Source organism: Callospermophilus lateralis, chromosome 10 (assembly GCF_048772815.1).
Source record: "Callospermophilus lateralis isolate mCalLat2 chromosome 10, mCalLat2.hap1, whole genome shotgun sequence".
Taxonomy (NCBI): Eukaryota; Metazoa; Chordata; class Mammalia; order Rodentia; family Sciuridae; genus Callospermophilus; species Callospermophilus lateralis.
Window position 1 is genome coordinate 99,567,097 of NC_135314.1, and position 144,179 is coordinate 99,711,275.

At 32.1% G+C, this 144,179-nt stretch overlaps 1 protein-coding gene across 2 annotated transcripts; it reads left to right on the forward strand.

Moving 5' to 3' along the window:
• The first annotated feature begins 5,350 nt into the window (after positions 1-5,350).
• On the forward strand, positions 5,351-82,928 carry Si (sucrase-isomaltase). Of its 2 annotated transcripts, none has more exons than XM_076867721.1 (47): positions 5,351-5,468; positions 6,861-6,970; positions 11,995-12,112; positions 12,432-12,541; positions 13,345-13,496; positions 15,212-15,383; positions 16,708-16,807; positions 17,759-17,871; positions 20,836-20,961; positions 21,566-21,697; positions 21,779-21,898; positions 24,357-24,470; positions 26,457-26,541; positions 27,054-27,171; positions 28,803-28,974; positions 32,656-32,772; positions 34,755-34,909; positions 35,716-35,804; positions 36,565-36,617; positions 38,279-38,403; positions 40,562-40,650; positions 41,983-42,032; positions 42,757-42,927; positions 43,697-43,852; positions 47,186-47,386; positions 50,091-50,245; positions 52,586-52,754; positions 53,987-54,083; positions 54,177-54,289; positions 54,375-54,500; positions 55,917-56,045; positions 56,860-56,970; positions 58,590-58,652; positions 58,955-59,071; positions 60,336-60,423; positions 61,489-61,627; positions 66,089-66,222; positions 67,144-67,178; positions 67,273-67,389; positions 67,771-67,919; positions 69,109-69,193; positions 69,277-69,330; positions 69,932-70,056; positions 76,336-76,424; positions 79,453-79,502; positions 79,680-79,847; positions 82,860-82,928. In XM_076867721.1, exons 1-47 carry the CDS (start codon positions 5,351-5,353, stop codon positions 82,926-82,928), a joined length of 5,448 nt encoding a protein of 1,815 aa, XP_076723836.1. The 2 variants fall into 2 exon arrangements, with proteins under 2 accessions (XP_076723836.1, XP_076723835.1); XM_076867720.1 differs by having other exon boundaries at positions 35,716-35,800; positions 36,561-36,617.
• Positions 82,929-144,179: the final 61,251 nt, after the last annotated feature.

Here is a 144,179-nt window from a genome sequence, read left to right on the forward strand (position 1 = left end):
TGATTACATTTGGTGTCAGTCACCAGTTACCATTCAATTTTGTTCTTGGTGTTTAGAACTTTTTCTTTCTGTCGCTTAACCAACTCAATTTGGGGATTATTGTGCTTGATGCAGTCTTAAATTTTTGTACAATTTGGATATTAGTAATTGAATTTTTTAATATTCACATTTGCTTTTACATAAAAGCAATAAGTTTTTAGGGTAAAATGCCTTCTTTTGATATTGTATATGATTTCCTTTTGTTTATAGCTGAATACTTTTACATTGTGGTTTTGTCTGAATTTAACTTCTAAGTATTTCTTTTTTTTGAGAGAGAGAGAGACAGAGAGAGAGAGAGAGAGAGAGAGAGAGAGAATTTTAATATTTATTTTTTAGTTTTCGGCGGACACAACATCTTTGTTTTTGTATGTGGTGCTGAGGATCGAACCCAGGCCGCACCCATCCCAGGAGAGCGCGCTACCCCCCAGCCCAGCTTCTAAGTATTTCATGCATGCATTATTCCTCTATAGGCTGAAATTCGCTGATAGAAATAAACTGGGGAGAAGTATGGATCAAAGAGAACAAAAGACATTGCTCAAGCACAAGGCCAGCCTATATCATCACACAGGAAGATTAAGATCTGAAATGGGGGCTGGGGATGTGGCTCAAGTGGTAGCGCGCTTGCCTGGCATGCTTGCGGCCTAGGTTAGATCCTCAGCACCACATATAAACAAAGATGTTGTGTCCGCTGAAAACTAAAAAATAAATATTAAAAATTCTCTCTCTCTCTCTCTCTCTCTCTCTCTCTCACTCTGTATAAAAAAAAAAGATCTGAAATGGGATACATGAAAAATTAAAATCACATAAAATCCTTAATTGAAAAGGCAGGAGGATCATAAATTCAAAGCCAGCCTCAGCATCTTAGCCAGGCCCTAAGCAACTTATTGAGACCCTGTCTCTAAATAAAAATATAGGCAGAAAAAAAAAAGGGTTAGGGATATATCTCAGTGGTTAAGTGCCCCTGAGTTCAATCCCCAGTACAATTAATTAATTAATTAATTACAAGGGAAGACTAATTCAAAATTGAAAGTTTCAATTGAATGACATGGAAAGCTGGAAAGAATGCTTACTCCTATTCTTAAGAGAAGAATAAATCCAGATGAACTGCTAATCAACTATTTAAAAAAAAATCTCATCAGAGAACTGAAATTTCAGGGAAAAAAATAACCTGACATTTAAAATTTATCCATATTGTTAAATGAGGCAGGAATTCATAAATTTTTATTACTGAGTTATTTACTGTTGTAAAGAAATGCCAGGGGCTGATGGACACCTCAATTGTTTCCATTCTGGGGAAATTATGAAATAAAATCTTATAAAAATAATATGCAAAAATTATAATCAGCTCATCTATCTCTATTTGCTGAGCATCTGATTTTTATTATATTGAATATATAGATCTGATTGTGAAGAAGTAATAGATTAATAATATTGAATTTTCCAATTTATGAAATGGATCATCTCTTCATTTATTTTTATCTTCCTTGACTTTTTTTCATCAAAATTTGAAGTTTTCATAACAGATATTCTGCATATATCCTGTAAGATTTATATCCAAGTATTTATTTTTGGGCTGCTATGACTATTATCTATGTGTGTGTATGTGTGTGTAAATATATATATTGTTATCATGTAGGAACTTGGTCGGCTTTTGCATATTGGCATTATGGCTTATGACTGTCTTACATTCACATATTGTTTCCAGGAGATTATGGTGGATGTAAAAAAATTTTGCACATACATAATGTTGTGGTCTATAAGTATGGAATGAATTACATTGAACTCAGTGCTGTGCCCATTGAGGCCATTCTAGGTAATTCTATTATTTTTCATGCACCTGGAAGTTTATACCTCCCCTGAGTCTTATAGTAATTCATCCAGTAGTTCTTTTATTCTTTTTGTACTTGAATTAAGGGTGCCCTAAAAGTGAGTTGTGCTACTCTATTAAATAATGTGACCACATTATTTTAATGCATGTTCTTGTGAAAAGTTATTGACAGATGTTGTATAGAAATCAAATGCTATTTCATAATCAAATTGTACTTTCTTTGTGATAGTAACACTGCAATAATAATTCATATAAATTCATATAAGTTCAATAACCATTCATATAAGTTCATATAATTCTCTCAGTGACCCTGTCGGGAAGTATTGTACTTAACAATTTATAAATAAAGAGATGTAGGCTTAAATAAGTAAACAAATTTGCCCATGGTTTCTCAGGTATTCATACTACAGCTGTTCTCAAAGAGCATTGTAGTGTAAATTAGCAGTATAATTGGCTCTATAAATTTTGCTGTATGAATTATGAAGTGTTTACAATGTGATTTTGCATAAATTAGTGATATTTATGTAAAATAAGCAGATTAATAAAATGTTGATTTTGTATCAGAACTGTTTATTCATGTTTTTATTCTTATGTATTTTTCTTATGGATTTGGTCAGTTCTTCAAATTTAAGGTTAACTACAAGACATGGTTAATGTTAATCAACATTTTTTAATGGAATATCATCTTTTAATTTGCAATTGTTCCAATGTTTTAAAAATCCAATCCAATATTTAAAAGATATTTATGCTTTTCAGTGATAATTTAAATTTAACACAATGAGATATTATTTAAATAACTAAATGTTGAAAAATATAATTTTGAAAACAAAAATAATTGAAATAACTACTCTTATGTTCTTAGATAGTTCCTAACTTCTACAAGTCAAAGACTGGCAGAGAACATAGTTATTAATTAACTCAGATTCACAGGAATATTTATACAAACTTCTTTCAGGGTTAAGGCTTTTTACAATTACATGTTTAACAGAAGTATATTAAATATTGATAGGCTAGTGAGTGTGTAATAAAAATTTATGAGTAGGTCAATATATACCTGAGTAATTTCCCATGGTCATTACTTTAACAGCCTTACCCAGTTCTGGAACAACATAGCAAATAGAAAAGACTATGAAAGGTAAGTCTATGGATCATGTTACTTTGTTACTTGCATGTTTTTAAGTAAATATATCTCTTCTTAATTCACATTAGTAATACCCCTATCTATTTGCACTTATTCAAAATAGAAAAATAATATATTTTAAGTTGTCATTTTAAATATATTGTCCCTAATCTTAAAAGTAGAGGAAAAATTTTATATATAAATATATATATATTTATATATAAAATTTATATAATATTATATATAAATTGTATATATATATATATATATATATATTTTAAAATATATGAGACTGTTTTCTAGGTCTACCACTTCAGTATAATTTGTGTCAGAGATATTTGGAATTATGACATTTTAATTGTACTATATAGAAAAACAGCAAGAATGGTAAATATTTTGGAAAAATAGAAGGATCAAAGTATGATGAAATATACTTTATTTATGCTAGATTTCTAAAAACACTTAATATTTTCTAGAGGACCTTTTAAAAAACAGTCATCAAGTTACCATCAAACAAAAATATTATTAATTTTTAATAAAAGTATAAATATGTAATTCCCCCAAAGTTTTATGTTTAAAATTACTATGATAGATAATATAATCACTGCAATTATCACTTATAGTACATGAATAATTTTAGCAGGTATTCTTATTATTATTTATATGTGTAATTTTATTTTGGTATTTTTTTTGTTGTAATTTTTTTTAGGTAAAGGAAGGTTTCTGTCATGATAATGTATGTTTTTTAAATTTCCCTTTGCAAAATGAAAAGCACAATCCTTGTTATTGTCTTCTTAAGTGAAATTTACCCTTACTTAAAGTTAAACATTAAATGTGACCATGTTATTTCTCATGTAACATTGAGCAACTGGGTTTCATTTTATAAACATCACCTATTGCTTTGACTAAATTTAGCATAGATACTAAACTTACACATTTTAATTTCTTTGACTACTATCATTGTAATGAACATTTTACATATCCAAAACTGAAAAATATATATTCAAATTTAATGTAATCTTCAAACATCCATTCATATTGCATAGTAAAAAACTAAGCTTGAGTTTATTCAGTATCAGCCTCTGGACTACGTTTTATCATTCTTGCTATTAAGAATGTTACTGTGAAAGAGAGGAAACTTACATGGACATAAAAAATTAAAATAGATACTGTGTGGAACAGTAAAATAAAGAAAAGTTAGATTAATTCTGCCTCTAAGAATGTGAATCCACTCACAGATACCCTGATATATGAAGTGGGCATTAGTTTCAACTTCCCTATCAGGGTATATGGGAAGGGACTGAATATAAGAAGACCTGTTATCCAAAAGTTATGCTGAGGGTTAGGGGCAGGTGGAGGCTATAATATTGAAAATATTTTGTAGGTAAAGTCAACAGAACTTGTTAAATTATTGAATGTTATGGAAAAATATCAGGGAGGAAAAAGATGTTTTTATGTTTTGGCAACTGGGTAATCACAAAAGGAACCATTTTTAGGCAAAAATAATAAAAGATTTTAAAAGTATTTTACCAACTAAAGAAAACCATAGAAATTATAAATTCTACCTGGGTATTTGCTGGAATACAGAAAATCCTGGGTAGTTGAAAACTAGGAAAAATGAGAGATATATTTTCATGACTAATTTAAATATGATTTAAAATAATTATTGGAGAAAATTTCTTTGCAATCAACTTTTAGGTATCCTCCATATGTTGTCTCAAATACATAAAGCTATCTAAAATAAATATATGATAGCTTGGTGTATTTCATAGAAAAACTACAATTGTATAGTTCAGAATGTTTTAAAATATAGTAACATTTCCAAATATATAGCATCCTTCCCAATATACATACTTAGATGTTTCCACAAAATATGATGTTTCCACAAAATATGATAGCACTGTTGGATTGGAAAGACATGAATTAAAGTAGGTAGAATTGTTTCATTTTACTTTGGAATATAACATCTCTCAGTTTTAATTTTATGATCAGGAAAGTGTGAATAAGAACATCTCCTTCACAGAATTAAAAACAGTAAAAATTAGGAGTCATGGTGAAAGTTAAAGCTTTCTTTGACTTGAATAATGCCTTAAAACAAGAGGACAAAGAACAGCAGTTTGGAATTCTTTATTTCCTTTTTTACATCTTAGTGTACTATGTAGTGTGTACAATTAGTTCATTCTATTGCTAAAAATTGTATTTGTTGCTTACATTTTTGTCAACTGATAAATTGATAAAGCTATTTTCAGGTCTGCTTGTTTTTGCTTAGTAAAATTTAGTATATGTAATTTCATAATAATTGATAAGGTTCATTGTGGTTATATATTTTGTATTTTAATTTTAAATTCTTTTCCTTCTTTCAGATGGCAAGGAAGAAATTTAGTGGATTAGAAATCTCTCTCATTGTCCTCTTTGCAATAGTTACTATAATAGCTATTGCCCTAGTTGTTGTTTTAGCAACTAAAACACCTGCAGTTGATGGTAAGTAATAAAAATTCTTATACATAATAGTGAAGTAAAGAGAAAGTTATTTTACCATAGCTGCTGATTCAAAAAGGATAATCTATGAGAGATAAAACATGAGAAGGATGTTCTGTGGCAAGTTACACAATCCCTTCAACTTTCTATCATTTTGTTCTGGTTATTTCAATAAAAACCCTCTGTAATTAAGAATGCATCTGTTTTGACATTAATGGATTTCCCCATTACTTGAGAAAGAGAAAAGAGACAGAGGGATGAAGGTGGCAATGTAAAATAGAACAATTGTTACTATTGTTACTACTGAGATTATGCTCCCTAATGGCAAAATTTAGATTTTTGTTGTGGCCTTCAGAAATTTGCAAAGCAGGTGAAGAACATGGAGAATGTATTCTCTGATTGACTCAAGTTTTAAAGGAGAAAGAAGTTTTATGACAAAATAAAGTAGAGGGAAGGTGAATCAAGTTTTTAGGTATTTAATAAAATTTTCTGAAGAGTTTTGTTCTAGTTTACAGTTGCTGCATACTACTGTGGCCTACCAAATACACTTTCTTTTTCTTTATCATTCTCTACACCAAATCAAAATTGGAAAGAATGTTACACATTATATTCTAGTCTAACAGTAGTTAGGAATTTCTACTGCTCTTAATACTTTACCCTTTTTCAGCAGTAGATCATTGTAATGCGAATCATTTTTTTTACCTTACACAAATATGATTCCTATAATATTCTTTCTTATCTATTTGTTTTTGCTATTCCCAACTTTCTGTTCTCTACCTATACATTTTTTCCCTTCAAAGTATCTTCTTTCTCCTGTTTTTCTGTTTTCCAATCTCTTGTGAACTTCTCTGCACTCTTCTCAGATTTGATGTTTCTCTATCTTCTTTCTTCATCTGTAAAACACAAATTGTAAGTTCATTGTGAATGCACTGTTTTTAATCTCTGAATATATTTTATTTTCCTGAAGAATGAGACAACAAGATGTTATCCTCTTATTGTTAGTTCTTGCAAAAGTTTAAAAAATTCTCTTTTCTCTTTTTAGTTTTCAGTGAAAATTTAAGTTTCGCTGATTCAGATGAAACAGTTACTAAACAATATCCAAATAAATAATGAAATAGTTTGGAAAAGAGAAGATACAATTGAAATAACTACTTTGTTAAGATAGTTCCTGGCATCTAGAAATTACAGACTGTAGTATTAAAATATGACTTGGTTCTTGTCTTTACTATTACTGGGGCTTGAGTTTTGGGGTCTTTTTAAATGCAAAATTTATTTTAAAGTTTTTGTTTTGTATAGATTCCTGTGTTCTTTTAACATAAAGTATGTATTACTTGAAAAAGTCTGTGGAAATAATTTGATGTCATGTCTTATTTTACTGAATATTCTCTTTCCCAGAATTGAGTCATCCTACTTCAACTCCAGCTGGTGTAGGAAAATGTCCTGCTGCATTAAATGATCCCATCAATGAGAGAATAAACTGCATTCCAGACCAATTTCCAACACAGGTCTATAAAAACAATTCTTAATGTTTCTATGGATCATTATAGTAAGATAATTGCTCAATACTAGATAATTACATATACTTAAGAACCTAAACATAAATTAGGCCAATTTTTTTGTTGCTCCATATAAATAAATGAAAGATAATTGAAATAACTGAGCTTGCTTTTCCAGACCTCTGTTCAATTTAAATTAACAAACTAAATTTCCTTCACGTTTAACTAGTTATTATTAATTTTACAAACCTTTATAATATTTTAATCTCTTATATTGATTTCTTTAAAAAGTATATAACTTGAAAATATGGAATGTTTGCATGAGAATGTCTATATTCTGTTAGAGTATTTGTAAAGATGGCATTAGAAAGAATCTACAGAAAATAAAAGAACTCTTATTTTTTCAAAAAGTAACATTTTTTGATTATTTGGCAATTAGGAGAGAAAAAACACAACAAAGAAAATTGAAGATAGCTGATTGGATATGTGTAACCCTAAACTGACACTTTTTTTTCTTTTTTCTTTTCTTTTCTTTCTTTCTTCTTCTTTTTTTTTGTACTCTGGAATGAACCAGAGTTACTTAATCACTGAGCTGTTTCCCCAGCCTTCTTTGTTTTATTTTGAGACAGTACCTCGCTAAGTTGCTTAGGTTTTAGTAAAGTTGCTTAGGGTCTCATTAATTTGCTGAGGCTGGCTTTGAGCTTGCAATCTTCCTGCATCAGCCTCTCAAGCTGCTGGGATCATAGACATGTACCACCGTGCACAGCGACTCTTCCTTTTTATTAAAAATACTGTGTAGGAAATAGATTAATGAATATGCACATGTATATCTGTCTCCACGGTTAGCAACTTATCTAATATGCATGTCTAAACCTTACCTCTCTCACTCTCCCACCACAAAAAAGATAATTAAACTAACTATAAAATTTCTATTTCTGTTAGCCTCATCCTACCTTTTTTGCTGTCATAATTTATAAATAATTTTCTGATTAATTTGCAACAAAAATTGCAAATGCATGATAATTTCTTCAGTGACACAGAAATAGAAATAGCAGAAATAGGAGAAATAGGAGAAAGAGTAGTTCCTATATCTTACTCTCTGATCAAAAAGCTAATTAATAGTTTTTACTGTGACCTATGGAGGAAAGTATCTAGGTATTCTATCTTGTTAACATGTTACTTGAGAAACAACTGAAGCTTAATGAAGAATACTATTAGAAACAATAGTGTGCCTCAAATAGAGAAAAAATATTTAAGCCAATGACTTAGGATGTCAATGCTTACCACTGGTCTTTAATGTCAATCTAACCTGTTAGGTTTCAATGTGAGACAAATTAAACTTGTTAATTACATTCATTAAATTTCCACAAATATACTTGCATTTGCTGTTTAAGAAAATGAAGTAAGTTTATTTATTTGTTTGTTTGTTTTTATTTAGAGCATTAAAATTATGCATAGCAGTTGCGTGTATTTTGACAAAATCATACTTGTAAGGAATTTGGTTTCACTCCCCATTTCCCCCACTGTCCCTCCTCATCTTCTTCCCTTTAATCTTCCTCCTCTACCATCTTCCTTTCACTCATTTATCTATTACTTGTTGATTTGTACTTTCTTCTTATACATAAAGATGAATTTTCCTGTGGTATGTTCATGTAGGCATATAATGGGATTTTGTTAAATTCATTCCATATTTCCTTCCCTTTCCCATCTATCTTCCCTCCTTCTAGATCTCCTTTTTCTTCTCCACTGATCTTCCATAAATCTTTATGTATCTGATCTCTCCAGTATTTTCCTTATTTCACTCCAGCTTTTGCCTATGCTGTAAAATACTCAATCCTTGATTTCTGCATCTGATTTATTTCCGTTAGCATAGTTTTCTTCATTTCCATCCATTTCCAACAGGTCCCATCATTTTATTCATCTTTATGGCTGAGTAAAACTCCATTGTGCACATATACCACATTTTCTTGATCTATTCTTCTATTGACAGGCCTTCGGGCTGATTTCATAATCTGGCTATTGTGAATTGTGCTGTAATAAATGTGATTTACAATAGCCAAAGTGAACTTATTTTGAAAGCTTAACTTAGTTTATCTCAACTGATTCTACTGAATTATGCTCCAAGCCCTCAAATGAATTTCAATGTTTTCTTGACATCTTTAAGAAAAGTTAAATGTAGCAAAATAATTTTGATGAGATTCTGATGTGAAACAAAATCTCATTCATTGAATTTTAGATTTATATGAGAACTTAAGAATGTTTTACAATTTTAAATTAATATGACCAGGTCATTCTGTTAGTGATGGCAAAGCTGGAATTAGAACTGTAATGTTCAATGTTACCTTATGTTCTGTGAACTCAGTAGTCATTCTTCATTAACCAGGATGTTATAATTTTCTCTAATTGAATGATTTTACAAGGTAATACTTTTCTACTGTAGAAAATTATGATCCAAAGTACCTGTATGAAGACAAGAATTGGTGTCAATATAATTTATATACAACCGTAGATATGAAAAATTGTGCTGTATTTGTGTCATAAGAATTCTAATGCATTCCACTGTCATTTATTTTTTAAAAAATTAATAAGAAAGAATGAAAGAAAATTGATTAAAAATAAATGATGAGTGAATAAAAAAGTAAAAAGGGCCTAAATATTGTTTCCTCTTTTTCTTTTTTAGGAGAATTAAATTTCAAATGGGATTTTAATTCAAACTCCATCACTTAATTTTTTTAAAAAATTGTTATTAATCATTTTATGATTTTGATAATATTTTCTCATTAGCACATTGTAAGATTCTTAAAATACATTCAAATGTTACCTTTCCTCATCTCAAGTAATCACTTAAAGCAATAATTTATACTTGAAATTTTAAATATGAGAGGCATATTATTTGATTAAATATATTTGGTCCAATCAAGGTGGATAAGATTTAATTTAATCAAAATGATAAACATCTATAAATTTCCTTAAGTTTTCTTAATTGAAAAATTCTCTTTGGGATTCTATATCTATGAAAATGGATCATGTTTAGAGAATAATTAAAAATAAAGAATTAGTTATAGTAAACATTTGTATATGATTTTATTATAAAAGACATGCATATTTATTTTATCATAATGAAAAATTATGAAAGAGTCAACATGATAATTTTAAAAACAGCCATAATTTCACCCAGAGTGTATTAGTCAGCTCAGACTGCCATAACAAAATACAAGAGACTGGATAGCTTTAATTCTGAAATATATGCTTTTAAGTTAATACAAAATACACATCCACATACATATACATATATATAATACTTTGGTATGTATATGTAGTGAGTTAAATGATATTCTCCAAAAACTTAAGTCCATGTAAAGCCCCAGATGTGACCTTATTTGGAAATAAGGGTTTTGCAGATGTAATTAGTTAAGTTGAAGTCACACTGGATTAAGATGCACCCTAAATCTAGGGACTGGGGTCCTTAAAAGAGAAAGAGACTATACACAGAGACAAAGAAGAAAGATCTTCTGTGAAGATGGAAGCAGAGATTGGAGCTATGAAAATACAAGCCAAGGAATGCCAAGGTTTGACAGTTACTGGAAGTTTAGGAATAGACATGGGAAAATTTTCCCCTAGAATCTTCAAAAGTAGCATGGCTTTCCTGACACCTTGAGTTAGCGCTTCTAAACTCCAAAATTGTGAGAGAATAAATTTCTGTTGCTTTAAACCATCTTTTACCATGTTGTTATGGCAACCCTAAGACACTAATACAGTATATCTGGAAAAAGATTAATGTAAGTCTATGTACTAAAATCTTAAATTTTTGTTAGAATGTGATTATAATATTCCATTTTTTTTTTTGGTCTTTAAACAATACATTTGCACTTTTTTTCAAATCATTTACTTATGTCTAGAACTACCTTTTGGTTTTGTAGTAATGGTGTTAAAATATATCTTAGACTTCTGTAAAGAATAGTTCTTGTAAAGTTAGCACCTTTCTATTTTTGGAAGTATTTCTATAGTTTAGGTAACTAGAGGCAAAATTACCAGATTAAAGTAACATATACCTTAGTTTCTGATAGGTATTGATTCTTGGATTCATCAGATTCAATTGTATTCTCATTTGCATATGTTTGTGTGTGTGTGTGTGTGTGTGTGTGTGTGTGTGTATGTGTATATGCACATTTGCAAGCAGTGTTGTGTGTGTGTGTTTCTGAAGCCACTTTAATTTGCTAGGAAAGTAGGTGAGAGGTCTATGTATATCTTCAGCTGACTAAACATGGAGAATTTGATAAAAAAATCCAAGAAAAAAAGTATTCAAATTATAAAGACCTGTCACACTATTAAATTTTGATATTAAGTAGATTGGTGATTACATCATTTTTGATACATAAGAGCATTAGTTTGCTTGATTATTTATATTAGCATTTATATTTTTCCACTTCATATAAGCTTTCCATATAAATAATAAATTTTTCTAAGAATTCAGTATTTTGTTGCACTCATTGAATGCAGCTGTAATAACTAGATGTGACACCTAGCATATAAACTAGTTAAAATAGTTTAAATAGCTATATTTTAACTATTAAATAGTTAAAAATAGCTATCTTAAGTCTTGAATTTAGAATTTGATCTTCATCTTAATTATGTATCACCCACAAATTGATACATAATTAGTACAAAATAAGCATTTCAATTCTTGTTCATCAACATCAAGACAACAGAGTTCTTTATAATTACCCAGAGAGTATGAACCTTAAAAATAGATGAGCTAACAATAACATGCACTAACACATGAATTTAATAAATCAAATTCAGAGCATCAATATTTAATATGGTATAATTAATTCAAGTCATCAAATATTTACATCTCTTCCATGTAAAAATAATAAAAAAAACAAATGATACATGGGTATGTTTTATATTTGAAGAAATAATCTTGTTTTTTAAATGTTCATTTAGTGGCAAAAGACTAGGTTATCTGACAGTACCTCTAATCATAGTATTTATTTTTATAAAATATTTTATTTTACAAAATATTTTATCAGGCAATCTGTGCACAACGAGGCTGCTGCTGGAGGCCATGGAATGACTCTATTGTTCCTTGGTGCTTCTTTGCGGATAACCATGGCTATAATGCAGAGGAATCAACCACAAGTAGTACTGGTAAGAAGTGCTATGTCATGATGACTGAATATAGTGCATTCCTAGTGAAAAAAAAACGTACTTTCAAGTTTTTCTTTGGAAAATATTGTAAATAACATGAAATAAGTACATACTGAAATGTTCAAGTTGATTATACTATTTATTTCTTCCATGATTTTATCTTCCAAATTAAAAAAAACCCCTCACATTTGTGATGAATATAATTATAAATATGTCAATATTTAATAGTTGTTAATACAATTAGAAATATTCAAATATTTAATAGCTGTTTATCTCTATAACTAAATTCATTCATCCTTGTTTGTTTTCTTTGTTTAAGGACTTGAAACCAAATTAAACAGGATAGCTTCTCCTACACTATTTGGAAAGGACATTAATAACGTGCTCCTTACAACTCAAAGTCAGACACCCAATCGTTTCCGGTTCAAGGTTCGTTTTTTTTTCTATTTCTAAAGAAAATTTGATAATTAAAAATGTTCTATGAACACACTCTTTACCTTATCCATACATTTTCCTTCATAAGAAATATTTATTGCAAGGCAAATAATTAATTAAACTAGTTACTCCAAATCTCTGAGCCCGTTTGTTCAAATATAACTTAAGAATAATAGCTTCTCCTGCCATTACTTTGAAGAATTTAAATAACATAATCCAGGTAAAATATTTAACATGTTGTCTTGAGGAGAATATGTACTCCATAAATAATATTATTTTTTAATTTCAAATTTTGTGACAAAATATTAGTTTAAAACATAATTTGAAGAAAAATGTTAATAGTGCTGTGAATGCAACTTTTATTTATTTTATGCTTGGTTTTACTACTTCCTATAGCATTTTGCTTAATTGATCTTTTTTTTTTTTAAGTTTGGAAATTGAAACAGCACCATGTACTTTGAATACTTGTTTACTTGTGTTTTGAGAAAAATTTCACAAGTATGGAGTTATTTTGAAATTTTATTTATTCATCTATTTTGGTGAATATAGGTATTGAACCCATAGCATCATGCATAGTAGGTAATTGTTCTACCATACATATAACTTCAGCCCTAAGATTTGTTTAAGTACATTTAAAAATTCTAAGGCACTATCTAAGGAGGTAAACATTAAAGAACACTAAGAATAATTTAATTCACAGGGCTAAAGTTATTTTCTATTTGGTGCCTGCATTTGTAATGCAAAAATTGAATACTGTCTTAAAACTAAGTAATGCTTATTTCTTTAAATCTTTGCAGATTACTGATCCAAATAGTAGAAGATATGAAGTTCCTCATCAGTTTGTAAAAGAATTTACTGGATCCACATCTTCTGAAACACTGTATGATGTACAAGTTCAAAAAAATCCTTTTAGCATCAAAGTTATTAGGAAAAGCAATAGCAGAATTTTGTAAGTACTGATTTTAATTTACATTTATTATGAATTTAAAAACTGGAATGTCAATGTCAAGGTAATATCACAAAGAATAATTTTTCTCCCCAAAGAAAGTGAGATAGAACTTTTTAAAGATTATGATTTCAAGGGAGTTTCCCTTTCTGTGCATGCAACATACTAAATATAAATGAGAAAATGCCAGTTCCAGCCAACCAAAGATAAAGGTGGAGAGCATCACCCACCTAATTACTGCCTTGCCTATATTTTTGCATATGTAAAATTTTTCCGTGTTCTGTCCTAATTAATCTGTTAATAACCTGCAGGATCACATGGTTTCTATTTACCAACTAGTAATTAATATTAAATTTTCTTGTACATGTTAAATATCACTTGAACACCTTCATTTTGAATGTATTGACTGGGGATGGGGTTAATTGGTGGAAGGAACTTAGTAAGTTCCTGTAAATTTTTTCAAGATAAATATTCTTCCATTCCTAAGAAATGTTAATTGTAAAATGCAATCTCAGAAATGGCTTTCAAGGAATATATTTCAATATTTTTGCAATTAACATTGTTCTATATTATAAAAATATTAAATCCTAAGAGAAATAAGCCAGGCATGGAGGTAAAAATGCTGTACAATTTCACTTTAAAGAAGCAAAGAGTGAAATGGTGGTTACAAAGGTCTGGGAAGAGGTGCAGAATAAAAAGATTGTGGAAAAGTGTTGGATAGTAAAAACAATTTTCAAAGTCTATTGCACAGCCTTGTGAATTTAGTAGATAATAATTTAATGTATCCTTCAGAACTAATAGAGTCCAGATGCTCACACAACACAAAATAGTAAAATGTATGATGATGGCTATGTTAAATAGCTTGATTTACATTCAATATTGTACTTAAAATTTTCACATTGTATTAAATAAATACATAAAATTATAATTTACCAACGAAAATGAAAAGTCTTAAATGCAACTTAGTATTCCCTTCTTCTCTTCCTCCTCCTTCTCCTCCTCCTCCTCCTTCTTCTTTGTACTAGGGATTGAACTCAGGGGCACTTAACCATTGAGCCACATCCTCAGCCCTATTTTGTGTTTTATTTAGAGACAGGGTCTGACTGATTCGCTTAGTGCTTCACTGTTGCTCAGTCTGGCTTTGAACTCATGATCCTCCAGCCTCAGCTTCCCAAGCCACTGGGCATGCACCACCATGCCTGGCCAATTAGCATTTGTTGTAGTATATATCTGGCCCGCATAAAATATGAAATGATATTTATATTTGTAAAAAAAATCAATTTGAAACTAATTATAACATAATGTTAGATGTTTAAAAGCCAGTATAATGTTGCATTATAAAAATCTCAGTCATGGGAACAAGGAAGAACTCAGTTTGAAATATTGTCTGTCTACTGTTTACCTCCATGAAAATAAATATGAATTTATTTTCCCAGTATGTATTATCTGTGAAATGGGGTTAATAATGTTAATTATGCTTTAGGGTTGTGATGAAGATTAAAGGAAATAATGCATGTGAAAAAATTGCTTTAATTAAACTGTGTTGATGCAGCAAACAACCCCTGGTTGCAGGGTTATTTGTATGTCCTTAAAAGGTGACCAAGCAAAAGACAGACATCTTTAAACTGAAATATTCTGTATAGTATTAATAAAAACCCATATTTGGTATAACATTTTTTATGTTTCTATATAATTTATTTTTTTCGTTCATGATTTAGATTTGATACCAGCATTGGTCCCCTGGTGTACTCTGACCAATATTTACAGATTTCAACCAGACTTCCCAATGAATATATTTATGGAATTGGAGAGCATATTCATAAGAGATTCCGTCATGATTTATATTGGAAAAGATGGCCAATATTTACTCGGGATCAACTTCCGGGTGATGTAAGAAATTATCTTTCTTGTTATAAATAAAATCATTACATTGAAGCAGTTGATATTTTTAAATAGCTAAGCTATTATAAGCTATCATTTATTTGACATTACCAAATAAATTATTCAGGTATTAGTAACATATAATCCAGAATCGTGTTTGTTGTAGGGATGAGGAGAGGTAGCTAAATCCTAAATTGGCTCAGTGATGGATAGATTTTTGTGAATGTTTCAACAGGCATTTCCTATTTATGAATGTTTTATTTTGACTTTCATATTTATATTTTATCATTTTTTTTCAATTACCCTTGTATTCAAACCCATTAAGCTAGAATAGTTTCAGACATCATGTTGTGCAATATTTTATGTGATTTGGTGTTTTTCTATCTTTTGAACACCAAAGTGCACTCTTGTCCTCTTCTTCTGAACATAACATGTGATTATATTCTATAACTTGAAATTACTGCAAGCCAGTTGTGTTTCTTTTTACTTACTGAAACTTAGGGTGGTTTATCCTTTATACAATGTATCATTGAGGGCTCAGCTGAAGTCTCCCTCATATAAAAACCTTAGTGCATCAATAATCACCATGCTTTATTTCTTATGTATTTGTCTCCTCTTCTAGAATTTGAGATGCTTGAGGACAAAGACTATAGTCATTAAATAACATTTTTTAATGATGTTTTTGATTTTTTAAATGACAGTGCTCTTTCATTCTCCAAAATGAACAAGTAAATGATTGTTTAAAGGAGCTTCATTTGGTACTGCGCTATTAATAAATTCTACCAATCTTTATTTATAACATGACTATCTGTAATAACCCCCAGGCTAAAATCCACATCCCTACTTTACATCCATTCTTTTCTTTAAACTTCCACATCCAATCAGTTAAGAAGTGTCTCTCCTTACACCTTTCAGTGTCTATACAGTTTGTATCCACTACTTCTATTGTTCATCAGCAATCAACAAATATATGCAAAAGTTCTATGAGGATAGTCATCCATTAGTTTGTTGTGCATAAATGAGGTGTAATGGATATACATGTTATTATGTTCTCATAAATAATATATTAAAACCTATTTAGTTATAAAATACATAAAAATGCAAATGACCTATTAAAATAATATGTACGCTGTATATTTCACATGTTAATATAAAATTACTAATTAAGACAATTAAAAAAACTTGTGCCTAAGTTTGATACGATACAAATAATGAAGAATATTGGTATAGAGATATAGGGGGTAAGTTACAGAAACAAATGAACTTATAAAGGTCATTTTAATATACTTAATCATTACTTTAAAATTTTAATTTTCAAATGTTTGCTTTCTAGAATAATAATAATTTATATGGCCATCAGACATTCTTCATGTGCATTGAAGACACTTCTGGAAAGTCATTTGGTGTTTTCTTAATGAACAGCAATGCAATGGGTAAGATTGATCTTTCTGATAACATGCTTACATGAAATTACCTTGTCATGTTTAACTGTTCTTTTTATTGCAATCATTGAGATTGCAATAAAAATTGAGTAAACTCTATTATAAATGATCTTAGGATGCAAAATTATTGTAAGTAGGTTTTGAAATTAGTGAGACAATAGATTTTTGCATATCAGTGTTTCTATTTTTGGGAGAGTATGCTATGCTTTGACATACAGGTGCTTTCTTTTCCCTTCAGAGCAACACGGAAACATACCCACACAAATTAGTTTTCTCATCCCCACAGCCTCATTTGTCATGATAAGATAATATGCTTCTCCAAATATAAAAAAGAAAGATCTCTAAGGGGACAGAAAAAAAGAAAGAGTAATATTTTAGCTTATTATACTTCAAATGATGTAGAATCTTTTGCTTTTTTAATGTTGTAAAGTGGAATGTCTATTTAATAGGTGAGTCAGTGTTAATAAAATGTTACAAAAACTAATGTTCCTGCTGGAGCAGTATATTACATGGATACCAAGTCAATTATATGTAAGGAAGTTAAATTAAAAAACCTTCATATTTTTCTTCTTAGAAATTAATATGTGGTGCTATGATCTCTCAAGGAGTCTTGAATTGAAATGACTAATTGAGATGCAGTTTTAGAAAAACAGTGTTTTTGCTGTTAAGAGGTCTAATTCTCTTATTCATGGTGGCATTCTACTTTTCTACTACAGTATTCCTGAATTCAATGTTAGATTTCTTTTTAACTATTTAAAATAGTGTGAAATAATATGACTTATGTAAAATATTTTAAATAATGTTAGATTTCTTTTTAACTATTTAAAATAGTGTGAAATAATATGACTTATGTAAAATATTTTAAATGCACATTGCAATTGCTTTATTATTAAGTACCTTCTTTTTCACCATTTAAATATATTTTACCAAACTTGTTTACAGAGATTTTCATCCAGCCTACTCCAATAGTAACTTATAGAGTTACTGGTGGCATTCTGGACTTTTATATCTTCCTAGGAGATACTCCAGAACAAGTAGTTCAACAGTATCAAGAGGTACGTTTCAAGCCTATTTTTAAAAATTATTTTGTTATATTTTTTTCTTTGTCTAGCAAGTCCATATATTTGAATAACTTTTCTTTACATATCAGGGACCTCTTAGCTAAACACATCTGGGAAAAGGAAATTATTTTTAATAAGATTCATGGACCATAACTGTTTTAAAAACCTTTTTTCATGATATACTTCTTAATTTATAATTCTATTTCCAAAACTTAACTCTAAGAAGTAATACCTGTCAAAAAAAATTCTGAGAAAAGGATCTAAAAATCTGAGTTGAGACTAGTTAGAATTTTACCCAGTTTACTAATTATGTCTGAAAATTTCCAAATCTATTCATAAGTGTGAATTTTGGAAAAGAATCACAAAAATATTTACAGTCTCTTTAATTTAAAATTATAATTATAATTCTGGACTTTCATATAAAGAGAAATTCTGTGTGTGATACTTGTATGTCCAAACAGTATATTTTTCTTTAAAAAAAAAAAAAAAAACTGACATTTTAACTGCACGCAGTGGTGTATGCTGGTAATTCCAATGGTTTGGGAAGCTGAGACAGGAGTTCAAAGCCAGCCTCAGCAATGGTGAGGAGCTAAACAACTCAGTGAGACCCTGTCTCTAAACAAAAAATATTAAATAGGGCTGGGGAATGTGGTTGAGTGTCCTTGAGTTTAATTTCTGGTACCTGCCTCCCCACCCACCAAAAAAAAAAAAAAAAAAAAAAAAAAAAAAACAACAACAACAAAAAAAAACCTGACATTTTGATTGTCAAACAGTAGTTCCTGTAGCTCATTGTTACATGCTGAGCCAAATTTGTGGTAAACAATAGCTGAGTTTTAGTACTATGGAATATCTGAATATACCATATATATATGGCATAATGATATATTTTCTTACAATATTTTATGGGTAGACTTGCTGAGGCTTGAATATAGCACTATAAATCACTGCTGAATTTAAATGACTCAAATTGTATAGAAAGGCAGAAAAAAAATAAATTTTATTTGAAGAAAAAGAAATTATCTTCTCTATATATTGCCAATATAGTTTTTAATATGTTAAAATTTTAAATAGATTTCATTTGAGTGGCTAGATGGTTTTATCAGTTTTAAAAACCATGCATGCTTACAAAGTATAAGATAAATCGGAGATAGTTAATGGGAAAATAAATATTTTAAATACTTATGCAAAACATTACATTTATAATGTATATGTATGTGCTATATGTGTGTGTACTATATGTGTATATATATATATACATATATATCATATCTATAAGAAGAAATTTCAATCACATGTCCAAGTATTTAAATAATTCTATGAAACATGAAATATTTAGGAATATAGTTGGAAAATGAATACTTTTGTTTGGAGATTTATTAGACTTGAAATTATTTTAAAGATAAATTTAATATTTCTTTGTATGGATAAAAATAAGCATGAGCAATTTTTTAAAAATTTTGCATTATAGTTTTTAAGCTATAGATTATAAGGAAATCATGGATATCTATATATATATATATGTATCTATATATATACATATATATATATATTTTATACATGTATATGTACATATATATGTATTTTTTTAGCCTAAAGAGAACTATTATGCCTAGTTAGATTATTTGTCATAAAGTAACCTAAATCCAAAGTTTCATTAAACAATTTTATAGCAATTATATCTTTATTTCCACGTACAAATTTGTGTCTTATTCTGTGATGAGAAAATGATGCTATCTTGCAATTCTGTACTGGGCTTGCTTTGACCACTATGGAAATGAGGGGAGAAGGGGATCCATTTGGCCTAGGAAGAAAAGCGGCCAAGACACTGCATGTGACAAATTCTAGGCAGTAACTGGTTGCAAACCTTGTAGAACATGTATTTTGAGTAACTTTTTTGAAAACTTGAAAAGAAATAACTGCCAAAAGGCCAGGTCTGTTGGTACACACCTGTAATTCTGGAGACTCAGGAAAGTGAGGCCAGAGAATTGCAAGTTCAAAGCCAGACTCAGCAATTTAGCACGGCCCTAATGTGTAGTACTTTGTGTAGAAAGTAAGCCTACTTTCTACACAAAACAAATTAGTGAGACCCTGTTTCAAAATAAATAATAAAAGGGCTGGGCAATGCAAAAAATTATGATTGTAATGCACTCCTCTATTGTGATGTATGTAAGAAATAATAAAAAATAAATTTAAAAAAAAGGGCTGGAGATGTTGCTCAGTGGTTAAGCACCCCTGAGTTCAATCCCTGGCACAAAACAAAAATCAAAAAACAAACAAACTAACTAAAAAAGGAAATAAATTACAAAATGTAAGGGAATACAAACTGCTAACTGCAATTTTAAACATGTTTTTGTCTGCAGTGATGAATGATGATGTTTTTGTTCTAATGGGAGGTGGAGGTAACCTGGGAAAATTTTCCTTTCATTCTATTATATTTTATTTGATATCTTTTTATTCTTTTCTTTCCCCTTCTATGATTAGACAAAATATATTTTGTCAAATATTACTTTCTTGAGTGCTTCATTTTCTAATTTTTTGTATGTGGGGGGGGACAAGGTTTGAATTCAGGGACACTGGACCACTGAGCCACATCCCCAGCCTTGTTTTGTATTTTATTTGGAGACATGGTGTCACTGAGTTGCTTAGCACCTCACTTTTGCTGAGTCTGGCTTTGAACTTGCAATCCTCCTGCCTCAGCTTCTCCACTGTGCCGGGCCATCATTTTCTAATTTTTAATGAAAAATAACAAATGAGGCACAGAACATAAATTTCTTAAACGTTTCACAAGCAAAATTCTAACAATATTTAGGAAACATTTTTAAATGCAGGTAATAATAAATATTTACAATATATAATTAAGTAAATTCTAGATATATAGCAGAACAAAAAACTCTTTAGTTACTAATGCTGAATGAATTTCTTTTTATTGAAACTAATTTAATGTCAACTTACCTCAAGCTCATTGGACTACCAGCAATGCCTGCCTATTGGAGTCTTGGATTCCAACTGAGTCGCTGGAATTACAAATCATTAGATGTAGTGAAAGAAGTAGTGCAAAGAAACAGGGAAGCTGGCATACCTTTTGTAAGTAGAACGAAGGGTTTATGGGGATTTATATATATCTTAAGCATTGCCATAAAATAACAAATGTAGTGAATTTTAGGATATCATATATATCTGTATATGATATACCCATAGATGTATATGGTTTTAAAGCTAGTTTTTAATGGTGAAGTCTATTTAATCTCCTAACATAATTCCCACTTTTTTTAAAGTTAAAAGTATATATTTTTGAAAAGTGATCAGAAGTTACAGAACTGAATATGTTTAACAGTTAACAAAATCACATGATTTTTAAAAATAGACCTGATTTTAGAATTCATGTCTTTAAAAAATGATTTCCTGAACTCTGCAGGTTTTGTTTTCTGGGCAATGAATATCACATATATAACCTAATAAAAATCTAGTCATCACAGAGAAAAATGTGAATATTCATTTAAAGCTTACTTTTAAGAACTAGAAAAACTAGTTTTATAAGCAATATCTCTTCTTAGATCATTATATAAGAGATGTTGATTTATTTTTAATAATTTATATATACATATATAATACAAGTTTATTGGCTTTAAAGATTGTAATTAGTTGTTCTTTCAGTCGATTGATTGAAACACACTGTGTTAATTTTCAGGATACACAAGTCACTGACATTGACTATATGGAAGACAAGAAAGACTTTACTTATGATCAAGTGGCCTTTAAAGGGCTCCCTGAATTTGTTGAAGATTTGCATAACCATGGGCAGAAATACGTTATTATCTTGGTAATGATAAATTATACATTAGAATATTTTTGACATTTGTAGGTTAGTAGGTTTTCTATAGTCTCTTCTTTCTGTTTTTAGGACCCTGCAATTTCTATTGAGAAACGTGCTGATGGAACACCATATGAAGCTTATGAGAGAGGAAATGCACAGAAAGTGTGGGTGAACAAGTCAGATGGAATTACACCAATTATTGGAGAGGTATATTATGGTATCCATTACACTTGTGTGACTCCTGTTTTCTGTTAATCAACAGGATCTTTCTGTATGCTTGTGTGTGTGTGTTTGCTTTTATTTTTGGATTTTATATTTTAATTGTGGTAAGGAATTATAGACAGAGAATATATTTTAATAATCTTTAAATAATTTCATCATACAGAAAGTAAATAGACATCACATTTAAAGACTATAAACAAAAATAGTAACTAATAAATTATGATTTATTTATTAGTATTTTAGATTCTCACAAAAATACCGAGAGGTCTATTCAGCTATTTGACATAAAATACTTGCAAATAAAATTTGAATACTAAGCACCTATAAAATGAGCATTAAATTGTAAAAATTTACGTATAACACAATAAAAATATATATTATTAAAATTCTTTGCATGTGGCAACCAAATTTTAGAAAAGTGAATCGACTTATCCAAAGTCACACAACTAATGAGGAACAAAGGCAGAAATATACCTAGCTCTCAAATGTATGTATTTAACCCAAATAAATATCCTTTTGGTGGTAATTTTGTAAGACATGTTGAAAAGCAAAACAATATCTAGACACAATAAGTAAGCAATTCCACTTCTGTAACTTAACAACAAAAACATAAAATAAAATGGGAAACAAAAATATCAATTTAAAAACATGTGTCTAGAATAGCATTATTTACTATAATGAAGAATATTCTAGTTTTTTATTTTCTTTTTAGTACAGAGAATTGGACCCAGTGGTTCTTTAGCACTGAGGACCACCTCAATCCTTTCGAAAAATTTATTTTAGAAGAGGTCTTCCTAAATTGCCCCCGCTGGCCTAGAACTTGCCAACCATCCATAGGCTTCCTAATAGCTGGGATTACAGTGTATGTCCCTGAGCCTGGCTCCTATCACTTCTTAGTGCATTTGTTAAATTTTCTTTAGAAAGATCTCCTTGAATAATATGAGCCCATTAGAACCAAGTTTTCCTACACATGATGCCTATTAATATTTCATGGAATATAATTTTTGGAGATCTATTCTGTTGAGCAACTCAGGAGGCTGAGACAGGTGGGTCAAAGTTAAGGGCCAACCACAGCAACTTAGTGAGGCCCTAAGCAATTTGGTAAGACCCTGTCTCAATATAAAAAATAAAAAGGCTGGGAATGCGGTTCAGTGATAAAGCACCATCAATTTCAATCCCTTGTGCAAAAAAAAAAAAAAAAAAAAAAAAGATTTATCTGTTGGTTATGGCCACATCAGCCAGCCAGTCAGTAGTGATTATTTGGATATAAACACTATATTTATCCCAATTAATTTAAAATTGAATTCTTCTTGCTTAATGTAGTTATTGGATGCAATAAGTAAATTAATGTAAAATAATTTGGAGGAGCATAAATCACAAAGAGGTAGCATAGTATGTTTTGTGTTAACCAGCATGGACTAAGGAATAAAATTACCTTGGTTGGAGTTCTTGCTACATCAGTGCTTAGTAGTGTAACTTTGAACAACATGCTTAACTTTGCTGTGTATAACTTTTCTCATCCACAAGGTAAATTTACATATGGCAGTTACCTTACTTATAAAGTGATGATAAAAGTAGTACCTACCCCACCTCCTAAATTCGAAATGAAGATTATATGTTAAAAATTGTAAAAATGCTTTAATGCTTGGAATAGTGGCCTAGCATACATTTAATATCATAGTGACATTGTGGATAAGACATAAATATAAAAGAGATTATTTACCTGGATTTCTTGGAAGCAAATTTCTGTAGAAATGAACTATGTGCTTTGTTTTATTCAGATGGGAATGTATTTATATATGTATATATACATATAGTATATATACATATAGTTTGTGTGTGTGTGTACTTTTTAATCTAATATACAAGGAGGCTGAGAAATAAATTTAACTACAGTAAAAGTAGCAGCCTTAGGGTTGGGAGGTGGAGCATAGGAGGATTAGATGAACTCTAGATATGGCAAAGGGGTGGGAGGGCCAGGGAGGGGGCATGGGGGTAAAAAAGATGGTGAAATGAGAAGGAGATCATTACCCTAAGTACATGTATGAAGACACAAATGGTGTGAATATAGTTTATATACAACCAGAGATATGAAAAATTGTGCTGCATATCTAATATTAATTTTAATGCATTCTGTCATATATTAAAAATAGAATAAAATAAATAAAAATAAATAAAAAAGTAACAGCCTCATCCAAAGTTCTTTTATATTTTCCTTCTTAAATGCCTTATGATATTCCTCTCTTTTTCTTTTTAACTGTTTTTACTTAAACACATCTAGAAATAGGCCTGAGAATATAATGAAAGCATATTGTGTATGCCTAAAAAATATACAATATTAAAATTTTAATAATTTTTAGAATACACAACTCAATTAATTTAAAAATCCACTATGTATTTGTACTTTTATTTATGTATTTATGTGAATAATGTGTTCATGTAGGTATGGCCAGGATTATCTGTATATCCTGATTTCACTAATCCAAACTGCATAAATTGGTGGGCAAATGAATGCAGTGATTTTCATCAAACAGTGAACTATGATGGACTTTGGATTGTAAGTAGTCTAAAAGTGTCATTTTGGTCAATGAACATAGAATAATTTAGCTATAAAAAAAGCAACAAGCTCTATTTTTCTAATATATTCAACATAAAAGTAAAAGCTTTTAATGTTTTCTAGAACCTGTAAATATTATATTTGGTATCTTCATAGGTTAGAGAGGAACTAAAAGAAATACAAATTGAGATGTTTCTTCTGTAGCAATGTACTTTATAGAATAAATTTAACTTTTTAAATTGAAGTGTTGAATTTTATAGCTAATAATTTATCTTTAAAAAGTTAATCAGATTGAGGATAATCCTGTAGAAATTCATAAACCTATTTGCAATTTCAAAAACATTAATGTAAGTCTGCAATAGTCAAGCAATATCAATTTGAATGTCTTCACTCTTTAGAAACTTTTAGTAAGCCATGGAATAAAACCAATCAGAATTGGCAGTAAGTTGTGATTCATATCAAGAAACAACAAGAAACAAAATACTAGATGACTGTGCAGTTATTAAAGGAAAACACAAGTGTTTGGATGTTTCTTGGAATGAAGTTTTATTTCTATAACTATAAATAGCTAGTTACTAAACTTATTTATGGTATAAAGAAATATTGGATGATAGCTAATCCTTATGTTATGGCAAATGTAACTCCATTATGTGAAAGAAACCACCATGATCCTGAAATTCTATATTTTCGGAAAAACATTTAATGAGCTTGAACATAGAACAACATTGACTTTGTTCAAAAGTATTACAACTGAATGAAACCCTGGAGAGACATTCTGGACCATATGCTTTTTGGGTTTTAGGTCCATAGTATTTCTATGTCCTTGAAGTGCTAATTATTTATTTAGTCATATTTTAATTATAAATTGATTTATTTAAAAATTATTTATTTTGCAAGTATTTATTTGGGACCATCTATATATCAAATATGTTGGGAAAAATACAAATAAGGAAAAATTAGGTGTTTTTTCTGACAAAATGGAATTGAGTAAAGAATGAGCATTATCTTTGAATTTCTATGATGTTATTGATAGAATGAAAATAGAGGTTTTTGGTTTTTTCTTTTTTTTTTTTTACGTAAAATCAGCAAAATCACACTGCCAATACTTAGCTACAGAAAGTAATAATTTAAAAAAATCCTATGACATTGAGCTTTATTTTTCATTTCAGCTATTAAATTATGAATTTAAAAAATTCTATAGATTTTTTCCTACATATGAAACACTTTGGTTTATTAGAACCATAATAATTATAATTGATAATTTAGAAACAGTGAAAGAGACTTTGTGCTGTAGAAAGAAAGAAAGAATACTCCATTTTCTATATAATCAAAGAATGGGATTCATCTTCAAAGGCAGGAGAGGATGAAATGGAGAAGCTATCAGAAAAAAAAAAAAGTTTTTCCAGCACTACTGTTAATATAGGAACATTTAAATTAATCTTTATAAAGATGCTTAGGTTATGAGTTGTCAGAATATGATCAAGCTCACTTGAGGTTGTACTATTTGAATTAGAATAATGAAGACTTTTTGCATTTTTTTTTTCCATTTCCAGTCTCTCAGGAGCAAAGACAGGAACTTGGGCTACACAAATAGTGTTGATAGTCATGTGCTTAGCATATCATAGAAACTAAATAAAAGTGATCCAAAACATAATTATGCTGAATAAATTAATGTGCTAGGAATGTGTGTGTAACCATTGAAACTCAAAGAAGACACTCATATAACCATTTAGAAAAAAGGTGAAAAACTTAACATTTAAGTGAAATTCATTTGGGTGTCTAAAATATCTCAAGCTGGCTAAGATACTTCTGTGAGATGGTATTTAAATTCTGCTTATTTTTAGGTTGGTAGCTTGGATGTACCTCAGGGATAAAAGAACTTTGTGGTTCCCATTGATAAAGTATTTTTTAAAAATTGGAGAATTTTTGCTTGTGTGACATAGAATTATTTAAAATCTGCTGATTTTCATTTTTATATCCTTTTAGGACATGAATGAAGTTTCCAGCTTTGTTCAAGGTTCAACAGAAGGGTGCAGTGAGAATAGTTTGAATTATCCACCTTTTACTCCTGGTAAATTTCATTTGGTTAACTAGAAGTCTTAATTGAGAATAGTTTTTCTGTTAACTGGTTAATTCTAGCATATGTTTATAAATCAAATCTTTGATCTATTTTTTAAAACATGAAATCAAAATGAAATATAATGTAAGATTATATTTATTTTTTTATTTTTTTATTGATTGTTCAAAACATTACAAAGCTCTTGACATATCATATTTCATACATTAGATTCAAGTGGGTTATGAAATAAACTTTCTACTGTAGAGATTTAAAATGAGTCTATGAGTATATGATGCATAATATAGATGTATATGCTTTCATACTCCCATTAATGGCTATTTTTCCATGTATTTATTTGTTATTTAAGTTAGGAAATATTATTTCACTGGCATTTATCAATATAAATGTAAAGCTAATAGTTTCTCCAAGCTCAGTAAGAGTACAGGATAAGGATATAATTATAATTTACTTTAATTCATTGTAGTTTTTTATTTAAGACATGTTTCTTATGTGCTTTCTCTAAGATATTCTTGACAAACTCATGTATTCTAAAACACTTTGCATGGATGCTCTGCAAAACTGGGGGAAACAATATGATGTTCACAGCCTGTATGGATACAGCATGGCTATAGCCACAGAGAAGTAAGTATGATTTCATTCAGAAACTCTTTTTGTATTTGTCTAGAAATATTTTTTGTAATTTATCAGTATAGTTAGAAAATAACAAGGGTAAGAAAGAAAGGAAATAATAATTTCATGCTAAAAATTTGTCAGTAGAAGTATCAGTTCTATTACTAATAGTCATGAATTTGGTCCTTAGTTATTCATCACTATGTGGTCTATGTATTTAATTGACCCTTGTTATTACATCATCATTTGTTGATCAGATTTAAATTATTCTTCAATATTTTGATTCAGCTTGTCATCTCTAAGTATAATTTTGTTATTTTGGGGGGGGGAAGGGGTACCAGGGGCACTCGACCACTGAGCCACATCCCCAGCCCTATTTTGTATTTTATTTAGATACAGGGTCTCACTGAGTTGCTTAGGGCCTCAAAGTTGCTGAGGTTGGCTTTAAATTTGCAGTCCTCCTGCCTCATCCTCTAGAGCCACTGGGATTACAGGCGTGTGACTCTCAGCAGTACAATTGTTTTCTAAGCAATTGACTTGAGCCAAAGGTGCTCCTAAAACAGGTCCTTGATTATTTTCTGAAATCAAGTGTTTCAATCAAAATTAAAGTATAATTTTTAAGTGGTATTTTTCCAAGTCCTTTTTAAATGCAATAAAGTAAAAAATTTACTTGATATAAAACTATAAGGAAGCAGATCATCATATGTTTAAATATTATATAAGGTTCTATAACGCAGTAGTCATTAAAACATAGGTTCAATTCTTAATATATTCATAATTTTCTTACAATTAAATAACTGTGATTGAGTGTTAATTCCAATCCATGCTTTTCTCATCCCAAATCACACCATAATGTTAAAGTTTTGTACACTATTTTCATAGTGTTGCATTGCTTTTGTATTTATACTTACCACAGTATTATATATTACATTATTTAAGTCAATAAAATCTATATTTAATCCAAAATAATTAAAACAGTAATGTGGAAAAAGCATCTGGAAATATCATATTTTTTCTAAGGTATCCTGAATAAGTTTATATGTTAAATTAAAGTTTTCTATCTTTTCCCAATAATTTGGCACTGATAAAAAACTATCAATAACAGGCACCATTAGAGATGAAAATGAATAATGCTAATAGTTGTTGCTGGTAGTTAACTTCTAGAAAATAAAAAAAATTAAATGCTACATACACATAAGCTTTTTTTGTGCTATAACTACCTGCTAACACTTGAAAATGTAAACACTAAGATACGATTAGTCATTACTCTATAGAAAGAATATTACATTTAAGTTCAGATTATAAACTTTGTATTTATAAAAGGAATTCAATGAGTTTAAACAACATATTACCAATGCAAATATTGAGTAGATACCATGGGCTTTTGATTTGGTAAACAATGAGTGAAGTCTTTCATAATCTCATTGTTTCTAAAAAGTATTCTTCTGTATTTGATCACGATATATTTAAATTAGTAAGTATTGATAGGTTAATAAAATTGATATAACCTTTTGAGAAAAAGCTCTTAAATATTATGAATTGGCTCAGAGAATATTCAAATTACACTTGAAACTAAAGTTTTAAAATTAGCAAATATCAGTTTTACTTTAAGGTAAATCTTATTAATTTTGTTTCATTTTAAGAGCTGTAGAAAAAGTTTTTCCTAATAAGCGAAGCTTCATTCTCACCCGGTCAACTTTTGCTGGATCTGGACATCATGCTGCACATTGGTTAGGAGATAATACTGCTTCTTGGGAACAAATGGAATGGTCTATCACAGGAATGCTAGAGTTCAGTTTGTTTGGAACACCTTTGGTAAGGCAGCTCAATACAGTGCTATATATATTTATAAAAACCAAAAGAATATTAGATTTCTTATCATTTTTCGTCATGATGATGGAATCCAGGAACTTATTTTTGACAGGGGGTACTGGGGACTGAACTCAGGGTATTCCACCGCTGAGCCACATCCCCAGCCCTACTTTGTATTTTATTTAGAGACAGGGTCTCATTGAGTTGTTTAGTGCCTCCTTTTTTTTGCTGAGACTGGCTTTGAATTGCGGATTCTCCTGTCTCCTAAACTGCTGGGATTACAGGCATGCACCACCATGCCTGGCTTGAATCCAAGAATTTGAATGTGCTAGGCAAATACTCAGTCACAGAACTGCATCCTTAGCACCAGCACATAAACTTGTAATGGCATCTTTAATGCTTTTTGGTAAAATTATTAAAAAGGATATTATAGGAATAATCTCAGTCTTCATTCTCTAGGAATTTATGAAAAAATTGAAATTTTGACATCTCTACTATTCAAACCATTACAGTATGGAAAATGGAATTAACAAAACTTTATTATGGAAACTAATTTAGAAGATAAATATAAATTATGGAAAAGAATTATATTTAAAAGTTTTTATAATCAGTTTAGATTCACACAGAAAATAAAGCTACTTCTTTTACCTAAAAAGATAAAAGAAATTCAGCACAATCTCTAATTATATCAAGCAAAAATATGATATAATATTAATATTCAAGATCACAGAGAATCCTTTGATTTAAACATGTAAAGTATATTTGGAGATTTTGGTGAAGTCTTTTTTCTTTCTTTCATGTGTAGAAATTACACAAGCACCAAAAAATTAAGTGAACAATCAATAAAGATCCCCCTACCACCATTTTGCACTTGGAAATTAAAAAGCACATTATCATATTATTCAAGCGCTGAAAACCAAACTGAATGGAAATGCAAAAAAACAGCAATAAAAAAGAACTTTATAGCTGAATGTTAACAATTATGTTTCTTATCAAATCTTGTGTTACTTCAGATATATTAGTGTAAAAGAAGAATGATAGCCTCAAATACTTAATTAAAAACAAAAAGACTTTGTTAATATTAAGTAGTGATCCAAAGAAAGGTGTATGTAACAAAAATAAGACATATTAATGCAATTAAAGCAAATTGTTTTGAGAAATAATTTCAAAAATTATAATACAAAGGCGGTTCATTGAAAACTTAAATAAAATGCATGCATTTGTAGCATGTTTTGTCAAAAAGAAAAAATATTAGAATGTATTTTAATACAAAATGTTATTGATTGTACAAATTAAGAAACAATAACCAGAACAGCTTAGTAAATGAATTTAAGCTCTACCATATTAATGAACAATAAATTCACAATAGAAAGGATACGCATTTCCCCAAATTATAATCAAAATTCAGTGCATGAGAATTTTTCCTACTTGATAATGCAATGGTGTTTACCACAATGATGTGGATGTTCAAATTCATTAATATGTTAAAATAAGACAGAAGCACATGCATATATGTAAATTTGTTAAATGACAAGTACTATCCATTGATCTGTGAGGAAAGTGTCAAGTAGTTATATGAACAATTTAACATACTTTTAGAAAACAAAATAAAATGAACCCATTTCTGATACTGTATATAAAAATCAATACCATTTCTATCCCCATTCTCTCCCACTCCTTTTACTCCCCTATACCTAATCTAAAGTAACTCTTATTCTTTCTTAGCCCCCCTCCATTGTGAATTAGCATCCACATTTCAGAAAAAAGTTTTGGTTTTTGGTTTTTATGGATTGGCTGATTTCACTTAGTATGATATTATCCAGATCCAAATGCCATAATTTCATTCTTCTTTAAGTCTGAGTAATATTCCATGATATATATATATATATATATATATATATATATATATATATAAAAATATTTTTTACTAATTCATCTGTTGAAGGACACCTAGGTTGGTTCCATAATTTAGCTATTGCGAATTGAGCTTATATAAACATTGATATGGCTGTATCACTGTAGTAGAATGAAACAGACATCATTACCCTATATACAAATATAACTATATGACTGGTGTGATTTTACATCATGTACAACCAGAAGAATGAAAAATTATACTCCATTATATTTAATGTTCCAAAGTGCATTCTACTGTCATGTATAACTAATTAAAACAAATTAAAAAAATTAAAAATTAATACCAAATAGATTAAATACTTTTGTCTTTTAATATTATCTATTTTAGGAAAAAATATAAAGAGATAAATTTATAACACTATATTATAGGAATTACATCTTAAATAGGACACAAAGGGCAAAAATCATATAGAAAATGTTTATAAATTTGATTACTATAAAACTAAAACTTCTTATCAACAGATATTTTACAAAGGAAACTTTATACTAGGAAATAATATATTCAATTCATATAACTAATAAATGATTAAAATGCAATTATAGTATACTGTAAATCTATACAAAATAAGATCAATAGAAAACATAGTAAAAAGTGTGTAGCAGGCAATTCCATAGAAAGAATATAACTCAATAAAATTAGAAAAAGATCTCAATTTCCATTGAAGTCAGAAAAATTTAAGTAGAACTTGGGTGATATATTTTTCATATAGATAGCTGAGAAATGAAAAAGTCTGAAAATATCAAGAACTATCAAGAAAATGAACAGTAGGAACATGTATTTACTGCTAATGCTTATACATTTTTATAGCCAGTTCTGATTAAACAATGTATATTTCCAATAAACCAGAAAAATAAATCTATGTATACATAATACTTAATAAGAGTACTTTATATGTTCATAAGGAAATATATACATCAATTTCATAGGACTATCTCTCATAGTTATGAGATACCATTCAAAATAGAACCAGGGTAGCTCTGCTCTCTGCCATCTTCCTCTCATCCTCTCTGTCCTCTTCCTCTTCTTTCTCTCCTCTCTCTATCCTTTCTCTTTCTCTCTTCTCTTCCTCTGCTCTCTTTCTCTCTGCCCCTCCTTTTCTTCCCGTTTTGGCAGCTCCCCAATAAATCTCTTGGTTGAAACAAAAAAATAGAACCAGGGTAACATTAATATAGTTGAATCTTATCAAAAATGGAAAATACAACATGCCATTTATATGGTTAATAAACATGCAAATGACACGTCATATCATTTATTGGTACATATAGTACAATGTAATTACATAGAAAAATGAATAAATGATTATAAATAGAATATAACTACATTCAATTAGCATTTTCTGTAGACATCTTGAAGCAAGTCTATTGGAGTGGAACTCAATTTTCTTTAGAATAATTTATTTCATAATATCAATATGAATACATAGTCACAGGCTTTATTCTATCAATTACTCTTATAATAATAATAAAAATTAAAGAGTTTCATTTTTTATTAAGATGCAAAATATTTTAACACAATAATTTTATCTTTACACATTGAATTAATGATTTTATCAAAAGAAAATTGATAAAAGTAAACACATAGGCTAAAAATGTGTAGAGACAGTGGAGACAAAAGTATGTAAAATAATGTGGTATTAGAGGTAAAGATGGAGCAAAAACAAAAAATAGGTTCAAAAAGAAATATGTAAAGTTTAGGCATAAAATGTGATTCTCTTGGCAAATTTGAGAATTTTAATGCTATAAATAATACATATATTTGTTATTTAGGTTGGAGCAGATATTTGTGGATTTGTGGCTGATACTACAGAAGAGCTTTGCAGAAGATGGATGCAACTTGGAGCATTTTATCCATTTTCTAGAAATCATAATGCTGATGGATATCAGGCAAGTGACTTTTCTTCTCCACAACTATAGGTCTAATTATGTTCTAAATTTGTCTACAGAAGATATGATCTGAAAGATTACAGAATAATTTGCAAAGAATAGTTAGATGTTCTTGTCTCAATGCCCATATTTACATTTATATGTACATATGTACACACATACAAATACAACTATTATATAAAAATCAAGTAAGGAAATCGTGAGGTAAAATATAATTATAATGTAAATATTTTATTAAAGCCTCAGTCATAAAAAATGTGTGTTAAATTACTTGTATTTTAAGTTAGAGTCAAAGATTTTCGAGTATGGATTCTTTGATTCTGGCAATGTAAATTTCAGGTAACTTAGTTTTCATAAAAATTATACTATTAAGAATCTCCAATTTTTCTTTCATTAAAGATAAAAATTAAAGACATTTTGCAAAAAAATTTGAGTCCCAAATTATTCCATAATAAATAAAACCGGAATAAATAGGTTGGGAAAAACAAAACTAAGACTTTGATAGCATGGTTCTGAACTAGTAGTAGCTCCAATACAAGGAAATGTGGAGCTGTTCAGCCAGCCCAGATTTCAGCATGTCATGGTTCCTTATATATATATTTTTCAGAGAAGAGTAAAGTTCAGTTAAACAATTAAGTTAATGAAATGTGTGCTGTTTAAGAATTATTCAGTATTAACACATTTATTACCTGCACTTAATTCTTTAAAAAGAAGATGACAACTCCTCATTTTGGCTTCTAAGGTGGCATGAGGGAAAAGAATTAAAAGGGCAAATTGGAGGTTACCCACTTCCTAATCCATCCAATGATGGTGAGTAGTTCACCCAAATGATACTCAGGAGCAATTCATGTCCATAGGAGATCCTGATATGAATTATATTGTACTTTGTATTAATTGGTGTTTTCCAAGAAGTAGATGGTATGACAGAATTAATGTGTTAGAGATTCATTGGTGAAATACTTGTGAAGGACAATGGAGAGGAAGCATAAAAACGGGCAGGAGACTTCAAACCACAATTCAGGTCTCAGGCAGGGAAGCAGGCCAGGAGAGAAGGTGATTTGGTAAGGAGAATTATCACGGATTGCAACATAGTTTCACAGTTTCATTGAGGTCAGATGGGGATGTTTAAAGCCAAGTTGACCACTGAAAGAGTCCTACATCTCCTAGAATAGGGTGTGCAAAGTATTCCTGTCATGAGCATTCAATGGTTAGGAGCAGCCAAAGTGAAACAGGATTTCGGTGTAAACATAAATGTAAATCCAGAGAAACAGTGGCTGCTATCTTGAGTAAATTTCCTAAAAGAAGATCTAAACTGGCTTTCCCACAGGTTACCTGAGGAGGTTAGCTAATGTAGACTGTTAGTTGGGGCTCAGTAGAAATGCTGCACTTCAAGGTTCAAGACTGCAGACTGGCCAGGTAGCTCTGCTCCCTATATTCCTGGGCCAGTGGACTACCTGGGTGTATTCTAATGGTAGTGATAATCACAAGACAGTAGATCCTCAAGCAAGCAAATTTCAATACTGTACTTGATTATAACACACATACTGTCATCCCACTGACCTAAACTACTTCAGAGATCTGAGCACAACATCAAGCATGGTAAGAACTTGTGATGGTAGGAACACCCTGCTCAATGATAGGGACTACAAATTACATGGCCAAGGATGTTAGTACAGTGAAATATTGAAGCCAATAATTAATTCTACCACAACTAATAGGTGAAACTCCTGTTTTTGTTTTAAAAAAGTCATCTTCCCTGGGTATATTTGTATCAGAAATGTCTAATGTAAATCTTATTAAATACATAATCAACTAAATATAAATATTTATCACACTGTGATGATGAAATAAGGACAATTTTAGCTTTTTATAAGCAAGCTCATATATATAATTTGTGTTTCAGAAATACATGAAAATATTTCTATATCAATATACATTTACATTTTAGCTTTCTTATTTTAATTTCCCTTTTTATCCTATAGCATCAGGATCCTGCATTTTTTGGACAGAATTCACTTCTGGTCAAATCATCAAGACACTATTTAAATATTCGCTATACCTTATTACCTTTCCTGTATACTCTGTTTTATAAAGCCCATGTGTTTGGAGAAACAGTAGCAAGACCAGTTCTTCATGAGTGAGTACTATGTATAAGAATTAAAATATCTTTTAAAATATATTAAGACACACATTGAAAAGATAAGAAGAGATAAATTACAATATCAAGTGAATCTATGTTTGCTTATATTTACAGTTATATATATAATTTGACAAATAACATAATGATTTTACTAAACATAATTTGTTGGATGGACAACATTAATTATAGAAATGTTACAACTGAATAAAACTTACAAGAAAAACATACATATAATATGTTAGGGAAATTATATCAGTAAGATTAAACACAGAATCATTGAAAGTATATCAAGTGTGCATTGTAAAATCATGTAAATATAGATTACAATGTAAAATGCTTAAAAAACGTGAATTGTGCTTATACTTGTATAACATGATTACAATAAACCTTTCCTCAAGAAATGACTTAAAGACCTTTTCAAATACATTTCACAACTGGAGTTTTAAGATGAAAACGTTTAAAAGGAAGAGAGTAGAATATGAAAGATTTGTGGTATTTGATAAAGCTAATTACAGGAGAAATTAAAAAATAATTTATTACAGACTTAAAGTAGCCATATCGCCTATGGAAGATTTTTTCTTGAATATCAGAACTAATTTCCTTAATTTCTCCCTATTCTCTCCCTTCCTTTTAACTGTGAGATGAATCATAAAGAGTGTAGGAACTATTGGTTTAAAATCACACCTACTAAGCAAGTAAAATGAATAATGATACTCAGGGAAAACTGAAAATATCAAACAAACAAGGAATTTGGATATATTTATTTTGTGTTATTTTATCTTAAACATTGTCATTGTTCTTAGGTTTTATGAGGATACAAGCAGCTGGATTGAGGATACTGAGTTTTTATGGGGGCCTGCATTACTTATCACTCCTGTTTTGAAACAGGTAAGTTTTACAAATTTAATAAATTTATTGCTTAAAGGGAACTTTGTATTATTAAATCCATATTTAATTGTGAAGCATCTGGGTTATAGATGTTACTCAATGGACTATTTCAAGATTATAAGTGTTTAATTGAATACTAAAGTGCAGAAGACATTTAAAAATTATGAGAATATTAAGTAAATCTATGCTTATCAAATATATAATATGTATTAAAGGCACAGACATTGCATAAAACTAATATTTTCTTGTAAAAGCTTTTTTATTTAATCAAAATCAAGTTTAACATTAATATCAGTGAGCTTTTCATTAAATAAACATAAATGTTGAAATTTTGTTAAAGTGTAAGTAAAAGGTAATCTGAGAACTATCTGATCTTGAGAAAGTGTTCAAAAAAATAGCGGAGCGAATTGGTGGTTCCTATTTTTTGTGTTTATATTTTGTGTCTGTGGAGAAATATACAGAAATGAACATATTTTACATTCACAATGATCATACTTTATAGTAGTATAAGTGCATTCGTGCATTATTTTAATTGATACCTAAAATAATTTCATCTTTGCCTCTTTGATTTTGCTTATTTTTTACATTTTGATGAGTAATGCTAGGAAAATGGCACTTTGATTATTATTCATAGGAGATAATAGTGTGTGACAACAAAGAGGAAATTTAATTTTTTCCTCTTGAAAAATGGAAAGCCCAATATATTATTTGATAAGAATTTTAAAAAATTAAAAGTACATATTGTCTTGCTTCAATTTAGGGAGCAGAATCAGTGAATGCATTCATACCTGATGCTACTTGGTACGACTACGAAACTGTAAGTAAATTTAATACACATTTGAGCTAATAACTATTATATTTTCAAACATCTAGACATAGAAACTTAACTCCAAACATGTAGCATACCTATTTTTAAGAGTTCTGTAATTATTATAAAAAGAATATTTTGAGAACTGTGTAAAAAAATAGTGAAAATATACTCTGTTGCACATGAGCTATGCTTTAATGTAAAGTTCTATTTAGTCTAAGGAGGTATTGTTATTCATTTAAAATGGAATAAAAGAAGTTTTTTAGGATATAGTAGTAGCTTACTTTAATGCTTTTCTATTTTATATATTTAATTGTATTTGATTACTGAAATAATGTTATATATTTGCTTTTATATGGTATATTTTTAAACATTTGTAGAAATATTTTCATTTTATTCTTGTAAAGGCAACATAACATCATTCATGTGCAATTATTTTCATTTGGCAATACCTCTTAGAAATACTTATTTTCAAAGTCATTTTGTTGTATATTGTTTAATTTGCTAAGCAGAGCCTTTAATTTTATAAAACAATGATTTTTTTTTATGAAGAAACTATACATGCTAACTTTATTTTCTGTGTGTGAAAGTCAGTCAGTTTCCCTATCTTTTAAATTTGTTATTGTTATTTTAATTGTACATAGTTGGGATAGGGTGCAACAATTTGACATAAGTACACAATGTGTGAAGATCAAATCAGTGTAGCAAGCATTTCAATTTCCTTAAACATTTAACTTTTTAAATTCACACATAAGAAGTGTACATACTTATGAAGTATGGTGGAATATGTCAATCCATGCAAATATTGTGAGCTGATTAAATCAGAGTAATTAGCTTTTTCATTTTCTTATCACTAAATTGTTTTTGGAGACTTTGAATTCTTCCTAGTTATTCATAAAATATACAATGGGTTATTGTGAACTAAAATTAACACCTCAGTGTACTGTGGAACACTAAAACTTTTATTTCTAATCGCACTTTGGTACCTATTACTTAATCTCTCTCTGTCTTGCTTCCTCCAGAAAACAATATAGAGGGTTTCTTAAAAAATTAACAATAGATCCACCAAATGATCTATCTATCCCAAAGGAAATTATATGAACACACTTGCACTTCTATGTTTACTGATATACTATTCAAAATAAATATGATATGGAGTCAACTTAAATGTCTACTTGCAGATAAATGGATAAAGGTTGTATGTATGTGCACAATAGTATATTATTCAGTCCTAAAATAATGATATCTTTAGCATTTGCCGCAAAATGGAACTGGAGGATATTGTGTTGAATGAAATAAGCCAGACAAACACCACATGTTTTCTCTATCTCATGTGGATGCTAAAATTGTTGATCAGAATTTAGAATTGTGATTACTAGAATCACATTAAATTTAAAGTAAATGGTAGAGTGGGGTTATCTAAAATTATTATTAATTAACATTCAAAGAAAGTTAATTTCTCCATATCAATCTTTTGAATTTTAGAGAAAGGAAATTTATTTTTTCTTTGATTTATATGACAAACTAAAGGAATAGAATTTTCTTAAAAAGTTAGAAATTAACATAATCATATTCATTTGGTTGATATGAATGCTCAGAATAAAAATGTGGAATGGAATTTAAACCTTTCACTGATAATAAAAAGACCTTCCATTTTTAAAAAATATTAGGGTGCAAAAAGGCCATGGAGAAAACAGCGGGTTGATATTCCTCTTCCAGCAGATAAGATAGGGTTACATCTCAGAGGAGGTTATATCATCCCTACCCAAGAACCAGCAGTAACAACAACAGCAAGGTAAAATGAGTCACTAGCTGAAATCTGCAATTTAATTTGTTTTAAGAGTTCATATTTTTCTTAAGAATCAGAGATTATGGGGCTGGGGATGTGGCTCAAGCGGTAGCGCACTCGCCTGGCATGCGTGCAGCCCGGGTTCGATCCTCAGCACCACATACAAAGAAAGATGTTGTGTCCACTGAAAACTAAAAAATAAATATTAAAATTCTCTCTCTCTCTCTCCCCATCTCTCACTCTCTCTTTAAAAAAAAAAAGAATCAGAGATTACTGTTTAGTTTTTTTCACCAAAACATATTTGACACACAGAGATAATGCTTAACTATAATCCTCATGGTTACAGAAAGACTTAGTTTTTATATATAATAGCAAATGTCTTGATTCAAAAAATTAACACTATTGGATTAAATATTTTTTCATTACCAAATATTTAGTCATGTTCTCTCTAGAACATAGAGAATTAAAGATAATCTCTGGTTCTTGATAAAAATATAAAATACTAATTCTTGTTATACAATTTGAAGATGTGTCAGTATTTACATGCTTGGATTTTTAACACACACTGTCAACAATTTTTTCTTTCTCCTAAAATGTTTTACTTTTAATTTGTTAAGTGAGCAGACTCAGTAGCATGTGCCTATAGAAGGCTGAGGTGATGGAACTCTGAATTTGAGTCCAGTCAAAGCTATTTAGGGAGAGCCTGTCTCAATAAAACTAAACAAATAAAAGAAAATCTCCAAATACTCCATACTTCAGTATTACATAGGATGGCTCTTTAGTTTGTTGACAAAATAATTAATTTTTTTAAAACATTGGTAAATGAAGTAGATATTTCAGTTTAGGTAAAGTACAATAGAGAAACAGTTTTCTAGTAGGACTGTAAATATTTCTATATTCAGAATAAAATAAGAAAACTTAGCGATTCTGGTGTTCTATTTTGCAGTATTGAGTCTAAGAGCATAGAAGTCTCTTTTTTTAAAATTTTTATTTATTTATTTATTTTTTATTGGTTGTTCAAAACATTACAAAGCTCATGATAAATCATCTTTCATACATTTGACTCAATTGGATTATGAACTCCCATTTTTACCCCAAATACATATTGCAGAATCACATCGGGTACACACTCTCCTTTTTACATAATGGCATATTAGTGACTGTTGTATTCTGCTATCTTTCCTATCCCCTACTTTTAATTCACCTAATTTCCCATTTTCTGCAAGGCTTCCATGACTTACCTTGCTACATTTTTTATAACTGAAAGTTTTATATATATGAAAGTATATTATTTACTTTTCTGTGTACCATGTATGTGCATAGACTTATAAACTCCATGAAAACAATTGTGTGAATTTTTTCAATTTTATCTTTCCAATTTTGTATAGTGCCTGGCCCATCAAAAGCTATTTTCTGTATATACTTACTTGAAGGAACAAATTAATGAGAGGATGACTATATGTTAGTAATTAAATTACCTTGGTGTTCTATAATTGTTTATTCTTATATTGTAACTTTAATGACCACACTCTCAAAATTGGTCATTGAGCTGTATTGAACAAGAGAAACCACCTTTGTAAATGTGTATTGGAAAGAATATATTCTGTATAAAACAGTTACTTGGACATTGTATCCTCAGCGGTGCTATATGTGGTGATATATAACTAAGATAAATATTTTTGTTGATCACATGTCTCATTACTCCTGTTACAATTATCTTTATTTTAATATTAGATATTGCATTAAAGATATTTAGAATTTTTGATCATGTCTTCATTATTTTGTGTATAGGTTGTGGACTTTATACACTGCAATTTAGGGTGATGCAAGTTGAATTGAGCATTGATAAGACATCATTTTATTTTCATTTCACTTGAAACCTTATACTGTTTAAATTTTGCAGATGTCATAACATAAAAAATTCATTACCACACTATTATACTTATTTATTTTATATATTTTCTAAGAAAATAATTTATCTCTGCATTCACATAATAATATTGGTACTGAAAAATTTCTAGCATAGGCACTAATTTGTGAATATCAGTGATCTTCTGTTTCTGAAGAACTACAAAACTATTAGGTTGAAATGGACTTACTTATAGGATATTTCACTTACGTAAATTTTTTAAAATTTATATGCACACCTACTTTTACTCAACAGCCGTAAGAATCCTCTAGGACTCATTATTGCATTAAATGAAAGTAACATGGCACAAGGAGACTTTTTCTGGGATGATGGAGAAAGTAAAGGTAAGTTTCCAGGTAACGTGTTTTTTAATGTTTAGTGGGATAATGTTGCATTTTGAATGTACTGATAAAAATAGGATTCATTCTGTTATTTTTATGGTTTTTAGTTATTCCATGAAATTAACATTATTTGACATATATATACATATATTCAATTGAAATATCTAGTTTTGTCTATTGGCTTTTTGCTTAGTTCTTGACAATTGTGTATATCTTTCTATGCCATGTTAATATTTTAAAATTAAAATTTTAATAAATTTCCATATGTACAACTAAATTATGACTGTAGTTCTGAAAATTGTGTAATTGTAAACAAAAAGGAAAACTGATATTTAAGGGGAAACCAATATTTAAATATTTTTTAATTAATGTCAAATTGCTTGAAGTAAGAATGTTTTACAATTTATTCCCATTATTCAATATCTTAAAATTTGTTTTCAGCAACAAACTGGAGAATTAGTACACCAAAAAGAAAAGTAGAAATAAAAATAGGGATTTTTGTGCTAATTTTCTAATTAAACCATAATATATTTATGTGTGTTAGTCAACTAAATTATAGATTAAAGTCTATCTCAATCTTAAGATATCTCCAGATTCGGTCTTTATCTCTAAAAACTGGAAAGAAATTTAAAAAGAAATTAAAAGAGAGGTAATAAATTTATTGTATGCCATGTCTTCTACAAAAAACTTGACATGTGATTTCCTAGGTAGGGAATAAGATAAATATCATTAAAATGATAAACATGTAATTATACATCTTTTATGATTTTCTAGAAACATATTAGCACTGCCGAGTCCGGCTGCAGCAAAATAACCTGGGAGTGACGAACAACTTGTGTAGATTGATACAGCAGGAGAGGGAGCCGTTTATTGTAGGACAGGAGCGGTATTTATACATTCCACACAGCTTATCTAATTAACATAAACTAGATGCAGCAGTCAACCAATAAGGAATCTCCACACTTAATGGCTCACTGGCCTTACTTCATAAACCACTCCCTCTGGCAAAATGCCACATGCCATCCAGACTTGTTTACAGACTCTAACATTTGTCTGGCAAAATGCCAGGCGCCATCCTGACTTGTTTACAGACTCTAACAAGCACTTTGAAAAATTAGGCAAATAGGTTTTCTTCACCTTAACTTACAGGGAAATTAAAATGCTAAGATTATTTTGTGTACAGATAATTATGAAACTCAATATAAAAGCAAAATTGTTTAGAAATCCTCATTAATAAATTGTATCTAATTTTTAAAATCTTGTTTTATATAACTGTAAAAAAGCAAATAATTTAATTGTATTTTAATCTGAAGATTTGATTATTTTCCATTTCAGACTCCATAGAGAAGGGCAACTATATATTATATACATTTTCAGTTTCTAATGTAAGTATTCTCCTTTAATACATAGTTAAATGTATATTTTGTTAATGTATGGGTTATTCTTTCATTATGAATTATTTTAAAAATAACAATAAATAATTCTACCTGAAGATCTTACCTAAATGCAATGAAATAGTAATTAAATTAAATTGTTAAATTCAAGTTTTTAAATCATGAACAAATTATTACTATAAAATTTTATATTTAATTGTACTAGATGGTTTTTCATACTAAAATTTGCACACTGAAGTCTTTGGGTTTCTTAGGTATAATGTTGGGTTTTAAGCAACAGGTCCTAGGAAAATAATTTTGATATATTTGAAGATGTTTTAATATATCAGTCACTGTGGTAATAAAGCAGATTTTGGTGGAGAATGAAAAAAATCTATATCCAGGTTAAATTTTTATTTAACTAATAGTGATTATTTTTATAGAAGCTGAATTTCTTTTTCTTTATATATTCTTGTTGCCCAAACTAAGTTATTCTTTATCAATGTGGGGGCCAAAATAAGGAGGGGCACATATGAATTGCATCAGGAGACATTTAGGTTGTTTCTGAAAATAAAGTTGTATGTCATGTATATGAAAAACGAAGAGATACTTGCTTGGGGAGAGGTGAGAATGGAGAGGTAGATGATTGAATCTTTTTCTTTTTAATATCTTACATTATTTCAGGTTAGTATGTGATGACTCTCTGTATGACATTATACGCTTTTATTTTCCCCAGAACAATTTGAATATTGATTGCTCACATGCATCATATCAAGAAGGAACTACCTTAGCATTTGAGACTATTAAAGTCCTTGGGTTGACAGATACTGTTACAGAAGTTACAGTGGAAGAAAATGGACAGCCAGTGATTCCTCACAGCAATTTTACTTATGATGCTTCCAACCAGGTAAACCATCTTACAAAATATTTTAGTTGTGGTATATTCTCATATTTATTGTTAAAGAAGAATAGACACTTGGTTTTTAAAATTATTTTTCTTCACAAATTCTCCCTCCCTCCCTCCCTTCTTGCCTTCCTTCTTTCCTGTCTCTTTCTCTATCCTTCTCATTTTTTTTTTCTATTTGGTATAGTGCTCTATTGCTTCCTTTTCAACTTGTGCCTGATGCATTTTAAGTACTGGATACAATTAGGTTAAGAAGAAATATGTATTTGTCCTCTGAATCTGGAAGCTTCCTTCTAAAAAAGAGGTCAACTTTTTCCCCCATTACATTCTTTGAGGGAAAGTACATTTACTTTATACCTAGTATGTCTGAGATATTGTACCAGTTGCTTTAAATTTCATTTGGAATTCGTTTTGTATTGCACTCTCTTTTAGGAAGAGCAGAATCTGGGGATATTATAGTTATACAGTATTCCCAAAGATTCATTAGCATTAAATGATAGAACTGAAAAGTGAACTCATGTCTGGAATTAAAGATAATAGATTTCTTCCATTTTCTACAATCTCTCATAGTTACTCCATCTTGGAAGTTTTACTTACTGGAATTGCATTATGTTTTTCTTCTTTCTCTTCTATTCTTTAAGTATTGTAGCAAAACTATTAACAATTTAGTTTGAAGAATTTCCGTGGCTGTCACATATTGTAAAATGTTAAATATTTTTAATTGTCTGTGGTCAAATAATTATTTAAAATTTTTCTTATTTTGTCTTCAAAGATTCTCTTAATTATAAGTCTCAACTTAAAACTTGGAAAAAGCTTTACCGTTAGATGGAATCAAGTTTTCACTGAAAATGAGAGATTTACTTGTTATCCAGATGCAGATGAAGTAACTGAACCAAAGTGCATACAGCGTGGTTGTTTATGGCAAACGGTAATTTTAACTAGGACTCCATATGATTTTCAAATAAGTATTTCAATGTGAACTTTACATATTACAGTTTTAATTCCATGGCATATAAATAAGATTCATACATAGAATCATGCAAAATTTGAAATCAGAAACTCTGTTAATTCTACTTTATATTAATCAATTATTCAAAGACTTACTTTAATAATTTCAAGTCTCAATGGATGTTTAAATTGCTTTCCAGACAGTTTGAATAGTGTGACTTTATTTAATAAAATTGTGCTTTATTTGTGGCACTTTGTTAGATATTGGCTGTAGGAGACCAGCTTAACTGGGTAAGCTAGTTTGCCATTGATGAACAGTTTTTCAAAAGAGTTGTCTCTAGATATTAAAACTTAGGAAGGTGTGTGATGGGCTAAAGTTCTGTTCTTTTAAGAGAAGATAATATCTAGTCATTTATTTTGGCCATTCTTTCATCTGAATAGTGTTGGTTGTGTTTAGAAGTGTTTTTACCAATACTACAGAAAAGGGATATGAGAAACATGTCCTTTTGCTGTGTTTTTAAAATGCTGGCCTTTTGGTTACATCACCAGGTTTTGGCAGTAGAAATAGTTATTTCCTATAACCAAGGCACTGAATTTATATATTATACCACGGAAATCAAAACACATCTGTCAGCAACTTCCCAAGAGTGTCTGCATTTGTATGAGACAATAAGTAGAATTTCTGCTTCCAGAAAAATTGCCTTCATTCTTCTCGGTTGCTTGATAAAGGAGCATAATATTCAACTTAGGAAAAATTAGCGAACAATTGAACAAAGAAGTGAGGAGAAGAGATTCTGAGATTCATGAGAGCCAAAGAATGAAATATTTTTATTTCTTCTGTATTCCCTTTAAATTCCAGCTATCCTTTCAAATACTCTCATCCCCATTCCATTCAAAGCATGCTCACTTTCTTCCATTATCAAAATTTGAAGAAAGGTGAGAAAAAAATTTCTAAAGCAAATTTTACTACTTCTCAACAAAATTGTGAAAATTTTTCTGTTTCAAGAACAATTAATATTTTACCATCTGAAGATTCTTGTATGAAGTAAGTGAAGCTTTAATGGGATGCCAGATGATTGATGCATACATCCTTCCTTTGGAGCATTATGTTTCTTCATTTAGCAAATATGTTTTGGGGACCTACTATGTTCTAATTACTGCTCTAGGTCAACAATTTAAACAAAATCCACTGGCCCTGTTACAGTTTGTATTCTAATATGGGAAAACAAACAATAAGGAAATTATGTGTTGGGTAAGTGCTATGGAGGAAAATAAACAAGAGAAGAAAAAATACCAGTGGTGTAATATGGACACAGCTGTAATTAGGGTAGCATATATTCAGTATTTAAAACCAGGTAATAGGATAACATTATTAAGGTATGAACTTGATTAGATAGGAAAGAAGAGTTCAAAGACCAAACCCTTGTTCATTTCAACACTTCATAAGGAAAATGAGGAGGAATTAGAAAGGAGATTGATAAACAATAGGAAAAGCAATAAGTTGAAAATAAAGTATTTGCTGGGTTGAAAAGCAAGTGAATAACACATTGTAAGACAGAAAGAAAAGATCAATTGTGCAAAACATTTTTTCTAAATCAGTAATATGAAGACTGAAAACCAACATATGGATTTGGCAGAATGAAAGTGATAACATTAAGAAGCAAAATATTTGTGGATTGTTTGAGGGTAAAATCCTGACTACAGTAAATGTAAGTGAAAATCAAGAAACATATTGCAGATAGTAAGACAGTGAATATTATGAATTCATTTATGTTTTGCTGTAAAGAATACAGAGAAATCGAAAAAGAGCTGAAGAAGTTAGTGCAGTAATGTTTTTTTTTAATTTAAGATAAGAAAAATAAAATTAACCAATACAATTAAGAATAACCTATTTAAATGCAACATTTGTTAGAGTGGAGAATTGAGGGATAAATGTCCTTTTAAGCAGAGAGACAGAATTGGGTAAAAGATTCTCTTTGAATGGAAGCCAGACAGTTCATGTCATTTACCAGTAGGGGGCACATATGATATCTGGTCATGATTTCATTCTGATTGTTTTCATTTCCATGAGGTGATTATGAGAATAAGGAAAGATGTATTAGTGGGCAGAGAAGACAGAAAAACATCATGCAGCACAGAGTAATGGTTAACAGGATTGGGAAATACAGTTATAAGTACATCATTAAGATCAATTACACCCGCCATGATTATAGAATCTCAGGTCTAATATATTGTCATTTTAGTGTCATCAATGACTCAGGCATATCTATGTTTACCACTTGATTTTACTCAGAGTTACATCATGACTTCTGACATTACATTTGCTTTCCATATATAACAAGAAACATGGAAAGGTAAGGACTAGCCCAGTTTAATCTATTTAGGTCAACATGCTCTTTTAGGGAGCCTTGGGGTCTTACAAAACTCTTGTCAAAGAGACTTGGAAATAACAAGGAGTACATTTCTTCTCCCAACAATATAATAAGTTAATAAATAGATATATAGGAAGAATGGATTTGTGGTAAAGCAACTAGCATTTAGTACCAGAATTTATCACTTTTTCTTCCTTAGGTTCTAGCCTCCACCTCTTTATAAACCAGTCAGCTCTGAGCTTTGACTGTAATTTCTATTTTAAATTCTGGTCAAGATAGAATTGACCAAGGCGTAAGAACTAGTCATGAAAGAAGAGTTAAATAGGCTCCTTATAAATAGAACAAGAGAACCTAAGCAAATGCCCTTGTGATGGTTGTCACATGTGTGGTGTGTGTGTGTGTGTGTGTGTGTGTGTGTGTGAGCTCCAAATTTATTTATTTTTTATTGCTTGGAGCCACTTTTACATGCAAAAAGCAATAGTCAAGTCACAATGAAGAAAAAGAAAAATGTGTTATCAAAATATGAGATTACTATACTTAATTTTTATAAAGAAAACAGATCTATTTTTTTAATTGCCAACCTATGACAGTTTGTGTTTCAATTCTACTGTTCTACCTTTAGATTCAAATGATATTTTATATAAAATTATAAAACCCAGTGTTTCAGATTGTTTTATACTTTTCCTTTCTAAATCATGCATTCGATTAAATATAAATCTAGCTCAATTTTAAATTTAATTTTAATTTATATTTTTATTTTGAAATAGAGTCTTGTTAAGTTGTTCAGGTTGGCTCTAGACTTGCCATCCTCCTGCCTCAGTCAAACTAGTAACTGGGATTGCAATTATGAGCTACCATTCTCAGAAGGATGCCTTATATTTTTAAGAGTCAAATGATCCAATGCTTAACTTTCTGACAATAAACGTATATTGTATTTTTAGGCCTTATCCAGTGCTCCTCCGTGTTACTTTCCTAAACAATACAACCCTTATGTAGTCACCTCAACTCAGTATTTACCAACGGGTATAACAGCCGACCTTCAGTGGAATACTAGAAATACTAAGATAGCACTACCATCTGTTCCCATTTCAACTCTGCGTGTGGAGGTGAAATATCACAAAAATGATATGCTGCAGTTTAAGGTATGTTCAATATAAACTATTACAATACTTGACTTGGCTCTTGAAATAAGACATTTTTAATAGATTAAGCATTTGCATTTTGAATGTAATTTTACAGGTTATTAATTAGCTTGATGATGTTTTGATTCTATACAATTTTTTTTCCACACATTAAATAAAGCTTCTCATCTTTGCTAATTTTTGGAATTTAAAAAAAATGCAATGGTAGTTTTTAAAAATTAAATTCTTGTTAAATACATAAGTTCAACTCTGAAGAGACACATCACTTGGAATTGTATTATGTTAATATAGATTTATTTAAATAAATTAAACAAGATGCTTAGTATTGTTCCTAATAAGTGGGCTGGAAATTTTACTAATGCAATATAACATACAAAAGAAATAATTTCTTTCAATATTTATAATTAGCAATTATATTTTTAAGAATTTCAAGGAAATCCATTAATAAAACTACTGGAAATTATAAGAAAGATCAGTAAAGTGACTGGATGTAAAATAAAATCTTCAAAATATATTTCTTGAGTTCTGTGTTTCATCATTTAGAAGCTGAAATTACAGTAGATCTTATTAGTAAAATCAAGAAAAAATTCAAAACACCAAACAAATCAAATCAAAACACCGAACATCATAGGAATTAGTGCACTGCCAATAAAATAAAAACAAATGTTGATAGATACTAATAAGCACTAAAAATCCTATACAGGACTAAATTTTATTTTAAATGTTAGTGCACTTTATATTAATTGTTGCTTTTAAACTATTTCCATAGAAACAACAGTGGAATATTTTGGAGACTTCATGCAATAACCTTTAAGTTGATCTGAAATGATAGACATATAGAAATAGCTAAAATTTAAAAAAGGAGGAAAGTTTTAAAAAGTTACTAAACTGAAACAATATGGATCTGGAGCTAAAATTGTCTGATAGATTATGGTAACAAAATGGTACAAAAGCATAAAAGATATGCTTAAAGTATACAATATACATTATGCATGTATAACATATGAATATACTTGGTGCAAAACTTTAATACCAAACAATGAAGGATTGAGAAAATTAATAATGATGAGCTACCCTATTTAATTACTCATGTAGAAAAGTGTTTGCCTTAAAGAACACCCTAAAATAAAATTAAGATTGAGTTGCATATGAAAAATAAATTAAGCATAAACTTAAAACCAAATGTAGCATCATATCATCTTGTATGTGGTTAGTAGAGGTCTTTCAAACTAACTACCACGGAACAAATCTCATAGACATCCCATAATGTCTTATATAAAACTTAATCATGGTTTTACATCAAAAAATAAAAGACACCTTTTCAGGTAAATGGATGGATCTGGAATGAAATAAGCCAATCCTCAAAATACCCAAGTTTCAAAGGCTGAATATTCTATCTAATATGTGGATGCTAATACACAACAAATGGGGGTATAGGATTTCAGTGGGTTAGACAAAGGAGAATGAATGGAAGTGGGAATGGGAATAGGAAAGACAGTAGAATGAATCAGATATAACTTTTCTATGTTCATATATGAATATATCAACAGTGAAACTCTACATCTAGTACAACCATAAGAATGGGATCCTAAATAAAATAAGTCATACTCCATATCTGTATGTCAAATTACACTCACTGTCATATATATTTAAAAAACAAAATAAAATAAATAAAAAGAAGATGAAAATGAGTAAATAACTGAAAAAGATATGACATTTAGGTCACAATTTCATCTCATGCAACTGAAAAGAATAAGAAAATCTCATAAACAGATATTTAACAAATGGAGAAATAAAAACTGAAAATAAGACTATTAAAATATTTATACTTTAAAAATTTTAAATTAAAAATTTAAGAACACAAGTAAATTAAAAAAGCAAAACATAAAAACTTTGTTTATAAACATAAATAAATGTTGAATAACAAACATTCCCATGAACAAGAAAATAACAGTTAAGTGTCACTCAACAATTAGGACACATTCTGAGAAATGCACAGTAAAACGATGCTGTCCTGTGAACTTCTTTAAGTGGGCTAACACAAACCAACACAGTTAAAAATATCTCTAGGCCATATCATCTTCTGGAACCATCATCATATATGGGGTCTGTCATTGATGAAAATGTCATTATGCAGCACATAACTGTAATTAACAATTGTTTAAAAAGCTTATAATTTAATATTAGTATTTGAGTACTTGTTTTAGTGAGAATATTAATTTCTGCAGTAATTCTAGAAAGCAGTTTACTAATAGTTATCAAGGACCCTAAAAAATGTACAGAGAAAGTAAAGACATGAATAAATGTGATTTATTATTAACATTTGTTGTCTTATTACATGTATGACCAAAAATATTGAAACAACGTTTGCATTGTTTATGTGTGAAAGGACATACACATTTTATGGTTCATTCATAAAATGGACCATTTACCTCTAAAAGCTTCGTTTTTGATTTCTTCTTTAGAAAATGACTCACAAAACATTTTTTAAAAGATCCCCAAATAATCAAATTGGATCCCATTTATATTTGTGCATCTCAAATGCTATGTAAATACAATAGGCATAGATTTAGAATTAGATATTTTATGCACAACAATTTTAAATAATCTTTTAGGACAATTACTTAAATTAGTAAATAATATTTGCATACTGTGTCAGCAATAAGAATAAGCTACATCTACTTTTATTATTTCTCTGCAATAGATTTATGATCCCCAGAATAAGAGATATGAAGTTCCAGTACCATTAAACATTCCAACTACTCCAACAAGTACTTATGAAAACAGACTTTATGATGTTGAAATCAAGGAAAATCCTTTTGGCATCCAGATTAGACGGAGAAGCAGTGGAAGAGTTATGTAAGTGATTGAATCATTTAATGTGAAAGATATTTTAATTTTAGTTGAAGAAAGAAAAGGTAGTATTATTATTTTCATAGCATTCACCATACTAGAATAGTATCACATTAAAAAGTTTTAGTCATATTGAAAAGTTGCCAATTTTAAAATTTTTAAATTAGACAATTAGTACACCTACAGGACTATCATAAAGGACCAGTGGAAAATTTCATTTGCATGTAAATGTGATTAATTTTAATTAATAAATATGAAACTTATTCCTTTAAACATCTAGCCTTCTGTTGAAGAGCATGTTGTGTTGGTAAAAATAATAATTGAAAATAAGTCATAGAATTATTTCATTGGAACTGGGTAAAGTTTACTTGGACTGAAATCTGAGTTAATATTTTGTCTTCCAATTTTGATGAACAGAAACTGAGATATTAGATATGTATTTATTTTTGTGTCACAGTAAATAAATTTATTTTTGAAATGCTGTCTTTATTTTAGCCAAACTATAGTGTATTAAAATGTATTTTATATGTTGCAAGCTCACTTTGCCAATCATCTAAAGATTAGATAAAGATTAGATGATTGGCAAATGATGCATCATCAGAATACAAATGATGAAAAAAAAACTTGTCTGTACTTATTTAATTTTTATTTTGTTTTGACAAAGTTTTATTTTAAAAAATGAGAAACTATTTTTTTAAAGAAAATCCTGATAAAGGGCATTATTTGTGGTTATTTGGAAGAAATTAATTTCTATTAAGTAGTTTTACAAAATAAATAATATAAAATGTTGAGGTTGTCCCAAGTTATTTATAATATTTATGTTTCCTGTCCTGCCATTTTTTTCCTCCTCCTTTATATTATTCTTGCAAATAACCCAAATAATAATACATTCTTTTAATACATTTTCACAAACAGTGATATTAATAACTATAAAAGAACAATTGAGAGCAGTAATTGGGAAGAATTTAGAATTAAAATATTTTTTGTGCTTACAGTTTATTGTGATACTGATTTATTTTTGTTTCATAGGTAGAAAAGCATTTATAGTGATGATCTCAAAGCCCAGGTGAAAAAGATAACATGCCATATCATATTGTGTATTTGAATCACTCTGAACTTCACATTAAATTAATTTAATTATAATTTCTGAGAAAAAGGAAAATGAAGATTTATTGCTTTGCTAACAAAAGAGAAAAGCAGGGGATTCCTGTCCCAAAAGCTGTGATTCTGCCCTTTAGCAGGAACAGGGGGCTTTTAAAGAGGTGGTGTGAAGGCTACATTATCCAGGTGTTCTCTATTGGAGTTGTAATTCACTTGTTAATTTGGGAGAGTCATTTCTGAGATGTTCTGGCATCATCCCCAAAGTCTGGATTACTTCCTTCCTTAGGTGGGTGTGTCCTTAAGGACAGAAAAATCTGCTTAAAAGGGGAAGAAAAGTAATTCTGTTTCCCCCGAGTTTAGGGAGGTGGAGAGACCAGGGAGGAGCAGGGAGAGAGGAAGAGAAAGAAACATGTCCATTTTAAAAACCAGTTGCCCTGGCACAGCAGCAAGGGCTGTATTAATAAAGTGAACTACTGTTACATTTCCCCACTGTGTGGTAATGCCTAATAATAATGGTCAAAAAGGACTTTAGAGTCACAAATTTTTCCGGAATCAATTTTGAGCCTGATCTAAAAGACCTATAAATTTTCCTAACCTCCTATGTTGATAAACTCAATCTGTTTTCTCTGATATGAGTGACTGTCTTGCTGTTTTTCAGAGACTGACTGAAATATTAATTGCTTTTATGCTGTTTACAAAAAAAAAAAAGTGTAATACTTTGCTGTCTTGTTTATTATTGGCTTAGCATGATTGCTTCCCTCTGTGTCCCTTGTCCAGTCAACTGTTGTCTGCCACTGTGGACCTCTGAACTGCTCTGAAGCTGAATGACTTTAACTGTCCATGCCTCACCTGATAGAGAATAAGGACTTTGTGTTGCTTCCCCCAGCTTTGCCCCCTTTCAGCTGGAAGCAGCTTGGAGATATCATCATCTGTTTTTCTGTTGAAATTGACATTAATTTTATTTTTAAAATAATTTTTATATAAAGATAAAAACATGCAATCACATTATACTTCTTATATTTCACATATGAGTATGTGAAACATATTTCACACACACTCCGTAACTTAACCAAAAGAAAAATGTGTCAGCATAATTATACTATGTTCATTTAGTACCTGGTACAATTAGGTACACAGGGAAAATTATTTGTTTTTAGATCACCAAGGAAAGAATTCCTGTCATTATTTGTGATACTACTTTGTATGTACTTTTCCAGGAATAACATTGTTTTCTTTTGCTTTCAGTTGGGATTCTAGTGTGCCTGGATTTGCATTTAATGACCAGTTCATTCAAATATCTACTCGTTTGCCATCAGAATATATATATGGTTTTGGGGAAGCGGAACATACAGCATTTAAACGAAATCTGAACTGGCATACTTGGGGAATGTTCACGAGAGACCAACCCCCTGGTGTAGGTACCAACATGTGAATATCTCATGAGGCAACAAAATTCATATTTAGCATTCAATCCTTTTATTTGTAATCCTTTTATTTGTTCAAGATTGAAGTATATAATGAAAAAGAGGCTAGAGATTATTAGGTCTGCTAAAATGATTTTTTGAAAAATATGTAAACAAAATCACCATAAAATACAGGTGAAAATAGAGGATAGATAACGACATGCATTAAAACACCATATTGTGATCCAATTTCTTAATACTTTCAATTGCACGGAAAACACATGGTTCATTCAGTGTTCCTGCAAATTAACTGCCTAGATATCTTGTAGGGTTTACTGTTACTTCTTAGATAATGATTTGATTCTAACTTTTCTTTTTAACCCATAGCTGAAGTTTTGCATTTTTGAGACCAAACTTTTAGCATCTTTACAGAATACTTTTATAAACTCATAACTTTCCCCAGGGTTCTGTCTTGTTAATGGTACATTTCATGAATAGCTGTGGCATTGTTAAATTTAAAAAAAAAAAAAATATATATATATATGCATTTTAAAATCAGTTATATATATACATATATATATACACACACACATATATGACATAATTTTTTAAAACATATCATGAAGAAAATCCATGTTAATAAAAACTAAAACAGTTTAATTCTTCACATATATATGTACCTAAAATATAAATTCAGTAACAGAAGCAAATATGTGCATAATAGCTAATGTTTTTATTGGGGTGTTCAAACAACTTTTGCTTTTTAAAATGACTTTTGCATGGCAATAAGTTACTGAGATTGAAGTGTGGAACAATGTATTAAAAGTGTGAAAAACTTTATTTTTTACAAACTCATTTTCTTGTAAGTTTTATTAATTTCATCACTTCTAGGGCATTTTTATGCAAAAATTATTGCTAATTTATAAATAAAATAAGATATCACCTCTGGAAAGAAATTCAATTATTCTAATATCAACAACATTCTACATCATTATAAGACATAAGTTTTTTATGGGTGCTACATGTATGCATATGAATATGTATGCTTTCTCTAAAGCAGTAATAGTTCAAAGAATAGGGAAATTGTTTTCTAAGAGAAATGTTTATTTAATTAAATCATAAGTTTTGTAAAACAAGAACAATTAATTCCAAGGTTCAATCTTATAATGAATTTTAAAATAGTATTGATTAAATTCATGTTATTGTTATTAAGTATGTATTATGCTTTTTTAAAAAATTTCAGTATAAACTTAATTCCTATGGATTTCATCCCTATTATATGGCTCTGGAAGACGAAGGCAATGCTCATGGAGTTCTCTTACTCAACAGCAATGCAATGGGTAAAGCAATTGTTGGATTTCTCCTAAAGTTTGTGTGATTTTTTAATAAATTAATATCATAGATAAAAATGGGATATTATCTTGGATTTCCAGATGTTACCTTTCAGCCAACTCCTGCTCTAACTTACCGGATAATTGGAGGGATCTTGGATTTCTACATGTTTTTGGGTCCAACTCCAGAAGTTGCCACAAAGCAATACCATGAAGTATGATTTTGTATTTATTTTAGAAAACGTTTTATCATATTACAAAGTAATTCTCTCAGTTCACCCATGCAATTTTCTTTTAAAGGTAATTGGCCAACCAGTCATGCCACCTTATTGGGCTTTAGGATTCCAACTGTGTCGTTATGGGTACAGAAATACATCAGAGATTGAGCAATTATATGATGCAATGGTGGCTGCTGGTGTCCCCTATGTATGTATACCAATTTTCAAGACACTATTAAATGTAAAATGTATAAATTTTATGTGTATTATAATAGTTATAACAGCGGGATAAAAAATTAAGCACTTCACCTACATGCTTTAAAACATTTTGAGCATTTGGTAATAATTCTTAATTTTTATGTAGTACCTTATGAATTGAATATGAGATTTTAATAATAATATCTTTATCAGATTGATAAAGGAGGAGGTATGATACCATTTTTTCTTATTCCTCCTCAATTCTATGACCTTAAGTTGTATTACTCAATTCTCCATGCACTGGGTTTGATTGCATAGATAGAAGAATTTCATGTTTTCTCTTTTGTTAGAGTGAGTAGCTGGGTAATTTTAGCTTTGTAATAGATAAAATTCATATGTTACAGAATGTGAGGCTTTGTAAAATACTCTCTTCCCTCAATATTTGGAAAATTAAATATTGTACAGTATCAGTCTCTGTAATTGTATTTTTAGCAAGGTTATGGAATCCCAGGGGTATTCCTGATAACATTTAAATATTGAAATGTAGAAGGCTGATTATATAGGAGCTCATTTGAAGAATAATTATGAAGGACATCATTATAAGACACTGTACTTACAGTAGAATCCAGTGCTACTATGGACATTATTGTAGGGAATTCAATTGTATAGTTTGATTATACAGAAATATGCAAATGGTAATTCATCATAAAATAAGGGGTTTCAACATTATCCTTCTCAGTGATATTTTTTTTTAACAACCAGGAGAAATCAAGTTCATGTCAATTAACAAAATAACTAACAAATTAGGTATTTAGGGTAAAATCAAAGATTCCATGACAAAATTAAAATGGGTTTATTTAAATGTGTTTGTAAATACTTCTCTGTAAACAATACGGATGTTTATTTAAGCTGGGCTATTATTTCATAAATAAGCGGGTTATAATACTTGACAAATTGGTTTCCCTTTTTATTTGCCAATTTTAGAATTATTTGAAATCATTCAATGTTACTTTTACAGTTCCGAGAAAGAGTGCAACATTTGTTTATGTGTATACTCTATGAAATCCTAGTTTTTCATTTAACATAGTTTCATACTACCATAAAGCCTCTTACTTTTTTGTTTTTCTATTTCCTTTGGAAATTACATAAAAACATACTGATTTAGAATTTTTATTTCCAAATCAAATATATTAAGTGAACTTTGAAAAAATAGAATATGCATATAAACTTGTTCTTAGACTATTTTACATCTTTACATGCCACTTTTATTTCTTGAGCATTGCATTCCATGATTAAAACTCTTTAGGATTAACTGAGGAGGGACTAAAGCTTTCATACTGCTGTAACTTTCAAAAGTATGATGGATTATAATACATTCACAGTTGTGTATTTCTTACCCCATTGCTACTATTTTCATATATTTCAGGATGTTCAATATACAGACATTAATTACATGGAAAGGCAACTAGACTTCACAATTGGTGAAAACTTCCATGACCTTCCTCAATTTGTTGACAGAATAAGAGGAGAAGGAATGAGATACATTATCATCCTGGTTGGTATTTATTTTTATCTGAATCTTATTATCTTAGTTTAATTAATTCTCCTAAAATAAGAGTAGGAAAGATATTTCAAAATAAAAACGTATTTAACTTTGGTTTCCACTCCCAAATCTAAAGCTTTCTTCCTTCAGCACTTCATTGTATTGACACAGACTACACAAACTACCGTGTATTTCAGGTAATTCCTTAGAGATAAAAGTCGAAGGCACGCTGTTTCTAGTTAGCATCCACTCTACAAACTGGCATCAATTTATACAATCTTTTAAAAATGTGGTAGATTTTTCTGTGATTATAATATTTTCAAAAAAATTTCTGGGATTGCTTCTGAAGCTTTTCACATTTAAAATGCCATCAGCTTAGTAATACTGTAGTATTTTATCACTATCTTATAGGGAGCAGACTAAGGATCCAGGAATCTCCACCAGAGAAACAAAAGCAAGACAAAAAGTACTAATATGCTTGCTTGACAAAATACTAATGGACATTCAAAAATTCTTAGGAGGGGGCTGGGGTTATGGCAAGCACTAGAGTGCTCACCTAGTGCATGTGAGGCGCTGGGATCGATCTTCAGCACTACATAAAAATAAATATATAACATGAAGGTATTGTGTTAAAAAAAAGTTCTGAGGATGTTTCTTCTGAGTAATTTAGAGGACAATCTAGTTACAGCACTGATAATTTTATCCTTTGTCCATGGAGAGCACAGTCTTATTCCAATATAATAATGGGAGAATATAATATTTCACAGTGACCTTCCAGGTAGCTATACTTTTATTCCACATTCATGTTATTTATGTTTAATTTTAGGATCCAGCAATTTCAGGAAATGAAACAAAGCCTTACCCTCCATTTGAAAGAGGAATGGAAAAAGATGTCTTTGTCAAATGGCCTAATACCAGTGACATTTGTTGGGCAAAGGTACTAAATATGTTGAAATAGAATGATTATGAAAATGCTATTCCATTAAAATCTTCCATTTACATATTAAAGGCATATTCAGAAAAACAGATAAACAAAAACTATAAGGGTTTAATATATGCATTCTTGACTTCAACCCAATTCATCAGACACAAAGAGTACATATAATTCATAAGACCAAATCCCAGGCTTATTTTTAAATTGTTACTTCATTATATTTCTTGTAATATTTTGTATTTTATTGTGGAACTACCATGATTAGAAAGGCTGTCCATTATTCTATGCTGAAAGAGCCACTTCAATGTGAGTACTTCTCTTAGAAAATATCTTATTAATAAAATTAAAGCTGTATTAAACAGCTATGCTTATGTTACTAATTTGAACAACAAATATTGTTTGCTCAATTTTTTTTGTAAATGAAAATATACATATGCGAATATATTAATATTTTAGATAAAATTTAATTTGGTTTTCCTATAAATCATGAAAAAAATCTGATAATAATATCTACATTAATAAAACCCACAAAAACCCATGATGGGAAACATAATTCTTCTAGGTCTTGGAATAAAACTAAAATATTAGTGATAAAGATAGCGAGGTGGGACAAAGGAGAGGAAAGTCTACACATCAATCAATTGTATTAATCAACATTAATTGCTAGGTTTTGATAACTATATATGGTTATAGAATATATTAACATCAGAGAAAGCTAGATAAAGGAAGTACATGAAACCTAGATACATTTTTGCAGTTTTTCTGTAAGTCTAAAAATATTCAAAAATAAAAAGGTAAAACCAAAATATAGATGAAATATTATAATAAAATTAATGAACAATAATAAAATATTAAGAAACTTGCAAGTACATAGTTTGGTATATTGGCCATCAAGGAAGATCTTTTCTACTTTCTTCTACTCTCCTGTTTATTGTTTTAGAGTATTATTCCTTAGAAGTATTTAATCTTTTTTAAATAACTATGTTTTTGAGGGGGAAGTGTTTACATTTTTTATATGGAGCATTCTAGATTCTTCAACATTCAAATTCCTAGAGCTTTCAGCATGATTGAATTTAGGGACTGTCATGTATTCTTACTAGAGAAGGAGAAAACATTGGTAGACAGTGAGGCAGGGGAGATGAGACAAAAGGAGGTAAAGATTAATAGGATTACTCAACTCTGCCCGACATTATTAAATCACATTATCAGTTCTTTTCAAGTAAAAAAAAAATACTGTTTTTAGTTTTCAATTCTGGAATAATTCTAGAAATAGTTCTAATATCACATTAAATCAAGGTTGGTGTATACTTTTCATATTATTTCTTAACCAGAACAATTGCTTACATGTGTTGTTTTCTAAATCACTAAGTATCACAGAAGTTGACATTTCTTTCTTAATGTTTATCATTAGGATAGACTAATATGGAAACAGGAATACTTTGCAAGATATAAATTTTAGAAAGAAAACCCTACAAACTGAAGAAAATAATTGAATGGCATGCAGATGGGAATCTTGAGGACAATATACTTCTAATGATAACATTTTTTTTCTGTGCATCACAAATAATACATTCTTCCTGTGTCTCATAACCATTATACTTACCAATTCTTCTCCCTTATAGGTTTGGCCAGATTTGCCCAATGTAACTATAGATGAGTCAATTACTGAAGATGAAGCTGTTAATGTAAGTTTTACATTGATTAATTATATAACCAAAAGAAATCCAAAATTTGGACTTGATGATTTTTCCATAATTAAATTTGAGTATTTTCCTCCCTCTCCTCATACGTTGCAATCTTCTTTAACTACCTGCAACTGCTTGTGTCGTTTGAAAAAAATTGCATACATTTATGTAATTAAAGTTGAGATCTGATTTCCTTCATACTACTCATAGCATGATTTGTGCATTGGGCATACATTTCTCATTCAGACATTTATGAATTCCTTATGAATTTCTACATGTGAATCTGAATTTTGGTTTTGCAGGCTTCCAGAGCTCATGTAGCTTTTCCAGATTTCCTCAGGAACTCCACAGCAGAGTGGTGGACAAGGGAAATTTTAGATTTCTACAATAACCAGATGAAGTTTGATGGCTTGTGGATTGTGAGTAAGCTTTAAACAATTTATCTTTTCAGTTATTTATTGTGGAGTAATTGTACAAAACTCCCTGACACTTTAATAATGTCAGCAAAACACTTTTTGTGAAAATTTTCTCACTCACATTTTTTCCTATGGGACTTTCTTAATCAAAGGACTACTAAAGTACAGTTTTAAAGAATTCAATTTATGTCTAAGGATGTTATTTATAGGACTTTTTCAACTTGAGCAAAGAACCAAAATAACCTGTTTTTCTAACTATTAATAAATATGTATAAACATAAACATTTAATGTACAAATAATTCTCAACCTCAACTGTCAGTGTTAAGAAAAATTAATTCATATATAATAAAATAATTTTTGTAGCAACACTGTCTTTTATACAATTTCCTTATCTTATATGAAACTTTAAAATCTTACTGCTAATATTTTCAGCAATCTAATTTTAGATAAGAAAAAAAGATTTACTTTACTACAAGTAAATATTTAATACAAGAGATTGTACACAATGTTTTCCTTGATATCTGGAAGTGACTTTTCTTACTTTGTTGGGTTTTCCACATGAATACATTAAATTTATTCTTTAAAGACAGCTTTATGGAAGTTTTGCTATGCGTCTACCTGGAGGATATAAAATTACATGAAGCATTTTAATGGAAATAGATATACTTTATATACAAATTTATAAAGTAAAAGAAATTCTAAGTATATCCCAAAAATAATATGGTCCAGGGAAAAAGACTTGTTTTCAGACGGAGAAAATCATGTTTAAATAATAGCTAATTCTTATATTAAGATTATGGTCCATTTGTATGTGGTTATAAGAGACTCAGATATGTGTTCAACAGAGATATTCATTGAACTTTTCTATATTTTTAAATTACATCTTGTGGTTCTAAAAGTGAAAGTGGTTTATATTAGGCTCAATGCAGCAGTGTAAGGAAAGGAGGTGGTAAGACAGATACTATAATAGTTTAATTTATGTCTTGGAAATATAAAGATCAGTTTACTTTTATGCATATAATACACAATACTGGGGAAATATGACATTTATGTTTCTCAAAAGGAGAAACATAAAAAAGTTAGGAAACATTGAGCTAAACTAAATTTCTCAGTGTCATTGAGAAGCTTTATGATTTTATTTTTTAGAATACTAAGTAAGTCTAAGAGTTCAAAACTTTTTTAAGTTTACTTGCTCTGTAATATTATTCTTTTAAGAATATATATTCTAAATTTATTTTTTAAATCTTTTTAAATCACTCTCTTTAGGATATGAATGAGCCATCAAGTTTTGTACATGGAACAACTACCAATCAATGCAGAAATACAGATCTAAATTATCCACCTTATTTTCCAGGTACAATATTATTATTTTTTACTAAGCAGTTTATGTATACCTTAGGATGCAGGAAACAGAATCCATGTCCTTAATTTCACTGCCCACCCACAGTCTGCAATTTGCCTTTAGCCATTACTAAAATGTTTAACACTATTTTGAAAAAAAAAATCCAAGATATGTGTTTTATTTATATGAACATGACTCTTAAATTGTTTGAAATTTTTACTTTGGAAATAATTCTTAAATTGTGTGAAATTTTTACTTTGGTTTTCTTAAGAATCATTCCAGATGTAAAAAAAAATTAAATAATCTTTGAAATGAAGAATAGAAATATTTAAATATTTTTTTAAACTAGAGATAAATGGAAAAGTATTATTTCTCTGTTCCTGTTCTAGTTTCATACATATAAAGTGACTGCAAAAGTCTGAAAAAAGACAACGTATTCTGAGAAAATATGGATCAAAATATGGATCGTGCAGCACTTTACTACAGTCTTTCATATTACTGAATATATTTTTAATGAAACTTTATTTTATCAGCATTTTGCACAAAAGTTCCTCAAAAATAGTAGCCATTAGGAGTGAACTTACTTTTTATATTTTTATTAATTCATATAACTCACTTATCATTACAGTTTATTCATTTAAAATTAGCATAAAGCATGCATATTGTTAAATGATCAATAATTATTTTAAAATGATTAATTTTTGTCAAAAGAATATATAAGTGGATATTATGTTATTATTTGATAGAATAATTTCTGAAGTTCTGTGTCACAATAAGATGAATATAATTGACAACAATGTATTTTATATTTCAAAATACTAAAGAGAGGAATTTAAATGTACTCACCATAGGAAATGATAAAAATTTAAGGGGATGGATATGTTAATTAACCTAAGTTGATCACTACTCAATACACACATTAATCAAAACACCACATTATACTTTATAAATATATATAATGCTGTGTCAATCAGACATTCAATTAAAACATTAAAAATAAAATGTATATATTTCTGAGCCAAATATTTTAATACTGGACACTATAACATATTAACTTTTTTCATTAATTTTCCTCAGAACTTACAAAAAGAACAGAGGGATTACATTTTAGAACTATGTGCATGGAAACTGAACAAATTCTTAGTGATGGATCATCAGTTTTACATTATGATGTTCACAATCTATATGGATGGTCACAAATGAAACCTACATATGAGTAAGCACTGTTTGCTATTATTCTGTCTCTTTTTATCTTTTTAAAATCTTTCAGATCTTAACATTAATGCTAACTACTTTAATAGTTTTGGGGACTAACTGTGGTAGTCCTTTCCTTCCCAATTATTCTATGTAACTTATTTCTTTCTTGATAAAACTGAGATAAAATGTGTTTCTATGTATGTATACACATATCTACCTATATACCTCTCAACTATCATCTCTGTTGCCATTGCTTTTAACTTTCAACTTTTTCCTTAAAGAATTCTAGACTATTTTAATTTTGTTTCCCCACCATGAACCTAGCACAATGCCTACAAATAGAAGGTTCTCAAAAAATAGTGTTGAATGAATAAATGAGTAAATAACATAATTTAATGACACTAACCATAACATTAAATCTTGGTTAAATTTATTTAAGTCCTTTATTAGCAAACTAGACATATTTTATTGATTTTTTAACATCTAAGTTTTAATGCTTACATAACTCATCTGCAATTTTAAAAAACTTCTATGCAGAATCAATAAATTTACAATTCTCTGAGTATCAAGCTTCTATTAACCCTTTCAATAAAACTTCCTCAAATTGATAGAAATGTTTTAGATTTCTGGGTACCCATTGTGGTATCCACTATTCGTATTTGGCTGTTGAGCAATGTGACTAGTGTTACTAAGAAACAGAATTTTTAAGTTTACTTAAATTTCATTAAATAATACTTAATAAAATGTGAAATAATAGGTGCCTCGTAGTCACCATATTAGAAGACAGTATAGCTATGGATTATTGGCTCTTGACTACACATTTTAGCCACCTGGAGATTTTTAACAAATAATGATTTATTTAATCTCTTCTATAGTCAAAGCACCTGTATTTTAACAAGTCCCAAGATGATTCTAATGGGCATCAGCTTTGAAAATAACTATTCTAGTATATGACTGATGTTAGTAAAAGAATAAAAAATATTTTGAACTTAAAAGTATGAATAAAATCACTTACTTGGTAATACATGCTTGCCTTACTTACCCACCACATTCCCAAATAAAGACTCTAAGTTAAATTAAGAGTGAGCAAACTGGTTTCAAAATGCCCTTTTACTGGAAAAAAAATATTACTTTCATTAGTCCTACTGACACAATTACTATCAACCAACATCAATTTAGTTAAAACTATAGATATTTAAAAAATTAAGAATTGATTGATGATCTCCTTAGCAAAACTTATGAATTTAATATGAAAATATGCAGTTTAAGATAAATCAAAAAACATTTTTCTATATTAAGGATAGTAAATTAAACTTCTCCAATATATTACATTGTCTAGTATGATTTCTGACATATTCTGTATGCTTAGGAAATTTAAATGACTATATCATTATCCCTCTAGGACTACCAAAATTGTGTAAAAATGTTCAAGGTAGAAGTAGGTAAATTTCTAAGTAGTTCATACATGAAGATAGTAAGAAAAATCCAGTTTGGTTTTTGTTTATTTTTGATAGGAAAAGACTTGTGTGGGTAAAAAGAACCATCACATGTTACCTTTTCACTGATTTGGAAGTTCTTTTGGTTAAACTTTTAAATTATTAGTTGTTACTCACCTAAGCAGATACTGAACACATCTCTGAGCACATAATTTTCTTAATACTATAGTTGAGTTGAAAATGATTTAAAAATATAAGAAATGAATCCATAAAAAAATTCACATTATTTTCTCAATAAAGGAAGTTTTAAATTTGTACATGATAGAACTCAAAGAAATTTTTTTAGCATGAAACATACTTATTAACAAATTTCAAAACTAAAATTTCAAAACAAAATCTTATGATCTAATAATACTGAATGTTTGATAAGAATACAGCAAGTTTCTATTTTTAATGGATTCTAAATATATAATACTAATTGTTAATATTTTTTAAAAATAATCCAAAAAGCCAATAAAGCATCTTAATTTCAAAGAGAATTTTTTATTTATTAAATTGAAGAAACAATCCATAATAATTTTCTTTTCTCTGAGTGACCCTAGCTTATATTCTGAAAGAACTTAATAGCACTCAATAATGAATGCATGGAGTATATGTATAAATTAATTCAATTAATAATTAAAAACAATAGTCAAGTGATTAATTTGATATTATTAACTCTAGGAATCATGATTATAACAGATATAAGATATTTATTGTTGAAAGCTTCAAAATATATTTAAATTTTTCAATTTAATGTTTGCTTAACATCTCCAATTTTTTGTAATATATGTATAGTTCTCTAAAAATCATTATTTTTCTTTTAGAACAAATTTTTCTCTAATAATTGAAAATAGTTTTACAGTTTTACTAATGCTTTTTAAAAATGTGCTAAAATATGCATTAACAAACCATAACAAAAATACCTGTATAACAGAATTAAAATTCTTTCTATAAGCTGAAATTATTTCTAATCAATTGGTAAGAATACAAATTATGATGTGGTTGAAAACTTATTCTTGAAAAATTAATAAAGCTTTTTTACTTGTGACTAAATTATTTTTAATGTTGGAACACTGTTGGGAATAATTAAAATATATTTATAGTGATGGGAATGTATGTCTTTAAATGTATCAAGTGACTTTTCAAATAAATATTTTATATTACATGTTACAAAGAGATTTGTCTAGTGTAAGAGTCTAGATTTCCTTTAGGAGATAATTATTGTGACAACTTTTAAAGCAGAATCCTTCTTAATCGGTTATTTGAGAAGGAATTTATTCAGTTATTAATTTAAAGCGGCATTAGATAATTTTTTTTTTTGCCAAAGTAATACATTCAGCAGATATAAGAGAAGAAATTCTTCAGGAAAATGTATTCCTTGAATGTGAATACATTAAAGAATTTGGAAAATCCTTCCCTTATATAAATTTCTTTACATTAGTTAAATGAAATAAAATTTAGGGGGGGCGGGGATTAAGTAACTCAGAACATATATTTCATCTGGAAATTTAGTTTGATTATATATTATATTGTTCTTTATATATATATATATATATATATATATATATATATATATAAATATACAAAAAATTATCTCCTATTAAATGCCAACAAAAATATATACAAATATTAATTTTCCTAAACTAGACCCATTTTATTTGTTATATGAAAACAAAGCAATGAAAATGGTTCCCTTATATCATCTACTTAACCTGGGACATAACATTTGTATCAGTAAATATTATATGATATTGTGTCTTTTATCAAAAGAAACCTCATATATCATCTCATGTCTGTTTAATATATTTTGAGTTTCCTGTATTTTTGGTATAATAAAGTTATTAATTCAAAAATTTCTTGAGCTACCTCTACATGGCAAGTGCTGTAGTAAGTGCAAGAGATACTAAAGCATAATGCTTGCCAGCGTAAATTTCAGTTTCATTCAAGAAGTGTTATGTACAAACAAATCATAACAAATACTGTGATCCATGCTGTACAATCAAATTATTCAATACTGATGACAAAATTAGTCTATGATAAAATTTGTTTAATTAGGTATTTGAGGTATATTCTCCTAAAATATTTCTGTGGCTTTTACTGAAAAAATGATTTTTGAGTAATATAGTATAATATTTATTTAAACTAATTTGAGAGTGAATTGTTTCCTATTTTCATACTTTTGTAATGAAATGTTCTACATTTAGAGCTGAAAAAAAGGGCAAACATGCAGATAATAAAAAATAGTGCTTTCTTCTTAAATTTAAACTGTTTTAAAATGCATGCTGTTAAAAGTCCTTCTCTGAAGACTGAGGAGGGGAGAAAAGAAAAATCAATATTAACTCATTTGTACTCATTTTATTGATTAGACAGATTCTATGCTTAAAATTGGAAGGATTTTTTTTTTAATCTATTAAAACCTTGCTCTCTTTCAACTACCCTCTAAAACAGAACATTTTAGCAGGGACTCTCTGCAGAGTAATGTGTATATTAAATATTGAAAAACTATAATTGAGAAGAGTGGGAGTTTTTCAATAATTAGAGCCTAGAAATTTATTAAAAATAACACATTGAAATAGAATAAAAGTGTTCTGTTTAAGTAAATAGTGGATATAGGTATTAGTTAATTTTCTTTCACTGAAAAAATATACGAAGTCCACTGAATATCTGCATTTCAATATTGTAAATGTTGGAAGGGAAGAAACCACTGACTGGGGCTCAGTGTTAGAGAATTTGCATTGCATGCATAAGGCCTTGGTTTTGATCCCCAGCAACTGCCCTCCCCACCCCGCCCACTACCATACTAAACAAAACAAAACAAAACAAAAGTCCTTCATACCTGTGAGGATTTCACTGTAGAGTGAGAGAAAGCTAAGCGTTAGTTGTAGTAGAAGACAACATAAACTTCATAACTCAATACATATCCCATAAAGTTCTCATAAATAAAAATGTTTGAAGAAAATGCCTTATGATAACAATTAAAATCTTTTTTCCCTTTGTATTAGTGCAGTGCAGAAGACCACTGGTAAAAGAGGGATGGTTATTTCACGTTCCACGTATCCTACTGGTGGAAGATGGGGGGGACACTGGCTTGGAGACAACTATGCACAGTGGGACAATTTGGACAAATCCATCATAGGTATGAGCTAATCTGCATCTTTATCTTTTTTGTTAATTGTGTTCACCTTTGATGGTTGTAATTCATAGACTTTTCAAATCCTTAGGATTATGCTTTTGGCATCAAATGTGATGACACACAGCATCATGAAAGGGCAGTAGTTCAAGAAACAGAATCAAGTTTGCTATGTAGAAATTAATGACACCAGGTAGCTTATTTTGAGAAAATAAATTTCATCCTTTTTGGTCTTAGTTTCTTGGTTGAAAAGGCAGGAGCTGGGAAAGAGTATCTAGAACTAATAAAGAAATGGGTAGAACTGCTAGATTCTAGGCATAAGAACCACTGAAAGATGCTCAAGAATGAAATATGTCAAACTAAATTTTGAAAGAAAATTTGAACAATATTCAGGTAACTGGTAAATTGGACATTATCATTGTATGTTTCTTCACTAATCATAGATTCAAGGAAACAGTGTTTAGAAATATTTCTTGAACAAATATCTGGGGAAACATATGTGTTCTATTTTGTTTCAGTGATCACTTCTTAGAGATTATATTTAATAAAGATAATTCATTTTATTTTAATGGATGAAACTTACAGTGAAATAATTGCAGAAACATCCTTTTTAATTTAAAAAATGAAACTGGAATCTTTAAAAAATCAAAACCACTAATATTTTCTTTTTTTCTCTATAATGTCTTCATAAAAGATTTGTACTCTGAATGTATCATTTCAAATATGGAAGCTCATAATGTCCATTTCTAAACTTCATTTGTATTACATAGTCAAAAAAGCAAGAATATTATAAGAATGAAAAACATATTTATAATCTGAAAAGGATTCATTTAATTGCAGACTGACATTAAAGAGTGTCTTCATTAATATGAGGAAAATATTAAAACATAAAAATAATTTTCTAAGATTTATTCTCCTAATTTTTAGGTATGATGGAATTTAGTCTCTTTGGAATATCATATGTAAGTAGATCTATTTCTCTTATTTTCAAAAGCTGAAAATATTTTTAAAAACACTAACTATTCAAAATAAATTATATATAACAATATCTTTTAGACTGGAGCAGACATTTGTGGTTTCTTCAACAATTCTGAATATCATCTCTGTGCCCGCTGGATGCAACTTGGAGCATTTTATCCATACTCAAGAAATCACAACATTGCATTTACTAGAGTATGTTCTTATCACATTCACTTCCAATTTTTTTCTTTAGTGAACCTTAGAATTTTGAATAGAATGACAGTCATTAATTGACAACATATTTGTTGTCACCTGTTAAAATGTGAATTACCCTTTGTGTATGTTCCTCTAAACTATGTTCCTCTAAAATAAATCAAGTGTAATTTTAATTTGCACTTTTCTTATTTAAATATGTATATTATGCTGTAACCCTTTATTATATAAAATAAAAATATTGCAAAAGATTTTGGGGAGAAAGAATGTATTACAGTGAATTAATGTAATTTTCTACTTTTATTGTTCAAATATATATTTGAAAATTTTGATTTAAATAGAGATAAGGAATCATGGTGGTTTCACTTTGCTTTGTTTCAGAGACAAGATCCTGTTTCTTGGAATGAAACTTTTGCTGCAATGTCAAAGAGTATTCTAGATATTAGATATACTTTACTGCCCTATTTTTATACACAAATGCATGAAGTTCATGCTCATGGTGGCACTGTTATCCGACCCCTTTTGCATGAGTAAGTGTAAAATTTGTTTTTTTCCTACTACAAAGAGATAACTTTAATTTAATGAATAATCTTATAGGAAACTTTTTTGCTGTTATGTTAACCAGGCATTTTGGGTTAATAAAACATTTTTATAAATACATCTACTAATAGAGTAGTATGAGTCAGAAATAAGTGAAACACATAAATTATTTTGGTTTTAAAATAACTACTATATAATGGGCATTATTCTAAATGTTTTACATGCAGAATTACATTGCATATATTCAGAATTTCTTGGAGAAAAGTAGCAATTTAATTAATTGAGTTTTAATGCATATAATTAAGTCCACCAAATATGCCTGACTAAATAGCATACCAATTCTTGCAGGAGATATACTGACTGGGTACCCTAGAATACCTTAAACATTCTCATAAGAAATATGTTTTAGATTTACCCCTTAAACCTCAATTTGATATATGACAAATCTTGAAAAATTCTTTTTCCTCATAGAGCATTGTTGCAAACATTTTTGCTTGTTCTAATTTTTAAGGCAAATTCTTATTCTTGATGTGAATATTACAAATATTACAAAAAAACCAAACACAATCCAATGAGGAATACAATAGAAGTGTTAACAATTAATAAGGGCTATTCTCAGCATGTGAGATAGACTTGTATTTTATGGCCATTTATATCTCAAAGGCAGATATCCACTGAGACATAAAAGAATCTTTAAGAATTTTAAAACACTTTGAGAGAGCTCTAGTGTAAGTAGGATACACAAATTTTGATTTAAATTGAGATAAGGAATCATGGTGGTTTCAAAATTTCCAAGTCACCATCCTTACAGCCCAAGTTTGTTTTATGGTTCTTTTCCAGGGTGTTATCAATGTTGCTTCCTAGTTTTTTTTTTTTTATCATATTCTAGGCAAAGTTAATATTTCTACATGTAAGACATCTCTCCTTCAAGGTGGTTTCTCATCTGGTTGGTCTTACATTCCATCACATTTTCTGCATTATGTAAGGATATTTAGTGATAGTTGAGATAACTTTGAATTCCAATTGTTGGAATTATCTCTAATGTTTTTATACTTTGTTTTTCATTTTAATCCACTAAAGTATGCTGTAAAAAACATGATTTGAATAAACATTTCATGGTATTCAGTAGAGATAAGATAATTTCACTTACTTTAATTACTTGTAATTATTTTTGTCAAGGTTCTTTGAGGAAAAGCCAACTTGGGATATATACAAGCAATTCTTGTGGGGTCCAGCATTTTTGGTCACCCCTGTGTTGGATCCTGTAAGTTCCACCACATATTTTGTTTAAAAAATGTTTTTAAGTTTATTTTATATGTTTTTAATAATTACATCTTTACATTCCAGGATGACACTGTAGAAGGTTATATCCCTAATGCTCGGTGGTTTAACTACTATACTGTAAGTATTTAAAAACTCAGGGGAATTGACTAAAGATGTATGCATAGAGTTACATTGATGTAACCAATGAAGTGTGTTCACTTTCCTCTTTAAAAGTATAACATATGTCTTGCTAACTATATCTGAATCAAATTAACACATAGTGAAGGAGGGTAAATTTTTTCTGCTATAATTTGTTAAGTAGTCATTGATTTCTTTCTGCAAATAAACATGAAAATTGAACATTACTTGAAGTACGGTCTTGTCCTTCATTGGTTATGATAAACAATCATTAAAGGTAATGAGATCCTTCCAGGGATCATGTACATGGAAAGTCAGAAATAGCTTTTGTGACCTTTCAGAATTCATATGTGTTCTGCACATAAGCTTCACAAAAACAAATAGCTATAAATTACTTTCAGAGTTATTATAGAGGACCCTATTTAACTAAGAACTATGGGTATGCTTTAAACAACATGATTCCTTGAATAAACACTTTTGTTAATTTTTAAACTGGAAAGCATATCTTTTGAGTTTATAAACATATGCCCTCAAGTACCAAAACTGCTGATGATCTATTTCTTATTCCTCTTGTTATTCTTTTCATCTCTTTCATTTCCAGGGTGAAGATATAGGTTTCAGAGGAAAAAATAGTACATTTCCAACTGACTGGGATAAAATAAATCTACATGTTAGAGGTGGTTACATCCTACCATGCCAAGAGCCTGCTCAAAACACATTTTATAGGTAAGTTAACTATTTTCAGGGCTCTGATTATGTTTTGTGATATATCCTGCTAGAAATGTCTGGAAAGGTCTAAGATTTTTCTCTGACCTGCAAGCTAACAAGTTTGCCTGCCATGGTGATGGGGATACTGAGTCAGGAATATCTTTATTAATGATAGCATAGCAAGAAACAGAAAACTTCACATTAACATAAATTTTCCTTGATTGTCAAGTCCCATTCTGGATGACATAAAGTAGACCACACAAATGCTATACATGCATCAGGGTTGTGTCACAGCTGAAGAACCCCAAGTTTAAGGGAGTCTAATGTTTTATTATGGGCCATAAGCAAACCCATCCATCCTTCAAAGAAAGACATCATCTTTATTATACTTAACAATGGTTAAAATTTTTTAAAAATCTACTTTATTGTTCCAGTGCTAATTAAATTTTTATTGTTATTGTCAAATGAAAAATATTAAAGCTCAATAATTTTAAAGTACCAGTATACAGTTAAAATACTAAAATCTTCTAATTAAACATGAATAAATCTGACAATTCAGACTAAGTATATTTCTATATACATACTTGAAAATACTGTATTTTTCTTTAAAATGTTTTCCCATGCTCTCTTTTTAAAGTATTTAATTTATTTTATATTTTCTTATTGGTGCATTATAATTATATATAATGGTGGAAATCATGCCATATTCATACATGCACATAACAATTTGATCAATCTCTTTCCCCATCACATTCCCTTTTCTTATATTCCTGCCTATCCCTGATCCACTTGCACTACTCTACTGATCCTGCACCTCCTCCTGTTATTATTATTATTTAGTGCATTATAATTATAGTCTTACACGAACATAGCATAGTAGAGTAGATTTCTGCCTCAGAACTCCCCATTCCTTCCTGTCTTTCCTCCGTCTCAATCCCCTTTTTTCTACTCTATTGATCTCCCTCCTACTTTCATGAAATCAATTTTTATTCCTTTTTAAAATTCTCTCCAGCTTCCATATGTGAGTGAATACTTTTGACTCTTAACTTTCTGAGTCTATCTTTTTTCACTTAGCAAGGTATTCTGCAGTTCTACCCACTCAGCAGCAAATGAGATTTTTTTTTCTTTATGGCTAAATAAAACTCCATTGTGTATATATAACACATTTTCTTTACCCATTCATCTGTTAAAGGTGCTGGGGAAACTGGGTATCCATTTATAGAAGAATAAAAAGAGATCTGTTTAAGAGCACCTACACTCATTCCATAAATTGGCTACTTTTAATTGTGCTGCTGTAAATATTGTTTATATATTACTATAATATGTTTACATTATTTATTGATTTTTCAAATAAATTCCAAGGAATGAGATAGGGGGTCATTTAGTAATTCCATTCCTACTGTTGCCATATGCTTTCTAAAACGGTTGTATTAATTTCCAGTCCCACCAAACAATGTTTAAGTGGTTGTATTAATTACAGTCTCACCACATGCTTACAGTAATTATTATTATTTGTGTTCCTGATGATTGCCATTCTAAATGAAGTGAGATGAAATCTCAATGTATTTTTGATTTGCTTTTCCCCGATTGCCAAGGATATTGAATATTTTCTTTTAAATATCTGTTGTCCATTTGTATTTCTTCTTTTGATAAATGTCTATTTCAATCATTTGTCCATTTGTTTATTAGGTTGTTTTTCTGGTGTTATATTTTTGAGTTCTGTATATTGTACATTAATCCCCTGTCAGAAGAGTTATAGGCAAAGATTTTTCCTCATTCTGTAGGCTGTCTCTTTATGCTATTAAATATTTCCTTTGCTGTGTAGATATTTTTTAATTTGACGCCATTCCACTTATTGATTATTGGTTTTATTTCTTGAAATTTAGGATTCTCATTAAGGAAGTCAGTGCCTGTATCATACGTTAGAATGTTGACATTATTATTATTTATTTTTTGAGCAGTTGCAGAGATTAGTCTACTTCTTAGGTCTTTGACCTACTCTGAGTTGATTTTTGATTTTTTTTTTTGAGGTCAAGAGAGATGATCTAATTTTATTCTTCTATAAATGGATACCCAGTTTTCCCAGCACCTTCTATTAAAAAGGGTATATTTTCTCCAAAGTTTGGAGAAAACTTGGTCAAGATAGATGACTTTTTCCATGTGGGTTTGTCTCTGTGTCTTCTACTTCCATTCCACTCATCTTCATGTCTGTTTTCATACTAATATGACAATGTGATTTTTACTTTAGTTCCACATTATAATTTTAGATTAGGTATTGTGATACCTCCAATATCAATCTTTCTGTTGAAGACTGCTTTGGCTATACTGGGTCTTTTATCCTTTCATATGAATGTTAGTAATGTTTGTTCTAGTTCTGTGAAGAATGTCATTAGTATTTTGATGGGTATTGGGTAACATTTGTAGATTTCTCTTGGAAGTATCATCTTTCAAACAATATTATTTGTGTCTCTCCCAAAAATATGGGCATCTTTCCACCTTCTGAGGTTTTCTTCAGTTTCTTTCTTCAATGTTTTTTAATTTTCATCATAGGCATCTTTTACTACCTTGGGTATATTTTTTTACAGTTTTTTTCTTTAATATTACTATGAATGGAATAGTTTTCCTAATTTCTTTCTCATTATTGATGCACAGGAAATTGATTGTTATCCCAAAACAGATAATTCAATTTCTTCTTTTCCTATTTGTAACCTTTTAATTTCCTTCTCTTGCCTAATTACTTTGGCTATAGCTTCAAGTACTGTATTGAATAATATTAAATGGTTTTTTCAGTTTATTTTTTTTATCAAAAATGGGTGCAAGATACAGTTGAAGAGCTTTTCTGAAACTATTTAAATGATCATGTGATTTTGTCCATAATTTTACTTATTGATTTGCATATGTTGAACCAACTTTGCATTCTTAGAATAAAACCTCCTTGATTATGGTATATAGTCCAGAGGATCATTAGGGACTATTTTGAAAACATATTCAAATAAATTCAAAAATCTAAAATATATTGACAAATTTCTGGACTATCTGAGTTACAACCAAGAGGATATAAAAAGACCTAAACTGACCAATATCAAGCAAGGAGATTGAGGCAGTAATAAAAACTTTCCCACACAGAAAAGCCTAGGACCCTGATAAATTCTCAGCTGATTAACCAATTAAAGAAAAACTAATGATAATCTTCCTCAAATTAGTGCATGAAGTAAAAAATAAGGGAACACTCCCAAATTCATTCTATGGAGCTAGTATCACCCTCACACCAAAACCAGACAAGGGCACATCAAGGAAAGAAAAATTCAGATCCATTCTTGATGAACACAGATACAAAAATACTCAATAAAATACTAACAATTTACATTTAAAAATACATTATTGTATATCATGACTAATGCTGTTTGCTTTTTAAATTCTTTGAAACAATAGTTCACAAGAAAAGCTGTGAGTTTTTATGTGAGATATTTAGAAATGCAAGAAACTTATGGGAAATTGTCTTTCAATGAAATATCTGAATTTAAAGTAAGAAAATTTATCAAACTAAAATACAAATTAAAACGTTGTGCCCCACGTATACAATATGTAGAAGAATTAATAAATCTTTTTTTTTTTTTGAATGACTGTCTTAGCTAGGTCCTCATCTTTTACTGTACCTTTGACATGTAGAAAGAACTATCATTTGCTTCCTGAAAACATGAAGTTTTAAAAGTCTTTAGAGATTAATTTTAGGTTTTCACAGCAAAATTATGTGCAATGTCAGAGATTTCCCACATACCTCCCACTATCACAGCCTCTCCTATTATCAACATCCCTCACCAAAGTGCTACATTTGTTATAATTTATAAACCCGTAGGAACACATCATTATCATCCAGTGTCCATTGTTTATATTAGGTTTCTCTCTTGGTGTTTTATCTAAATTTGTGGATTTTTACAAGGTATGAACCATTACAGTATCATACTGAATAATTTCAGTACCCTGAAAATCCTTTGCATCCCACCTACTTATTCCCTCCAACACAAAATTTCCACTGACATTTTTACTCCCCTCATAGTTTTACCTTCTCCAGAATGTCATATTGTTAGAATCATATCAAATAGCTCTTTAGATTGACTTCTTTCACTTAGTAGTAAACATTTAATATTTTTGCATGTCTTCTCTTGACTCTATATCTCATTTCATTTTAGCACTAAATAATATCCCATACCATGAATGTTTTAATGAACTTTAAGTCAACTTTGTTTGGAAAACTCCTCTTTCTTTTACATCTATTTTTTTTCCTGTCTCTGCCTCATTTTATCTGCCCTACAGTATATTTTTCAGACTCATGGAAATGTAGATATCTATTGAAAATATCACTATTCAAATTTCTAAGTTCCCTGCTCTCTAAAGGCAAGGAGACCTGCCTTTGATATATTTATTTATTTTTTTGGTACCAGGAAACTCGACTCAGGGTCACTCAACCCACTGAGCTACATCCCCAGCCTTATTTTGTATTTTATTTTTACAAATAGGGTCTCACTGACTTGTTTAGCACCTCACTTTTGCTAAAGCTGGATTTGAACTCGCAATCCTCCTTCCTCAGCCTCCTGAGCTGCTAGGATTATAGGCATGCACCACTGAGCCCAACCGGAAAGCTACCTTTTAGTGGCTTTACCCCACATAAAGATGAGTTGAGGGACAACACAGAAACTCATTATCACCATGAATTGATCATCATCTAGCCATGATACTCTTTTTTTTTTTTTTTTCCTGTCAGGTCCTCCTCCCTATTATCCTTGTCTTTTCTTTCACCATCATGTCCATTACACCAAGAACATAGGATGATTCTGTCTCATGAGAATGATGTAAGAATCAATTTCTTGTGCCACAATAATTTTTATTTCCAAGACCTATAGACCTGGCTTAGATATTCAGATTATGGAGGACTCTGTTCCTGTCTCTCTTCTCTTTTCATACTCAAAACACTTTCTTGGTGTCCTATGTATTGACAGGCCATATCTCCTGGAACCACCTAACTTATTTCTGTCAATATCCTGTTCTGACATTATTTGAAAAAAGAGAAAAATGATTTTACCTGATAAGTGAGGTCTCCATGGAGACCATTCATAATTTCTGCGTAGAAGATTCTTTACTTTTCCTATGAAAGAGGTCAGGTTATATATCTCTGTCTCTCTTTTTAATCTATGTGCATGGATTAAAAAGGGAATGTAGTATATTTGATAGAAGACATAGGAATACACCCCGGGTACAATGAAGCTTATGGAGTTTTTAATCTCAAGTTTTAACATATGTTGAAAAATTGTGGGTTAAATCAGATTTTTGATATTTAAAAAACACAGTTCTCTGTTAAACTAGTGCCTATTAACTGAAACACACACACACACACTCACACACACACATTAATGCTGAGGAATGTTAACATCTTTTAACTAAAAAATATGTCATTACTGAGAAGACTTGAAGACTTGAGCTTTAATTACAGATATTTTAGCAGACTCACATGACAATATTGGAAAAGGTAGATACCTAAAAATAATTTGCCTGAGAAATCCTTTGTTAATAATATGAGACTTTCAAACCCAGTTACTTTCCATAAATTGCTTTTGAATGAGCACAGGCACAGGTATTTAGTTCATAGTTAGGCCTCACCTTGGGAGGTGTTGTCTATTACATAGATAGAACTTGCCAGTTATTCTACATTCTTATTAATAATTTTTCAAGGATAATTGAATGATTTATATATGGAAACATGAAGAAGGCTTAAGTCACAGAAGACTTAAGTAATATAGTAACACTTCATGGCCAAAGACAGGATTATAGAGAGAAAAATAAATTTATCAATGAACTTTATATGGTTGTAATTACTATAAATAAGGCTACTCTTGATAATTTAGAGTAGATGTTATTATATGCTAGTGCTGGGCATAGTAGTGCACACCTATAGTGTCATGGCACATGCCTGTAGTGCCAGTGACATGGGAGGCTGAGGCAGGAGGATTGCAAGTTCAGTCCAGCCTCAGCAACTTAGTGAAGTCCTAAGCAACTTAGGAAGAACCTGTCTCAAAAAAAAAAGACATGCATGATATTTTGTATTAAATATGATGTATTTTATGGTTTAATATTTGTAACATTTTAAAGAGAAATATTCTTTAATTTTCTTTGTCTAAATAATTTGCATTCTCCTTAATTGCTATTCTATTTGTGCTCTTTTGGATACTATTATGGATGCCACATCACATAAAATGCACTATTCTACTAGTATGGGTAAAATTATATATTTCTTTTTTGCAGTCGAAAAAATTACATGAAGCTCATTGTTGCTGCAGATGATAATCAGATGGCACAAGGATCTCTATTTTGGGATGATGGAGATACTATAAGTGAGTGTTCCATTTAGTAGATAAATGTAATTTATATATATATATATATATATATATATATATATATATATATATATATATTCTGTTCTTTCATATTTTACTTTTTTTTTGGAAGCTGAGTACAAAGCTTTTATAAAAAGCTAAAAGACCTTGAAAATTACTTGAATCAACTTGGATAAACAAAATTGGAAATATTTCAAGACCCCTGTCTTGTTTTAAATTTGTTTAATCCCTAAATTAAATATCTGACTAGTGAAGAGATTTGTATAGTGTGTATTACCTATGGCAGAAGCTAATACAGTGCCATTCACAAAATAGATACTGAGTATATATTAAAATACATAGATACTAAGTATGTCATCCCAGGGACTCTGGAGGCCCAAAAGTTTGAGGAAAGCATTATCAACTTAGTGAAAACCTGTTACAAAATAAAAAGCAAAAACGCCTGTAATCCCAGCAGTTTGGGAGGTTGAGGCAGGAGGATCATGAATTCAAAGCCAGTCTTGGCAATGGAGAGGCTCTAAGCAACTCAGTGACATCTGTTTCTAACTAAAATATAAAATAGGGCTGGGGATGTGGCTCAGATGTTGAATGCCCAAAGTTCAATGCCCAGTACCCCACCAAAAAAAAAAAAAAAAAAAAAAAAGTCTGGAGATGAAGAACAGTGGAGCACCTCTGGGTTCAATCTTTAGTACCATGATACAATCAAACAAACAAAAAAGGAGTCTTCTGGGACCCATCCAAATTCCACTAGTTTGAGGAGAAAATGAGGAATCTTCTTCCTTTGAGCAAAATTCCCTCAGGAGATTCTTATTCTATAGATAAAATATAATTGCCATTAATAGTACCAGTTCTCTCAGATGGAGTTCTAAACATTTTATTGACACAAACTTTAGACATAAAAACTGTCACCAATGTGAAGTTGTAGTTTTCATATACTACAATTTAAATTAACTGTCCACAGATGATAAATTTTCATTAATAGCAAAGATATGTATCATCTTTTAATCAAATAAGTATTCTAAAACCAAAAAGATAAGAATCTATTAGTAAATATAAAGCATGTGAGAAAGTTGACATAAGAATTCTATGTTAGCACAGAGAAGAGTGGTGCATACATGTAGCCTCAGTAACTCGGGAAGATGAGGAAGGAAGATTGCGAGTTTGAACCCAGCCTCAGCAATTCAATGAGGCCCTCATGCAACTTAGTGAAACCATGTCTCAAAACAAAAAATAAAATGGTCTGGATATGGAGCTCACTGGTAAATCACTTCTAGGTTCAATCCCTAGTATTAAAAAGTGAAATGAGAAATTATACCCCATCTGATTCAAATGTATGATATGTCAAGATCATTGTACTATCGTGTAACTAATTAAAACAAAAAAGTGAAAAGTAAAAGAGAAATAATCATATACAAGTGAACAATCATAAAATTGGCATAAAGTCCTCTTCATTTTCTGGTTTAGAAGGCGAACCAGTAAACCACTATGAGATAAAACCCTTTGGTTTAGAACCTTGACTTTCAATACTATTTTAACTGATGTTCTACTAAGTTCACAGCCTTTCTTTCCCTTATCTTCCAGCAGTATGTACTTTGAATTTACCAATAATTTTCCAGGGGTGTTAAGTTGATATATGTATAATTGTTTTTCCCCAGCTTTTCCTACTGTACTAAGTTGTAAGTGAAAACTTAGTATGCCCTGTGCCCTATTCAGTTTTCATGGCAGACTTATCTTTAATTGCTGGAAATTACTAATATGATTCAGATTATATATTTATGATCTCTTTATTCAAGAACAAAAATTGTTCTGGACAATTTTTGTAATCACAACATATAAAATAATTATGTTTTTCAAATAATCCCCTGGAATTTCTTGACTAGACACCAAATATAGTATGCAAAAAATACTTAGTTTCTGAATTTATTAGATTCGAATCTCTAAAGTTATCTTCTACATGGAGGACACCAATCTAAATTGATATTCCCATCTGATGTTATTCTTTCTTTTAGACAAATACATTCAAATTTTGTGATATAATTTGCAGAACAATTCTCTCAAAGTAAATTGAAGATAGATAAAAATTAACACATCCTAAAACTTGCAAACATAAAGTACGTCTTAACCTTTCTAACATTATAATATTTAATCTTTATTTGCCCTATGGATGTTAATGAATCATCTAGATATATTTGTGTCTTTGACTATGATCAGAGATGTTAACTTCTTCCTATTCAACAAAACTTTTCCTATCTTCCTAGTACTTGTCACTGTGCTTTATTTAATCTAATTCTCTGAGTAAAACTTTCTGTTAAAACTTCTGCTAAAATTGTAAATTGAAAAGTTAAGACTAAAATACTTAAGGCATATTGGCACTAATATACTCACAATTCATATTAAATTAGTTATGCATATGTTAGTTTATATTCAGAGAAGAAAGTTTGAGGCTGAATATCAATTTTCTTACAGGAAAACTAGTCTATTAATTTTTCATTAAATTAAGGAATATGATGCTGACATATGTAAGTAGAGAGGGGAATTAAAATATATTGCTTTTTCCATGTTATCCCAATATGTATTTTAATCAGGCATTTGATGTACTTTCCATCTTCTGTATGCTTCTTTATTTTTTACATATATGTACAATCAGAGAAGTCAGAGTAAATTTATCCTAATTACAGATGTTGGCTATATTTAATCATTTCAATTTTGCAATTTATTTAACTATTTTAGCACTGACTTTCCTCTATTACACAATGGAAAATCAAGTAATATATATCTCTAAAGTAGCAGTGATAAAGTGCTTAGAATTTCAAAATTAGAATGTTTAATAAGTGTTAGCTCTAAAATTATTATAAAATACATACCAGATGAAGTAAAAATCTTATGTTTTGTCAGTTTGACTTTCATTAGAAATGCAGGAATACAACATTATAATGTTTTTAACAGGAAAGAAAATTAGTTATACTTAAGAGTTTACTACTGTTCTTTGAAAATAAAAATATATTACTTTTTTTTCTCTCTACAGACACCTATGAAAGAGACCTATACTTCTTGGTACAATTTAATTTAAAAGAGGTATTTAAAATTATTTATATACAATTGTGTTAAAGAATGTGTGAAGTTTCATTCCATGTTTATTAGATAAAACACTTACTTTAAATACACCAATAATTTTCTATACTATAATATACATTTTGTCAATTTAATTGCTTTTGCAAATGAAGGGCTTAAAATTTTCCTTTACCTTTGTAGAAAACTTTGACAAGCACTATACTGAAAAATGGTTACATAAATAAAAGTGAAATGAGGCTTGGAACCATCCTTGTATGGGGGAAAGGAAATGCTGCTGTCAATACAGTCAACTTGATATATAATGGAAACACAGTATCACTTACAACATTTGAAAACCTAGACAAAGAGGTAAGTGAGTTGGAAAATGTAGACATTCAAAATATGAATATGAACTTCTTATATTTCTCATGCCTAAAGAAACATAATTTTGAGTCAACTGTGACATTTCTCAAATATTCATATTCATTAAACTTCCCATTTTATTTCTGTATTACCCTTAGAAACATTTCACAGGTATCAATCAAAATAGTATCTTTTTTAATAATTGTTCTGACATAGCAAAATTAATTTACATTAAATATGCATATTGCTATTTCAATATTTTTAAATAAAATATGTTAATTTGGACATTGTATATGTCAGATTAAAATGTCTTTGAAAAAAAATTCAAAATTAATAGAGCTACCTACTCTTACTCATGAATACAGGTCTGAGTGAGGATACAGACATTAAACAAGGAGTTTAACATTGCTACCATTAATTTGATTTTTTATTTTGAAAAATTAATTTTGGGTCCTCTCTTTCTTTCCAATTAAATAAAAATAAGCAGGTAAACAGTCTGCTAAACTCCTTCCAATTCTAAATTCTGTGAATCTATGAATTGTTAAGGTATACTTCAAACAATATATATTCTACAAAATAGTTAAATTTTTGATCAAGTTTAAGGTCAGATCTGCACTGCTAAAACTATGTGTGACTACATAGTATTTAAACAAGTTTAAATACATAGTATTTAAAGTTGTTCAAACCACCTAGCCATTATTCACTTGGAACTTACAGAATAGCCAGTTTGCTGATTTCAAATTAAATTTAAAAAAGACTATATCTTGGGCTGTCTCAGATTTTTGTAAATGTCATAGGATATTAGATTTAAACAGCGGCTACCAAATTTTTTTTTCCACTTGAAATTTAACACTTGACCTACTATTAATATGTTTTGTAGGCAAGTTGGATTTCCAATTCAATGTGGAAATCATGTTTTTCTTACTACTTTGTGGTTAAAATATCCTTTATTTTCTAAAAAAATTATGCTAAGATTGGGAAACTGCAGGTTGGTATAGTATTCTTCATTAGCAAAAATAATTATTAAAAACTTAGTACCTCACACTCATTTCTTTCTGAAAATTGTACTGGTTTATAAAATTCCAAAGAATGGAATCAGTGATATAGTTCTGTGGTCTTACATGGCAGACCAAGAAACTACTTGCAAAGGGAAATAAATTCTCCCCAAATAAAGAGTTAGAGGTTGTAAATCACAATTCAAAATGAATTTTGTCATACTGTCCTTTGTTTTATCAGATTAAAAAAAGAGTCTGCTTTACCTATTTTCTTGTTCTTTATTTACTATTATGGTGGCAACTAAAGCTCATAACTTTTATTCAAATGAAGCAAATAATGTCAAATGAAGATGTCAAATTATATTTAATGTGTTGGGTATTATTTTGTTTTGAACAAATGTGCCACTAAAAAATAGATCATTTTAAAAAGGTTTATATTTCACTGCTTCCAAACATATTTATGAAGAATTTAAAATACTATGAAGAAATTTTTTGATGTTTCATTACACTAATGATTTCAAAAATGTTACTCTTGATGAACCATTTGAAATGAAGATATTCATTTTAACAAAATGAAGAGTTGCTTACACGTGCATTCAAAGGGAAAAAAAAATTTTGGACACAGTTTTTCAAGCATTAATGTAGGAAAGGTATAGAAGAAAATGAAAGGGAAGCGAGGAACAGGGAGATTGGAGAGCAAGAAATAAAAGACAAAGACCAGGCAGAGATATATAGGAGACTTTATTTGTCAGAGCTGAAAAATAAAGGGCATCTCTCCATAGATGGATAGAGGCAAAAGAGGCTTGGGGTTCCGGATTTTATAGGGCAGACTCAGGGATTAGAGTGGTTAAGGGTGGGTTAGGTATGAGGGAATGGTGAGCCTTTTTCAGAGATGCCCTTGGGCAGGAAAGTAATTTTTTTTTTTAATGGCATTGTCACTTAAGATGGCTGTCCAGATGTTAATCAAAGAACTTACAGAAAGATAATCCATTTCTTTCTACACTCATGTTGCCCTTCTGCATAGGTGTGGCAACTTTATGCAAAGGATAATTTAATTGCAATATCAATATAATTTTTAAAACATTTTCCTGGAAACAAATATGTCTAGCTGATTTTTGTGTGAGCTATTGTTTTTCTGGTTATAGATATTGACAGTAATTAGTCATTTTACTTTTGCAGTTTATTTAATAGTTTTGATACTGACTTTCCTCTGTTATACAATGGAAATTCTAATGATGTGTATCTCTTGAGTAAAAGTGATAAAGTACTACTAAAGAACTAGCTTAGGGTTTTTTGGTTACAATAGATCAATTTTAAAACTGACTAATAGATATTAAGATAAGTATTTTTCCCCATTTAAATGCTTCTACTACTATGGTAAATTGACCCAGATTTGCTATGCCTAAGTGAAGAATAAATTTTTTAAAGCCCTTAATTGAGTACTTGATGTGTGATAGGCCGCAGAGAATGTTGATATTCTCCTTCACTTGCCTATTGGTTGAATACAAACTTTTAGAGCTAAGACACAGAGAATCATGTAAGCATATATTAGAGAAAAAGCAATAAAAATATAACATGATTATTTGACCATAGTTGCTTAGATTATTTTTATGGTTAGTCACTGTAGAGTCTAGCTGAATTTATCTCCAGTAAAGAAGGTGATACTTAAAAAATTGACAATTGGCCGTAAAGGATAGATGCCTTTATAACATTTGAGGATTGGAAGTGTAGCAGTTTATGTAGTGCAATCATGAATTCCTCCAAATTTAGGTGTTGTGTCAAAAAATAGATATCAAGATGATTGCCTAATAGTTTTGGCTTTTTATGTCTTTGACATTCTGCCTCTGGTAATTCATTTCCATTATCTATAACGTGAGTAGCTGAGATGGTTTCCAACTGTGAAATAAAAGTTTAGCAAGAAAAAAAAGTGTATCCTCTTTCATGCTAAATAAAATCATCTTTGTTTGAAAAAGAACAAAAATGTGATTTTAATTAAATAATTGCAATTTTACTTTTTTTTCAGATATTAAATATTGACCTTACAGACAAAAATGTTACTCTTGATGAACCATTTGAAATCAGCTGGTCATGAAGAGTGCCACCAATTCAAGTTCTCAAGGAGAAATTAATACTGGATTTAAGTTTCATGGCACTTATAAGTGTCCCTTCTCATTGACTCTTACATTCTGTAAAATATAATTTTCATAACACTTTCCTAAAAATTATTGCACAGTGTACATCAAAAGTAATGCTAAATTTTTTATATTAATGTAGTTTGTATTCAATTATTTTAAATTTTTAATAGGATTTGGATAATTCTATGTTGAATAGTTTGGATAGTTGATAAGCAGAAGGTAGATCTGTACACATAATATTAAATATGTATGTGTAAAACTAAACTATAATTAAAATGTGGTTTTTAAATTAAGTGAAACATGTAATTATAAGTGTTATACAATATTTTTTAATATTTCACAGATTTTTTATGTAATAAGTCGTTACAAAATTTAATTATTTTGTACCATGTATATTTAATTAGGAAACAGAAAATAAAATGTGTGTATATATATTAAAATGGGCACATTTTCCCATTATTTTCATAGTGAAATTTGTCTTATTCAGTTTAGGTTGCTATACTAAATTGCCATTACCTGGTGTATTAAACAAGAAACATTATTTTTCCCAGTTTGTGAGGCTAGGAAGTCCAAGATCATGCAAAGCTCCTGCAGATTCAGTGTCTGTTGAGTGTATCATCCTTATTTGCCCATGGTGTCTTCATAAGTCCTCCCATCATAGAAAGAGAGGGAAAGACAGCAAATTCTGTCAAGTCCCCTTTCTTTTTTTAAAATATATTTTTATTTGTTCAAATTAATTATACATGACAATAGAATGCATTTTTTTTACATCATTCATAGAGTATGACTTCTCATTTGTTTGGTTTTGTACATGATGTACACAGGTCATGTAATCATATATACACATAAGGTAATAATGTCTGATGCATTCTCCTATTATTCCTACTCCCATGCCCCTTGCCTCCTTTCACGCCCCTCTGTCTAGTCCAAAATACATCTATTCTCCCAGACCCCTTATTTTGAATTAGCATCCATATATCAGAGAAAATATTTGGCCTTTGTTTCTTTGAGATTCACTTATCTTGCTTATCATAAATTTCTGCAGCTCCATCCATTTACTGGCAAATTCTACAGTTTCATTCTTCTATAAGGCTGATTAATGTTCCACTGTTCATATATACTATAGTTTCTTTATCCATTCATCTGTTGAAAAGCATCTAAGTTGGTTCCACAGTTTAGCTATTGTGAATTGAGCTGCTATAGACATTGATGTGGTTGTGTCACTGCAGTATGCTGATTTTAAGTCCTTTGGGTATAGACCGAGGAGTGGGATAGCTAGGTGAAATGGTAGTTCCATTCCCAATTTTCTGAGACATCCCTAGCACTCTCCATAATGGTTCCACCAATTTTCAGTCCCACCAGCAATGTATGAGTGTACCTTCTTCCCCACATCCTTCCCAACATTTAGGACACCAATCCTTAAGTGAGAACTCAATTTCATGGCTGATTACTTCCCAAAGTCCCCAACCACAGGTGTCTATCACATTGATGACTTGGGGGTTTCAACAAATGAATTTTTGTGAAAACAACTATCAGCTCCATAGTAGGAATCCATTTGATTTTCAAGTTTCGCTTTAAACATGAGAATAAAAACAAACAAACAAACAAAAAAACACTACTGTCTATTTTTCTTCAGTTACTTGAATAAATCATTCTAGCTAATTCATTCATTAGGACTCTCTAAATCATGGCCTAGGAAGGGTTTCTTTGGCATTTTTAACATTTATATTACTTTCAAGTTTACTTAACTTATGAACTGTGACTTGATATAATTGTTTTCTAATTATAAAATTAGATTTTTGCTATCATAGACCATTTACGATAATACATAACTCAGAATACAAAGACAAGGGAAAACAATGAGAGTGATAATAATGACAACAACAATAATAATAAATTATTTACTTCTAAGAAATTTTATAGTGTTTCAGGGGAATTGGCAAGCAGATCTCAAATTATAAAACTTGGTGCTAAGAAGGATTCCTGTCACTGCATATGGGATTGAAAGAATAGAGCAGTTTTTTGCTGATGATCATTTGATAGTCAGTGAAACCATAATATTCATAATATTACTTCAAATCCAGAGCAATGGAGTTGGACCTCTAGGGACTGAAACCTCTAAAACTGTGAGCCCCCAAATAAACTTTTCCTTCTTTAAAATTGTTCTTCTTGGGTCTTTTGGTCACAGCCAGAAAAAGCTAACTAAAACACTAATTCAGAATAAGACTAGGAAAGGTTAAGAACATGTTAAGCTGAAATCTGTCAGGAGTGTGTGTTTTTGCCACATCACTACCTTCCTGAGAATTGTAGCTTATTATAATATTCTCTAGCTCCATCCATTTACTGGCATTACTGGCTTATTTTTTTTTCCATCCATTTTTGGATTATTTTATTTATTCCTAGAGCCTGGAAGCTGATTCTAACTTCCTAAATTCTCAAGGCTCTCTAGAGGCTCAGCTCTTTGAAGAATGTAACTCAAAAACTAGTCAACTGGACAGTAAATGACTTGCTTCTGATGAACTCCTCCTTTCAGACCAGATAACAAGTTAGCTGTCATCTTAAGACACATCATAGCATCATACTTTTCTAAAATTTTTTGAAAATTTTTAATTTTGACACCCTTTTTACAACTCTAGAAAAGTTAAAATAGTAGTACAAAGAATTTTCACATATCATTTACTTAGATCAACAGATTGTTCATGTTTTTTATTGGTTCTTTTTAGTTATACTTCACAGTAGACTTCATTATGATATAATTATATGAGCGTGCAATATATCTTATTCTAATTAGGACCCCATTCTCGTGGATGTATGTGATGATGGGATTCACTTAGGTATTTTCATATCTGTACAAAGGAAAAATATGTTATATTCATTCTGCTGTCTTTCATTACATATCCTCTTCCCTTCCCTTTGTTTCCTTTTCTCTAATCCACTGAACTTCTATTCTTCCACTCCTCTCCCATTATTGTGGTTTAGCTTCCACATATTAAAAAAAAAAATTGACTGTAGTTTTTTGGAATTGTCTTATTTCATTTTGAATGATTGTGTCTAGGTCTCTCCATTTTCCAGCAAATGTTACAAAGTCATTCTTTTTTTTTATGACTGAGTAATATGCCACTGTGTATATATACCACATTTATTTTTCCATTCATCTGTTGAAGGGCACTAAGGTTGGCTCCATAGCTTACTACTGTGAATTATGCTGCTATAAACATTGATGTGGCTGCATCACTATAATATATTGATTTTTTAAATCCTTTGGATATATTCTGAGGAGTGGGATAACTGGGTCAAAGAGTGCATCCAATCCTTGTTTTTTTTTTTTTTTTTTTTAAGGAATCTTTATACTGCTTCCCAGAGTACTTTCCATAGTTTTTGTTGGGTCCCTACCTCAGGTGGCTCCCCTCTGCTCAGTCTTGTATCTTCCCTTTTCCTTCCCTTTCTTCTATGGATGTTGATCCCCAAATCATTCCCAGTAAACATGCTACATGTTGCTCTCTAGCATGTGTGTGAGGTGGTTTTATTTCATTAATCTATTGAGCTTTAGCACCACGTATTTTTATTCTTATTTTGTAGTTTTCAAATAAAATAAGCTTTTTGTATTCTTAATTGTTATCATCTGAATAAATATAGTTATGATGTGTAGTAAATAAAACACCATATAAGAACTGACTTTGTTGGTCAGTAGTAACACACTTGCTTAGCACCTGAGGCAAAGCCCTGGATTGGATCCCCAGCATCCCATTAAACACACACACATACACCATAACATAAAATATTCACCAATGACCTCACCCAAGAGTCTCCACTCAAATATCTTCTTTCATTTAAAACTGGCATCTTGAGCCAGGCATGGTGGCTACAGCTATAATCCAACTACTCAGTGGCAAAGGCGGAAAGATCACAAGTTTGAGGTCAACTGGGGCAGCATAGAGAAACTCAATATCAAAAAACAAGGGGCTGCAGTTGTAGCTCAGTGATGGAGTCCTTGCTTCGTATGTGTGAGGCACTGGGTTTGATCCTTGGCACTCCATTAAAAAATAAATAAATAAAATAAAGGTATTGTGTTCATCTACAACCCAAAAATACATACAAAACTAAAAAGAAAAAATAAAATAAGCCAATTCCATAAAACCAAAGACCAAACATTTTCTCTAATATGCGAATGCTAATACACAATTGCAGGTTGGGGGGACAGAAGTTCACTGGATTAGATTAGACAAAGGGGAATGAAGAAAGGAGAGAGGTTGGAATGGGCCAAAAGAATTTGTGGAGGGTGAGGAGGATATGTAATTGTTGTTAGATGCTTAACATCCCTTTCCTGGAGGAGTTTACAAAAGGAGTGTATTGAAAATGCCATCCTTTGGCAGCCAAAGAAACTCATGAAGCACAGAAACAACAATGTTGATAAGCCAGATAGATTTGCAAAGGCTTCATATGCAAACAAGGGAGCCCAGGAGTTTCTTTATGAACCATTCCATGTAAAATATCCCTTTCTCAATGGCTAGAGGCTGACCAGCAAGAGGAGGGGAATTCTTAGGAGGAGTGAGTATGGGAGACTGCAGAACTGCTCATCCCAAGGTATGTGTCACTGAAGCTTTCACAGAGCACCTTTCCATCAACCTGTCACTAAGGATACCCCATAAAGAAGGTCAGGAAAGGAGTCATGGGAGAAACTTTTGAGGTTTACTGGGGAATTACTCCTGACCAGAATCTCACAATTGTTCCAACCCTTTGTCCATCTCCACACATTGAAAGGTAGACTGGGACTGGAGATCCTGGGTACTCATGCCAGACAAGGTCCAAGCATGGAGATGATAGTGAGAGATGACTTTGGCAGAAACCAACATGCCTACCCTGCAACACAGGTGAATAGGAGCCACATAGGCCATGAATCCTGGCACCTGAGTCTTGTAGAGGGCAGCTTGCACTAACTGCACTTGATTAGCCAACAAGTGCCCATTATTGTTCTCCAGACAGACAGACAGAAAGGTGCACCTCAGAAAGATGTGGGTTGTGGAGAAGCTTCCCCTGAGGATGACCCCTGCAGAGACCCCATCTAAACACTGGTCTTGAAAAAGCAGGATGGGATCCTGTCCCTCTCCCCAAACACATGTTGAAGATTAAACACTCAAGAAATGCCAAGGTAAGAGCAAAAAGTTTTAGTTGAATGATTAGGAGAGAGAGAGAGGAGAGTCCTCTGGAGAGGCAGGTGTCCAGAGCTGGTGAGTGTTATACATCTTTTATAGATTTCAGATTTTCTTTCTTCTCATGTCCCCCTCCTCCCATCCTACCTATGTGGCCCAAGAGGGGAAGGGACCTATTCTGGTACCTCTCCCTGTTTCCTATATCTGCTCAGAAAGGGGGAAGGGAGCCACCCAGAGGGTACTCATTAACAACTTCTTGTTGGGAGGTGCCGCAGTTGGCTGCAGCAAACTAGCCAGGGGAGTGGAGAACAACTTGTGTACGTTGATACAGCAGGAGTGGGAGCCAGCAAGAGTGGGAGCCCTTTATTGTAGGACAACAGAGGTATTTATACATTCCACACAGCTTATCTTAATTAGCATAAACTAGATATAGCAGTCAACCAATAAGGAATCTCCACGCTTAATGGCTCCCTGGTGTTCACAAAACACTCCCTCTGGCATTTTGCCAGGCATCATCCAGACTTGTTTATAGACTCTAACATTTCTCTGGCAAAATGCCAGGCGCCATCCTGACTTGTTTACAGACTCTAACAGGGAGGAACAATTACCTGGAGACAGGCAACCTTGGCAAAATTTTGGAGATGGGAAGTGCTCTGGAGGTATTAGCATTTTCCTTTTTAATCAGCCTCCATATTTCTGACACAATCACTTCTTATCATTATAAGAGATATTTATATAATTTTCATGATAATTATATAACATATAATTATTCGTTATCTACACTGACTGCTCTTTTGCCCTGGTCTCAATGCCCACCAGCCCTGATCTATTTATAATCAATTTAATTTCCTTCACCAGGCATATATGCCTATAATCCTAGTGGCTTGGGAAGCCGAGGCAGAAGGATCACAATTTCAAAGACTGCCTGAGAATAATAGTGAGAACTTGTCCCAAAATAAAAGGACTGGGGATGTACCACAGTTCCCTAGAATTCAATACCCAGTCCAAAAACAAGGGTGGAGGACAGTACATATGGGCTTTGGACATCTGTGCATTTGCTGCATCTTAGCACATACCTCTCAGTGGTAGTACTTCTAGAGTGAAACTGATGTCACCTTGATCACAGGCCTTTGTAATAACTGCAAGAGAAGCTGGAAGTATTTGGCCATATTTAGCTCCAACTGAGATGGGAAAATGGTTTCTGCCACACACCAAGACTACAGTGGGAAGAATCTTCCAAACCCAGAGGGTCTCAGTTGCTCAGTAGCCAGTACAATGACACATGTCAGTATAAGAGAAAGCCATTTATTTTTTCATAATCTGCAGCTCAGGGGGAGGTAGCTGAGGGATAGGACAGGGACTCAACAATGTGACTAGTCATGTCTAGGTAGCATGACTTGCTGCCTCAGTCGCCCTAGGTGGCACCTCAGCCAATGGGTCTAGCTTCAAGACAGAAGGTGGGAAGAGCTCTGTCAAATGCATCATCTTCCCTTTTATTGAAAAGGCAACAGCTTTTACAGACAAACTCAATAGACATTAGCACATGTCCCTTCAACAGGAATTGTGTAATGAAGCCCACCCTTGAAATGAGGGAATTTGGGAAGTTATGTAGTTGGAAAGATTGCCACCTCTTTCCCCAAACTGACACTCTGTTAAAACAGAAAGGAAGAAGTGAAGATAGGATAAGCAATGAGCACTATCTACTTCAATTAGCACTGTGCCTGAAAGGGTGATAAGAATCAGCCAGCTCCTCCCCATGTCATCTCTCCAGAGACTATATTACCTGCTTTCAGTTGCTCAAACAAAATACCTGAGAATATATATTTAAAAAGACATGACAGAGTCCAAAATTTTGCAGGCCCCACAACTGATCTTTGGTGAGGGTGATCACAATATGGTGGATGGCATCATGGTGGTAGGACATGCAAGGGATAGAGTTGTATGGCCAGAAACCTGGGGAAGGACCTGTCTTACTCTTTTTATAACAAACCACTCTCACAGGAACTAATGGGGGCCCATGAGAAGTACATTACTCCCTTCTGAAGGCACTATCCCCAGTTACCAAATTACCTCACACTAGGCTCCACCTCTTAGGTTCTACCACCTCCACACTGCCACACTGAGGACGCCGCCTCCAGGCTATGAACATCTGGGTAATAGACCACATCACATCATCACAAGCTCCAAAGAAGCCAACATCATAAGAGCAGGATGTCCCAGTCTACAACATGTGTGTATGTGGGAGCAGGGGAAGGTTGCTCTCAGAAGTCACTGGAAGCAGCCAGAGCCCCAATTCTGGAAACTCTCTGATGTCAAAGTTGATGCTTCTTTCCTTCCCTGCTGTTGTCGTGGCACTCCGAGAGGTAACTCCGAAGAGGTCACTAGTGGCTTCATTTCGCTGAGAAGAGGAGGCCTGGTCATGGCATTCTCCAATGATTCGAAGCCCCCAGCCAACGTCCAGTTGGACATGCTTGGTCTATCCCCAGTCGTTTTGCCACTTTCAACATGCTGCAGCGGCTGAATGTCAGTGGCGTGTTCTGTGTTCTTTGCTTTTCCGTGAGTCTCCATGCAAGCTGTCAGGTTGCTTACAAAGAGAAAGAAGGGAAAATAGACAGTGATATAGTGCAGAGGCAGGGAAGTGGAGAGAGAGGGTCAGGAGGGGAAGAAGGATATATAGTTAGAAGCACAGAGGTCTAGAGTGCCTGCTGCATTTAGGGAACTGTGGGAGGTTGGTAATGCTGGTGACATTTTGTGGTGTCTCCAGGGTCTGTCTCTAGCCTGAATGTTTAGATCTGTCCTTGAGTCTGACCTCAGGTGGTCCAGGCCTCATGGGAAGCTCTGGGTTGCCCCAGATTAGAACTGAGTCTGCCTCTGGTTTCAGATGCAGGAGGCTTGCCCTGAATGGGGAGTGGGTCTTTTCCCTGATTACTGGCTTCCTCTTTCTGGTCACCTTTGGCTACCTAGTATCGCAGAACTTCTCTGACCCTGGCATCTTACATCAAGATAAGGCTTCAGACCCCTGGGAGAAGGAGCTGACACCCCACGTACTGATGCCTACAGGGGTGATTTCTAAAGTGCGAACCCCACCTATGGCTCAGGATCCCTTCTCTCCATGTCATCATTACTTAGGCCCTGGCACTTCATTTCCCAAGCCACTGAAAGGTGAAGAAAAAAAAAAACAAAAAACAGAATCCTGGAGGTTTTCAAGTTGCTTTAGTAAGGAGGATTGGGCAGGCTAGCAAGAGAGGCCAGCAGGCTCTTCCAAACCATAGAGTTCCCTCTTCTTCCTTCCCATTTTACACCCTACTTCAAGCATGATCACTATTCCAAAGGGAGGAGCTCTATAGAGAGTTCTTGTGGCTGGAAATCCCCTTCTTTTTGCATGCCAGCCCATTGGAATGGCCAGCTTGCTCAACAGGGACTGGGATCCCCTTGCCCAACTCCTCCCCACCCTTTTCTTTCCATGTGATGCTGTGGGGCTGCCCCAAGCAGCTGTGTGATTGAAAGGCCTTCTGCAAATACTGAAACCTCTTCCCATGCCAGCTTCCTTCCAGCAGGACCCTAAGACAGCATACATCATCTGGATGTATCGATGGGCCTTTCTGACACCTTGGTGTCCCCATTGCTCCTTCAACCACCCACACAGGTCCTTCCACTGTGAATGTTGTAACATCTGTGTGGAGGTGAGTACTCTACCTGTCCACTTACCAATCCATCATGGGGCACCTGGTCAGGACCAGGAACTCACAGTGTAAGTGGGTCAAGGGTGGGTATGAGACCATACTTCCCAGACTGCTAAAAGTGGTTCTCAGCCCCTCTTGGTCACTTACATCTCTTATTGCCTGTGTGTCTGTACCAGTCCTGAGAGGCTGGCCCTGTGTGCACAGGTGCTGACATGTAAAGGGCAGAGTCTGGGGGAAAAAAGGAAGCACCTGTCCCATCCCTTGGCTTGCAGATTTTATATACCCAGACCCTTAAGCCAGATGCTGGGGATCTTTTCCTGTCTTCATCTGGGTCTCCAAGTTAGAGGGTTTCCTGGGTTCTGAGTGCTCTTCTCTCATGTGCACACAATGCACGGATTTCCAAGTGCAGAAGGCTGGCTGGGCCAGGGAGGTCTTTCCATCCTCATCTAGCATCTGAGAAAACAGAGGCACAGAGTGATTCTATATCCTGCTGTAAGTGACACCAGGCAGGTCCAGTCCCCAAACACCTCATTCATGGCAGATGACCTATTAGTAATGGAGTCCTAACTATGTTCTAATAGTGAAAATGCGAGGTTCTCCCTGAGATGGGAGGCCATGTGTAGGGCCAAGAGCAGGAGGCCTACAGGTCTGCTTTGGGGGAGGCCTGAGCATTTTGGGGTACTGGAGGCCAGTACAGATTGACACTTAAGGTCTGCCTCCTCTCCCCTATGATTTTGACCATCTCTGAACTTGGATGGGCAACTACATGGGGCACTGTCACATTCAGCTGTTTCTGCTGCTGCTTCTCCTATCTCTTCTCCTGTACCTGGTTGCCGAGTTGGTGACATGTTTCATCTTCCTTGTGCGCACCAGAGAGATGCCATTCTCCTTGGACAAAGCCATGATCATTTCCACACAGTCCCAAGGGCCCACACTGGGAAAAACAGCAGTAGTGGGGAAGGAGAGAGCCAAAGGGGGTGGCAGAGAGCCAAAGGGTGGGGTAACGGAGGGCAGGACTGATGTGGGTGGGACTAGAGGAAAAATCCTCTTGGGAGGACCTGTGAAAGACAGGTGGATGGGGTCTGGCAGGTAACTGTGGAGTTAAGAATCATTACCCCTGCCACAGAGATGGTAATGAAGGTAGAAAAGGGACAGGCAGGACGACAGCTCGGTAGGGTGAGATTTCTCTTGGACTAACAGTCCAGTTCAGAGAGGAAGAGTAGGTGGGTGGGGTCAAGTGGAGACAAGGCCAGTGAGGGCGGAGTCGGGTCAAGGGGCGGGGCCAGGGGAGGAACTGTCCAGTGGCTTGGCCTTTTAACTGGCCACACAGCTTCATAGTGACTGTACCCGCCACTGGCTCTCTACAGCCACTCATCTTGGGGCTGCTGATCCAGGCTGTAGCAGTGAGCACCCTCACGCGCCCCTACAAGGATCTAGATTCTCAACTAGACAGGTAAGCGGGGCCCAGTGCCTGTGCTGGGATACAGGGCTGTGCAAAGGCATCTTGCACCTCTGCCACCTGGCACTTTCTGTCCTTCTCCACTGCCCTTGGCCCTGATGGTGCTTCATTAGTAGACCCACCTCTTAAGATGCAGCTCAGATCTCTCCTCCCCCTGGAGATCGGTGGTCATTCTCCCTCCTGAGTGCATTGCTTCCAGAGCCTACTGTGTGCTAGGTTGCATGTTATTTGAGTGATGGGTCTAGAGGTGAGTAAGTACATCCTGCCCGTGTGTTGCTGTACATTGGTGTACAGCAACCTGAGATCAGAATAACACCAGCAGACACCCAGGAGCACTCTGAGAGAGGGGGTTGGTCCTCAGTGGTGTAGCAGACTGGAAGAAACTGAGAGTTTGAGGAGGCCCGCATTGTAGAGAAGGACATGCCACTCTAGGGACCTAGGTGTGATTGTAGAGAGGCAGAGGACAAGAGGGCATTGCCTGTGAGAGGCACACCTGTGCAAAAACGCACAGAAACCTGCAAATAGGATGTTACGTGAATGATGAGAATACAGCTCTAATTCAAGCATAGGGTGGCATGGGCGATGAAATTGACCCCATGGGGTGCTGAGATTAACAAGGCCCAGAAAGTCAAGCATGAACTTTAGTTTGGATGAAGTGAAAACCTGGGAACCATGGTAGAATTTTTCTTTTAAAATCTTTTATTGAGGAATAATTATACACAGTAAAATTCACCCTTTTTGGTCTATGGTCACAGATTTTGACAAATGGATACTGTCCTGCACTCTCCACAGTAATCAAGGTTAGACCAGTTTTATTACCCCAGAAAATCCTTTCATCATCTTCTGTTGTCAGTTTTTCTCCCTAAGTCCTTCTGGTTTTTCCAGAATCATGTATAAATAGAGTCTTTTCCATTTTAGTCTAGCTTCAGTCATTTAGTATACAATGTATTTGAGATTCATCCATGTGTTGCTCCTATCAGTAGTTTATTTCCTTTTATTGCTGTGTAGTACTGTATGGATGCCTACACATTATTTATGCATTCACCAATTTAATTATTTTTATATTATATCTAGTTTTTCCACACTGTTTCTGCTTTGTTTTGTTTGGAGCAGAGATTGAACCTAGGGTGCCTGATCTCAGAGCTACATCCCCTTCCCCTCCTGCCCCCTTTATATTTTCTTTATTTTTTTTTTTTTCCTTTTTCAGTCAGAGTCTCACTAAGTTGCTTAGGGCCTCACTAATATGCTGAGGCTAGCTTTGAACTTGCAATCCTTCATTCTCAGCCTCCCAAGCCTCTGGGATTCAGGTGTAGACTACTGTGCCCAGCCAGATTTTGGCAGTTATAAATAAAGCTGCTACAAACATTAGTGTATAGGCATGTGAACATACCTTTTCATTTCTCTTGGGTAAATTTTTAGTGGTAGCTTTGCTGAGTCATAAAGTAACCATGTGTGGAACTTTTACAAGAAATTGTTAAATATATCTTCCAAAACCACTGTACCATTCCTAATTTCTACCAGCATTGCATGAGAATCCCAGTAGCTCCACATTTTTCCCATCATTTGACACTGTCATTTGTTTTTATTTTGTCTTTTCATTGTAGCCTATCTAATAAATGAGTAGTAGTATCTCATTAAGGCTCCAGATTGTGTTTTCATAATATGTAATTATGCTGAGCATATTTGCAGGACTTCTTGGCTATTGGTATATATTTGATAAATTGTTTGTTCTAATCTTTCACCTATTTAAGAAAAGGGTTCTTTCCTTACTGAATTTTAAGAATTCTCTAGACAAGATTCAGATCTATGATTTTGCAAATCTTTTCTTGCTATCTGTGGCTTGTCATTTCATGTTCTTGGTAGCATCTTCCAAAGAAGCTGAAGTTCTTAGTGATGTTGTTTTTCCAGTCTGGGGATTGAATCATGGGTGCTCTAACACTGAGTGTTGTTGATTCTACTTGGAAAGTCATGTCCTCTGTGAAGAACCATTTCATTACTTTCTTTCCAATCTGTGTGCCTTTATTCCTTTTTCTTTTCAGTGTTGAATAGGAATGACAGGAGTGAGCGTCTTTGCCCTGGGATTCCTTTAGTATGACAATCACTTGACTAAAGGCTCTTTCAGGAAGACTGTGGGCAGCATCAATGGGGGAGGGGGAAGCTGCAGACCCTGAGACAGGTGAACAGACAAAGGAGCCTCTCTGCTCATCACCGCCCATCCTTTTAGTCACCACCTTTCCACTGCCATATCTGGTCCCCCTCCCACCTGTGACTCCTGTGCTTGGCCCTTATTCCTCAGCCCTGTGGTCTGCCTGTCTTCTCCTCTCTCCAGCTTTACTCCATCATTGAGTTTGCCTGGCAGCCTTTTCCCTTCCTCCGTCCTGTGGTTCTTCCAGCCCCATCTCGGCCATAGGCCATTGCCCTTTCTCCTCTGCTCAGAACCAGGCCCTTCAAGACCAGGATCCCTAGTCTCAAGCGACCTAAATGTGGCTTGTCCACTGGGATTCACCAGACGGGGCTCCTTTCCCTTACTTGCAGCACCCACTTCAGGCACTGATTACAAACTCCCACTTTCATTCCCTCCCTACCCTGTTCCCTGACTGCAACTCCTCCTGGAGCCATTTGCTTGGTGTTTGGTAGCAAAGACTCTGAACCAGACCACAGAAGTCTAAATCACAGCTCTACAACATACTAGCAGGGAGACCTGGGGTGTGCTCCTTAACCAACTGGGCCCAAAGAGGGAGGTTTGGTCTAATTCACAGAAGACACATAACAACAGTGGCTGGTACCAGAAAGTGCCCTACGTGCTTCTGTGACTATTATGACCCTTCCTTCACATCATCATTTACAAATGTTTGTGCCTCATCTTAAAAGCCAAGCAAGCCCCACCCTTAATGTCCCAGGCCTCTACTCCTCCTCTTGTATCCATTGTGACTTATTCCATGAAAGAGTTGACACTGCTCACTAGCTCCACCCTTCATTTCCTGGCCCATATCAGAGAAGCCCCAAGTCATGATGGTGATCTCACGAATGGCCAAAGCCAGCAGACATTGTTCAGATCATTCTTTCTGGACTGGAAACAGCCTATAAACTGGAAGTACCTAAAATAGCCCTTTTGCATTTCTTATTTTTTAATTCTCTAGGTTTTTACTCTGCATGTACCTGGATGCTGTGGGCTGGGTTGCCTATACTTTTCCCATGATACACTCTTTCTGCACTACCCGGGCTACTCCCCAGGGAGCTCAGGGCCTTGTGGTGTCGCTGACTTCATCACACTGAAAGCAGGCTGGATGTTCTGTTTGTAGTGTCCTTTCAACCCCCAGTGCAGTGAATGGACTTTATTCTTTTTGCTACTGTTTATTGAACCCCGGGACCCTTTAGCACTGAGCTACATCCTCAGTCCCTTCTATTTTTTTTTTTTTTTTATTTTGAAACATGGTCTCACTAAGTTGCTGAGACTTTTCTCAAACTTGTCATGCTCCTGCCTCAGTCTCTCAAGTTGCTGGGATTTGAGGAATTCACCACCATGCTGGACTTGACTAAGACATCTTTGATGCCTGAAATATTTCTAGCTGGGGATGTTTCTGAGTGGTAGAACATGCAAAACAACAAACAAAAGAATTAACATTAGGGGATAGAAGAAAAGAGAGAAAGGAACAGAGAGCAGACTGATGCACTGATCCCCACGGGATAAGGGGAAGAAGGAGAGGCAACAGGAAGTTGGGCAGAAGATGGTGCAACAGGAAGATGCCACTTGATTTTGGTCCTGTGGAGTGTGAGGGCATTTGAGAGACAGAATTGGAGGAGGAGCCCCAGGAGGGCGGCTAGTGAGAGAAGCTGGTCTGGGTGCTTCAGAACTGTTAGATTCTATTTGTGTTTGATAGGGTTTCAGGTGGGTAGAGGAAGGTATTCAAATTCACTGCTCAGTTCTTACAAATTATTAATTATTATTCCTTTGATGATTATTCTAGATCTTACGTACAATCAACATTTTTTATCCTTTATAAACATATAATCAAGATTTCTTCCTCCTAATTTAAGAATCCTGCAATTATTTTTAAACTCTGCTGTTCATTAAGTTTTTCTGGTACTAGGGATTGAACCCAGGGGTACTTTACCTCTGAAGCTGCATCCCCAATCCTGTTCTATTTTGTTTTTAGATAGCGTCTCACTAAGTTTCTAAGGGCCTTTCTAAATTGTTGAAGCTGGCCTTGAACTTGTGATCCTCCTGCCTCAGCCTCTGAAGTTACTGGGATTACAGGCATAAGCCACTGCACCTGGCAGGATATTAGTTTCTTAAGTGTTGTGAACACCTTAAAGGTGATAGAATCTCATAGAGCCCAATGGTTTGTTTTGCTTTTTGGACGTGGTGGGATATTCCAGAGCTGTCCTGATGTAGAATCTTTGTTTCTTAGTTTCTTCTAGTGGATAATAGTGTTGAAGCTCAAAGTCTTCATGCTTGTGCCATGGGAAAGTTAGGGGTGGACAGAAGTGCTGCTGGGTCACATCCCATTTTGTTGTTTCAGAATATTTGCTAGCTAAAGCTCTTAAAGCCATGGTGAGCCTCAACTTGGTCTAGAGAGGAGATGAATGGAGTAGGGGGAAGGAGAAAATGGAATAGGGAGAGAAGAAGCCAGTCAGCGTTCAGGGGAGGACCTGAACTTTGAGCTTGATCTTTATTGCTCTGTGTACTGAAGGCGTCCAGGCCATATTTTCCTGGACCATGTGATTTTTGACTAGGAAAATATGATTGGGCATTCCCGCTGCCATTGCTCTTGTGGATAGTGAAATTCAATGAAGTCACAAGTTTGGGAAAAAGAATGAGAGGTGGGAACATGAAGTGGGAACAGGGTGGTAACACTGTCTTTGGAGCAGTTGTGAAGCAGCACAAGGAAGAGCTTATAAGGCATCTGGAAGGATGTGGTGGGAGGACAAGGGTGACCAATGGAGACAAAGCAAGGATGCTACAAGGGAGGTGCAAGGTGATGAGGAGCCCTGAGAAGGCAGGAGGGGTGGGTACAGTATCTGTATCTGGAGAGAGCTGCTCACAAGTGGATTGAGGGTGGACACACTTCCTAGGAGCCTGAGAAGACAGGAGGCCCTGGGTCACTCTTGGGCTTCCCTGGTCTTGGAGTCTTGCTCCAGACTGGGGTTGTGCTCTGGCTTAGCTAATCAGCTTAGGGAGGGTCACTGAGAGATGGCCTTGCGGAGTCTTGCTGGTTTTGAGCTCCTCTTCCCATTCCCATCTCCCTCCAGGGACAATTCAGGGGGACAACCCTTTCAACCAGGGGTGTGCAAGCAACTATTAACATCACCCTCTATGCATCTATGGGACCTAAGTGAGTTAGTAAACCAGAGACTCAAGTTGTGGAACTTGGGGCTGGTGGGGTGAGGTGAAGCTGGGTCTTCTTCCCTGGTCCCTTACCCAAGCATCCAGGCCCTGGCACTCACTGTTCCTTTCTTTCAGGGTTTTCTCCAGGGCACTCTGGGAGTCTCTGGGAATTCCCCCTCATCTTGCCTTTCCAGGTTCTTCCCCCAAGAGATGAGGTAGAGGGAACTGCAGCCTGGATGAGGCTCCTGGCCAAGAGCCCTGGACTCTGTGGTTTTCAAACTCAGGGGTGAAGGGTGATCTGTGAGTTCAGGCCAAGGTGGGTAGAGTGACCCCTTACATTTGGCCTGTCACTCCTGAGGTACTCCTTTGTGGCTTCAGAGGGAGGAGGGGACTGAGTGGGAGCCCATGGAGGCCCTGCTCTCTCCAAAGTACTCCTGCCCATGCCATCCTACAGACCTCCCTGGGACCAAGTCTAAATCTGTGGATATCCATTCAGATGGGTGGCACCCTCCCAGGGAGAGGCAAGGCTAAACCTATTTAGGATGTGAGGAGTAGCAGGTGTACATTGGGAGAGGGGTATGTGTGGTTTTCACATGTGTTGGGGAGGCCCCTGAGGTGGGGCTGGCCCTGAAGCTGAAGCCCTTGAAGCTTAAGAAGCAGGGTTATACACCGGGGAGGCACAGGGTCCAGGTCACAGAGCTTCAGACACACCCAGGTGTCCCTGGATAGACAAAGAAAAAAGACTGCACTGCTAAGGAGCTGGTTGGCCTTGGGGCAATCCCCCACCTTCCTCAGTCCTAAAGACTAGTTCAGTAGTTTATAATGTTTCAAAGAGTTTTTTTTTATTGGAAGTTTTAAAGTCCTATGTGAAGCATAGAGTGGAGCATTAGAAAATGCAGTGGCGTGGGTAACCCACAGTGCTCCCCAAGGGCACTTTTAGTGATTTGTGGTGCCAGCCCTCTCTTTGTCTGTCCTCCGGGGCCCAGGACCTTGACTGTGAGCTGTGGGGTGGAGGTTAGGGACAGCTCCCATGTACTGACTCTGTGTTTATCTTCCTATCAGCCCAGTGCTGCAGCAGAAGGCCCCATCCCACCCACTGATGCCAAAATGTGAGCCCCAAATGGAGGCCTCTTGGGCCTGAGCCCTCACTCCTGTTGGAAGTGCTATGCCCCCATGACAGTTTAATTCTTATAAATATATATATATTTTTTTGCTGCTTTTTATGGCTGTCTTGCATGTCTGTTCTAGGTTTAGAGAAGCGAGTTTCCTGTGGGTGTGGGGGAGGTTCTGAGGGGCTGGGACCAATGCCTCCTGGAAGGGAAGAGCATTGCTCTCTGGAGACCCAAGCTCAGGAACCAACACTGTCTGACTCTTTGACCTTGGGCAAGACACTCAGTATTTCTCTCATCCTTAAAATGTGGCAAGAGTGATAATCACAGCAACTGACCTGGCTGGCTCCCTGGCAAGGGCTGGAGATGAGGGGAGAGAAAACCAAGCAGCCAGGATTATACCAAGTGCACCTCAAACTATTCCACAAAATAGAAATTTATTTATTATTAGTTTAATAAACTTATTTATTATTAGATCTAATTGTGTGGGTGAACATATGTGTATTCTTTAGGTGTTTATGTATGTTTGTGTGTGTGTGTGTGTGTGTGTGTGTGTGTGTGTGTGTGAAAGAGAGAGAGAGAGAGAAAGAGAGACAGAGAGAGAGAGAGCGAAAGAGATCAAATCAAGCCCAGGGCCTTATGTATAGTAGGCGAACCTTTTATTAGGTTGAGGAAGTTTCCTTTTATCTTTTTTTAAATTTTTTTCTTTCACTATTCATATGGTGCACTACATAATTGACATTATTCCAAGATTTAGTGTTTAATAATTAATAGTATGACTGACCAGGCCCAAGACATGAAGACACTGTGTTAAAAAATCTGAGAGAAAAAAAATCACTCCATGAACTAACTCCATAGTAAGTGATAAGAATCTCCATTATACCATAAAACCATTTTACACATAGTAGTTAGCTGCAAGAAACTATTCTTAGCTTAGGAAAATGGTGTTCCAGATTTCAGTACAAACTACTAGCAACCTTCAACTCTTTTGTGTGGCAGTATCTTATTTCTGTTTTCAAACTGTTCCACCCAGCCTGAATTATGAGGTCTGGAGTATTTTTCTCCAATCATGGATGTGATTACCAGTATTGTCAATTCTTGCAATGATCTGATGAGAGGTGGTCTGATACATATCTTGTATTCATTGCAGAGCATGTGCCTACCAAGGTGAGAATCCTGCACGATGTTGGAGTCACTTTTGGTCATCTTCCTGTTCCCAGTTTGGTGATAATATCTTAGATATTATCAACTACATCTATGAAAAGAAGGGAAGGAAAGCGGGAGATGCAAAACTGAGCAGAGGGGAGTCATCTGAGGTAGGGGCAAAATAAAAGCTCAGTAAGCCCAAAGGTCATGTAGTCTTTCAAAATTGTCCTGCTTTGAGGCAAAGGGGCTGGGCCTTTATGCCCTGTGGTGATTACTCCTTGCATGCAATCTGTTCCTGGAAGGAGCGGAGCCCCAAATTTGGGGCTGTCTCCCAACCACATTCCAGCTACTGAGTAGATGAGTTCTTCATTCCTGGATGGGAATTTGAGAGGCATCTCACAGGGTCCAGTCTGCAGTCTTAGTGTATATAAAAAACTCAGTGTCCATTGTAAATGGTGGTCACAAATCAGGAAAATGAAATCTGACTTGATAAGGGATGTTGGGAACATGGTTTATAATTATGGGGAACACACATGGATTAGACTGTTAGCTCATCTTACCTGACATTGATTTCAGTTAGATTAAAGAATTGAAAGAAAAAGTAAACAATATACCTAATACTTATGAACTTAAAGGAGAGGGCAACACAAGTAAACTTAGATGATACTAATGAAATGATTAATAGATTTGAGTACATAAAACAAGCATTTACATTCAAAATTTCACATAAAATTAAAAGCCAAACAACAAAATTGAGAACACAATTGAAATAAACACATCAAAAATATTAGTGCCTATTAAGTTATATTCGATTGGTTCTTTGTTAGCCTATCCTTCCCTCCCCTTTTCCTTTATTTTACATTAGCTTCTGCATTTGAGAAAAAACACTTGACTTTTGAGTTTCTGAGTTTGTTTTTATTTTTACTTAGCATGACATTCTCCATTAGCATTCATTTACTAGCAAATGTCATAATTTCATTATTTTTTTAACAAAGTAATCTTGCAAATAACAAAGAGAAACCAAACACTCACATCAAAATTCAATAAGCTACCATTTCACACACATTAGGTTTGGAAGCGGTGACTGAGACTGGAGGTACTTTAGGAATGTTTCTCTGCAGGGGTTCAGGAAGTCCAGTTACTATGGCGATACCCACCCAAAGAGCCTCTGTGAAAGAGTCTTATTGGTCTCCATCTTGAAATAAGGCACATAGCTCCGGAGTATAGAAAGTATAGAAGAATTCTGTGCATGACCAGATAACTAAAATATTTTACCAGCATTGCTACTTCTGAGCCTGACCACTTAACAGTAACTTTGAACAATGGGCTTCTTGAGTGCTGCAGGAAGCATTTCAACAGTGAAATAGCTACAAGAATATTTCTAGCCCTGTAACTTTTAGTGCATAAAGAACAATGCCTCTATAATCCTTTATTTCTTGATGATGAGACCCTATATAAGTAAACTTGCTGGTCCAGCTCTTCAGTCACTGTTTCTCCATCAGAGTGCACTGATTCACCTGATTCCAACTTTTCCTCAATGTGTCCGTGTGTGTTTTGTTTAATCCTCCATCACCCCTCAGAGGTCTCTCACGTTCAGCTATGCAGGTTGTGGCATTATACTATGCTGATTTTGAAGTCTTTTGGGTATATGCCAAGGAATGAGATAACACACTATTCCAAGTTTTCCTAGGAATCTCCATACTGCTTTCCAGAGTGATTGTACCAATTTGCAGTCCCACCAGCAATGTATGAGTGTGCCTTTTTCCCCATATCCTTCCCAACATTTAGGACACCGATCCTTAAGTGAGAACTCAGTCTGGGGACCTAATTACCTCCAAAAGTCCTCATCCTCAGATATCTATCACATTGGTGACTTGGGGGTTTCAACAGATGAATTTTGGATGAAAACAAACATCAACTCCACAGCAGGAATCCATTTATTTTTCAAGTTTTTATTTTCTGCAGGAAAAAAATACTGCTGCCTATTTTTCTTCAGTTACTTGGAATTAAATCATTCTGGCTAATTCATTCATTAGGACTCTCTAATCCATGGATTAGAAAATATTTTATTGGTATTTTTAGCATTTAGATTACTTCAAGTTTACTTAACTAATCAACTGTGACTTGATATAATTGTTTACTAATTATGAACTTAGATTTTTCTATTATAGAATATTTAAGATAACTCAGATACAAAGATGAGGAAAAACAATGAGAGTGATAATAATGAAAATAATAATAATAAATTATTGCAAGAAATTTTCTAGTGATTCAGGGCAATTTATTAGCTGGTCACAAATTATAAAACCTGGTGCTAGGAAGGAATCCAGTCACTGCATAAGGGATTAAAAGAATAGAGCCATTTTAACTGATGATCATTTGATATTCAGTGAAACTATTTTGCATGTTCTCTTTTACTTTGTGTCCCAGCCCTGAGAAGCTCTCACAGAGGCACAAAAAGTATTAATGATAGTCACTTGTTAATGAGAAAACAAATTTCATAGATTGCTGTCAGCTTGTAATTGTCTTGATTCTAAAAGATAAGCCCTGATATTTTTTGTTGTTGTTGTTGAACATAAACAATCGACACAGAATACCAGCATCATACATCTGTAAACATAATGGAATAAGACAAAAACAAGACTACTCTCTAAACACATTTGAAAATAGAAGTAAATCCACAATAATACTAATGACTTGCTCTCCTGTGTTATACAAATATCTGATTATTTAACCAATTCCATATTTAGCCTATTTCATTTCTTTTCTCTTCTTTAAAATATATACAGATAACTAATTATAAAATTTTCCTGTTTTTTTTTTTTTAATGCAAGTAATGCTTCCTCAAACATGTCCTCATTTCTCATGTTGCAATCCCTATTCTAATAACAACCCTGTACACTTCTTTCACTGAGATGGTCTAGAATTTCCAGGCAGTTGTTTTATTTATGCTCATTGCAAACAAACAACTTTGATTATGGATGTGTTTATAGTGCAAGCTTCAACTTTGTTAGCAAAGATATGGAGATAACTCTCTCTCATTAGGACTCCTAAGGACAATACTCTTGTGAGGCCCAAGCCATTTTGTAACAATAAATAGTTTTCCTCATCATTAAATTACTTAAAACATAACTAATTTCAAATATAGGACTGTGTGGTACAATATGAATATTGGAAGAGCAATTTTATTTAATTTTCAGTGTCACATTTCATATGTAAGAATGTGAAGGATTTCAGTTATTCATTCTAAGAGATAATAGTAGATTATTTGTGCTTTGGTAGTTCTCCACACAAAAATGAGATTCCTATATTTATCGCTCCAAAACAGCCTGAAGGAATCTGTGTGTCTGTCTGTGCAACTATTGTTATAGCTTGTAACACTTCTAAGTGATCTTCTAACTTCTGACGTTCTTTGAGGATCTTCATACTATCAATAAAACTTCATTCTATATTAGTTTTTATACTGCTGTATACATTACTCAGGGTTTTAGAGAGGAACAGCAACCATAGAATGTGTGCAAGGAGGTTTATTAGGTTGGCTTATACAATCAGAAGCTGGATAGCACCTCAATGGCATCTGCATGTTGGAGAGCTGGAAAAACCAGTTGCTGCCCAGTTCAAGAAGCTAGAAGCCTCAGAACAAGAAGGTCCAATGATGTAGCCCTTCTGATACTGAAATCCAAGAAGATCCCTGGAGAATACTAGTAAGAGTCTGTATAGCAATAATGAAGAAGCTAGAATCTGATTTTGGGGGTGATAATAGCAGCAATAGATGCAACCACTCAATAAGAATCAAGCTTGCATCTGCTGTGACGTCTTTCTTTTAATTTTTGCTCCACCCAGGTCCCTAGTCTATTGGACAGTGTCATACACATTTGGATGTTGATCACCTCAGCTTGCAGTCCTACATATCTATTGTCTCTGGTATTTCTTACCTCAATCTACTAAAGTTGACAATCCAGGTTAGCTATCACACTATGTAACATTATCAGAAATTTATCAGTTTAAAATTATTTTATAATTTCCAGTAGTCATAAATCTGAACATGGTCTAGATGAGTACTCTACAGAGAGTCTCAAAAGGTTGCAATTGAAGAATCAGCTAGGTTATGTTTTCATCTGGAGACTAGATGAGACTGTTGGCAAAATTGTCTTATAGCTGTAGGAGTGAGGATTTTACATTTTTGCTGGTTGTTAGTTGGAAGCTGCCCTTAGCTTCTAGATATAACTCTCAGCTCCTATAGTCTGCCTAGGGTTACTTGCCATATGTACATTATTATTATGACTACCTACTTATTTATTCAAGGAAGTAAAGAGAACAACTAGAGTGAGATTGATAGGAAGATGAAGTCATATATGATGTAACATAACCACAGAGGTTAACATTTCATCAACCATACTCTATTAATCAGAGTTATGGTTATTGTTCACACTCAAGCACAGGAAATTACACAAGATCATGAATACCAGCAGGTGAGGATCATAGGTGACACATTAAGTTCAATTTTTCATAACCCCAAATTTACCTATGTACCAAACCACAGTTGAAGTGCCAAACAAATTCTTGCTCTTGGCAACAGACTCCTTTTTCTTTCATTATGTCTTGAGTAAATGGGAAACAGCTGCAGAGTTTACTAGACTTTATTTCCAGCTGTGACCTCCACGTATAATGTCTATTAGAAAAAGTAATAACTTTCTTACTTCCGTGGATTCAAAAGAAAGACACTAAGCATACAATATTCATTACTTATGAAATAATCAATTGAATTTAACCTTGTGAAATACAGATTTTGCTAATATTTTTTTCTGTATGTTGTCTCTTGACTCCGTTATTTGTTTCTCTTCCTGTGCAGAAGCTATTGGTGTTACTGATAAGAGATGGAACATTTAAGAGGTTGTTTTGGTTACTTATTTCATTCCTGTGACCAAAATACCTCAACATAACAACTTAGGGAAGAAAAAATTTATTTGGGACCCATGGGTTCAAAGAAATCAGTCCACAGACAGCTAACTCCAATGCTCTGATATGAAGGTGAGGCAGTGCATCATAGGAGAAGAGCCCAGTGAAAAAGGGTCAGGAAGGAGAGAAAGGGAGAAGGTGGGAGGTGGAGAAGAGCAAGGAGAAGGAGAAGAAAGAAGAGAAGGAGGAGGAAGAAAAGGTGAAGAAGGAGAAACAGAATCAAAAGAAGAAGGAGAAGGATAGGAATAGGAAGGAGGAGATTAAAGGAGAAAAACAAAAAGGAGGAAGAAGAGGAGAAGGAGGAGGAAGGAGAAGAGGGGGAGAAAAGGAGAAGGAGAGGAGGTCATTATAGAAAGGAACAATCCTTTCTTCCAGGGCAGCCCCCAGTAAGCCACCTCCTTTAGTCATGCCCTACCTGCCTACAGTTACCACCCAATCAGTCCATTCAAACTAGTAGAGATTCTTTAGGTTGTAGCTTTCACATCTAATAATTTTACCTACGAATACTTTTGCATTAAAAGAAGCTCTGGGAGCATACTCATGTCCAAAGCTTTACATTGGTGGAATAGAGTGATAGGTGATTAAAAGAGAAAACCACTGTTGAATGTGATTGAGGCTCATCTAATAGGAGTCAATTAGGTCTCTTCATATTAGGTTGTTTAATGTGAGAATGTAGGAAGAACAGTGGAATGGATCTAACATGACTTTCCTGTGTACATATATGAATACACCACAGTGAATCTCCACATCATCTATAGATAGAAGACAGGGATACTAAGTAGAATAAGATTTACTCCATGTTTGTATAAATATGTCAGAATTGATTCTATTGTCATGTATAACTAAAAAAATACAAAACCAAAAAGCATGTATAGGTATAAAGTGAGTTTAGATTTCTTGGATCGTTCTCTTTTTTTCCTATCCTGCCATAGAGCTCTCTCTTGTACCTGCACCTACCATGAGATGATATCTTCCAACAAATCACCCAAAACTGATTCTGGCACCATGATCTTGGATATCTACAATGTCTGCTATTTACAAAATATTGAATCTTGGGTATTTTGTTATAGTTTTATAAAACAAAATAGAAAAGTTACTGAATTCCAAGTTCTAATAAGAGACCTCTCCTCTAAGTTGAATACCCACAAAGGTTACACTGACCATACATTTAAAAAATCTCCTTTGTAACAAATCTTTTATAACTGTATAAATGTGAGTGTAATGTATAATGAGTGATATAATATGCATAATAGGTAGCAAATAGACATTTTTAGGTTTTTTTTAAAGAAATGTCCTGTACAGATTATTTGCCTTAATTGGGTTACTGATTTTAGTCTTATTTTTTTAACTTCATTAGAAGACTACACACACACACACACACACACACACACACTCACACACAGAGAGTATATAATGGCACCATGAGCTTGAATATCTACTACTTATTATATATCTCAATCATCTGTGAGCAGAGATAATTCAGCTTATTTCCTTGTTCTTTGAATGTCTTTTCATTCCTTCTCTTGCTTAATTTCTGTACTTTAACCTTTCAGCACTATGTTGAATAAAATTGGCTTTCTTGTCTTGTTCTAAATCTGTTTTTCCCCTCTTATTATGATACTGGATGCATTTTTGCCACAATCAGATTTTATTGAATTGCTCTACCCATACATAATTTGTACAGTTTTATCATAAAGAGGTGCAAAAGTATACAGACTGCTATTTATACAACTAGATATAATCTAATATTTTTTGTTCTTCTGCTGATATGATGCTTTATCTTTGACTTGTGTATATTGAAATGTCCTTGCATTCCAGGAAGAAATATCATTTGGTCATGGTATATAATATTTCACTGGCACTTAGAATCAATTTGATGGTGTTTTTGCTGAGAATTTTTTGCCTGTATATTCACTGGGGATATAGGTTTTCTTTCTTTTTGCTGTCTAGTTTTGCCTTCCAGCTAATGTCAGTCTTACAGAATGTGTTTTCAAGAGTTCCCTTATTTTCAATGTTTTGGAGTAGGTTGAGTAGAATTGGTTTCAAATTTTTTTAAAGTTTGTTAAAATTCAGCAGTGAATCCATTTGGTTGTGGACTTTTCCTTGTTAGGGGTTTTGTTTTTGTTGTTGTTTTATTTTGTTTTTTACTGATTGAATTTTGTTACATATTATTGGTCTGTTTAGGTATTCTATGTAATTATGGTTCAATTATGATAAAATGTAATGTCCCCAAAATTTATCCATTTCTTCCAGGTTTTACAATTTGTTGGCACAGATTTTTTTCATAATATCTAAATATTCTTTATATTTCTGTGGTGTCAATTTTAATGTCTCCAATTTTATTTATGATTGCATTTCTTTTGAGTCTTTTCATTTTCTAAATCTACCTAAGGGTTTGCAAATTTTGCTTATTTTTTAAAGAAATACAACTTTATTTTATTGATTATTATGCTGTGTATTTTTTAGTATCTCTTTATTTGTTCTCTGATAGTTTATTGATTTCTGCTATTTTGGGGTACACTTATTCTTGCTTTTCTAATTTCTTTAGTTCCATAGTTTGTTCATTTGAAATCTTTCTTCTTTTGGCATATTATAAACATCCACATACTGCTTTTTCTATATCCCATACAATTTTTAAAATATTTTAGAAATACATTATAGTTATACAGAATTGTAGATCATTTTTACATGTTCACACAAGCATAAAATATGAATTGCTCCATTTCAAACTCCAGTGCTTCAACTTTACCTCCCCTCCTCTCTCTCCGACTGTTTCCCTTCCTTTTTATTCCTTCTACTTTTTATTGTGTTTTTAATTGGTGCTTTATAGATATAAATAAGGTGGAATTTACCATTGTATATTCATATATGTATATAGCATAATGTGTTCTTTTTCATTCTGTAATACCTCCCTTTTCCCATCTGTCCTCTCTCCTGTTCAATTCCCTACTCTCAAAATTCATGTTGAATATTCCCTGCCTTCATAGTCTCAAAATTCATGTTGAATATAAGTGATGAGAGTGAAAATCCTTGTTTATGATTTTAGAGGAAATGCTTTTTTATTTTTCAATATAGGATCCTTAATGCCATTGTTTTTATTTCCTTATTTTTCTCTATATTCTGCATCTGAAAGAAAATATTCAACTATGACTTTCTGAATCTTATTTATTTCACTTAGCATGATTCTCTCCAGAACCAACCATTTACATAACGTGCACCATTTCTTTATGGCTAAGAATAACTCCATCCTATATACCATATTGTCTTTATTCATTCTGCTCTTGGCAGGCACCTGGGCTGGATCCATAACTCTGCTATTATGAAATATGCTGCTATAAATATTGATATGCTATACTATGTTAATTTTTGTTCTTTTGGAAAAAAACTAAGGGATTGGAAATATGGATCATATACTGATTCCATTCCTAGTTTTTGAGAAATGTCCTTTCTGCTTTCAAAAGAGGTTGTGCTAATTTGCAGTCCTATGGACATACTTTTTGATATTATGTCCATTTGTACAAAAATGTACAAATGTACTCTACCCCAAAACATCATTGACATTTATTTTTTCTTTATGATTGTCATTTTGACTGGAGTGAGATGAAATCTCTGAATGTAGTTTTGATTTGCATTTCCTTGATTGCTAGAGTTGTTGAAGATTTTTCATATATTTGTCATTTGTATTTCTTTATTTGCGAATGTCTGTTAATCCTTTTGCCTATTTATCTATTGGCTATTTTTTTGTGTTATTTTTTTGAGTTCTTTACATATTCTAAGTATTAATCTCCAGTTTCAAAATTAGCTACCTATTTTTTCTTTCCCCCATTGTGTGGACTTTTTCTTCATGAAATTGTTCTTTGCTGGGTAGATGCTTTCTAATTTGATGTCTTTCCACATATTGATTCTTGGTTTTATTTCTTGAACTTCAGAGGTTTTGTTAAGGAAGTTGGTGGTTATGACAGTATGTTGGATTATTGGTCTTGTTTTCTTTTAGAAGTTGCAAATTTTCTGGTCTCATCCCTAGGTCTTTCGTCTACTTTCAGTTGACTTTTATTCAAGGTGGAATATAGGATATAGTTTCATTCTTCTACATATAGATATTCAGTTTCCCCTGCACCATTTGTTAAAAAATGTTATTTTCTCCAATTTTTTTGCACATTTTTCAAGGATAGACAATTATATTTATATCAGTGGGTTAGTTTTTGTTTCCATCAATCTCCATGTGTGTTTCTATGTCAGTATCATACTTTCTTTGTTATTATAACTCAATAGGAAAATTTAGAATCAGGAATTGTGATACCTCTATCATTTATCTTACTCAGGGTCATTTTTGCTATTCCGAATGTTTTATTTTTCCAGATGAACTTTAGAACTGTTTATTTTTAATTTTTTTTTCAGTTCTGTGAAAAATGTCATTGGTATTTTGGTGGGGATAGCACTGAATATGTATAATACTTTATGGTATTATGTCCATTTTGACAATATTACTTTGAGTATGAAGAACATGGGAGTTCTTTCCATCTTCTAATGTCTTCAATTTCTTTCTTAATTTTCCATAGTTTCTATTGTAAATACCTTTCATCTCCTTTGTTAGATTTATTCCCCTCTCCCTTTTTTTAGGTTATTGTGACTGGGATAATTTTTTAATTTTTTTTTCTCAGCAGATTCATTATTAGAATATAAGAATGTGGTTAATTTATGTGTGGTGATCTTGTATTCTGCTACTTTGCTGAATTTTTATAATCAGTTCTTGAATTCTTCTAGTGGAGTTGTTTTACGTCTTCTATATATGGAATCATATCGTCATCAAAGAGAAATAATTTGACTCCTTCTTTTCCTGTTTATACCTTTTTGTTTCCTTCCCTCACCCAATTGCTCTAGCTAGAATTTCAAAATTCATGTTGAATATAAGTCATGAGAGTGAAAATCTTTGTCTTGTTTCTGATTTTAGAGGAAATGCTTTCCATTTTTCTCTGTTCAATATGAAGTTGGCTTCAGGTTTGTCATATATTCTTTACAATGTTGAGGTAACTTCCACTTATCCCTGTTTCTTCACGGTTTTTAACCTGAATGGGTGCTAGATTTTGTTGAAGTTTTTTTTTTTTTCAGAATCTATTGAAACACGAATGTGATCCTTATCCTTAATTCTATTCATGTGGTGAATTATATTTTTTGATTTGCATATGTCAAACCAACCTTACATCCCTTGGATGAAATGTACTTGATCATGGTGTACAATCTTCTTAATGTGTTTTTTAATATGGAATAAAAATTTTGTGTCTTTGTTCATTGAAGATATTTTTCTGTACTTTTTTGATGTGACTTTGTCTGATGTTGGTATCAGGTAGCTTCATACAACAAATCCTAACAAATTAGTGATTGTCCTCTCCTTTTTATTTCATAGACTAAGTGTAGAAAGATTGGAATTAGTTGTTATTTAAGGTCTGGCAGTATTTACCTGAGAATCCCTCTCATTCTGGGTTTTCTTTGTTGAAAGGCTCTTAAATGCTGCTTTAATCTTATTTATTAATATCAGCCTGTTTAGGTTTTCTGTATTCTCTTTGCTATATGTCTAGAAATTTATCAACATATTCTAGGTTTTCAAGTTTATTTGAGGACAAATTTCAAAAATAGTTCCTAATCAGATAATTTTTTTTAATTTATTTTCAACTGTATTTACGATTGTCTTGATCTTAATTATTTCCAGTCTTCTACTCATTTGGGAAGTAGTTTGTTCTTGTTTTACTAGGGACTTGAGATATAACATTAGATTATTTGTTTGGGATTTGACTTCTTTTCTAATGAAGGAAATCATGACTATCTTCTTCCCTCTAAGAGCTGCCTTCAGAGTCTCCAAGAGATTTTGATATGTTGTATTTCTCTTCTCATTTGTATGTAAGAACTTTCTAATTTTCCCTGATTATTTCTATAATCCACTCCTCATTTAAAAGCAAACTATTCAATCTCTATATGCTAAAATGGCTCTGTTTTTTATCTTGTTATTGATTTCCAATTTTATTGCATTAATATCTGATACAAGGAATTAGCTCTCATTTTTAATGTTTGCTAAGACTTTCTTCATGTGTAAAAAAGTCTCTTCATGTGTAGCTGAGAAAAAAAGTGACTTTGGTATTGTATGAAACATTCTATAGATGTCTGCTGGGTGGATTTGATTAATAATACTTCTTAGTTATAAAAAGTCTTTAATTCATTCTTTCTTTTTTTAATATTTCTTTTTTTGGTTATAGATGGATACAATATCTTTATTTTATTTTTATATGGTGCTAAGGATCAAATCCAATGCCTCCCAAATGCGAGGCAAATGCTATCCCTCTGAGCCACAACCACAGCTTCTTTAATTCATTCTTATTTGGATAACCTACAAATTGATGAGATTGTTGAAATCACCCAGCATTAGTGAATTGGTGATTATTTGAATCTTTATGAGTAGGTTTTGTTTCTGTACATAAAATACAACAAAGTTAGAGGCCATAAATATTTACAATCACAATATCTTATTGTTGGATGGTTTCTTTGACCAATATGAAGTGAACTTCTTTGCTACTTTATTGTTGGATGATTCCCTTAACTGGTATGAAGTGACATTCTTCAGATTAATTTATACTTGAGTCTATTTTGTCAGCTATGAGAGTAGCTGCTTCTGTTGCTTTCAGTCTCCATTTGTGCATATTTTCATCTTTAGCCTGTAGATGTCTTTGCCTATAAGGTGAATCTCTTGTAAACAACATATTGTTTGATCTTTTATTTATTTATTTAGTTAGTTAGTTTTAATTAGTTTAATTCATTGCCAATCTGTCTGTTTTAATTCCACAGTTCAGGTCATTTAGATTCAGTATTATAATGAAATGATTTTTATTTCCTGCCATTTTGATTCTAATGTTTAATGCAGTCTAATTGACTATCATTTAGTGAAATTCATTTATCTGGTCACTCTGATGTTTATTTTTCTTTCTTCTCTATGCAATATTTCATAAAGTATGTTTTGTAGTGGTGGCTTAGAAACTAAGAATTCATTTATATTTTCTTTATTATGAAAGGTTTTTATTTCTTCTTCAAATTAGAAGAATAGCTTACTATATACAGCAATCTTGGTTGACATCCATTATCTTCCAGGGCTTGGTACATATTAATACAAGTCCTCTTTGCTTTTAGCATCTGGGTTGGTAATTGGAAAATCTAATTGGCTTACTAAAAATATGATCTGTCATTTTTCCCTTGCAGCTATTACAGTTCAATTCTTGTACTGTATGTTAGATAATTTAATTATAATATATATTTTTTGATCTTGTCCATTTGGGGTTCTAGAAGGTTCTTGCATTTGAATTCCCATTCCTTCCTAAGTATTGAAAGCATTTTTTGTATTACTTAATTTAAATTGTTGTACATTCCTCTCATTTGTATCTCGGTGCCTTCTTCTATGTAAAGGTTCTTAGTTAACATTAACAAATCTCTTAATGTTATCCTAGATCCTTAAATATTCTGCTCATGGTCTCTTCACATGTGGGAGACCAACCTTACACGTGACTGAGTCACACTCCCTCCACTGGATGCTGAGGCACTCAGTCGAAGAAATGTGGCAGAGCTTTCCCCACCCTTCTTGGGTTCAAGGGTCAGTGTCTCATGCATGGGTGTGCTTGCTACAACCCCATGAGTGAAACTATGCTCACCTGTTCCTTTGTAATATAACCCCTTGCCCTGTTTATGATAGAATCTCCCATGGAAGCCTGGTGTGTGTCCCCTTATCCTACTGTGCCCTTGGGTGTGGCCTACCCAGGTGTCAGTCAACCTGTGGACAGTGAACATCATGAAGATAGACTCAGCCCCTAAAACCTGACCCCTTGCCTCATTTGAATAGCTTCTCCTCAATAAAAGGAGTCAGCATGCACTCTGCACTCTCGCTCTCTCTCTCTTCTTGTGGACCCTTAAGGTCAGAGAAGCCATCACAGTGACCTCAAAGAAAAAGGTATTTGTGTCTCTTGTGTGGTTATTTTGTGCAGCCCAGTTACCTGGAGTGACCCCTGAGCCTTTTAATCTGGAGAATAGTAACCTGGCATTCACATATTTTTAATTTTTTTTTTACTTTATTTTCAACATTATAAACTTTGTTTTTGGGACCTGAAAATCTGTCTTTGGTAAGTACTTTACTATTTTTGTAGCTTTCAGCAGAATTTTATATTTGATTTATTGAGTCGTTCATTGCAGGACATATTTTGGCTTTTTTAAAAAGGAACCTCCATTTATTAAAATGCTCTTCCACTTCCTCTATTTTCTCTCTTAGTTTATTCCTTACATAATTTTTTAGTTCATTGAATATTGTATCTATAAATCTTCTAAATTTATTTATTTGACAATTCCTCCACTGTAGGGTCACTCAGTTGTTGAAGTGTTGTAGGATCTTGGGGGTGACTTGTTCCCTTGATTTTTCTTATTCTTTGTATTTCTGCCCATGTGCTTGGATGATTATCTAGTGAGATAATTTCTTTTAAGTGCTCCATACTGGGTGAATATAAAATTATTAATACTTCCACTCTATGTATACCTATGGCTCTGACTAGTATTCAGTACCACTTTGACAGAAGATGCATACTGAACCCTATAAATAACAATCATTTCAAATCAAAGCTATGTATTAATATCTTAGAAAAAATATTGAAAATGTTCAAGACAATTCCTCTAATCCAAGTATAAAATCAGGTAATATTCTTGAGTAAGTTGGGAAATTAGATAGTAGAGATGGTAAAATTATTATTAAACTACACAGGGGTTGAAAAGGGAGAAAGAGAAGAAATGGGTAGCAAAGAATAAAAAACAGAAAAGAAAAGAGAGAAAATTAATAGATACTAAGATAGATAGGAAAAAATGGAGGGAGGTCGATTTGAGATAGGAACTAGTAATGCAAGTGGGAAAAAAGGGACTAAGAACAAGTATAAACTTGAGATAGGAAAGCTAAGATAGATGATTCCAATTATTGTTTTAAAACATTACAAGAAATATAATCAATGGGGTTGAGGATTATAATATTGAATAATAAGGAAACATCTGTTTTTTCAGTATAAAATTAATTGATATTATAGCAACTTATGATATTCCACACCAAAGTACTTAAGGTGGGAGATTTCTTATTGAGTACTTATTTGGATTTAATTAGGATTGAGGATTTTTAGAAAATGCCCACCACATCTCAGGTTTACTTTCAAGTTTCCCTGAGTGTGGAGTTAGAGATCACATAAGCAAAAAGAAAGAATAATTCCTTACACTCTGTCCATTGGAAATTTTTGAAGAAAACTGATTTTCAACATCAGCCCAACATGAAGATTAGAAAGCAATAGGCAAGCAAACAGAAGATCTAGTTTTCGTTTGAAAGTTCGTTTAGCCTTTTGTGATTATAATGTCCACTTTATTCACTGAGATAATTGAAGAGATCTACCCCAGACTTCTATTCAGAGACTTCAAGAGATTTTAGTTTGGAGAACCTATGGAAGGAAACATATGAATGAAGACAAGACCCAAAGGAATCTCCTGTGTCAGTGAAAGCTGAGGAACCTATCAGACAGGGACATTTTTTAAAAATTACACACACACACACACACATCTATATATATATATAACAGGCAATAAGCCAGTCCCCCAAAAAACAAAGGCTAAATGTTCTTTCTGATATGTGAATGCTAACCCACAAGAAGAGAGGGTAAATAGGGGAAGAGTAGAAATTTACTGGATTAGACAAAGGAGAATGAAGGGAAGGGAGAGGAGATGGAAATGGGAAAGACAGTAGAATGAATTGGACATAATTTTTCTATCCATATATATGAATACACAATCAGTGTAACTCCACATCATTTACAGCCCCAAAAATGGGATCAGAATTAGAATAAGTTATACTTCATATATGTATGTTATATCAAAATATACTCTATTTTCATATATATCTAAAAAGAACAAATTGAAAAATGAAGGAAAAAAAGAAACTATTAGTAACAACAAACACACATACACACACACACAAACTCAGATTCATGGAATCTGGGTGGAAGGAATAGACTCCATGGAAGAAAATACAAGTATGAGATAACTGTATTTGTGTGTGTATGACTTTGTGCATAAATACAGTTATCTCATCCTAGACAACAGTGCTATAAACATACATTGGAGAAAAGATAGCCTCTTCAACAAATGGCATTGAGAGAACTGAAAATCCACATGTAGTAAAATGAAATTAAACCCCTCTCTCTCAGTCTGCACAAAGCTCAACTCAGTGGATCAAGGACCTAGGCATTAGACCAGAGATCTTGTGCCTACAAGAAGGAAAGGTAGGCCAACTCTCCATCATTTTGGCTTAGGAGCCGACTTCCTCAGTAACCCCAAGTGCAAGAAATAAAATCAAGGATCAATAAATGATATGGTATCAAACTAAAAAACTTCTTCACAGTAAAGGAAACAATAATTTGAAAGAGAGAGCCTACAAAGTGGGAGAAAATCTTTGACACCTGTACCTCAAATAGATATTAATCTCCAGAATATAGAAAGAACTCAAAAACCTAAAAAGCAAATAACTCAATCTGTACACATGGAAAAATAAGAATTCATACCCCATTTGAATCAAATGTATGATATATGATATGTCAAGATCATTGTAATGTTTTGAGCAACTAATAAAAAAAGCAAATAACTCAAATAATAATTGGGCAAAGAAACTAAATAGGCACTTCACAGAAAAAAGGATATAAATGGTCAAAAAATATATGAAAAAATGTTCAACTTCTCTAACAATTGGCAACATACAAATTCAAACTACATCGAGATTCCAATTCACTCCAGGCAGAATAACAATTATCAAGAATACAAGAAATAGTAAACATTGGCAAGGATGTGGGGAAAATTGTTCACTCATATATTGCTGGTGGGACTGCAAATTGGTGCAGCCACTCTGGAAAGTATATGGAGATTCTTTAGAAAACTTGGAATAGAACCACCATTTGAAAAAGTTATCCCACTTCTTAGTTTATACCCAATTAACTTAAGGTCAGCATACTATTGTGACACAGCCACATCAATTTATATAGAAGTTCAATTCACAATAGCCAAGCAATGGAACCAACCTAGGTTCCCTACAATAGATAAATAGATAAAGAAAATGTGGTATATATCATAATTTAATATTATTCAGCCATAAAAAAGAATTGCATTATGGCATTTTCTGATAAATGAATGGAACTGGAGACTATTATGCTAACTGAAATAAATCAGTTCCCCCAAACCAAAGACTGAATGTTCTTTCTGTTATGTGGAGGCTAATCCACAACAAGAGAGGGTGAGGAGGGAAAGAATGGAAGTCCAATTGCATTAGACAAAGGGGAATGAATGGAAGGGAGAAGAGATGGGACTAGGAAAGACAGTAGAATAAATCATACATTACATTTGTATGATCATATATGAATACACAACTAGTGAAACGCCACATTATGTACAACCACAAGAATGGGATTCTAATTAGAATAAGTTATACTCCTTGTATATATAACATGTCAAAATACACTCTACTGTCATGTGTACCTAAAAGAAAAATAAATAAACAAAAGTAATTCACATGCAAAAAGGGGGAAATTGATGGAACTACTTTTCTTGATAAGCTACCAGATTTCTGAAGTCTGTATTGTTTTCCCTTGGCCTTGCCCTTTCTGTCTTTACCTCATTTTTGGTACTGAAACTCATTGCCTTTTTTGTATTAATTTCACTAGGGTTTATATTTAAAACGTATTTTTTAAGATCATGAGTAGGCTCATTTTCTTGATTGTAGTGATGGTATCGCAGGTGTATTTGTATCCAAACTCATGAAATTGTATGCATTGAATATGTGCAGGATTTTTAAAACTATTTTTATTTGTTTCTTTTTAGATATACATGATAATAGAGTGTATTTTGATATATTGTACATATACGAAGTATAATTTATTCTAATTGGGATACCATTCTTGTGGTTGCATATGATGTAAAGTTTCACTAATTGTATATTCTTATATGAACATAAGAAAGTTATGTCTGATTCACTCTACTGCCTTTCCTATACTTAAATATGATAATTCTATTGGCAAATTCATTTATACTCTATATATCCACCAATTATCTATCTAAATGATTTGAGGTTTAAGAAATTATATCAACAAAAATATATAAAAACAAAAGAGGTAATTTGATAGAAAATAGATCCATACAACATGAAATTAAATTTGATGTATTTTTTACGATTGTTGGATTATCAAAATTGTGAATTTTCATTTGACATAAATAGAGATAATTTTGGCTAGAAAACAGATTAGGAAAAAAATAGGACATTTAGTAAGATAAAAACAAAAATGATATTGTTTTACACTGATTTCAAAAAGTCATGTTAGGTGGGAAGAAAAGAAAGAATAGGGGAAGAGCAAGTTAATCAGTATTAATCATGATCTACCAGGAGGAAATGTCTTTACTTTAGACTGTCTAAAATGTATATTTTTATTAGCATCAAAGTTGTGAAAGCAGATGCACACCTCTCACAAAATACACTTTCCCTGTGAGGGCTCTGGTTCAACCAGATAAGAAATATTGAGACTCAAGTTTTGAGTAATTTGAAAGGTTGAAAGAAGATTGGAATGCTTCTCTCTTTAGTTCATTACAATTTCTCATGGATATGTTACAAAATTAACATAGCATGCATAGGGAAAATAAAATATTATTTTAGTAGCCCATATATGTTTATTATTTATCTAGTTGGTACAATTTTAGATCCCAGATTTTGAATGAAGTGATAAGCTAAAACAACAGATTCTCTCACAATCTTTCTTAAGGGTGTGGTGGAGAATGCCTGTAACACCAGTAGCTCTGGAGGCTGAGGCAGGAGGATCAAGAGTTCAAAGCCACCCTCAGCAAAAGTGAGGTGCTAAGCAACTCAGGAAAATCCTGTCTCTAAATAAAATACAAAATAGGGCTTGAAGAATGTGGCTCAGTGGTTGAGTGCCCCTGAGTTCACCCTCTGAAAAAGATTATATGGAGCATCTTATGGTTACCAGGCACTAGAGTTTGTAGTTACTTGTTCATATGCCTTTTTAAAAAAAAAAAAAAAAAATTACATCCTTAAAATTTTTCTTTTTTTCTTAAAATTTAAATATTTTTTTCCTCATGCTTTTTTTTTTTTAAACAAAATTGTTGTACTTTTTAATTTAAGGCTTGGTTAAACTTTAAAGAAATTGTTCAAAAGAATATTGTATTCTAAAAAAATTGTTCTTGCTCAGTTTTTACATCCCCCTATAAATCTATTTAGTTATTTCAATAATTCTGAACTTTTTCTGGATATTTCTATGGATGCTTTTTTTTTTTTTTTGGTAAATTCACACATGTATAACCTGAGAGAGTATTAGTCTGCCAATCATATAATTAGTTCCTTAATCACTTAGGTCTTTCACATTTTATTTCTCGTTTGTGTTTCTGCTGTATATCTAAGTTGTCATTCACATTTTATTTCTCGTTTGTGTTTCTGCTGTATCTCTAAGTTGTCATACATGATGTTGTTTCTTATTCGTGTTCTTTCTAGAACCTCAGTCAGTATTTAAAAGCTCTTTGATGTAACTTTCTGTTTACTGTAAATGTAAACTCTGGTTTACTTTTGATATGAAAATCACCCTATGCAGTGATGGCTTACATCATTTTACTTTAAAATGAGAATGCAATAACATAAGTTTAGTAAAAAAGGGAACATGTTACTTTGCTTTTAGTTCCATTATAACTGTGAACTTTGTACTCCTTATAATTGCGTATCTTATTTCTCAAGAATGAATTTGAAAAAAAATGTAATAGTCTACTTAGGTGAAACTCACATTTGGAATACATGATTGTAATATAATATTTAAAGAATTCACAATCACAACATATGATAATTATTTTGGCAAACTAATTATCTAGAAGTTTAGTATTTAATAGAATTTATCATATGGCTACCCTAAAATGTCATTTGATCTACTTAGCTAAACATGACCCTTATTATCAGTACACTGAAGTTAGCCAAATACTAAAAGCTTGGAAAATTATTTTAGAAATCAAGATGTAATGGTTAGAAATTAAAGACATCCCCCATTCTCTAAAGTTTCCTGCATCCTTTTCTCTGCCACCCATCTTTAATTCTAATCCTGCTAATGCTTCTCTGATACTCTAGCTCCAGAGTGAGTAAATGCCTTTATCTTCAACTTCTCCAAATGTTCCCTCAATACGTTTTATTGTCTTTCACATCGTGGTGGTTGATCCTCTATGGCACTGATGCACTGATCCTTTGGGTGCTTATTATTTCAAACTTCAGCAAGCTTCAGGCTAGATCCCTACCACATGGGTTTCATGCCTGCATATCAAGCTTCTCCTTTAAATTAGTTCCTTGGATATCTCCACCATCACTTCAAATGTGAATTTTTCAAAACTAAACTGGAGAACATCAAGCCAAGCCAAATAAGTCAGAGAAGTCACATGTTGAATGTTTTCTCTCATATGCAGAAGCTAGAGCAAAATATGGTGTGGAAGAAACTAAGAAAATGGAAGAGAGATCAATGGAGTGGAGGAAGGGGATTGACTGGATGGCAGGAGGAATATGAGAGAAGAGAAACTGTGGAATTTGGCTGGACAAATTATGCTGTGTGCATGTGTGAACATACCATGGTGAATCCCACATTTATATGTAGTTATAAAGCACAAATTTGTGAAAACAATAAATAGATGGGATGGGGAGGGGCAAGCCAGAGGAGTAGAGAAAAGGGAACAGGGATAGAAGAGTAAGGGGAGGAGGGAAGATGTACTGGGCACTGAAATGGAGCAAATTACATTCCATGCATATGTGATTATGTCAAAAAGAACCTCACTTTTACATATAGCTACAATTCACTAATAAAAAAAATTGAACTCATGATCAAACCCACCTCTATAACTCCACTTTATCTACTAAACTATCTTCTCCATTCTTTTTTCAAAATATGACAAGAGCACTCTATAACGTAGTGATCATCCTGGTATAGTTTTTTATTTATTCCCCAGATCTTATATATCAGTGCACCCCATTAATTCTAGATTTTAGTCTATTTTTATCTCTTTATCTTGCTTGCCACTATCATAGCATAAACTTTCATTATATCTGGGCCATTACAATAGACTTATTACTCTGCTTTCCTCGATTTTCTTATTTCTTCTTCCCTCCCATCTATTCTCTGTAAAGAAATCCAAGTGCTTATTAGTAAAAGCACAAATACAGTGATATCACCACTGTGCTCACTAGTGACTTCACTTTTCTCTGAGGGCAAAGAGAAAGACTCAGTGTGAGCTCAAGGCTCTTCCTGACCTGGCCTAGACCTTGCTGTACACACTAACCTGAGCCACTCTTCCCTTTATTCTTTCTTCTTCAATTATACCCACCTTCTTTGTGCTCCCAGAAATTCTGTGCATTTCTATACTTGAAGCATTCTTGAACTCTTCTCATTCTCTAGGTAGCAACATACCTGGCTTCCTCCCCTCCTTCAGGTCTTTGCCAAATGTCATCTTCTCAAGATTATCCCCAAGTACCCCCTAACACATTTCCATAGTTCATCTTCAGCATTTGCCACTTAAAATGTACAGACATGCTATATATTTTAATTACATTTTGATATACATATAATTATATATTTTGATACATACATATCACTTGTCTCTCAACCCCAGAATCTGAGTCCTTTGAAAGCATGAATATGTTATTTGTTCTCTAGCATTTCAAAGGGGACTGTCAATGAATAAGAACTTAATACACATGTTTGTGGATGAATTAGTCGATCTTATTTAATTTTAACAACACTGGAAGTTTAATTCTACCTCTGCTTTGCAAATGAGGAAGTTCAGTGTTAAAGTCAGACAACAAAGCGGCACAGCAGAGATTAGAAAGTCAGGTGCTTGGCTACAAAGTGTTCTGTTTTGATGCTCTTACATGCAGTTCTGTGTATTGGAGTGACAGGAAAATGTTTCATTTAATAGAAGGGTTACTATTTTACATAGACTTGCCTGAGGTTCTTCACTTTCCACTTTCTATTTATTTTAATTGATAAATAAAGGAGAATAAGCAAATCAGTAGTATTTACCTTGGCACTGATGGATTTTCACATTTAATTAGCCATATCTGTGGTAAAATTTAGCTGACAAGATGAGCATTCTCTCTACCCTGAAAAATCAAAATACAAGAACTATTTACATTTGACACATTGTAAATACGGTTACTTGATTTTTCACTTCAACACATTCTAAAAGGTGTAAATTGGTTTAAAATGGGCTCAGCAATGTGTTTTATCTCTTCAAATTTTGTTAACTTTTAAAATAGACCTTTTTTTTTAAAAAAAAAGACACTATTTCATTACTAGGAACAATGCTACAAAGTGAAAGTTTGGGAAATTACATGCTTAATTTAATATTTATAATAGTGAACTCCCAGGAATATCCAAACACTAATACAGGTACATACTGTCATAACAATGACCACAGAAAATGCATATTTCCTTGAAAAATCATGTATATTTGCTCAAACACAAGACTCTAGTAATCACATAGTCATCAGGTTAAAGGTTAACAGTCTGAAACCTTAGTCTTTGCTCTGTTGTAATATGCAATTGTCATAATCAAAAGGAAGCCCCATCTAAAGATATTGTTGTCCTCAACTCAAAACATAGGTTACATGGGGGAAATTTAAGGTTTCAGAAAGAGTTATAATCTCCTAATCATCTGAGTTTGAGGTGAAGAAATTATCTTGTATTATTTGAGTCCTCCCAAGATAACCACAGGGGTCCACATTTTTTTTAATCCATTCATCTATTGAAGGGCATCTAGGTTGGTTCCACAGTCTAGCTATTGTGAATTGTGCTGCTATAAACATTGATGTGGCTGTGTCCCTGTAGTATGCTCTTTTAAAAGGTCTTTTGGGTATAGTCCGAAAAGGGGAGTAGCTGGGTCAAATGGTGGTTCCATTCCCAGCTTTCCAAGGAATCTCCATGCTGCTTTCCAAATTGGCTTCACCAATTTGAAGTCCCACCAGCAATGTATGAGTGTACCTTTTTCCCCGCATCCTCGTCAGCACTTATCGTTGTTTACCTTCATAATGGCTGCCATTCTTATTGGAGTGAGATGATATCTTAGAGTAGTTTTAATTGGCATTTATACACAATGGAATATTACTTGGCACTAAAATATAACAAGATCATGGCATTAGCAGGAAAATGGATGGCATTAGAGCAGATTATGCTAAGTGAAGTTAGCCAATCCCTAAAAAACATATGCCAAATGTCTTCTCTGATATAAGAGGGGTGACTCAAAATGGGATAGGGAGGAAGAGCATGAGAAGAAGATTACCACTAAATAGGGAAGAGAGGTGGGAGGGAAAAGGAGGGAGAAGGGATTTACATGGAAGATGGAAGGAGACCCTCATTGTTATACAGAATACATGTATGATGTTGTGAGGAGGAAAAAAAAAGTGTGTCCCATTAGAGTGGGTAAAGAGAAGTGATGGGAGGGAAGGGGAAGGGAAGGGGGGATAGGAAGGGTAGCAGAATAAAATAGACATTATTATTGTTGTATGTATATAGGTGACTGTTTGACCAATGTGACTCTGCAACCTGCACAATCAGAAAAATGAGAAATTATACCCCATTTGATTCAAATGTATGAATTGTCAAGATCATTGTACTGTTATGGGTAACTAATAAAAAAAAGAAAGAAAATAAATTCATCTTTTTGGCTGCCAGAATACATGTAGCTCTTCTGATGTGTATCTTAGCTGATAAGCTACATTTCCAAAATGTAAAACTGTAAGATAAAAAATATTTGTGTTATTCTTGGGCTGGGATTGCGGCTCAGTGGTAGAGCGCTCGCCTAGCATGGGTGCGACCCGGGTTTGATTCTCAGCACCACATAAAAATAAAGGCATTGTGTTGTGTCCATCTACAAAAAAGATTCCCTCTCTCTCTCTCTCTCTCTCTCTCTCTCTCTCTCTCATTCTTTTTTAAATTTTTTTTGCGTTATTCTTAACCTATAATTATTTTATTATATACAATTGTTTTGTGCAGAAAGATATTTTTTATATCCATTTCAAAAATTTATTTTCAACTAATACAAATAAACATAAGAATTTTATATATTATGGGGTACCATGCAATGTTTCTACACATGTATACAGTTTATTGTGTTTAAATCAGTTTGAATATATGTGTCTCCTCAAATATTGATCACTTCTTTATGGTGAAAACTTTCAAACCCTTTCTTCTAGTTTTTTCAATTGTACGGTTCATAGTTGTTATCTATAATCACATTACTGTCCAATACACACAAGAACTTCTTGTTTCTATGTAACTCTACATTAATACATAGTGATCAATCTTTTTATAATCCTGCTGTCCTCAGCCTCTGGTAAGCACATTTCTACTCTCAACTTTTCTGGATTTCACATATGAATGAAATTATGGAATACTTGATTTTCTGTACTTGTCTTACTTAACTTATGTTAATAATTCCCTCTTCCATCTATGTTGTTACAAATGTCGGGATTTTATTCTAATTTTTGACTGAATAGTATTCCATTGTGTATTGGTATTACATTTTTTTTAATCATTGATCAAATGATGGAAACTTAGGATGTTGTCACTTCTTGGCTTTTGTGAATAGTGCAGCAATGAGTATGGGAGTGCAGAAGTCTCTTTGATACATTAATTTTATTTCCTTTACACATGTACTCATTGGTGAGATTGCTAGATCATACACTACTTCTATTTTTAGTGGTTTCAGGAAACTCCATACAGTTTTCTACAATGTGTATTGATTTACCAATAGTGTTCAAGTGAGAACTTTTCTCTGCATCCTCACCAGAATATGTCATCTTTTATATTTTTGATGATAGTCATTTTGGGGGGGATGAGGTGATATCTCATTGTGGTTTATTTGCATTTCCCTGATGATAGTGTTGTTAAACAATTTTTTCATATACCTGTAGGCATATGACTTGTTTTGAGAAATGTCTGCTCAGATCTATTATTAATTTATTGCTACTATGTTTATGGAATTCTTTTTTAAAAATATTTTTGGAACTGGGAGGAATTGAACTCAAAGGCGCTTTACCACTGAGCCACATCTCCATCACTTTTTTGGTATTTTGTTTAGAGGCAGGATCTTGCTGAATTGTTTTGGGGCCTCGCTAAATTGCTGAGCCTGTCTTTAAACTCTTGATCATCCTGCCTTAGCCTCCCTCGGTGCTGGGATTTACAGGAGTGTACAACTATGCTCTGCTATGTTTATGGAATTTTTTATAACTCTGGATTATTAAGGACTTCTAAAAGTATACTTTGTAAAAAATTATCTCTGCACTTTGTTGATTGTTTCCTTTTCTGTGCAGAAGCTTTTTCATTTGAAGTAATCCCATTTTTCAATTTTTGCCTTTTTACCTACATATATATATATAATTTTTTTTACATATATACTAATTTTAGAGGGGGGTTGGGGTAGATTGTCCCAAAAAGTCCTTACCCATTCCTATGTCGTGAAGCATTTACCTATAATTTCTTCTAGTAGGGTCAGTTTCAGGTCTTACGTATAAATCTTTAATCCATTCTGAGTTGACTTTTGTAATCTATTAGAGATTAGGGTCTAGCTTCATCATTCTGCTTGCACAGAGTCAACTTTCCCAGCACCATTTATTGAAAATCTTTTCCCTTCTCCAGTGCATTTTCTTAGTTGCTTTTGTCTAAAATCTGTTGGCTGTGAACATGTTGGTTTCTAGGCTCTTTATTTTGTTCCATTGATTTGTGTCTGTTTTTAATTCAATATCACATTTAATTTTTTTAATTGTAGATGGACACAGTATCTTTATTTTATTTATTGATGTGATTCTGAGAATTTATCCCTGTGTCCAACACATGCAAGGCAAGTAGCACTGAGCCACAACCCCAGACCTACCATATTGTTTCGATTACTATACATTTGTAGTATGTTTTGAAGTCAGGTAGTGCAAACTTTCCTGTTTTTTTCCCACTTAAATTTTAGAATTATTTTTTCTTGTTCTTTGAAAAAAATATTGTTGGAAATTTTAATTTTATGGGGATTGTATTGAGTCTGTAGATCTTTTCGTATAGTATGGACACTTTATCAATACTGATTCTTCTAATGTATGAACACAGTGTGCGTTTCCTCTTTTTGTGTTCTCTTTATTTTCCTTCATCATAGGGATGTTTATTCTCTTTAGTTAAATTTATTCCTTGATATTTTGTTTTTTGTAGCTATTTTATATGGAAAATGTCTTTTAATTTATACCATCTGTCACAGAAGCAATAGAAAACCACATTGACTTTAAAGGTTTAAACTGAAGTGACACTCAGGACTATTGCTGTTATTGATTAATGTATGGACTGGGGGTATAGCTCAGTTTTATTAAAGTAGAAAATTTTGAGTATATAATTAATATTTTAGGACAACAGTTAATAATCTCATTAGCTAGAGTTATGTCTGTAAACATGTTTCAGGAAGATGTCCAATTATGTAGGCTAACTTTTACATTTATGGTGTACAGGTATCCATATATTTGCCCTTAGATATCACCATGGAATAGCATCCTTTACTATGGTTTCTGTATTAAAGAGAAGTTTCTCTAAAAGGATTCATTTGGCAAGAAAGTCTGAAAAATGTTACAGACTTAATGCTCCTGCGATGAGTGTTTACAAAAGCAGGTATATGATAGAATAACTACAAGCATTATTATTATGAAGGAAACAACTCCATGATTTTGGAGACAGTATGCAATTACTTTTAATCTTAAATAAAGTGATAATTAGGCCATCTAATTGCACATTTGTATGTAATGTAAGTAAATGATCATTAAAAATATTTAAATGCAGAGTCTGGAGATGTGTCTGATGGGTAGAGTTTATTTTTTTCATGGGGACAACCAAGAAGTCACATATAGAGAAAGAGTTCAGCATGGACTAAAAATTGTTATTTTAAATATGTCTGAATATAGTATTGGAATAATAATAAATTCAATGTCAGACATGAATTTAAATGCCAGTTATTGTATCATTATTTATATTTGTATTATTACCACTTACTATTTGTATTATAGGCAATTTTCCAAATTGTTTAATTTTCTAAACTTTACTTTCCTTAAATGAAAAATAGATATGTTCATCTATGAGTTAATAAATGGCTGGCATATTCAGTGATCAATATTTTGTAGTTATTGCTATTTCTAGAATGTAAATATTGTTTTTACAAATAATAAACATACATCTGATTGATATTTTTGATTAGATAAATTAATCTTCTTTGTCCACCAACAGGTGAAAGTTAAATATAAAACATGCTCTATGAAGCTAGGTTCTGTAGATTGTTAAGTCTAGCTTTATTTTGAGAAGGGATGTTAAAGGATATAATTAAGAGCTTTGCCATTATTAAATCAAACAAAAAATTGCAATGGTAAAATAATCGTAAATCACTCCATAATATACCACATTTCAATGATTATTGTTCAAGAGATCTCAATATTTATATAGTCATGAAAGTGTCAAAAATGGTTTTGGTAGAGTGTTCAGTGTTAAGGGCTGAGTGCAAAAATTTCAATAGCATATATATCTCTGTTTTTGTATTTTTTTGTTTCACAACTAATGTTAGAAGAATTGTAATTATAAGGGACACCATATTGTACTTTCATTTAAATTTGTCATTTCTAATGATTTGCTTATAATGTCTCTACAAAAGTATTAAGAAAAATTTATTAAGATTTCTTTCTTTAACATCTGTTACAATAAGACAAAGCCACTTTAGATTTGATCTTGTCTTTAATACCATAAAATGATATTTTTCTTATTACAACCTAAAGTACAATTATTTTTTGTCTTTAATATAAAATGAAAATTTACAAATCCTATTCCCTAGTCTTCAAATCTCAAAATTTCATAAATGTAAAATAAAATATTTAGGTCCATTTTTCAGAGCCAAGGTAAATTTATTGAAGGGGCAAACACAAATGGAGGAGAAAATTATATTGAATATTCGATGCTATGTAACATGTTTTATTCTCTTCTCAAATAAACATCTCTCTTCCACAAGTAAAACTTCCAGGATGTGCATGATTAGATTTGGTGCCATGACAAGCCACAAATCAATACTAAGTTGTCCAAACCAAGAATGCAAATTAAAATGTTTTTAGAATTCCATCTCAGATATTTATATTTTCATTTCCAGTTTGAATTTCCAGGAGTCGCTTAGAATTATTTAAAGAAGGCTATAACTCTTACTTTTCAGACTACTTAAGAAAGATAAATCCACTTGTGTTGACTCAATTCAAATTGAGTTTGTAAGATGGCTGGGCAGGTTCTGGTACTTGGCAGTTTCAAGAAGGCAGCCCTCACTTATGGCTACACATACTGATTTCTCTGAATTGCACATCTCTCTTTATTATAAATATCAAAAATATGCATTTCAATTTAACACTTAAACTTTCAAATAAATTCATTGTTCTGTTGGAGAATAGAGACTGCTAGCTCTGAAACCAATACTGTGTGTATGTTTTGAATTTTTAGAAACCATTTTGACACAGTTGTTCTATATTTTATTTTGTACAAATGACAGTTACCATGGTAAGAATGATTGCAGAGCAAAGATGACCAATTGCCCGAAGAGCATCAAAAGCAACAGCAGTAGTAAAATCCATTTCAGTCCAGAGAAGTACTGGCTCAGTGAACGCTCATGTGTTTTTGTTATGTGGCTTGGATAAATGGAAATACAGTGACATTGTCAACTGAAATATTTGAGGTAATGAAGTAGGGATATGTGAGAAAACTTGAAAATAAAAGAATAATTCAAAACAGATTATGTTTAGGTGATTTATTTCATCTGGCAATTATATTAACAGTTTGACCCCATGAAATTTGATTTTTATACCAAATGTTTAATATATATAATACTTTATACAAATGTTTCTATAAGTAGATAAAGGTCATTTCTTTAAAATAAAAAAATTAATAGTATTGAAGTAAACTGCATGTTACCAAAATAGGAATAATTAATAAGAATTAGATTATTGTTAATATTCAAAATGGTTAGAATAAAAATGATTATCCCTTGAGGATTGGAATTTCAATATCTGAGTGATGTCAGGTAATACTCATTCTTTCTAATTATTGCTTATATTATTCCATTTTACTTGAGATAAATTTTGTATAGTGGTTTCTTTAGTCTAGTTTCTTTCTTTTATAAGAACTTATCAGAGACTGATTAAACTATAAACAGGAGAATCCTTATCTGTGTCTAAGTTTTGAAGGTTGAGAAATCCAAGATTGATGTACTGCATCTTAATGAGGATCTTCTTGCTGCATTGTAGCATAGCAGAAGACTTCAAATGGAGAAAAATCAGGAAACAGAGCAAAAGGAGAAGAAGGCCAATCCCCCATCAGTTACAACCACTCACTCCAATGACAACTAACTTACTCCCGTGATAAAGACTTTAATCGATTTAAAAGGGTGATGGTCCCATGACCTAATTATCTCTTTAAGTTCCCATTTTTTAATATTTTTATGATGGCAGTTAAATTGCAACTTGGTTTTAGGTGGAAATTCAAAACAAAGCAATGGTGAATTAGATATATAAGACCTATTAGATATATAAAATTAATATATATTATTAATTTTAACAATATTTAAGGAAAAAACAATTTTCCTTTTTAATGTTTTTCACCCTGTAATTTTTTTCCTCCTTTGATCCTAAAACAAAAGAAAATCCCTTTCAACATATCTACATGATTGATAAAGTTATTAGAATAAAGGTTTTACAAGGTAATCTGGAATATAATTGAGAAATTATATGTGTAAACTTCTTTATGGTGATTGAAATTTTTTTTATCATGTAAAATGTACTGTTAATTCCTGAAACATTAAATCCTGTTCAGTTGACACAGTGATATCCAAACTTATGTATTCATTAAATGGATTTCCATAATAATGCTTTTAATATCCAGTGACACTATTGTCTTGAAGAATATAATTAATACAGCATTAATACAGCCTTCTTCTTAATACCCATAGATTTCAGTTGTATGAATTTATAGGGAAGCAAAGCATTTTCTGAAACTCTTGATTTAGTTCCTAGATTACACAGATATTTTCATAGTCAAATTTTATCAACCCACAATTGTGATTTTTCAATGATCTTCATTAACATATCATGATTCAGAATATTGTTTTTCAACTTATTATATATATGTACTTGGTTAAATATGTTGCTTTCCAATTTTAAAAATTGAAGGGTAATTCTTCTTGGAGTAACATGATAATGTAATAAAATATTTTAAATTAAAATATATTACTCTTAATTGCTATTGTATCCTGAACAAAACTTCCCATCTGTTAGACTCAAATGATTCTTTGGGATATAAAAGCAATAATTTTATTCTGATATTTTAGTATTGTTATGTGAATATGTTATAATATGAAATGAATGAAGAGTTATATATTTTCAAATATTGCTTCACTTTTTAACAAACAAAACAAATGCAGTTTAAAGGCTAAAGTTTTTTTAAAATTAAGATTTCTGAAAAGTTTGAATTTATCTGCTAATATGTATTTGTTTCCAGCTGAAACAGTCTTTCAAATTTTGAAAAAAGTTAAGGTTGTCCAATATTACTATATTACTATTATAAACAAATTATGCATGGTTTTAATTTAATTTGGTTTTACTAATTTTTCCATAATATAACTGCATTGTTCGGAAAAAATCAAGTATAGATATTGTACTCCATAACCATTAAAAGTAGTGTTTGTTTATTTTTGCTTGCCTTATCATGTTATTTTTTAAATTGGTACATAAAATCTTATGGATTTATCACATACAATGTGATGCTTTCAAATGTATATAAATTATGGAATGACTAAATCTAGCTCTTGACATATACATTACCTTAAAAGTTATCATTTCTTGTGGAGAGAACACTCACTGTTCACTTATTTAGCATTTTTCAAGAGTACAATTTATTGTTATTAGCTGCAGTCACAATGTAAAATAGGTTTCTTGAATTTATTCCTCATATGTCACAGAAATTCTGTATCGTGTGACCAACATGTCAATTTGCTTTATCCCAACTGCCCTAGCCCTTGCTGACCACTATTCTAAGCTCTGCTTCTATAAGACAAAGCTTCTAAAAGTTTACATAAGGGTAAGATGTGTCTTGTCTTTTCATGTCTGGGTTGCTTCACTTAGCATAATGTCATCTACATTCCTAAATACTGTCACAAATTCAGGGTTTCCTTCTTTTTATGACTAAGTAGTTTCCATGTTTTACCACAAATTAGCTATAGTATGTCAGAAATGTTATACATGCAATACTACTCTTCTTTATCAATTTGTCTATTCAGCAGATACTTAGGTTGAATAAATATCTTGTTTATTGAGGATAATGTTGCAATATATATGGGACTGCAGAGATCTTTGACATATTGATTTCATTTTTCTTTTCAATATACTCAGTATTGTTTTATACATAGTAGTAACATTTTTTCATATAACTAAATTGTTTGATCACTTGGTAGTTACATTTTTTAATGTTTTTGAAGGAACATTCACACTGTTGTCCACATGACTGCACTAATTTATATTCCCACCAAAACTGTGTTACACTTCTACTTTTTCCACAGCTTAATCACTTATTTTATTTGTATTTTTAATATCTACTCTAACTGCTATGAGTAATGTCTCATTGTAATTTTGATTTGTATTTGTCTGAATTATGATGTTGAACATTTTCTCATATACTTTTAGCAATTTGTATGTCTTCTTTTGAAAATGTTTATTTAGCTACTGTGGCTCATTTTCAATTGAATTTTTTTCTTACTAATGAGTTGTTTAAGTCCCTTACTTATTTTGGATATTAATGAATTATCAGAGTACATTATATATTCTACTGTATTATTACTCTGCCAGTTATTTATTTTGCTATGAAGACGTTTTGATATAACCCCATTTGTTTAATTGTTTAAAAATATTTTTAGTTGTCAATGGACCTTTATTTTATTTATTTATATGTGGTGCTGAGCATACAAACCAGTGTCTCACACATGCTAGTCAAGTATTCTGCCACTGAGCCACAACCCTAACCCCTAATTTTGTTTTTGTTGCATTTGTAACAATAAAAATAATCATTGTCAGTTTCAATGAATTTTCCCTCCAATATTCTTTTAGTATTTTTCCAATTTGGGGGCCTTCATTTTAAGCCTTTAATCTATTTTGACTTGATTTTTGGTAAATGTTATGTTATAATGGTCTAATTTCACTCTTCTCTTTATGTATGCTATTTCCCCAACACTGTTTATTGAAGATGTTTCACTTTCCTTATGTATTCTTAGCCACTGCTATAGATTGGTTGTTGGATGTTCTCCACAAATCCACATATTAAAGGTTTGGTCACCAGCCTTTAGCACCATGCTTTTCTACTTTGGGCTATTCCAAGTGAGCACAGAAGTCCAGAGATCTCTTCTCAAAAGCCTCTTGCCCAGAAAGTCTTTGCCATCAATCTGTAATTTTACAACATTGAGCCTGTGATGGGTGTTGTCTTACCAATTCCTGAGGTGCCTTGGAAGCATTTTTCATATGTTGTTTGTGCAAAACACTTGACATCTTTTTAATGGCACTAATGTTGTACACTCATTAGTGATACTTTTAAATTTGCTCCTTTTCTCACCAAGATGTGAATTTTTCAAGTGTTTCTGCTCCAGATTCTCACTGTAAATCTGGAGAAAAGCATACCCATGCCACTGCCTATAGGCAGTGTTAACTTATAATTACCTCTGCCATATGGGTATGTTTTCTTGATCTTTTGTTCCTTTTTTTCTGTCCTGTTGTTGTTCTTTGAGTTGTTAGTTTTACAGTGGTTTATTACATTTGTTCTTAATTTTTTGTTCCTCTACTATAGGATTTTGCTTTGTGGTTATCATTTGGCTTGCAATAATGTTTTATACTTGTTAAAAATTATTTCAAGGTGATAACAACTTAGCTTTGATAACTGAGAAAAGATTCTATACTTTTATTTAACTCCCTAACATGATATTTAGAGATCACTATTTACATTGTTTCTATAAGTGAATTGTTGATAAGTGAATTTATAAGTTAGCTGTATCTTTCATAATCATTTCACCTTTAAATATGCCCGCATTGTCTGACATTAGCATTTTAGGGAGATACCTCACATCCAAACTGTTAACACTGGAGTTTTTAAAAAGGCAACAACTATAGACATATCTGACTATGTGAAGGGAGAAAGCAATGTGAAAATGAACACAAAGATCAGAATGATACATGCATTTATTACCTAAACAATTTGTTTGCCAACAAATGACCAGAAGCTAGGAAACAGCCATAGAGCATACAGACCCTCTGAGTGCAAAAGAAATAGACTTTGCCAACACCTTTATCTTAGACTTCTAGCATTTAGAACTGTGAGACACTACATGTTTGTTTCTCTAAGCTGTTTTTTGCTGCTTTGTTATTGTAACTGTATACAACTAATACTACATATTTTAAAGAGGAAACATATGGTCTTTGTGTCATTAATCAGTGACAAATCATTTTAGTGCCCTAATTTCTCTTTTTACTTATATATTCAACATCTGGATCATGTATTTTTTTTAGTATTTTTCATATATAATCTGAATTCTGGTGGTTTTTCGTAGCTGCCATTAATCCTAGAAAATAAATTCATAAGTAAGTAACTAATTACTGATTTTTTTAAACTATTATTGTTGGACAGATGCATTAGTTCTTCAATATTATTTAGCTATCATAGACATTTATGACGGCCTACTATGTTCAGAATGTCACTAAAACTTGAAATATTTTATTTATAAATAAAACATAAGTTTGTTTGTCCTTTTGTTATGGGCCATGCTATATGGGCAATGACCAAAGAGGCTCCATTTTGCCCTGAGACTCCACATCATGTAAGAAATTCTTCTCCCATGGAAAGCTCTGCCTCTGTACCCATCAACAATTGCTTAGAATAGCATGTTTGCAAACACAAAATGGCAATTCTTATACAATGTAAAAAGTGTTCTCTCTTTGGTTCCTATTTTTCTTGGACAGTGTACCCTTTCAGAGATTGATTGTCTAGATGTTAGTAACCATTCTTTAACTTGTACACAACTAGGGATGTTTTGGCCCACTCCCTTTTCTGCTTATGATTTTAGATCTAGTGATGTTTGTTTATGGGGTTTGAATCATAGCAACAGCCACTTATGCTTTAATATGGTTTTGAACTATAAAAAGTCTACTCAAACTCCAGGAGAGGATTAAAGGGTGTAGACTTGAAGTCTATCCCTTGGCCTGCCAGCTGGTGGATTCAGACCGCCAACTGGTGAATAAAGTTTCCATCTCCTACTTTAAGATGACTGGGTGATTTATTGCAACTCGCCTTAACACTTTCACCTACTAAAGAGCATCTTTGTAACGTCCAAGTTTTTGTAATAATGAGTAAAGCTGCTATGAACATAAGTGTGCAGGTTTTTGTATAGACATAAATTTTCAAATTTTTTAATAAATATTGAGAAATCTGACTCTACATTTCTTTTGCACAGTATCAATTTTAATTTTAATTAAAGCTCTGTTTATCAATTAATTTATTTCATGGGTCATGCTTCTAGTGTTATGTAATAAGTCATTTCCAAACACAAGGCCACCTAGTATAAACCAATGCTATTCTCTAAGGAATTGATAGTTTTTAAGCTAATTTGTGTGAACCATATAAAAAATCAGTGCCAAGATTTATTTATTTTGCATGCAGATATCCAGCTCTGCTAGGACCATTTTTGAAAGGACAATTCTTTCTTCCATCGAATTGCCCTTGCTGCTGCTGCTGCTGCTTTTTATTTTCACTTCTATAAAACATTTTTATTGAAAAATAAGAGAATATTTTATAACTTTTCTAAAACTGCTATACCCCACATTTTTATTGGTTCTTTTTAATGGTATAAGATAGTAGAATCCATTTTGATATTATTATGCAATCATGGAATACATCTTTTTCTAATTAGGGCCCCAGTTTTGTATATTTACATGCTAGTAAGATTCACTGTGGTGTATTTACAAATATACATAGAAAAGATATGCCATATCATTCCACTGCCTTTTCTTTTCCTGTACCCCCACCCTTCCCTTCATTCCTCTTTGTCTACTCCACTAAACTTCTATTCTTCCCCTTCCTCGCCCCTTATTGTGGGTTAGCTTACACATATCAGGAAAAAAATATTCCACCTTTATGACCTTTGTTTTTTAGGGATTGGCTTATTTTTTTATTTTTTATTATTATATTTTTTATTAATTCTTTTTAGTTATACGTGAGAGTAAAGACAATTTTGACATATTTATTGTAAACATGGAATATATCTTATTCTAATTAGGATCTCATTCTTGTGGAAGTACATGATATGGAAATTCACTGTAGTATATTCCTACATTTGCATAGGAAAGTTATATGTCAGATACATTCCTTTGTCTTTCCTATTCAAAACATCATCCCTTCACTTCATCCCCCTTTGTCTAATCCACTGAACATCTATTCTAACAGTCATCCTAATTGTGTGTTAACATCCACATATTAGAGAAAACACTTGAACTTTTTTTTTTTTTGAGATTGGTTTATTTCACTTAGCATGAGAATCTCCAGTTTCATCCATTTACTGGCAAATGTCATAAAGTCATTTTTCTTTATTGCTGAGTAATACTCCATTGTGTATATATACAATGTCTTTGTCCATTCCTCTGTCGATAGTCATCTAGTTTGGTTCCATGGCTGAGCTATTGTGAATTGTGCTGCTACAAACACTGATGTGGCTGCATCAGTGTAGCATGCTGATTTTAAATCCTTTGGATATATAGTGAGAAGTGGGATAACTGAGTCAAATGGTGGCTTCATTCCTAATGTTTTAAGGCATCGCCATACTGCTTTCTGGTGTGGTTGCATCAATTTGCAGTCCCATGACAATGGATGAGGGTACCTTTTTCTGCACACCCTCACTAACATTTCTTCTTTGTCAGAATTGACTTTATTTATAGGACTCAATTTCTGAATATTCTGACCTATTGCTTGACATATGTTTCTATTTTTCCACCAGTACTACCCTGTCTTGATTACTATAGGTTTGGTAGTAAGTCTTCCAGTTAGGTAATGGTAGTCCTTCATGTGAATTCTTACTTCAAAACCGTGTTCGCTGTTTTTTATGTTTTACCTCCTTATGTAAACTTTAGAATCTGGTCAATCTTGTCAATATCTATGAAGAAAACTTACTGAGATTTTGATTAGAATTGCATTGAGCTTATAGATCAGTTTGGTAAAAACATTTCAATAATAGTCAATCATAATATGTCTCCATTGATATATATATATTCTTTTTTCCATTTCTTTTTGAGTTCTATGATTTTCCTCACATAGAGCCTTAGTTACCTAATACATATATTTGTTTAATTTGGTTTTGCTACTATAAAATTTCAATTTCCAATTTTAATTGGTCATTATTGGCATGTAGGAAAGCAATAGACTTTTATAATTAATTTGCATGGTGCAACTTTGCTGCAATCATTTATTAGTTATAGAATATATTTATTGTTTTTGAAATTTCCTCAAGGTCAATCATTATCTTGAACAAAGACAGTTTTGTTTCCTCTTTCTGACTCTGTACCTTGTATTTCATTTTGTTGTTTTATTGTACTAGATAGGATACTGAGTCTGGTATTCTATATGTATAATAAAATTAGACATTCTGTTTTTGTTCCTGATTTTCGTGAGGAAACAACCATTTCTCACCAAAGTGTTACATTATATGCAGGGTTTTTCTTTTTTTATATTTTATTTATCAATCTGATAATGCTCCTCTCTCCTATTATTTTCCTGAGAATTTTTTTTTTCATGAACGGATGAGGATAGCCCATACATTTTGTATTTTCTTAAGCCCTGTATACAAATTTATGTAAAAATATAAAACTCTCTAAATCAGTTTAACTTTTATTTTGAACCATAATTTTGGCTATTTTGAAAAGAAAATTCTCAATTTTTGCTATCAAAAATCTTATATGCAAGATCTGTAGACTTTGATTTTGTGAAGGCATTTGAAAGTAGGCCCATGTGGTATACTATATGTCATATGATCTCTTAGCCACTGTCTCAGTCATGCACATACCTTAAGTCTTGTGTGAAGAAAGTACCCTCCTAGGTATTCTTTATTACTCTCTCTTTTCCCATTAAGATTTGTTCAGTCTCTTCTATAGCTTGCTATTTTTTCTTAATCATACAAGAGCCATTTGTTTTTGCTATCATTTTACAATAGGACTAAGGATATCTAAGAGGTTTTTTTTTTTTATGTCACACTCTCAGCACAAAAATAATCTCAGCTTTTTGAAGATTTACTTGAGGTTCTGTGTAGTAGGTCATCAGATTTGAAAGTTAGGCAAGATTTCTGTGTTATGGTCCTGAGGCAGAAATTCTCCAGTAAACACCAGTTTTATCTCTTTAGGCCTTTAAACTACTGGATAAGGCTCACCACCATTATTGAAAATAATAGCGTTTACATAATGTGAAATTCCTCTAATGTTAATCGTATTTACAAAACACCTTTACAACAGTGTCTAGACTGGTGTACCATCAAACTGGCCACCATAGACTAGCAAAGAAGATGCATAAATTTAATCATCACAATGTTGTTTAATTTTTTAGTAAAATTTTCTCCAATATTTTTCAATGCTGTATTTCACATCCAGAATTGGAATTTCTAATACTTTTTACTGATTTCTTTCTACAAAATATGGTATCTTTAATTTATGAAATATGCTTGGTGGTGGTAGTTCTAAGGAACTTGTTAAAATCAGAGCACATTGTGCTAAAGAAACATATCCTTAATTCTAATTTTAATTGAATCACATTAGTATTTCATCTCAAACATTTTCAAAGGGTCTGAATTTGATTTTTGGAGTGATCTTCCTATATATATATATATTTTTTTTTTCTGTGTGTGTGTGTGTGTGTGTGTGTGTATAAAATCATGACATACACTTCAATTCAATGAATAAACATTTTTAACTTATATTTCATTAAAAATCAATTTCAAACACACTGATTGATTGATTGATTTGTTCATGCTAGGGACTGAACCCAAGGCCTTGTGCATGTGAGGCAAGCACTCTCCCAACTGAGCTAAGTGAAATTAGCCAATCCCAAAAAACCAAATGCTGAATGTTTTCTCTGATATAAGAGGTTGATTCATAGTAGGGTTGGTGGGAGGAGCATGGGAGGATTAGATGAACTCTAGATTGGCAAAGGGGTGGGAGGAGAAGGGAGGAGGCATGGGAATAAAAAAGAGGGTGAAATAAGAAGGATACCATTATCGTAAGTGCATGTATGAAGACACAAATGGTGTGAATATAAACTTTATATAAAACTAGAGATGTGAAAATTGTGCTTTATATGTGTAATATGAATTGCAATGCATTCTGTCATATATAACAAACAAAAATGAAAAATAAATTTAAAATAATTTTATAGTAATAAAATGATTTTTGATGATAACACATATGAAGAGTAATTAAATTAATTATTTACATTCTCTGCAGCTGAATTATGAGAGGTTTTTCCCATGGCATGTTTCTTTCACCCTTAACTATTAATTTACCAATATATTCTGTGATTATATTGCATTTTACAAACCATAACATATACATAACACTACCTGCTTTTGCATGAAGTATCTGGCAAGGGCAGCAGTTTGACTTTTTGCATTATAGACTGAGACTGGAGGAATCTGTTGTATCTAGCCATTTGCATCTGTAGATAATTCACTTTGTTAACAAATATGTACTCTGAAAGTGTGATTTTCATGTTTGTATTGAAAAACCAAAGGAAAATTAATGAAGATTATTGGTAGCCATCATTCATTATTCTGATTTGAATGTAAGATGACCACTAGAGCTCATGTGTGAGACAATAAACTTCTGAGGTGAAATTATTGGGTTATGAGTGTCTTAACCTAATCAATGCATTAGTACAGATTTGGATTAACTGGATGGCAACTAGAGACAGGTAAGGTGCAACTGGGAGAAGTAGATCACTGGGGAGTGCCTTTGGGGTTTGTGCTTTTTCCCTGGTGAGCAGACCTTTTCCTGCTTCCTAATTGCTGTGTCCTCAGTTGCTTTCATCTGCCAGGCCCTTCTGCCTTAATGTTATGCCTCATGTCAGACTCAGAGCTAAGGAGTCAGTTGATCATGGACTGAAACTATGAAACGAAGAGCTAAAGTTAACTTTTCCTTCTCTTTGTTGTGTAAAGTCTTTTGATCACAGGAGTAAAAAATCTAACTAAAATTTTCATATTCAAGTAGATACTAAAGTATAAATTCTATTCACTATATATAAATCTCACACTCTGATAACACAGAAAATACTGAAAGTATATATTAATATTTACCAAATCTTTTCTTGTGTTTGTTAGTGCAAATATTAATGCAACTATACTAAAGAAATTGAAAAATCTGCAACAAATATCAAAATGGGATGACATATTAGGACAACAATTTTTAACTTTGACCTAAAAGCCTTTGCTCACTCTAAGCATAGGTATAAATAAGAATGGTGTATTGAACACAAGTTTTTGCTTGTTCAAAAATGGAGATGATGTGGAATAAACAAAAATTACCAGATACACCCTATAGAAGACTTGTTTGGGTATTTAGAAACTGGCTTTGACAGAGTGGAGTACATACTGTGAGAATTGAGGATTGATTTTGTTTTAGAAATAATGGGAAAGGGTTAAGAATAGGCTTGATATCCAAGCAGATACACTTGCATTATAATAATTAAATATTAGTTATCTGAAGGAGGAAGAAGAAAGGAAGATGAAAATAAAGAGGAGGAAGAGAAAGAAGAAGGAGGAGGTGGTGGAAGAAGAGGAGAAGAAGAGGAAAGGGAAGAAAGTAGCAGTGCTAGAGAAGGAGGATGTGGAGGAGAAGGAACAAAGAACAGGAAGAGGAAAGGAAAAGAAACAGGAGGTGAAAGGAGTAAGAAGAAACACTGTCTAAATTGGTATTCTGTAAAAGTTGTCCATAAGATATTATTTTTTTCTGTAGCAACAAATGTATGAAAGTAATAAACTGTTTTGTAAGATTCATATCCATCTATGGGAAAAGGAAAAAGAACGAAATGATAAATTTAAGTATTCTGAATTTTTTCTCTCTATTTAAATTACCTGAGATAGTACTAAAAAAAACATCTCTTTACTGACTCACAGTTTGGGAGTTGGGATGTCTACAGTCAAGGTGTTAACAGGGTAGTAATCTGCTATATCTATTCTTTCCTGAGAAGATGGTGCTTTTCATGGTAATCCTCCAGAGGATAGGAATCTTGGGTGGATACAAAGAAGAATGCCAAGGAATCAAGAGGCAGCCAAACTCACTCTTTTAAAGTGGGATTAATCCCATAAATGAGGCTGAATCCCTCATGGCCTAATGATCTCTTAAAATTTCTGCCACTTAACACTGTTTATGAGCAATTAAATTTCAACATGTGTTCTAAGGAGGACAAACATTCAAACCATACCACTCTTTCATCTTTTAAAATCTATTTTTAATTTATAAAAAAATTTTGAGCAATAATAATTTATTCCTACTCTATATAACTGCAACTGTTCTATATATTGTAATATTTTTGAGAATTTAACAAGTCAATACACCAAAAACTAGAATACTTTCCATATATTTTACTCAGTATAAATATAAAATATTGAAATATGGAACATGCTTACTTTAAAATGAGCTTTCACAACGTTTTCTCACCAGTAAATTCTGAAGATGAAATGATATATAAATTTTAATATTTTATGTAGTTTATTTATTGAAGTTGAAGATATTAAAAATAATTCTGACAATAGAAAGTAATTAGAAATACAGCAATACATCAGGTAAGAAAGGGTATAGAATGATCCATGACAAGAGCATATATTTGGGTAAAAAAGGACAAGGTCAACAGTGAAAATCAAATACATTCTACAAATGGAATCCTCCTTAAAAACCAGTAAAATATATCTTTTATGGATAGTAGTAATTATCTACAGTATTTAATGATAGGGAACAGATAATGTTGGGAAAGATAAAAAGTGGAGTGCTGTGATAAAGCAACAGAGCATTTTCTAAAAGTTAAATGTATTTAAGTATTGCTTTAAAGGTTATGTAAAATGAACCAGGAATGCAAGCCACAGATTTAAACTTGATTCAAATATTCACTCTGTGATGCAGGTCAAATAATTTCACATCTTAACTATTTGACAAAATAAGGTGAAAATTGGAATAATAAGAGAGCTTTAGGACAAATAAATTTGTATTGATTGTGATAAAATCTAGACTTGAGAAAAAAAAACTGACAAGAGGAAAGCTGATGATTAGAATGAACATAAATGGAACTTAAACATCAGAAGTTGGAGGGATGTTATCATAATTTAATAAGCAAAATTCATTTTTGTGGATCTGTAATCATGCCACGTGTTTTTTTCTAAATCATATCAGTGGCTATTTAATTATCAAAATGTCATTGCTGACTTTGCAGAATATATCTTTCATATAAAAAATGCAAGGTCAATTAAGAATTGAGGATTTTCCACTTAGTCATTCAAATAGGTCATAAAAAGTAGTTCAAGAATTCAGTGGAAGCTATTCCTAGGAAGGAATTATCTATCTCTACCATTTAGGGTAATATTAACTTATTTTCTGGATGCTTGTGATCATTTTAATATTTTTTTAGTAGATAAAAGCAACTCTGAATTTCATATCTGTGAATTATTTATTGCTTACTTCTAGCTCTAATCTGCCAAATTAAACCATAATAATTTCCTGCCTCCAGCAGAAAAATATTTTTTACCTTATTTTTTAATCATTTTATGATCATTCTCAGGACATGAAAAAATTATTGTTATTACTGGAATAGCACTGAGCTGCAAATAATATGTCTGGAATTGCCCAATATTTTCATTTAGAGGATTTTTATTCCATTTAACATGGGTAATTCAGAGTGCTCTACCTTAATGAAGCATTCAAAGCATCAGATTGTTTTAGAAAAAAGAGAAATAGCATTGTTTCTTCTCTGTTACCAAAATAAGCACCATCTTTTTCTTTTGGCTTCTTTGATGTTCATATATTTTAAGTCATACTAAAATTCAGAGTTACTGTTGGGAGGGTGGATATGAAGAATGTTCAGGGGGAATATGTTCTTCTCAGTTTGCCATTGTTTCGTGCTTGATTTTATAACAGTTTTTCTTCTTATATACCTTTATTGTTGTTAGTGGCAAAGAAAGATATATTCAAAATAGAAAAAGAGACAAAAAGAGTGCTGAAATAGTTTGCCAAACAAAAACATTGCACACCTTTACTTTAATTGTAAAATTTTTAAAATGTATAAATACACAAAAACAAGAAGAAAAGAGACAATGTAATGTTAAGGGTATAAGAAGTTTTGGATAATGTGAAGTAAATAAATAGATCATCACACAGTTAAGAAAGCATAAAGACATTGGATATTAGTATAGAATTCAACCAATGGATCATAAGAAACAATAGGCCCAAAATTCTGAGAAAAATTCATTTTATAGAATCTAAGCTCAGCAAACCAAAATTAAATGTTAGAGTAGAAAAACATGTTTTCAGACCTATGAGTTCTCACAAATTTAGTTTTTTGGACTATATAACAAATTATCATTAATTAACCAATTTATACCAACACACATTTATTAGGTACAGATCATGTAAATTTTCTAGACTCCACAATAGACTTACAAAGCCTACCCATTTAATAACTTGTAATAATATGATTTAATGAATCAGGTTATTTTTTCTATACATATCATGATTCTCTCTGTTTACATCCTTCAAGGAGCCTGCAGTCAAGTGGGATATATAGTCATGGGTAGCATTTAATTTAGAACTGTGTTGTAGGTCCACATAAATAGCAGGTGAATTGTGTTATGGGAACCAGAAAAATAAAGAGAATAAATTGCTATATCTCTAAGAATAGCTCCTCTGAAATGTGCTTGATGACTGTTAGCCTACATGGAATCCAATTATAAGGCAAAAAAAGAAATCCCACATAAGTACCAGTGTCTATTTCTAGGATATGAGAAAAACTTTTTTTACTACATCACATTATACCTTTTGTATGGATCACTGGGAAAAGATCTTCTCTGTTTCTATATATGTAATTTTTCTGTGCCTTTATACATATTTTTATCTCACTGAAAATGGAACTTGCATTTTAGCAAAGTAATCCCTTTCCAAGTTGTTAAAGGAAGGGTATCAAATGTGTACCTATCAAAGTAGAAACACAGAATGCTGTTGAATAAATTTTAGATTTATGTCTGGTTCTCCTTTGTCCCACCCTGGTTTTTCTTATATATTGAAATTTGTGAAAATCTGTCCATTTTGCACTCATATATCTACACTTTACATATGTGTTCATTTATATTTGTATTAAAATCATACACAAAATAAAGTTACAACCTTATAAAAATATTAATGAACAACCCAACAAGCATTAAAATGTGCATACTGGATTCATATAAGTGAGCTGCTGAAGGCATGCCCAGAAAGATTTTTAAGAGCATTGTCCATTTAGCTGTAAATTTTGTACTTTATCTTGAAAATCACAGATATTTTTATTCTGAAGAGATAATAATGTTATTTATATAATGTATTTTAAAAGGTATCCCCTATGTAAATATGAAACTTTTGTATGGGTTTTTAAACATGAAGTAAGTGACTTTGTTAATATCCTAGAATGAGAAATCTTCCGTACTAACTCAGTATCAGGTCTGTGAAGGGGAGACATTCAATTTTAATTGAGTTAATTAATTATGTAATATGTCAGACCTTTCAAGATGTAATCATGTTTTCATGTAAATATCCTTCTCAATATCCAAATCACTGAGACTCTACTATTATTAAAGATTTCAGGATGGAATGATGCACTAAATGAAAATAGCTGAAAGGACAGAAGCACCAAAATTTTTGAACTATGATTATAAAAACATCTGTGTTCTCTATAAATATAAAAAAGAAATTTGTATAAAGAATAGATCAATTTACTCTCAATCAACAAACACAAACATACATTCTGTGGAAGAATCTCAATTCTATGTAGATTGAAAATTTTGCATGTAGTTATTCAAATTCTTTGGTGATTTTGATTTCTAGGAGCTGTTTTTTCATTTTTTTCCAGCTCATTCTAAAGTGATTTTGAATTGACAAATTTAGTTGTAAAAGATTTTTAACAATATAATATT

Coding starts and splice junctions, on each gene's coding strand:
- Si (XM_076867721.1), top strand. CDS start 5,351: ATGGCAAGGAAGAAATTTAGTGGATTAGAAATCTCTCTCATTGTCCTC. Junction 40,651..41,982: donor GGATGATGGAGAAAGTAAAG/GTAAGTTTCCAG, acceptor TTTCCATTTCAG/ACTCCATAGAGAAGGGCAAC. Junction 67,920..69,108: donor ATCCGACCCCTTTTGCATGA/GTAAGTGTAAAA, acceptor ATTTTTGTCAAG/GTTCTTTGAGGAAAAGCCAA.